Source organism: Grampus griseus, assembly GCF_964374135.1.
Source record: "Grampus griseus genome assembly, chromosome: 1".
NCBI classification, from domain to species: domain Eukaryota; kingdom Metazoa; phylum Chordata; class Mammalia; order Artiodactyla; family Delphinidae; genus Grampus; species Grampus griseus.
The window spans coordinates 63,284,720-63,415,106 of record NC_139017.1 but is presented as its reverse complement, the minus strand read 5'-3'; the positions used below and the strand labels follow the sequence as shown (position 1 = coordinate 63,415,106).

General features: G+C 44.6%; 1 protein-coding gene across 3 annotated transcripts; it reads right to left on the bottom strand.

Annotated features, from left to right (window-relative positions):
• Positions 1–9,321: 9,321 nt before the first annotated feature.
• RXRG (retinoid X receptor gamma) lies at positions 9,322–53,388 on the bottom strand. Of its 3 annotated transcripts, XM_082672793.1 has the most exons (11): positions 53,202–53,388; positions 48,647–48,697; positions 36,815–37,062; positions 28,511–28,655; positions 26,164–26,343; positions 20,195–20,355; positions 19,949–20,078; positions 18,517–18,649; positions 17,244–17,335; positions 15,872–15,977; positions 9,322–9,583 (listed from the first exon to the last, which is right to left on the bottom strand). In XM_082672793.1, exons 3-11 carry the CDS (start codon positions 37,031–37,033, stop codon positions 9,436–9,438), a joined length of 1,314 nt encoding a protein of 437 aa, XP_082528919.1. In that variant the 5' UTR covers positions 37,034–37,062; positions 48,647–48,697; positions 53,202–53,388; the 3' UTR covers positions 9,322–9,435. The 3 variants fall into 3 exon arrangements, with proteins under 3 accessions (XP_082528919.1, XP_082528918.1, XP_082528920.1); XM_082672792.1 differs by lacking the exon at positions 48,647–48,697; XM_082672794.1 differs by lacking the exons at positions 36,815–37,062; positions 48,647–48,697; positions 53,202–53,388 and adding an exon at positions 33,446–33,576.
• Between the last annotated feature and the right edge of the window lie 76,999 nt (positions 53,389–130,387).

Sequence of the window (130,387 nt, the reverse complement as noted above, 5' to 3'; positions counted from 1 at the left end):
GAGATAGCAGATGAAGGGGAAAAAGAAACAAAAGAAGGGCCTTGAGTGGTCTTCTTTGCCATCTATTGAGAAGGATAAACTCATTTATGTCCACTGGGGTTAGAAACCAGCTATATAGCTCTACCATTTGACAGAACACTAACCCATAGCATAGTAGGTGCAGGTGCTCAAAAAACAATTTTTAATCTATTTGTTTTATCCTTTAAATTCGGGACTTTCTAATATATAGGATCTTTCAGGATTTTCTCTGGAATCAGTGCTGAGAGCTCAGGGTGATCCCCTGGTCCTTATAATGTCATGGAATAAAACATCAATCAATTTCTAAAAGACATTATTGATTCAGTGAGGTAGAGAGAACCTTAGAGATCTTCTTGTCAGAATCTTTGACCCTGCCGAGGAGGGATATGAAGTCCTGAGGGGTCCAGTAACTGCCCAAGGTCAGACACGAAGCCTGCTGCCTGTGACCAGAGAGGGACCCCAGTCTTCTGACTCCTTTTCCTTTGCTTTTTCCACCAGGTAGCCTGACATTAGCATTGCTACCTCCAAGTGTGCCACGACTTCCGCTTGCTCTGAATGTCCATATCTGTCTCTGCACATTTGGGAAGGGTTGATCTAGCACTTTAACACTCTACACTGCAATCGGCACGTGGCCTCTACAGGAAAAGAGCAACAGACCCTATAACACAGTCCCATTGAAAACTCACATTCAGTCACTCTCAAAAGTCCCCAGTTCTACCTCTGAGAAAGAAGTCTAATTGTCAGTGTTACCATGGAAACGTCCCTTGTTGCACTGAACCAGTCCTGATGTGGCCTTTTCCTTGGACTCCATATGTAATATTGGTGGTTTAACAGTTACAGGTCTGTGTTTCCTTTACCCAGAAGATTGTTCCTTCCCAGCTTAGATGGACTCCTGTTTCTAAGCATACTCCATGAGATTCTCCATTCTTTCTTCTCTGAGATTCCTCTTCTGAGCCCATTTCCCCGGAAGCTAAACCTCCATTGAGTGAGTACCTATTTGATCTTCTGAGTCTATTTGAGGTTCATTTTTCAAACTATTATTTGTTTTCCATTTTAAAAATCCCGCCCCTCCTGGAAGCCGCTTTCTCCGGAAAGTGACTGTGATGCTCCGAGCCGGCAGCAGAGGGCGCCCATGACTAACAATCTTGGCACTGAACGTCCAGCTGGGGCTGAGCGGGTTACAAGCATCCCGCAGCTGCGCTGACCGAGAAGATCCTCCCCTGGGGGCCTGGACCTGGGCCAGCTCAGTGTGGTCAGAGATGGCTGTGCGCTCCAAAACTGTCACGAGAGACATTTCCATGGAGTTTTCCATGGAGAGGGATGAGGGTCCTTTCCCAGATTCTCCTTCCCTGCCTGCCTTGGGGAAAGGGGGAGGGGAGTGCTTTCTATTCTCTTCCCTGCTCAGTCCCTCCCAGGAACGCCCTAAATTAATCCTGTATCAGGGGCCCCAATCTTTCTCCATGGGGGGAAGGCATTATTGGTTTTTTGCCTGAAGCCTTGAGATCATTTAGGGGAAGCATCCTCCAGGGCCTGAGTCCCAGTCTTTTGAATTACATCAGTGGTGACAAATTAGTACTCACATAGGGTATATTTGATTTTTTTGGAAGCAGCCAAATCTATTAAATAAGGGATGAAATAAAGCTGGAGGTACAAAAGTACAGAGCCCAGAACCTAGTGTAGAGTGGGTTCTGGGTTGATGGGGGTGATGTGAATCTGGGTCCGCTGGTAGTTATTGCAGTTGTCATTTAATGAGTTTTTGATTTAGAACCATGAGACCATTTTTCTTAGGTGACCTCTAAACCAGTTCTGAAGACAAATGTAAAAGAGAAATACCCAAAGGATATATCATTGCAGCAAAAGTTTCGCAGATTTCAAACATAAATGTGATTTGTTAGCCCAAGTTCCACATTTATTTTAAAAAAAACCTTATTATTTTATATTTGCTTATTGTATGTATCAATCCCTTAATCTACGTGTATTTCTTGGGCAGCAGATACAAAGGTAGTGCTGAAGATATAGGACCAGAGAGCTTGGAGTTCAGTGGCACTTGCTCTGCATTGGCAGTGAGGGTGGCTGAGGTCCTTATACTGCCCACCTGGAGGTCCTGGGGCAAGTCATGTATCTCTAGGGTCTCAGTTTCTTCATCGTTAAGATGGAGATAACAAGAGCTCCCCTGCCTGTTTCTCCAAGGCCAGATTACAACTGTAGACCTTTACGTGCTTTGTGAACTCCAGAAAGCTATAGACATTTCATTCCTTAGTATCCCGTGATCCTTGTGCTTTCTATTTTCTCAATTATAAGTTCCTGGAAGGCAAAGAATGTGCCTCAACTTCCTGGTCACTGCCCACCATGCCATGAAGAGTAACTCGGAAGACAGTGGGGACCTTAAACCTTCTGTTAACAGTCTACCCAAGGCTGGTTTTCTGACTCGTGGCTCCAGTGGGGAGGCTCCTGGGCTTGCTACGGGACTTCTACTTGCAACGGGCTGCCATCTATTGGGAATGAAGCCAAAGGTACCAATCTCACTAAACGTGCTTTGAACACTACCTTGCACTCTGCTCAGAGTTGTTGTGGATACACAGTTGAATCAGACATGATCTCTGCTCTCAAAGAGTTTACAAGTAAAGTAGATAGTACCTACAAATGGCCAATAATGCAGAACGCCATGTTATTATAATCAAAATGGAGGCCCCAAATAACAGTAAAATTACAAAGACAGAGAGACCAGAACAAGCTTCCTAGGGATGTTGCGTTTGAGCTGGTCTTAGAGGATGAGTAGGCCTTGGATAAGTGCAACTGGTGCAGAAGTCGTGCCAGGCAGAGAAGACAGTCTGAGCAAAGACATAGTCAGCAGGTTGTTGGAGAAAGATTACACTGGGGGGAAGTGAGCGCTGGGCGACATGTAAGAAAGAGAAAGCTGGCAAGTTTTGCCTTGGGACCTAGCCTTGGGGAGCCTTGATTGTCCTGCCAGAAAGCCTGGGCTCATCTCAGAAGCGAAATGACATCATTACAGCTGATGCACTCGGCCGAAGGGCTCAAATGGGCCATCTGGGCTGACTCCGAGGGGAAAGTGGGCATGGCATTGCCAAGGCAACCAAAGAAGGCAGAGTCAAGGTGGTGCAGGCCTGGCCCCAGTTTTGACCAGTGCAGTGGTACTGTGAAGCCTCTAACGTCAGTGGGATATAGACAGGAAAGGGCCTTCTTTCTTCCAGTCACAGCCTCCAAACTGCCCTGTGGTATCTCCTTTCTTTGCCCATTGATGGTGCCTCAGGCAATGCTTAGAATATTTCACTTTGGTCATTAAAACATCCAGTCGAATCTGAACTTCAGTCTTACACTGAATTCAAAGTCCCTTCCCATTGGCCCGGCCGCTGGCCCAGGGACCTGCTCTGGGAGCAAGGTGAGGACTATTCCTTCACTCTTCCTCCACCTTTCTCCCTCCTTCCTCTCCTGAGTCTTCCTTCCCTCTCTCCACCAGGGACTCGGGGCCCTGGAGGAAGGATGGGAAGACAGGGCAAGTTCTTAAGAAAGTTCTTAAGGATGGAGTGCTATCAGTGCCTTCGTGTAGCAAGTCCCCGCCAGATGTCTCTTGTTAGGGGCATATGTGAGTTCTTCAAGAGCCCCCACTGGGATGTTACGCTGCCCAGTAACCAGGTATGGCCAATGCATGCTCAGCTTGACCTCCAGTTTGAGACGATGTCAATCTCTGACCCCTAGTCACTGCCCATAGGAGTTCAACCAGTGGCCTCTTATTAAGGGGGGTCCCTTGAAATTGACTGGCCGTTCCCTTGAACTTGGTACCTTTAGGGTATTCTAAGCATGACTTTCTTCCAGGATATTCACTTGACTGAAAGAAAATAACGCATCCTGACCATACCAAGTATGGGGGGTAAGGCATGCACTGCTGCCCTCTCTCTCTACCCCACCATCATCCTCCAGAGGGACTCCTGTCTTCAGAGTGCTCTAGTCAAGAAGAAGGCATCAGTCTGTATGTTCACAGGTATCTCCTCTCCAAGCACTCTCTCACCCCCATCAAGGTGGCTCTGTGTTTCTGCCACTCAGCAACCATCCAGCCAGGAGCGAGGGACCAGCCTCCCCTTCTCATAGGTACCTGCATCCAGTCTCAGTGAAGGGGTTCTTTTCTGTCCTCTTCACTTGGCTTGGATATGGGGGTCCCTTCCCTCTCCTGGGCAACCTGAAGTGGTGGGGTAAAGCCACAGCATTGCCCCCGAGTACCCCTTATTCTTAAATTTCAATCCTCTATGAATATTGGCTCAAGAAATATAGGGTAAAAGTCACAGAATCAGCTCAACATTTTTTTTCTTTTATGAAAGTATAGTTGCTGTACAATATTATGTAAGTTACATGTGTAAAATATAGTGTTTCACGAATTTTAAAGGTTATACTCCATTTATAGTTATTGTAAAATATTGGCTCTATTCCCTGTGCTGTACAATTAATATTTGTAGCTTATTTTATACCCGATAGTTTGCATCTCTTAATCCCTTACCCCTGTATTGCCCCGCTCCCTGCCACAGCCACTGGTAGCCACTAGTTTGTTCCCTATATCTGTGAGTCTGCTCCTTTTTTGTTATATCCACTAGTTTGTTTTATTTTAGATTCCACATGTAAGTGATATCATACAATATTTGTCTTTTTCTGTCTGACTTATTTCACTTAGCATAGTGCCCTCCAAGTCCATCCATGTTGCTTCATATGCAAAATTTCATTCCTTTGTATGGCCAGTAGTATTCCATTGTATATATACCACACCTTCTTTAACCATTCATCCGTTCATGGACACTTGGGTTGCTTCCATACCTTGGCTGTTGTAAATAATGCTGCCATGAACACTGGGGTGCATATATCTTTTCAAATTAGTGTTTTTGTTTTTTACGGATATATACCCAGGAGTGGAATTGCTGGGTCATATGGTAGTTCTATCTTTAAATTTTTGAGGAACCTCCATACTGTTTTCCACAGTGGCTGCACCAATTTGCATTCACACAAATAGCATACATCAGCTCATCTATCTTAATAAGTCCTGTGTGGAAGCATCTAGTAGTTCCTCTTTAGACTCTGAGGGGACCTCCTGGCCTCACCTTGGGGCTTGAGCCAAAATTGTAAAACAATAGGAAAATTCCATTCAGTTTTCTGTTCCATTAGTGATACCTGAGGGCAGAGTCCCACTGTCAGCACGACTGACATTTTGGGGCTGATAGTTCTTTGTTGTAGGGGGCTGCCCCGTGTGTCATAGATGTTTAGCAGCATCCCTGGCATCTACCCAATAGATCTCCCCCCCCCCACCGTTGTGACAATCTCTTCAGACATTGCTAAACCTCCCATCCCCTGGGGGGCAGGGAGGTAGCAAAATTGCCTCCTGATGAGAACTAGTGCCTAACAGAAAAAAAGAAGTCATTGAAAGTTTTTGAGCAAGGAAGTAACATAAGATTATCATCAAATATCATTTGATTAGTTTCACTGAATGATATGAACAGGAGTGGCCAAGGCCAAGAAATGCTTGCTGTGCAAGTAACACCTTTTTAATAATCCCTTATAATGTACAACATTACATACATTACATTATCTCACTCGTTTCCACAGCCTCCATCTGAGGAAGGTAGGGGACTGTGTTTCACTGATGAAGTGTAAACACAGAGAAGGAGGCTAATATGGAGGGCCATCAGGCTGAAGAATAAGTGTGCGGAGGAGAGACGTGGAGAGGGGGTTTTCCATGGGGTCTAGGACTTTCTTTTCAGAGCAGGAATCCTGTAGAAAATATCTGGATCGGTCATAATAGGTACTGTAGCTGAAATTAATTGAGAGCCGACCATGTGCTGTGTGTCTCATAGATCCCCTCACTTAAGTCTCTCAATAAGCCCCATGAGGAGGTAATATTATTATTCCCAGTTTCCAAAGTCTAAGTTTGCAAAGACTAAGTTCCAGGAGGTTAAGTCATGTGCCGAAGGTCACTCAGTGATCAGAGATGGGATTTTAACGGAAGCCGCTGGGCTGACTCCAGAGCCCTTGTTTATAACCACGGCAACATCCTAAACTAGTTTCCAGCGTGTAACTCAGAACATAGTCTCTACAGTTTCCAAACCTCTTCCACTTGTGTCGCCGTCGCAGCTCACACAAGGCTCTCCCATGTGATGTGTAGTGTCAGCACTGATAGGTAAGTGGAACTTTAGTCCCATTTTGCTGATGAAGATACAAACTAGAATACAGGTGTTAAACCAAAACTAGAAACCAGAATGGTTTGATTCTTTGCCCAGTACGTTGGATGATACTGACCAGAATGTGGAATAGAATGTTCTGTAATCTCAGAACCAGAGATTAAGTTTTAACTACACTTCAGAAGAAAATTCACTAATACTTTTGCCCATCTTCTATGGCAGATACTGTGATAAAAGCTTTGCACACATTATCTGTATCATCTTGGCAAGAATCCTAGGGCAAAGAGTATAATTATCCCAATTTACAGATCAGGTCATTGAGGCCTGGCAAGACTGATGTCCACGACGAATGGCAAAGTCAGGACTCCAACTCAAGTATGTCTCGTGCCAAGGTACATACATGCTCTTACACTGGGCTTCCTGCATCTTTTTACCTTTTATCCTTATGAGGTGGGTATTATTATCTGATGTTTGCAAATAAGGGGAAGAAAGAAGAGCCAGAAAGGTGAAACAACTTCCCCCCAAACACAAGACCTCCAGCAGGTGGATCCAGGAGCCAGGCTCTGGCTGGCTGTGTCCAGAATCCATACTCTTCACCCTGGAGCCTTGGGTCCCGGCTCCATGAGAACTCTTGGGAACACAAGACTGACTCCCCTGCTTTTGTTATCTGTGTAAGTCAGCCTGGGGAGTATGGGGCTGTGAGTCTCAGGTAACATTAATCAGCATTGTTGGGACAATCTGTTCTCTCCACGAGCCGACTCCTCTAGTTGGTGACGTGAGCTGAATGAGGAAGTTCTCTCTTCAGGGGTGTAGGCTCTAGAAGCTTCTCATGGCCGCTGTGGTTCAGAGCCTTCAAGGATATTGAACATTCACTCAGTTGCTCATCCTGGGATGTGAGGGGGACCAGGTCAGGAAGGAGGTGGCCTTAGGGACCCCGAATGTCATGGGACCAGCCTGGGGAGAGATGCCTGCCCAGCTCCTGCCTAGCTCAGCGGGTTCTGTGGCAACAATTCCAGGAGACACCACATGATCTATGTTCAGACGCCCTGCTGGGCATTCATCAGCCTGAATTTTACTCCAGGCAAGAGCTAGGGTTCAGTGAGGAAGGGATCAAATATTGGAATGGAACTCGGGTTACCACACCTGGGGCATGATGAGTTTCCATGGAAGCCCCATGTTACCTATAAGGCAGCTGAAGGTGTCCAGTGAGTTATGCTGGCAGAGGGAAGAGGTCAGGGAGCCCAGCATTAAATTCTAGTCTCCTCCCACCCCAATCATTTTCATCATGGTTCACAAATAAATGCAGATGAAAAACAAAAGGAAAAAAACGGCATAATTGATTTTAATTCCATTGCTTAATGTCCAAGTCTAAAGGATCCCTAAACTTTTCTTTCCCAGGAATAACGCAATTTTTATTTCTCAAAAATTGCATGATCACTGTTGAATATATTTGGACTGGAGAGTTAGCCCTGGGGTTTTTCTGAGAGGAGAACTTGCTGCCGCGGAATGACGCATCTGCCATCACAGAAACCTTTAGGGAATTCTTTCTAGTTGTGTGGAACCCAATTCAACAACACACTTTTACTATGTGCCTACTGCATGCCAGACCCCAGGTCAAGTTCTGGTGGTATGAAGAAGGTAAGCCATGTGCAGCTGTTCAGGTTGTATACTCTACCCTAAGGGGCATAGAATTGTGTATCCATTAAGTCCTGTTTCTGCAGATGGCAGGAAGGTGACTTGAACAAGATGGGCTGTATAGGCTGGTTGTGATGTCACTTAGACACCGTTTCTACCCTCAAGGAGCTCACTGTCCAGCAGACAGCAGGGCTCTAAGACACTAGGTGATCATAGGCTAGAAGCTGGAAGAGCTTTTCTCTCTTCCCCCCTCCCCTTTTTTTTTTTCTTTGCGGTACGCGGGCCTCTCACCTTTGCGGCCTCTCCCGTTGCGGAGCACAGGCTCCGGAGGCTCAGGCTCAGCGGCCATGGCTCATGGGCCCAGCCGCTCCGCGGCATGTGGGATCTTCCCGGACCGGAGCACGAACCCGCGTCCCCTGCATCGGCAGGCGGACTCCCAACCACTGTGCCACCAGGGAAGCCCTCTCTCTTCCCCTTTTAACACATTATTGACCGGGGGATTTTTGCAGAAACTAATGCCTGTGGCCAGCAATTTGTTATGTAAGTGAATATTGAAACACTCCAGTCAACAACGTTTGGTTAACAAAAGACATACTAATACGTCTCTGGTCAGTAAGTTGTTAAGAACAGGCTACATATAGTCAGATAATGATGGAAAACAAATTTGGTGCACTCTGGTCTTTTTGTTATTGTTGCTAGTTAAGGATAGAAAATCCATTTCTTTACCATTACCAAAATCCATTACCACCTCCCACCAACTCCCAGGACCCGTGTCTTCCCCCATCAAGAGCACATCTTGTCTAACCTAAATAGGAAAAGAATTTGAAGAAGAAGAGATACATGTGTATGTATAACTGAATCACTTTGCTGTACACCTGAAACTAACACAACATTGTTAATCAACTATGCTCCAATATAAAATAAAAATTTAAAAAAAAAGAGCATCTACTCTTGCCCTTATACTCCATTACCCCCAGTCAGGACAAGGCTGTTAGTACTCATTATTCTTAGGAGGAAAAGAGCAAAAAACAAACAAACAAACAAAAATCCAAGCTGGCTCTGAAAGACAATGTTTCTTCCCAATCTCTCCAGGGGCTACCCTGGGGCAAAGTTAGCTGTGCCCAGCTTAGACATGGGGTATCTAACTGTGGGATTTATTGGCGCAGGACCCCAGCCTCATCCCCCATTCCTAACCCCCCATACCTTTCCTCCCACATCTGAGATAACTGCCCTGCTGCACAATAATTCACCCCATGCTCCATGCAGTGCCAATATCACACATATTACTTTATTATTTGGTCATTGGCTTTCCAATGCAAGTGAAAAAATAATTTAAACTAATTATATGTACAGAGGCTTGGTTAGTTTTCCCAAGAACTTCCAGAAAGATCCCCAGCCCCTTAAATAGCAAAGAAGGGTTACCGTTAACATCTATACAAAACTCCACCTATAAGAGTCGCATGTGTAGAAAGGTTTCTTTATTATAAGCATCACGTTTGGGGAACAGGAAGGGTTGGGGGTGGGGGGCGGAGGAACGTGTGCAGGGGGGTGGTCCACACACACCTGCCCTGACTAGTCCTGTGTAGGAGGCTGTGGCTGGTGAGGCTCAGGTGATCTGCAGTGGGGTCTCCAGCATCTCCATTAGGAAGGTGTCAATGGGTGTGTCCCCGATGAGCTTGAAGAAGAAGAGGTGCTCCAGGCACTTCAAGCCGATGGAGCGCAAGGCTGGGAGGCGCAGCAAGAGCTTGGCAAACCTGCGGAGAAGCAAGGAGACATTAAGGACTGGGGAGCCAGCATGCACGGGGCAGCTGCTGGCCTGGGGCAGCTCATTGGGTCTTCTTGACCAATCTGTGATTAGAAGAAAGAGCCTGGTTGGGGAGACTAAGGCAGTTGGAGAATCTCTAATTCTGGAGAGCTTCAGAAATAGGCTAGAGGTCTTGTTATGCTTCTTAAAGGTGGAAGTTGGATCCTGTGACCTCTTGAGAATCTCTTGAATTCTGTGACCACATCCCAGAATCGCCCTCAGCACCCCCATTCGTGGTGGGCGAGAGGAAGAGCTAGCCTGCTGATGCTGACTCACATCTCCAACCCTAACCAGCTGGTGCTCCTTACACTCTCTGTGCCTGGGGATTCCTGGGAAGATTTGCCAAAGCATTTAGAACGGCACAGCGCGGCGGATGTGCAGAATCCACAGGGGCTCTCGCCACTGGCTGAACGTGTTTGTGTACAAACCACGCACCAGGCAGTGAGATAGGTTCTGGGATCCAAGAAGAGCCCCCCACTCTCAGGACCAGCAGTTCTCAGCTCCTCGCCAGACTATGCTTTCCCTCATACCACACTTACTTTAAGCAATGTGACCTCAATGTGCCTCAGTTACCACATTTCTGTTACCCGTTTATAACCACTTTGTACATCAGCTTCGTAGTCTGTGCTTACTTTTATTTTGTTTTGTTTTTTAATTTTTTTTGCCTAAGTGTGACTTTCTTTTTTAAATTTTTTGAAAATTTTTATTGAAATATAGTTGATTTACAATGTTGTGTTAGTTTCAGGTGTATAGCAAAGTGACTCCTATATATATATATATATATATATATATATATATATATATATATGCTTTTTTAGATCCTTTTCCATTATAGGTTATTACAAGATATTGAATATAGTTCCCTGTGCTATATAGTGGTCCTTGTTGGTTGTATATTTTATATATAGTAGGGTGTATATTTGAATCCCAAACTTCTAATTTATCCCTCCGCCCCCTTTCACCTTTGGTAACCATAATTTCTTTTCTATGTCTGTGAGTCTATTTCTGTTTTGTAAATAAGTTCATTTATATCGATTTTTTAGATTCCACATATAATCAGTGTCATATATTTGTCTTTCTCTGTCTGATTTACTTCACTTAGTATGATAATCTCTAGCCACTATGGAGACTAGTACGCAGGTTCCTTAAAAAACTAAAAGTAGAGCTACCATACGATCCAGCAATCCCACTCCTGGGCGTATATCTGGAGGAAATTCTAATTCAAAAAGATTCATGCACCCCAGTGTTCACTGCAGCACTGTTTACAATAGCCAGGTCATGGAAGCAACCTAAATGTCCATCAGCAGACGAATGGATAAAAAACATGTGGGGAGGTTTCCCTGGTGGTGCACTGGTTGAGAGTCTGCCTGCCGATGCAGGGGACATGGGTTCGTGCCCCGGTCCGGGAAGATCCCACATGCCGTGGAGCGGCTGGGCCCGTGAGCCATGGCCCCTGAGCCTGTGCGTGCAGAGCCTGTGCTCCGCAACAGGAGAGGCCACAACCATGAGAGGCCCGCGTACCACAAAAAAAAAAAAAAAAGATGTGGAGGGTGTGTGTATACACACACACACACACACACACACACACACACACACACACACACACACACTGGAATATTACTCAACCATAAACAATAATGAAATAATGCCATTTGCAGCAACATGGACGTGCTTACCTTTCAGTTAGGAAGGGAGAGAGACAGAAAATAGTAGCCTTCACCCCTGAGGGACCCCCAGTCTGTAGAGATAATACACACACCCATGCATACACACACACTCACATATGCCTCCCACACATGTGCACACACACACCCTCACCACTCTCACACATACACACACTTGTGCACACACATTCACTCACACTCTTATACACCCTCACACACATGAGCTTGCACATATTCACACATGTAAAAGTATACACACACATTCTCCTCCATTCTCACCTGCCCTCACACACTGGTACACCCACACACACAAATGCATGTGTACACACACACACACACACACACACACACACACACACCCCTATAATTAAGGACCTTAGTTGTAAGGCTCACCAAAGGGAAAGAGACTAGTGTGTGAAGGAATTAGCCTCACACATACAGGGCCCTTTTCAGGCTCCTCAATCTGCCACATTTCCAACATGCTTCTGTGGTCTCTCTTCATCTCTCAAAATTCTTTTTGCCAGTGAAGCTTATTTTTAATGTTATTACTGATAATGACTGGAAATCAAATAACTCTACTCACAATTTCCAATAAAAAGTACAGGAATCGAAATCTTGTTAGTCACGGTGGCCTTAAATCAGCAACCTCCAGTTGGGCCGGATCTTCACTGGACGTCACAACATTATTTCACGAGAAGTTTTCAAATTGGAGTTTTAATACTCCTCGAAAATGCGTCTAGGTCTATATGCATGCCGAAAGGAGTTTTAAGGAAATGTGGCAATATAAGAAGAACAGAGTGGCACCACCTAAAAAGGTAAGAATTACCTCCCTACATGGAAAAATTAAAGGTCTATACCAAGGCCAACACACACCTTCAAAACATTTGATTAGAAAGCCTCTGAGTGGGACTTCCCTGGCGGTCCAGTGGTTAGGGTTGTGCGTTTTCACTGCAGGGAGCACAGGTTTGATCCCTGGTCAGGGAACTAAGATCCCACAGGCCTCTCGATGTGGCAAAAAAAAAAAAAAAGGAAGCCTCTGAGTGCATCTGAATGGTATCACCGTTAGATAAGAACAAGGAGGCTGAGCTCCTGGTCAAGGCTCTGCCACGAAAGAGGTTTCTGTAATTAGGCAAAGAAAACGGCTTCTTTATAAAGTGTGAAGTTAGGCTGACATTAGCTCTGAAAATGTATTTTTTTTACTCTAAAAATGCCAAAGTTTTACAATGTGTAAAATGCTAACCATTCTAGACACAGACTATTATATATAGTATGGATAAACAACAAGGGCCTACCGTATAGCACAGGAAACTATATTCAACACCCTGTGATAAACTATAAAAAAAAGAATATGAAAAAGAATGTATATATATAGATATATAACAATCACTGTGCTTCACAGCAGAAATGGACACATTGTAAATCAACTATACTTCAATAAAATAATTTTTTAAAAAATGTTAACCATAAGACTGCTGTCTTTGCTGTCTGTCCCAGGTTTGGGAGCTAAGATCAGGATGTAGAAATAAACACACCCCCTAATAGCCACAGCCACAGGGTCGCATTCCTCGCTCACATGTTTGGCAACAAGGGGCACTCACAGCCTTTGAAGGCATCTGCTGTGTGAGAGAAAGAAGGTTCCTGCAAACTCCGCCCCCTCCTGAGTTTTGATGTCTGCTTCTGGCTAGAGGAAGCAGAACTCGCCCCTGTGAGGTGTACTTCTGAAAAGTCTCCACGGAGTGGCAGCCCTCCACCACCAAGAAAACGGCCTTGACAGGGCTTGTGTGCCACCAGGGACCCCTTCAACCACTTTCTGCAAACCAGAGGTGACCAGCCTTCGGCACACTTGCCCACCTGGTTGAGCCAAGTGACATCCCTGATGGACCTGCTCAGCATCCGGGTGGTCACCCACTGTCCAGGCTGTACTGGATGCACCCAAGGGACATGCAGGGACCCAGTCCCTGCACTCCGTCCCTGAACGCCCAGGCCCTGCCCTGGGCCAGGCAACAAGTGTTGGCATCTCTGCCTAGTGCCTGGGGGCCGCCCAGGCCCCTGGCTGTCCCCTTCCTGGGAAAACAGGCAAGTTCCAGAGTTTTTAAAGTGTTATTCATTAGAAACAATCTAAATGTCAACCACAGAACGATGACTAGATACATTAGGATACACCCATCCTGTGAAATATTACAGACTCATTGAAAATAAGAATTTTATACTTTTCAATATCTGATAAAATGTCTAAAATAGCTAATGGAGCAAAATAATACGCCAAACCACATGATTTCAGATCTGTAAATATACATTTCTATGTATACATACATTGATACACAAAGCTGCTAGAAAAAAATATACCTCCCAAATTTACAATCAGTTTATATTACCCTATTTATTTAAAAACATTTTCCTTATTTCCTACCAAAGCATGCTTGGCTTTTATAATAAGATAGAAAAGAGTTCTGGTTTTTTTTTTTTTTTTTTTTTTTGCGGTACGCGGGCCTCTCACTGTTGCAGCCTCTCCCGTGGCGGAGCACAGGCTCCGGATGCGCAGGCTCAGCGGCCATGGCTCACAGGCTCAGCCGCTCCGCGGCATGTGGGATCTTCCCGGACCGGGGCGCGAACCCGTGTCCCCTGCATCGGCAGGCAGACTCTCAACCACTGCACCACCAGGGAAGCCCTAGGAGTTTTGTTTTTTAAAGAGGTAAACAGTACTACCTAGAGTCAAGTCCAGGAAAAGGATGAATGTGAGCCTTCCTAGTCCTAATGCCCTGCACACGATACGTGCACACAGACACAGACACACACACACACACACACACACACACACACACACACACACATGAGTAACGCTGCCTTACAGCTGGGAGATTCAGTGGATGTCATCCAGCACAGGGCTTTCAGTCAGCTCTCACTGGCCAGAAGCTGAGCTGATGCTGGCAGCCAGGCCCTGCTGGTTGGGTAGGGCTCTTTCAACCTCACCCACTTCAGATGTAGGAGAGACTGCCAGGTGCCTATCAAAATCCATTCTTCCCTTCTTCTTTGGCATCCAGCTGCACACATTCTCCAGTCTCCTTCTTGGCTAGCTGGTCCATGTGACCAAGTTTTAGCCAATGGAAGTGAGTAAAGGGAGGGGGTACCCTTTCCAGATCAATGTGTTGCCCATATAGCCTCACCTCTGTGCTCCCTCTCCTCTTTCCCTTCCACCATCAGCATACAAAACACAATGAGAGGGCTTCCCTGGTGACACAGTGGTTGAGAGTCCGCCTGCCAATGCAGGGGTTCGTGCCCCAGTCCGGGAAGATCCCACATGCCGCGGAGCGGCTGGGCCCGTGAGCCATGGCCGCTGAGCCTGCGCGTCCGGAGCCTGTGCTCCGCAACGGGAGAGGCCACAGCAGTGAGAGGCCCGCGTACCGCAAAAAAAAAAAAAAAAACAAAAAACACAATGAGACTCGGTGACATGGTGGAACCCCAGGAAGGAAGGAGCCTGGGTCCCCGAGCGATGGTGTGGAAGAAAGTCACCACACTAGACTGATTACCCATCCAGGACTGATTTGCGAGGAAGAAATAAACTTGTGTTCAACCATTGACATTTGGGAAGTCTGTTGTCGCAGCTTAGTCTCCATAAGACACAAGGCCTGCACATTTATATCAACTGGCTGGACCCCACTCACACAGATGCATTCATGGCCTGTGATAAGAAATGAGCTCAGCCTCTTCCGGGCAACTGAGAGATAGTGGCTTATGACCCAGGAAAAATGGGCTAATGGAAATTAGACTCCACAGACGAATAAAAGTCATCAGTGAGAACTGGGAGCACAGGTAATTAATCCTAAACACAAACTCATGCCTTTAAAGAAGTTTTTTTCAAGTTTCATTTCCCATTTTCTGTGAGGTTTGAGGATCATATTCTCTCTTTTTAACTAGAGTTAGTGGAGGAGGAAAATTTTATTCAGCTGTACCTGGGGGAAACATTTGGGAAAAGAACTTTTTTAACCACTCAGGAATACGGGTAGATGGCCTCAGAGATCCTCTGACCGATATCTTCCTTTTCAGACAAGAAGCCCAGACCCAGGACCTTGCCAGAGGCGACAGACGGCACCCTCGGGGCCAGCGGTCACCTCTCCTGGCTACCAAAGCCCGTACCTTTTACTGCAGGGGGGCTTCCATGAGGGCAAAGCAGAAAGCAATGCAGTCACACTGAAAAGCACAAGCTCTTCGAAATCAGACAAACGTGGGTTCCCAACCTGCCCCACCGTGCACCAGCTCTGTGACTCTGGGCAAGTTTCCTTTCTGAGCCTTGGGGCCTCTTTAGAAATTGGAGCTAAGGATTCCCACCATCGTTCGTTCACTGGGGTGTTCATTCAACATTTAAAGATGAATACTAATTGTTAGGCTCTGATGCCAAAGTGGTGAACAGTGGGTGAACAAGACGGGCGAGACCTCCGGTTTCACGGAGCCAGTGTCTGAGTAGCTTTGAGACGGTTGTGAAAAAATCTAGACAGTGCCTGCTGCATGTCGCCATTCATTAATGGCAGATCAGAAGAGTTGCTGCAGTTGTTACCATTCTTCCAGGACTCCCTCACCTGCCTGGTTGTTCCGGGTACTTCTGCTTGGTGTAGGCCTCGAGGGTGGCATAAACCTTCTCTCGCAGAGTCTCCACCTCAGAGGGGTTGGACAGACCCTTGGCATCTGAAAAAGACAGTTGATTCAACCTCTCCTTACACACCTCTGCGGGACACCCTTCTACAGAGTCTGTCCCCATTCACACAGGCCACGTCCTGCAGAGTTACGAGAGACACGCTGGATGGGGGACACTGTGAAATACACAAAGCCAGCCCTTTGTGCCCTCACACCTCCTTCCTGTGCCCAATCTACCCAATAAACTCTTGGAGCAAAGGTACGCACGGCTGACTGCAAGGAGGAGAGTTTTCTTTTATCCGGGCCATTCTAGGAATACTACCTTCACACATTTATTGAGTGCTTACTGTGTGCTAAGCATGGACTGAATAAAGAGATGGGGTACAAAAACCGGACAGACCCACATCCTGTATCAAGTAACAGACCACCTAATTCAGGAGATGAAGCATGTGCATCAATTACTATGCAATTCTGAATACTCATCTTTCTTGACCCACAGCAGCATCTGAAGAAGCTGATCTCTTCCTCCTTCTTGAAATGCTTTTCCTCCCTGGGCCCCCCAGGACACTACTCTTTGGTTCTTCCCTGTCTCACTCACTGCCCCCTCTCAGGCTTCTTTGCCGGCTCGTCCTTCTCTCTGCAACCTCTAAATATCACCATGCCCCAGGGCTTAGCCCTCAGCCCTCTGCTCTGCAATGCCTCTACTTTTCTCTCGGTCTCAGAGCCTTGCATGCCAGGTCTAGGCTGATAGCTCTCAAATGTACATCTCCGGTCCTGCCTCTTCTCTGAACTCCAGACTCACATAAACAATTGCTTCCGGGAGAGCCACTCTTGGACGTTTACTATCCATCTCAGATTCTCATGTCCAAAGTCCTGATTCCTAGCCACCCACCCTTTGAACCGCCATTTCAGTAAATGAAACCTCTGTTTTTCCAAGTGTTCAAGAAAACAAAATGAAAAATTCTAAGAATTATATTTAATACCTCTCTTTCTTTCACACCCTATCAGCAAATCCCATTGGCTCTGTCTAAAAATATATGTAGAACCCGACCACTTTTTACCGCCTTCTTTGCTACTACCCTAACCCTCTGGCATCTCTCGTCCTCCCCACTTGCCCCCAAACATGCACACTCCACGTCCATTTGAGACCCTTTTCAAGATGGCTCGAGGAGCAGAGGCCATGAAGAGTTGACTCCTTGTCCTCCCCAGGATAGGTCTCCTGGCCCTCCCTTATCTGTCTCTGCTGAGCTAGAAGACTAGAGAACATCAGAGCACTGGGGGCCGACAATGGAGGAGAGCTAAGCACGACGCACTCACCTGGGTTAAAGAGCACGATGGCTCGTAGGCACCCCAGCTCCGACTTATCCATCTGCATGTCTTTCATTTTGGAGACCAGCTCAGTCAGAACTCTGTTCACAGGAAACAATGGCAGGTGACGAGAAAATCATGAATACCAGGCCAAGGGCTGATAAAATGAATGCAACCAATATTTATTGTGTACCCACCCCATTTTCCAGTAGATGCGCCAGGTACTAGGGGCACAGAGATGAATAAGATACAGTCCCTGATCTCAAAGAGCTCACAGTTTCATTAAAGAAACAGACACAGAAGCAATACGTAGCAGCAACACAAAGCCAATAACTGGCATGATCAAAGTCCCAGGGAACACCGAGGATGAGGCAGTGAACACAGAGAGGGAGCTGGAAAGGCAGCCTAGAGGATTTGGGAATTGGCAGAAATGCAACGGGCAAAGCAGGGTGAGGGCATCGCATGTCTGGAAGAACACCGCAAAGGACGGCGTTCCGTGACAGGGCAGAAATTTCTAGACACCATCAAGAGGGCTGAGTCAACTGAAGACCATGATAGTCTCCATGTGGAACATGTTGTGGGAAAAGGCAGGGAAGGAGTAGGGACATCTTAGATGGACATGCGCATGGCCCTGGAAGACCATTTATGGTGGGGTTCGGAAGGGACCACAGGGCCCTGGCATTGGACAGAGAGACTATTTTCAATCTTACTCTTCCTTTCCCAGTTCTCCGTCCTTTCACCCGCCCATTCATCTCTCATCTCTTTAAATCACCTGGTTTAATTTTCCTTTAGAACCATTTAAGGCACAGAACCCCAGACTCAGGCTGTTGCTCTTATAGCAGGATTCCCCCAGAGAGCCTGATGCAGAGACCAGCAAAAACCTCAGCTCATCTTTCCCAGATTCCTAAAGTCAGATCCTAAACCCTCATTCCCATCCAGGCCCCCTTGGATAAGCAGTTCAAACTCCCCACTCCCACCTTACTAGGTAATGTCAACAATACAGTCTCTTCCCTGGAAACCTTTAGGGATAATAGGGTCTTTCATCTGCCAGCAACTCTGTTGGCCTCTGACTGACCCCATCTCCTTGGATAACCGTTTCTTTTAATCCCTTTCTCATTCCCCAGGTTTATGTTTTCATGTGCTGAATGGTCTCTGCTTCCAGCCAGTACAGCTGATTGGGCTGTCCATCCTACATCCCAGCACTACCCACAGGTACACACACACACATGCACACATGTGTACACACACACACATACAAGCGCCGGAAGTAGAATAGAGCCACCTGTCAAAGATGGAGCCAACCCCAGCACTGTGGGCACTGCTCCGGTGGACGTGTAAACCCGTGGCCAGAAGGATGCCATCCTGCACAGAAACGGAGCGGTGGGAAAAGGAGGCGATCAGCAATTCATTCCACCCTGCAAGAATAAGAAGGAGGCCTTGAGGGAAACCTGACCACACCCTTGCTTCATTGATAATCACCCAAGGCATGTACTGTTATCCTTTGGAATAAAAGCAGAACCAGAAATCCGGGGAGGTCAAAAACTAGTTCCAGACGACACCACTAATTAGTGAGGGAACAAAGGGTAAGACTGGGGTCCCCTGACTCGTGGGTCTGCTCCTCCCCCACAGTCTCTCCAATGCAGCGCAGAATGGCAGCTTGAGGGCAAGGACTCTTTTTTTCCCTCCAGTCCATCAACAAATATGGATTGAACACTTAACGGTAACGGTCACTGTGTTAGCTGCCATGGTAGATAAAGCGAGTATACCCTGCAGTGTCTGCCCCCAGGACATGACAAGCTGGTTTTACTTCTTAGGCGTTGTTTAGTAGCACCCAGCACGGCATGTAGCTTTCCATCGACACTCAGGGATCGCTCATTATCTAATAGGGATGAAATAAGTGGACTGGCTCCCCAGGCTCAGCGAATCTTCATGAAATGTCCCTGCTGGCTCCATGACAAAGAGGAGATTTGGCCTGTGTCAACGGCACAGTGTCCCAGAAATGGGAGGCTAGAGAGATGATAGCATGTAGAATCTTAAAATAGGAAGGGACCCTGGAATCTTTCTAGTAAAAGCCTGAGCAAAAATCTTTGGCTTCCCCTATTTCACCTGTGAAATGGGAATATCTCTATTTTCCAATTTCATAATAGTTAATGAGGCACAGCTTCAGATTGTCTTGAATAACAATTGTTTAACTGTCTTTGAAGATTAAATGCAAATTATAAAGGCTGCATAAAATTTGCATGGAAAAAGAGCCTTTCTTGGTCACTAAAAGGATTCTAGGAAGCAGTTTAAGAGAACCAATGGACAGAAAAATCTCATTAAATAGAAAATTCTCACCTTCTTGTAAACCTGCCTTGTTTTTTTAATTATGTGTGTGTTTAAAAGTTATTTTTCTCTGATAATAAAATGCATGTAGAAACTAATAAAAATTTCATTAAGTATAAAAGAGAAAATTTAAATATTAAAAAAAAGAAAAAGAGTCTTACTCCTCCATTAACAGTGTTTCATTTGGAAATGAAAGTTTTGGGGGCGGGCCATCCAAATTTCAGAGCTTACCAATAATATAAAAAAGAACAACCTCGGATAGGGTTATCCTGTCTCAGCAAGGTGCACAGCTTGGATGGGTTACGGCTCCATCAGGTCACTTGTTTTGGGATCTCAAGGGTAATTTCAAAATGGCAACCCAAGAAGAAAGGAGCCCTGGTATCCCTTACCTGCCCGGAGCAGAATGACCTGGTCCTCCAAGGTGAGGTCAGAGAAGTGGGGAATACGCTTGGCCCATTCAACGAGAGTAAAGAGCTGCTTGTCAGCAGCATGGCATATGTTGGTGACAGGGTCATTTGTCTAAAAAAGGAACAAAGTACTCTGAACGGACAGGTTCTAGGACTCAAACATACTCCTTCCCCATCTCCAGCCCCCTCCAAGAAATAGGATATGGATGGAGATCTAAGACCACCTACCGAATTCTCCATGTTCATGTCACCGTAGGATTCTGTCTTTGGTTCAACAGCAAGTTCAGCCTCCAGAATCCTCTCCACGGGCATATCTTCATGGCCGCTACTGGCACATTCTGCCTCACTCTCAGCCCGCTCCCGGCTTCTCTGCCTTTCTTCTTGCACAGCTGGCAGGGACAAGGACGTGCAGACGTTACCATATGCCCAGGACAACTGTGGGAAGGTTAATTACATCCCTAAGCCTCATTTTCCTCCTCTGTAAAATGGGCATCATGGTGGCAATGAATCAGAGATGCTGTCATGTTAACAGATGAAACCAAGAAAGCAGAGCTGAGCTGTTTTCTTATGCCTGTGCCAAACTATGGGTTTTTTCAGTCCATAGTCTTTCCAGTTCATTATGGTGACCACTCTAAATGTGCCTTTTAAGCTTTAATAACCTCCAATTCTGCCCTTTCTTTTAATGAGCCACTGTCTCCTTGCATGCTGTCTCCCCTATCCTTCCTCCACCTGCTATCTCTAATAAACCGGGAGCATGCAGTAGTTAGGTAACGAGCACATTACTCTAAAAATTCCCTCTGTCAGATCCTGCGCATCATTCTTGGCATTCACGTCCCATTAGGTCTGCCCCTAGTGCACCGGCCTGAACACAGCATCACCTGATCTGACTTGTCAGGGAAGATCTTCAGGGAGCCATGTGGGTATTTAGTAAGTGAAAGGGTGGAATAATGTCACCTAGATGACATTTCAGAATCAGCAGCTGATTTGGGGGGTGGGGAAGGGTACACAGGCAAAGGTGGAGGCTAGAATTTTCTCAGATTCCCCAAGTTTAGGGTTTTCATCAAAGAACCCTCTGGGTCTATACATTAGAATGTCAGGCAGACCCCTTTCCCAATTCTGTGCTCTTCACTGGGAGAACAGTCTCTATGGGGTTAGTTTCCATCCTCTCGAAAGCTTCAGTTTCCATCTTCTTATTCCCAGTAGCGATAAGCAGAATTCAGTATTGGCACACATTTTCTAAATCCCAAGAATCGAGAAAATTATCCTCTAAGCAGTGGCCCAGAGGGACCTCAGTGACAGCTATTCCACGAGCAACTTCTACGTCTCATCTCCTCTCCTTTCCTCCCCTTTGTCCACTTTCCAAGGCTCCTCCTACTCTCTGAGCCACAAGGCTGCGGAATGAACTGGGACTGGATGCTGGACATCTAGTTTGTCACGCAAGTGATATTATTGATCTCTCAAAGTAGGTCAGAGAAGGGTCTGACAGCACAAATCTGGCTGATACATCACTGTCTCTAATAGAGACACACCAAGAAACCTCAAGATGAGAATGATATTCAGGGGTTGAGAGGGAGGGAGGGTAGGAAGGAAGGAGTAAAGGAAGAAAGGAAAGAGAGATTAAAGCAGGAGAGTAAGAAAAAGAAGAAATGGACGAGAAAAAGAGCAGAGAGGACAAAATACGAGAAGAGCAAAAATCATGTACCTTGGAGTCAAAGAAATCTTTTTCAAAATGGGCCCGACCGCTTCCTAGATAGGAACGTCGGACATGGTACTCAGCTTACAAAGCCTCAGTTTCCTTATATGTACAGTGGGGATTATAGTACTTACCTGAGATTGTTTGATGAAGATTAAACGAAACAATTATTTTAAAGTTTTTTGAAAAGTAGCATTTCCCCTCCCCTTGGCCTCTCTTGACACTCTCGGGCTCTGCTCTGGTCCTCTCTCTATCCCTGCTGTTGGCCTCTTCCTCCCTCTCCCTGTTTCTCTTTTCCCCTCATCCTTTCTTTCTGTCCATTTGGTTAGCCTTCATTCACTGACAACATACAGAAACTCTCATATGTGTTTTTATCATCAGTTGGATTTGCTGGTTAAAGTTGAATGCTTCTTGTATTAATTTTTTTTAAAGGTAGGTTAATGGGCATCTATTTGTCTTGATTTGAAAAGATGGGGGAAAGCAAACCAAATTCCTCTTGTGGCCCTCAATTGATTTCTTCTACAGATTTGTAGAGGAAAATAACCTTCACGCTCCAAAGAAAATAATCTTGGCTTCAGGGAATTAGATTCTAATTCCAATTTTGCAATTCACTGAGTGATCCTTTGCTATTCAGTTCTCCTTTTTGTGACATAAATCTTACTGTCGTCAATGAGGAGTCATGTATCTGTTGTTGAAGCAAATCTTCTATGGCGCATTTTGAGCTACAGCTACTCAGTACATCAGGGTACATTGAGGGGCCAGTGGGACCTAAAACAGGATTTTCCATTAGTCCAACATACATTTATTGTGATGTATTAAAATAGCCAAAATGTATGGAGCCCTTTCTCTGTGTCAGAATTATGCCCAACACTTTTCATAATTAACGCCCACAAGAACCCTCTGAAATGCTATGAACCACAGAGAAGTTAGGTAACCTGCCTGAGGTCACAGAGCTAGGAAGTGGTGAAGCCAGCATGTAGACCCAGGCTGGCTGCCTCCTGAGCTTACCCCTGACTCCAAGGCTCTGGGCTGGTTGGATTAATAGACCCACAGGAATGTCAAGTGCCGACCACAAATTGCCTCAAAAATAATCCATTCTCTTACTACCCAAACCACATTATATGATCCAAAATTATGGAAATAGACTTCCCCAGAACCCCTGAGGATCGTTTGGTGGCCTGGAAGTCAGAGGGTCCCAGTGCTACACCCACTCTGCCATTAGCTTGCCATGTAAGCTTAGGCAAGACCCCTAGCCTCTCAGAACCTCTGCTTCTTCTTTCAGGAAATGACTGTGTTACATCAGACACTCCAGCTTTATGTCCACTCCAGCTTCACCATTATGTACCCTGGTTTTAGGCAGGTGAATTCTGAGCCCACCCCAATTTCATCTCTCTCTGTCTGTCCAACTCTCTAGGAATGTAAATTCCATAGTATCACTCAGTTATCTGTTCCAGGATTTTATTAGTCTTGTCCTCAAGAAAGTGCCTGAACTGAGCCCCAAATTCTGTAAATGAAGGCCAGAAATGATAGTGGCGAAGGAAAGGCTGTCCAGTAACTTTTTAAAAGTAACCCTCGATATAGTGAGATGAGGAACTGATTCGTTTTTTGCCTTCTCTTTGTCAGGGCGAATAGTATCAATTCCTTTAGCAATTTCTCAGAGAGCCCCTTTCCCCTTCCTAATCTTTATTCCTCAGCTTTTCATCATTCCTGTTGCTCCACATTATTTGTTTTTTTTAATGCAGGAACCAAAACTGGACCCTACTTGCTATGAAAGAATCATAAATAATACTAGTTTTAAAAGAAGCACTGCCCAGGCTCTTACAATCCACATGTCCCTGTTTGACTTAAAATAAAGAACCACGCTTCCCATCATTTGCTCTGTGAACCACTCTGACCCTAATTGAGCCAGAAATATTCAGGTTGAGTGGGTTTTTTTGTTTTGTTTTGTTTTGGTTTTTTTTGCGGTACGCGGCCTCTCACTCTTGTGGCCTCTCTCGTTGCGGAGTGCACGCTCCGGACGCGCAGGCTCAGTGGCCGTGGCTCACGGGCGCAGCCGCTGCGCGGCATGTGGGATCCTCCCGGACTGGAGCATGAACTCGTGTCCCCTGCATCGGCAGGCGGACTCTCAACCACTGCGCCACCAGGGAAGCCCTCAGGTTGAGTTTTGAGAATCAGAATTAGACTGTGAGGCAGGAGAATCGAGTACAAGTGATTTGCAATCTGCAGCAATCATGCTCTATGCTGATGAGAGACACACTTTGGGGGCATTAATTTTATGTTTTGACTATCAGAGTGGTGGAAGCTACAAAGAGTATCAATTCTATCCCAGTGAAGAGGAGACAGTCTCCACCAGCTGATTTTTCACATCACATGCTCCAGTCTAGAAAATTGTTGACCCCTCTACAGCAAGTATGACACAAGCATGAAGTAGTCACTCAAGTCATACTTGATGAATGAATGACTGAGTGAATGAATCCTTTTTAGAAGCTCCTGCATTACTAAAACTTATGATTCCGATATTTAGTTTAAATCACTCATCCATTCTCTCAACAGTTTTTTCTTAAATGTCTACTATGTGCTAGTCACTGGTGATATAGCCTTGGGGGGACAAAAGGCAGGAAAAATATCCCTGCGTTCTTGGAGACAGACAGCAGACAAAAGTTTAAAGTACGTTAGATAGTGGTAAGTGCTGTGGGAAAGAGACTGGGAAGTATGAGGGTGTTTGGGGCAATCTGAGACAGTGTAGTCAGGCAAAGCTTTATCAAGAAGTTGACAATCAGGTAAAGGTACGAAGGAGGAGAAGTGAGTCATGCAGGTACCTGGGAAGAGGGCAGTCCAAGCAGACAGAACAGTAAGTGCAAAGGCCCTAAAGTGAGAGCACCCCTGATGGCCCAGCAAAGACACTAGGAAGGCTGGAGCAGAGAGACATGGGGCAGCCAGACTATGTATGACCTTGAAGTCATGACCAGAATTTTGCCTTTCTTTTCTGAGTAAGAAGGGAAGGCATCAGAGGGTTTTGGTGAAGGAAAGGCTTCACCTGACCCACTTGTTCAAAGCCTTACTCAGGTTGCTTTGATAAGGAGAGACCGAAGGAAGATAAAGACGGAAGCAGAGAAACTTCTCAGGAGGCTATTTGTATTATTACTAAAAAGAGTGGTGGCTTGGTGATAACAGTAAAAATAGTGAGACATGGAAAGATTCTGAACATCTTTTGAGAAAGAGAGAAGATTTCCTCACCCATTGAATGTGGTGTATGAAAGAAAAAGAGGTGTCCAATGGCTTTTGGTCTGAGCAACTGAAAAATGGCTATTTCCTAAAATGGGGAGGACCGTGTGATGAACAGGTTAGGAGGACAGATTTGGGGGTCTGTCAATTTGAGATTCTGATCTGGGAGTAAGCGGTCCTAGTCTCTGTTCATCACCTACCTTGGGGACCTTGGAAAACTCACTCCATCAGTCCAAGCCTGTTTCCTTGGCTGTACAATGGTTAGAGTTATTAAGTTATTCTCAAGGGCCACCTCCATCTCAAACATGCTAGGAATATCATTTTTTTTTCCTTCTTGGTAGCATTCTCTCTTAGAAGGGGCTCAAACTTTTTCTTCATTGGTCCTTTCAGTCAGCCTCCCCCCTCCTCACAGAAAAGAAGTTCTTCAAGAATAAGAAGCCACCTGGGAGTGGCTAAACGCCTTGTTCCCATTTCCTAGAGAGAGAGGCAGGACCTCCTTTCTCTGAAATCTATTAAGATTCACCATTTACACCCTGTACTTGCTTGAGTTCACCAGCTAATTAACTGCCCAATTCAGGTTATTTGTATTACTTAACAGAAAGACTTTTTGATCTGTACATAAACACAAAGCACTTTCAGATTTTTTTTTTTCTACAGCAACCCAGCTCACCCACACCGTAAGTTTGAAAGCTGTAACATTTAAAAACGCATGATGACGATCTCTCTGAATGAGAAGGCAAAGTCTGATTATTGGTAATGCCAATAATCCCCAACGACTTTGGAATACACCAATCTCAGAGGATTTGTAGCAGACCAAGGTTATAAAAGCCCAGAGAGATTAATCAAACCAGCAAGCTTCCCCAGAGTGAGGATTAGAGGGGAGAAGTCAGCTCTGCCCAGAAGGTCAGACTGATGTCCCATTACAGGGCAGCATACAGCGACCCCGAGACCTCAGTTCTGATGCTGTCTGGCTATTGGAAGAGCAAGGGAGAGGGTCCAGTTTGGACCATCATCTGAGGTCCAGGAGAGGATAGGTGAACATGGAGGAGGAAGATGCTCTTGCTATCTTTGCTCGGGGGTACACACTTACCAGGGCAGGAAGCATTCAACTGAAATACCCGAGAAATCATGGTACCCAAAGTCATTCCCCCCTCCGCTTCAAACTTCTTCCACATAGTCCAGCCTAGCAGGACCCTTTCCTATGTCCTGCACTTGTTTCCATCATTTATATGCAAACTGCTCTCCCCCGAGTGGAGGGAGGGGTAGTGGGGAACCTCACCTTCCCTCTTCATGCCCATGACAAGGCACTTCTGATAGCGACAGTACTGGCAGCGGTTGCGCTGACGCTTGTCAATGAGGCAGTCTTTATTATCCCGACACGTGTAGATGAGGTCTTTCCTTATGGTTCTCTTGAAGAACCCTTTGCAGCCTTCACAACTGTACACACCGTAGTGCTTTCCTGGTCACAAGAAAAGGACATTCCATAAGTTATTCTTGTGTTTATTTGGGTCTTTCATGCAAAAGAACCCCTTGGCTCTCGCCTAGGAAACTGGCGCATCACCTAGGCAATGGGACAGAAAGCAAAGCAGGGAATGCAGGCTTGATGACAGGAACCAAACCAAGGCAGAGTAAATATGCCCTTCCTCGTGTCTACCCTCTGGAAGCGACTCTCTGGAGTCACCAATTCCAGAGAGCATTATTAGAAAAGTCCTGACCTAAGATCTTGCTTACATTTATTGAATAGGGCAACTCTTATGTTTAGTTAAGCAAAATGTTCTGCCTTCATTTAAGACATCAGTATACATAAGAAATAAAAATATTTATGCTTGTTACGTGTTATCTAGCAGGAAAAGAACCTCAGCTTCACACATATTTCCCCATAATTGAAGCCCAAGGACTTAGGAATCTCACTTAAAAGTATTATCCTCTATCATAAACTATGAACAAGAACCTGAGTTATAAATTTTTTATATACTACTGCCTATTGGAGGAATAAACTGGCTATGATCTTTATGGCATAATATGACATATAATCTTGAGATGTGACATAAAGATCTGATGGAAGGTAGTTTTGCTTGATCCAGAATAATCTGTTACATGTTTCATTGCCCTTATTACCTGTTCCATGCATCCAGTTTTCCAGGACTCCAGCCAGAGATGGCTAATTTGGTCAGGAGAGCCACCATACCCATGCCCACATAGGCATCAAGAATCAATCACCATACTCTTTCTAAGTAGAAATCTTCCCAATACTACACACCATGCAGCTATGCTCAATGGACTGGAATTGTGGGACTTGAAAAATATAATGAAATAGATCATTCAAAACATATTTATGTCTGATTCTTGAGTATGACATGTGATGCTGTTTAGTTATAGACCTGACATGACGTTCTAATTTGGTTGTATTTAGGCTGATATCGAAGTGAACTTGAAGTCCCTGAGAACTAGCCAGTGTAAATAACTGCATCCCAGGAGCTTACATTTCAGAGGAAGCCACTCTAAGATGCAATGGTGGCTAGAGATAGCCTGCTTGATGAAGTTTAGTCTGTGCCTAATCAGTTGACTACACTAATTTCCTGAACTCATAATAAATACAGGATTTATCTTGGGCTCAAAGAACCTAATGCTCTCAGCTCTGAAGTATTTGTCTTTAAGAAACATGGGACCAATTTGTCATTCCCGTGGTTCTTCCATATACGAAAGAACTGCCCAACTTTCAATTAAATCATAGCAGAAAAAACTCTCTATCAGCGTGGCTGGAATTAAGTTGCTATGGCAATGGTCAAGTCTGCATGATTTGGAAACAACTTTTTGAGAACAAGCAAACATCAGCTGTGTAGCTATGTTCCAGGCACCTGGAACTTTCAGTGGAGTCACATTTTGCAGGGACTTTGGTGACCATAAAAAGATGAGAAAATATTGTCAGCCGTCATAGACAACTATAGAAAAGAATCTTCCTCATTCATCAAATCAGAGATTCAAAATTCATCAAAATTGTTGAGATGGGGAGTGGGGAGGCAGGAATGATGGAGAGGTAGGGAAACAAGTCAGGAAAGAAATAATTTGGGCAAAAATGGAAAAGGATCAAAGAAGATAAAATCAGTGAAAACACACTTATTTCCACCTATGGAAACATGTTAAAAATCTAGAATGTTGTAGAAGGAAATTCGCTAAAATATCAAAGGGTTTATTTTGTTAGGAACACTATAGATAGCTCTTTGTTTTCACTGGTACTTTTCTAGTTCTCCCACATTTCCTGTGTTGGGATATTATTTTTAGAATTATAAAAAAATATTTTTTTAAAAATTAAAGAGACTCTAGCTTGAGATACTTGCTCATTACGACAGCTTCTCTATCCCAGATACACACGCAACACAGTAACTCCAGGGAAGGGCTTTTGAAATGTTTTCTATAAATCTAATCTCACCACATGAAATTATGCTTTAAATTCATTAAGGCTGTGGTGACAGAAATTTACAGCCTGGGCCCCAAGCTGGACCATCCTCAAAGACCCTTTTTCTCTCGTTGGGTACAAAGGAGCCAAGTGGGCAATGGAAGAGGTGTCTTCTCTGGTATCCCCATTGCATGGGGCACTTGGGAGGAGTGTCTGCTTCTGTACATACCTGAGGATCTGTCCCCACAGATGGCACAGATGTGTTTAACCAGAGATCCAGGGCTAGTGGATGGGTAGTTCATGTTTCCAATGCCAGGAAGCCCTGGTAAGGGTTTGATGTCCTCTGAAATGCTGACACTGTTGACCACATTTAGCTGCGAGAGAAAAAAATACAATAAAACACAGAGCCAGGGTAAACCCAATCCCTGAGGCAGAAAGCAATAAGGCCATCCTTGAGGGAAAAAAAGTGGGTTCTATTTCGAGAAGTAGTTTCCAAGTACAGAGTATCTAAAATTGCCTATGAGGGATGTGAATTTAAGGGAGAAAAAGAGTAGCATAGAGGAACGAAGTCATTTCTAAATGCCAAAACCTAAACCGAAAATCACAACACATCTACATCAGAGCTCTCAGCTTTTACTCATTTTACTCATGTTTTATTTGAGCTAGAAATCCACACTGAACAGCACACTTAGGACAAGTCCTCTGTGTATTTTTAAATTTTTTATTAACTACATCCTGCCTATTCAGCAGTATTCCAAGGGGAGCTATGGCCCTCAGGCAAAAGACTTAGACTAGGAGAGAACCAAGGAAAATATGCAAATCCATCCGTTTAGTGAACCAACAGTCATTCACAAGCACTCACTATGTCAGGCACTGTGCCAGGCTCTGGGATACAAAGGTAAATAAAATGCACACTCTTAAGACGTTCACAGTAACGTGGAAGAGACGATACGTGTAGTGGTCATCTCAACAAGCCTACCGAGGATGGTAAGCCAAATGCCCAAATCATTGCAATAGCACCAAAAATTAGGTTAAAAGTCCCGGATCATGTTCTTGAACTTGTCTCTAAGGAACAAATATCTTTCCATGAAAATATAAAATCTTTAGAGCCAGAGACCATCTGCCTTGTCTTCCGGGTGCCTGACGTGAACCCAGCATGTGGTAGGGAGTTGATAGAACTGAATGGCTGAATAAACGAACATGTGTGTATCCCTTTCTTCACCCCTTATCACAAGTTAACATTAACTCCTCACCGCCACCCCTTCCTTGTCTCCTGGTGCTCTTAGGGACATGACTGAGAAGCTGCCTCTACGTGTCTTGTATTCCTCAAAGAAAAGTTAAATAAATACAAGCCAGTTATCCAATCAGCAGTGTTTCTGTACCCATGGGTACAGGTCAATGTTCTAGGCACTGTGAAGGGAGATATGAAACGGAGGTCTGTGTGTCATTCCTCAAAAATGATGAAAATCTCACTGAGGAGTCGGAACGTGCCCCCAAACAAAGAACACTTCCAAGTAAGTTCAAACAAAAGTGGTGCTGAGTAAGTGGGAGTTAAGTGCCCGGTAGAGGCACCTGGTGAATATCTGGGGGTTTAAGGGAAGGTCCACTGGCTTCTGCATGGTCTATGTGACTTTTGCCTAACTGAAGTGACTGTAATTCCCAAACTGAACCAAGGGTAGGATTTTCTTCTCTATTCAAGGCCTTTGGGACAGAAGGAATGATCAATAAAAGCTAAAATACAACAGAGCCTGAGTTAGGTTCCTTCTAAATTTACTAGCTTTTCAATTCACTAAGCAAATATTTATTGAGCATAGGAGGTGGGCAAAGGCTCTGGGTTAAATGCTGCAAGGGATGCGAAAAAGAAAAGACAGCTTTCAAGGCCTTGCTTTGAAATCAAAGTCACCAGGAATTTTTAAAAATTCATTCATAGGAGGCATGAAAACACGTCCATGGTGAGAGAATTCTCCCTCCTCTTCCTCTTTCTCCTCCCCCCTCCCCCTGCTCCCTCCTTTTTATACAAGGCTAAGGCAAGACTTCTAAGTCTTATATTCAGTATTTTGTTTTGTTTTGGTGTAATACAGTGGTACTCAACCCCAGATGTACACCTGGGAGCTTTGGAAAAAATTAATTCCAGAGCCCCACATGCAAAAGTGGCCTGAGGGCCAGTATGGGCTAGGAATTCTGAGTGCCTCAAGGAAATAGTTATTAGCACTTAGTTCCACCCCATGAAAGAGATGACCCCCCAAAAAAGAGCCCTCTAGCTAACCATGACTTTGTCTGCAAATCCTCAGATGGATAAGAAAGGTCATGGGAATAAGGAGGAGGACACCGTCACCTCGGGCTCAGGAGGCCCTCACCCACCTTCCTCTCCCACTCCCATCTCCAACAGGACCAGATCCACCACCTCCAGCCCACAGCAATCACAGAACAGTAATTATTGTTCTTGCTACTGTAGGTGCTACCGTCCAAGGAAAGTTTGCTCAGCGCTAATTAGCTATTTTAATCCTTACGACAACCCTATGAGGTTTTCCTATTTTTCAGATGAGGAAATTCAGCTGTAAAGTGGTTTATTCTTAAGTTCATTCAGAAATCCTGGGATACAAAAAGGAAGAAGACACAGGCACTAACTCAAGAAACTGACCATTCCTGAGATTAAAAGCTGGTTGGGATAATTTAAGAAAGCAAGTGAGATTAGGGAAGATGTCCTGAAGGAAGGAGCATTTGAGCTGGGACTTGACAGCTTTAAAAAACGGGGAGCACAGGGAGATCAGCATGGTGCTTTGTGACCACCTAGCGGGATGGGATGGGGAGGGAGGGAGGGAGAGGCAAGAGGGAGGGGATATGGGGATATATGTATAAGTATAGCTGATTCACTTTGTTATAAAGCAGAAACTAACACACCATTGTAAAGCAATTATACTCCAATAAAGATGTTAAAAAAGTTAAAAAACGGGTAGGATTTGGATGGGCCAGTGATGGACAAAAAGTTTTGACCAACAAAGGCCTGAAGGGAAGCCCAGGTATTTGTGTCCGGTGGATGGATGGGAGACAAGGCTGGAAGGTGGGCTGTACTTGATTGCCTGGCTAAGGAGAGTGGATCTAATCTGAGAGGCAATGAGGAGCCATGAGGTTTACAGCAGAGAAAAAAGGTCCTCAAAGTATGAGGCAGCAGCATGGGGAAAGACTGAAGGAGAGAGACACCAAGCCTATTGCCCCTGCCCAGGTACCATGTTAGGTGCCTTCCCAGATCTAACAGGTGGGAGCTGGAACCCCGGGCTCTTGGATCTCAGGTCATCATTCCTCCTTCCCCACATTGTCTGTCTTGTGTGGCAGGAGCTTCCCAGACCGCCCCTGCCCTGACTGCTTCCTGCCCCACCTCATTGGCAATGAGCACCCAGAGGAACCAACTTGCTTCTGGCCACTCTCTCCTGGAAGCCTCTCTCCGACACCCCCTCTCTTCCTGAGTTGGGCTGGCATTAGGAGGCAGTGGCTGGGACAGGTGGGTTGATGCCCTCATCTCCATCAGCCTCTTTGCTGGCTTGGGGTTTGCGTGGGATCTGAGCAATGGTAGATGAGATCGAAGGTGGCCCCCGGAGCTCAAACCCATTAGCTGCATGGTCCCCAGTGCTGCGGCCCCAGCTGTCTTGTTCCATTAGAAGCAGCTCTGGCTGAAGTGAGCACTTTAGAGCTGGGATGTACCAGGCGGCCGGCTGCTCCTGAGAGGAACACACTTGGCTGGCCTGTCTTCCATTTGCAGTCCTCTCAGCCACGGACTGAATGCATCCTAGATGCCCTGGAGCCATCACAGAACATTGGGAGCCACATTTCTGAGCGGCTTTCAGCCCAAGTTATTCCACTCAAGGCAGATACGTGGCCAGACAAGCAGGCTGCAGGCAGGCGCACCTCTTCCAATGAGTGGTCTCCTTAGAGTGGCCTTTCTTTAACCGAGTGAGGGTCTTTGTCTAAAAGAGTACAGAGCCTGGACCTGCCACTTCCTTGCTGTGTGATCTTGACTGGGTGACTTCATTTAGAGAAGCTGTTTCCTCATCCACAGACTACAGCAGTGGTTTCTGAGCTCAGAGAGTGTGTATGGCGGGGGGTGGCAAGGTTGAGTAAGAAGGCCTCATATCTCCCACCTCTAGTTCACCAGACCTGTTTTTATTTGACATGTAATGGCTTCCAAACATACTTTCACTTGAAAGAAAGACTTTATGGCTTTTTAAAAAATCATTAAACAGATGATCTTTAAGGTCTGTTCTAGCTCTAACATTTGCAATTCTTATTATCAAAGTATTCTCTGTAAAAATGCAAGCATCTGAAAGGATAATAATTTGGTTATCAAGCACTACCTGGGCAGGAATTATCAGGGACAGAACCCAGGTCAGGCAGCTGGGTCAGGAGAGGAGAAAGAGGCGGGAGCCTTCCAAAGGTAGGGCCTGCTTCGGGGTCGAGCCAACAGATATCACACTTAACAAATGCAGCATTAAACACACACACAGACACACACACACACTCAGAAAAACGTGATCTAGATCATTCTGTCTGAAAGCTGCATAAATATCTTCTCAATTATATATTTGGTGTTTTGGGAAATTGTTCACTCCACTTAGATACTCCCCAGGGAAGGGACTGAGTCTTAAACATTTTTTAGATCTCCAGTGCTTAGTGCAATGAATGATCGTTGAAACGAACTTCTCTAGAACCTTTCAACAACAAAGTACACACGCCTGAACCAATGATCACACAGTTGCATAATACATATCACCTAGGTGTATGATATAGCACCTAGGTATAATAATAATATTAATAACACCACCTTATTGCCATAGAGTATCATAAGTGCTTAAGCAGTGATTTTCCAAATCCACATCTCCTTTGATATTCATAAAAAATCCCTGTAGGGTAATCAGGGCAAAATGTGTTACCCCACAATAGAGGAAAGGGAACTGAGATAAATATAAGTTAAAGTGGTTTGCAAAAGTTTACCCAGTTCCTGCCTCCAGAGTATCAGTTCATTTCTCTTTATTCCTCAAGACTGAAAATCCAACAAGAGTTAAAAAAAAAAAGAAGCTCAAACACCGGGAAGACAGAGCACAGAACGAGACACCCCCCCCCCTGCTGCCCCCACACTGAGCGCTTCCCTTCACCCTCAAATTGCACTTACCCTAGACCCAGGTCACACAAGGCACATGTTTCCCGGACAAGTCCCACTCAGCCTCAATCCTGGGCAAGAAAGGCAGGATGCATAGGAATCGTCTATCCAGAGTGTCCAGAGTCCAGCTCACCGTGGCTAACACTAAGAGCACTAGATATCATGTGTTATCTAGTTAATTGGGCAAAGTGTCACTGCCGTGTGGCTCCAGAACCCAAGCCCCAACGCCGCTCAGCTTCACCAGTGCTGGCAAGCTTAATATAGCTCCCAAAGCCAAACTTGGCCTTGGCCTCTGCACACAGCCCAGTTGGCCAGGACCAAAGCTTTCAGCTGACCTTTCAACCCCAATCCCTCTGTACAGACATATGGTCCAGGAATAGCGGCCCTGCCACTCACATGGCTGTGAAGCTGAATTTATTGGCCAGGTTTGGCTCAATTAGACTGGAGTGTGGTGGCTAAAAGCAGGCTTGGAGGGCCGGTGCCCTGCCCCTTCCCCACCCAAAAGCCCTGACACTGGTCATTACCTCACCCTGTCTTATTTCTTCCTGATACAATGATTGCCATTTGAAACTACCTGGTGTATTCATTTCGTTTTTGTCTGTCTTGCCTGCTACAGTGTAATTGCCATGAAAGTACAGGCTTATTTAGTGCTTTGCCCCAGAACCTAGGGCGGTATCACATAGTGCCTGATACGGAGTAGATCCTGCTAAATAGTTATTTGAATGAATGTGAATGTCCTTTGCAAAATTTCACTTTTGTCCCAGAACTTCCACCTCTCTTTCTGTCTCTAACCTATTGACTTTGACCTGCCTTCCTGGCATCTGTTCACATGAATGAAAATGAATAAACCAATCTCTTCAAGTCCCACATTCTAAAGGGTATGGCATCAGCCGCTCTGCCGATGACAGTGGGTGAGGGTGGCATAGAGCCATGTCCCTCCCCACCACTGTCTGGTCCCCACTCATCCGAGTGGTTGACATCTGGAACACACAACCGGAAGTTCACAGGGCCCTTTCCTATGCTCCCTTCGGTTCTGCCCCTACACCTTCGACAGCACGTACAACGTGGCAATTTATCTGCGTGATGTGGCACATCCCCCACAAGACTCCTTGGGAGCACCGATTATTCATCTTTTAATCCTTGGCAGCCAACAGGAAGATCCTGGGGTCACTGGTTAAGTCAGAATACAAGACAGCAGTGGGCAAACGCAGCATCATAAAGATTGAGTGGGGATGTGGAGATCTGGGGTGTAACCCTGGCTCTGCTGTGACTGGTGGTGTGAGGTTGGACACATCACCTGAGCCCACTGAGCCTATGTGGGCTGAAGGACTTAGAACTAGTGGTTCTCAGCTGGGCAGGGGTGGGGCAGTTAGAATCCTCTGTGGGAGTTTTACAACCCACACAAGGGCCAAAATATGGGATAAGGGAGAAATGTGTACTCTGAAAAAGATCCTACAGGTGAGAGCCATTAGGTTACAAATTGGGGTTCAAAGGGCTGGCCAAATGGGACCCACAGAAGTACTCTGCTTGGCCCGTGGAGTACTTAAAGCCTTTGAATTTGAACGGCCTCAGGGTATGAGGGCAGCTTTGTACAGACCGCACCAGGCTCATTCACCTACCTGTGTTACCTGCCTGGCCCCTGGCTCCTGCAATCCCTACACTAGATGATCGCTAAGGTCTTCTCCAGATTCTCTAATCCATAGATGAAAAAATTACTGAAGTCCTTACCGGCTGTAAAATTCTCTGACTCCACATGGCTTTGCTTTCAGACTCTGAGCACATGAAATGTCTTGGAAGGCACTCTAGGGATAGTCTCTGAAGTTCTTTTTGTAGCAGTAAGAAATGCTAACACAGTGGGAGTCCTGCCTCTTCTTAGAACTACAAATTCAAAGGAGGCTACAGGACCTACTAATTCTGCTGCTAGATGTCTTGAGGGACCCTGGCCCAATAGTGAGATACCAGAACAGGGAGAGAGGAGAGTCTGGTAGATAAGATCATTGCTCCTAATTCTTCATATCCTTTGCATTGTGTCTTTGTAGTTCCTCCCAATGAAACAGGCACAAACTATTCCCCTGTCCCACCAATGTTGGAGTTGGTCACACAATTTTCTTAGGCCAATGGGATATTAATGGACATGATGTGAGCAGAGACTTCACTGTATTTTCCTGATTTGGTTTAGACTTTCGCATTCCTGGGAGATACCTTGAGAAAAGCATGCCCCAAGAAGCTGCCGCTTCTTTAGTCTGGGGCATGAGGAGCTGACCTGCACCCAGGCTGCAGCCTAGCCCAGCTCACCCACCATCTGAAACAGAGCCTTCCTAGCCAACACATAAACTTGTGAGTAAGAAAAAAACGTGTGTTTTTGTATACCGTGGCAATATGGGGATTGTTTGTCATGCAGCATCATTACAGCAATAACTGACCACTACAAGAAGGGAAGGTTGATAATCTCAGTGTGACATTGCTAGAAGGAAGTACACAGCATCTGGCCATCCTGTAGCTTCCTCAGAGCAACAATGTAGTATCTACCATGGATATACATCCTTGCCTCTCTTGTAGCAAAAGGCACTAGGAATTAAAGTGAGGGTTGTTTTTTTTCCCCCGAGTCTCCATAATCTTTACCTCTATCTCAGAGATAGCGTGTAGGTAACACAGTCTGCCTGTTTGCCTATTTATCCGTGTGCCACATCTGCCTATTTGCCCTCTCAACCGTAAGCTCCTGGAGAGCAAAGACCACATCCTGATCATTTTGGTATCCCCTATAGCAGGGGTCCTCATCCAGTGGGGCCCCAGACTGGTACCGGTCCACTGCCTGTTAGGAACCTGGCCGCACAGCAGGAGGTGAGCGGTGGGCGAGTGAGTAAAGCTTCATCTGCCGCTCCCCACTGCTCGCATTACCGCTGAACCATCCCCCCGTTCCCCACCCCTCCCACCCCCCGATCCGTGTAAAAATTGTCTTCCACGAAACCTGTCCCTAGTGCCAAAAAGGTTGGGGACTGCTGCCCTATAGCATGTCATAGAGCACTGGGCACTTCACTGACTCGAAAAATACCCAGTATTGAGAAGAATCAAGGGGGTCCACCCCATGGAAGACAAACAGGCCTGAGAGACACTGAAATCACAGCCAGGGCTGAACCATTGAAACCACAGGGGTGGCTCCCTTTCAGCCACAGTTTTCTGGACCATGAGGCATCATCAGTTCTCTGGGGCTGCTCTGCCTGAGGGCACACTCAATGAAGGCCCTGCAGGAGAGAAGTCTGCAGAGACAACCCAATCCCTTTGCAAGCATGCACTAAGCACCTGCCGAGTGCTGCCTCTGTGCCAGGATGAAACTATTTAGGATGTCTGGAAAGACGCTGGAGAGGACAGACAGACACCTACCTGAGAGCTGGGCGGGGCAACCAAATTGATTCCTGGAGGGGCTGCAAGAGCTCCTGAGGGTGGGCCCATGGCAGAAGTGATGACTCGATATGGAGAGCCCAGGGCATTGAGGGGGGTCCCCACTGCACTCAGAGTCCGTGGGGCACTCACTGGGGTGTCAGTGTAGCTGGGGTGGCTGTCCATGGGCTTCCCTGTGGACAAGGCTGCCGACGGGCTCATGGACGTGGAGCCAGAGTGGCCGGGGGAGCCTGTAAGGAGAAGATCAAAGGTGATGAGAGGCTATGAGAACACAGGGATGGCACACTAGGACAGAGCCCCCTCCTTTTGTTTCCTATATCCTTCCCCTCCTTCCAGCCACACCTGCACACCTGTGAACTCCCGCAGCTGGTAGAATAAAGGCAAGCAAAGAGCAGAGAGGGGAAAGGGCCTGCTGAAATACTCATTGATGTGCCAGTCCTCTGGTGCACCACATGACATTCACCTTGAATTGTGTCAGATCAACAGCCAGGGCCACAGGGGCATAGCCCACATGTCCCCGGGCCTGGGTGACTGTGACCTGAGCCAGCCAGACGGAGAAGGTGAGTCAATACCAAACCCCCAGTTGGGGGATGGAGTGAGCAGGTGTCCAGGCTGCTCCAGAATTCCCTGCCTCAAATTCCTATTGCTCTGAGAACTGGGGCAGGGCTGAACCTATAAAGTCGGGAGAAATTCATTCATTCATATGTAATGAGCATCTATTAAGGTGCAGGAACTACACCAGGTGCTAGGGATTCAGAACCGAAGGGAACACAGCTCCTGCCGTCGGGAACACATTCCGTAATGACCATGGGGAAGGCAGAGACTGTTATCATGCCCTTGACGGCCAGTAGCTTTTGCAGCTTTATGCCCATAAGGTTCCTGTCCTGCCGATCTCTTGGAAGGTTAATCAGTGCTCAGGGAAGAAGACTCAGGATGCTTGGGCATGGCTCAATGGCCACAGAGGCCCAGGAAGCGCAGCCAGGACTGCCCAGAGTGTTTCTGCCTCCGGGGATAGGGAGCTGCGGCCACAAGTGTCTATGAAATGGGCTCTGGGCAGATGGTACCTGGTACCATTTTCCCCAGATAAGTTGAGCCCAAGTTTAGCTGCAACTCAAGATGAAAGAAAAGAAGTGTGCCCCACTGTCATCTCAGGAGCTTGGCATGGAACGTTCTCTCCAGAAGAGAGGAGCTGTGAGCCTGAGCGTCTGCAACAGCAGAGGAGAGACTGGGAAAATAACAGAGAAGCCCACCCTAAATCACAGCGCCACTGCCCTGTGTGGCTGGCATTGCAAGAACAGATTCAAAGGAACCATGTGTTAGGCCCCACCACAGCACCCATGCTGTCCTCGTGGATGGGACATGAGAGGATTAAGGGGAGAGATGGTCAGTAAGCATGGTTTGCTGGAGAAACCATCCAATTCTCTCCCCTTCCTACTGGAGCCCAACACCACGCCAGGCAGATAGGATGCTGAAGGGAGTAAGTCACGTGCCTGACCTTAGGTGGTTCACTGTTGGTTCAAGGAATATCTCTTGAGTGCCTTCTACATGCAGAGAAGGCACTGCATGTCTTAAGCCTTTCGGAGACCTCAGTAGCACTGAGCATAGTATTAGGAACAGAATTTAGGGAGGGAGGTACTCTCTTCACGTTCTGGAGGGAAGCGTGGGGCATCAGAGGTATAACTGTGCAGCTATTCTTAACCATAAATGTCCCACTAGAAAAATGTCAACCTGGAGTTGCCCTTGGAGCATCTGCTAACTTAGTTAAGGTCTACTTATGGAGAGGACGGTCACTCCCATGTCTGAGGAGCCTGTGCCCTTCTAGTGATTCCACCTAAGAGTTTCAGGCTATCGGGTGTCTTGTCTCATAAACAGATGAATCCCAATCATGATCTTTTAAGTACCACAACTGAGGTGAACCAAATGCTCTGGGTCCACAGAGTAGTGGTAAAGGGGTTTAAATGAACAAGTGAGACACTTCTTATGTGTCCTGAATAGGCAATTTCCATACATTAACTCATTTTATCCTGATAATAGGCCTATGAGTATCATCTGAGCCTTTTTTTGTTTTTTTTGTGTGTGTGTGTGTTTTTTTTTTGCGGTATGCGGGCCTCTCACTGTTGTGGCCTCTCCCATTGTGGAGCACAGGCTCCGGACGCGCAGGCTCAGCGGCCATGGCTCACGGGCCCAGCCGCTCCGCGGCATGTGGGATCCTCCCAGACTGTGGCATGAACCCATGTCCCCTGCATCAGCAGGCGGACTCTCAACCACTGTGCCACCAGGGAAGCCCCTCATCTCAACCTTTTACAGATGAGACCACTTAGCCTCAGTCTCACCCCCATGCTGCTCCCAGTTCCGGGATGACTTACCCCCACTTCCTTTGTCTAGCAAGTTCTGATTCATCTTTCAAGGTCTAACTCAAGTATCACCTCCTCCAGGAAGTCTTCCCTGGTATTCCTACTCTGGTTTAATGCCCTTTTCTGTTTTGTAAGTAACAGCTTGTGTATTTCCTTGTATTTTCCACTAAATTGAGAGGGGAAAAAAGTGTCTGTTGATGTATCCTCACCACTAGCACTGTACCGGCATTAGCCGGGAAATAAGCGGCAGAGCCTGGATTCAAACTGTCAATCTGAAGCCCGTGCTCTCTCCTGTGTGCTCTGTCAAGGATAGCAGAGATGATTCAGAGAGCCATCATATCACAAAGTACAAGGTAACTCAATTCTGAAATGATCTCATGCTGAAAGTTCATCTGAAGAAGAGAGAAGGGGGCACCTTCCAAGAACTCAAGACAGAAAAAACAAAAATCTTCCCAGACGGTCACTGATTAGAAAGAACAATTTTAGACTCTTCTGAGGCACTGGAAGTCTGTGACATTTAAAGAGGCCAATGTACACCTTGAGCCTGTTACTAAGATAACATGTGACAGGTGAGTTAGGAGCCAGCCCGACTTGATGGGCAAGGAGCCGTGAACTCGGCAGGGATGACAGCTGTCCTTCCCCACAGCCAAGCCGTCTGAGGGAAACCGACTTTCCCTTCCAGCGTCGGCTTTCCAAAAATGGACCAAAGGGCCCTGCATATTCTGTTTTAATTGGATCTCAGAAACTATGCCTTTCATTTCTATATCCCCAAGGTAAAGCCCAGTACCTTACACCAGGCTCAGAGCTATGGGACAGACGGGAACAAGATTTTCCTTCACACATTCATCAACCTGAGAGTTCCCAAGGTGTGGAAACTGCAACACCAGTGGTAAGGGACATTTTAGGTCGTGTTTTAAGCGGTATGTAGGCAAACCTTTTGAAAATATTAATAGTTTTATATTCATTTTCACTGTCTCCTATTTACAGCAAGTGACTCTGCTTCCGTTTCTTATATAAAATGATGTTCCTCAAAATTGCTATTTAAGTTTTCAAAAGAAAAGTAAATTGACCTCAGAACACTTCTAAGTACAAGAACACATGTTCGATATCATGAAAATAGTATGCAAAGGTATGATGTTTAAGAAACATGAACTGTGCAAAATATAAAAATATGGACTTGGGGAAATTCACAAATTGCTTCCAGAATAAAATGGTATGTGAGAGAGATTTAAAAGTACATTGTTTTTATTATATTTAATAATAATATAAATTAAGACAATCAGAATATGGCTTGACTACTCAGTGATGACAATGGTATATTGCTGAGATAGAATTAAACACAGTTAAAGTTTGATTTACAATGGCCTTTAAAATGTGGTTTGTTTCTGTTGAGTCAAAGACCCAGAAGAGATGGGCTACTTTATAACCGTATTTTTTAAAGTAAAATTCCAAAACACAAATACATCTTACACAAATGCATTTTGGTTCTTTGCCTCTCACAATGACCCAGCGTTTCTTAGAAATAACAGCCTTGCTTTTAGAAAAGGTGGAAAACAATGCCTATAATGACAAAAGTGTTTCTCAATGGAAAATTAATCCATTCTCCCAAATAGACTCTAAAGCATACCTGTCCATGACATTTTTATCAGTCTCTTTCACTCTCACTCCTTTTTTTTTCATAGCCATGTGGGAATTACAGCTAGCACAAGTTTTCCAGAAACCTGGGTTCTAGTCCAAATCCGAAGTCAAGTTTTTCTCTAATGCTTCTCCCTGGCTCCTCTGCAGAGGCTGGGAGCCCAGTTCTCCAGCCTCTGCAGCCCATCAGCCTTGCTCGCTCCCTGACCACACACCCTCCTGATCCCTGTCAGCCTCTCACACCATGCCCACTGTCAGATGCCCAGGAAATACACAAAATCCGTACTCTGCAGAGTTCACTCTCTTAGCATAGCCATGATTTTTATAGAAATTAACTTATCTGATGGGAGAGGACTTTCTCAGGGGCTTCTCTTCTCTCCTGGTGACTGAAGAAGCGCCTTTCGTATTCCCGGGCCTTATTCTCCCCGGTAAGGAGTCAGCACACAATGGCTTCTAAGATCCCTTCCAATGCTGCTCCATGCACATTGAGGTAGGTAGCACATGGCTCACTGGCATCTAAAAGAAGTGCAGGTGGTGGTCTGCAATGGTCTGAGTCTGGACCACTTGCTAAGGGGCCCCTGTCATCATCAGCTGGACCATGTTAGCCCTTCAGGCTGTTTGGGATTCCAGACTGCACTTTGAGATGCTGCTGGTGTCACCAGGAAGCAAAGCTCTTTGGAAATCTGCAGGGTGCATACACTCTATTGATTTCCGAAGCCTGTGTGTGCATTGCATGGGCATTAGGGGTGCAGTCTATGTGGATTACAAGCCTCTGAAGCCCAAAAGTCCTAGGTTGGATTGAGGTTGTACCACTTTCCAGTCACATAAAGTTGAGCCAGGAACTGGACCTCTCTCATCCACAGTTTCCTCAGCCATAAATGGAGACATGCATACCTATCTCAGGGCTGCTAAGAGCATCTGAGACGACTGGCCCAGTGGTAGCAGCTGCAATTACTTACCATACTGTAAAAGTGGTGAGGGAGACCTGAGTCTGGCTTGAATACCATTGTAGAAGATTATGTAAGTAAAGGGTTTAACCCAAGCCATGTCAATAGTAAGTGCTGTGTTAAGGATTGTCTCTACCATACACTAGTACGTACATACCCGTTGTTTATAGTATTAGTCACTCCTCTGAGCACAGAGTGCCCCTCCATTATCCCAGCCACCCCAACCCTTCCCCTAGGACCCTCGAGATCTCCCCAGAATCCATCCCAGCACAAAGATATCCTCCATGCTAACTTCCATTCTGAGTACCTGGTGACCTACTGCCTGTCACATATTTTAAATTTCACCACGATTATCATTGTGGTATCTAGCACCGTGCCTGGAACATGCTAGATGCTCAAAAAATATTTGTTGCCTAATCAATGAATGGAATAGATTTTTTGGTTAATTAGTGTATACAACTATATATAGAGTTCATCAATAGAAATTATTTGCATAAGAAATCTATGTCCCTGATGGTTTACCACATCCAAAATCCCTGCAATCTCTAGACAACAAATTGCACGTGTGTGTTGAGGGGGTACTTATTGAGAAAGAGAAGCCCAGGTACTTAGAACTACAGAATTCTTACCAAGGCAAGGAAGTTGCTTGGCAACCTTATCCTCAGCCAATAAACGTAAAATGTTAAGCATGAGTCTTTCTAATTGGCTAGACAAGAGAACAAATGGCTTGGTGCTCCACCCCTTTCCTGCTGTACCTGGGTAGAGAATTCACTGTCCCAGCTTCAGGATGGAATGGAAACTTACGATGAATCATTGATAATGGTTAATACCCATCCACAGGGAAGGGGACAGAGGCAAAAACTTGCTATTTCTAAGAGTCAGAACTCTCCATTTGAAGTCCAGGGAACATCACAGGGCCCTACCCCACTCTACTCTCTGTCACGGTGGGCACAATCTCACACCCGATCTGCCTCCTTTTCTCCAATGGAGGAATGTAGTACATAAGCCTAAGAATCATAGAATATTCAGAAACCTGGCCTGTTCTTCCTAGTTGAAGGGAAACTTGCTCACACAGCCTTTCCCAGCTTGGCTTGTAATACACAGACAGGCTGCAAGAGAGGTAGGCCAGGGTCTGCCGTATGAAGACACTTAACTGACACTTAAATTTTATCTCCTCTACTAAGTAACAACAACAGATAATATTTATTAAGCAATTGCCATGAGCCAGACATGGTTCTAAACACTTTACAGATATTGACTCATCTCATCCCTACAAATTCCTTTGAGGTTACCAACTCTCACCCCAATTGTACAAATGCAAAAACTGGGGGACAGAGAAATTAAATAACTTGCCCAAGAGAATATGGCTAGTAAATTATACAAGTGGCATTCGATTCTAGGGGAAAAGCAGCAGACCTGGATTTTAATCCCAGCCCCACCATATACTATACTAGCTGTGCAGCTACTTATCGCAGTTACTCAGGACCACTCTTCCATCAAGCCTCCCTGGACCCAATTTCTGTCCCCAACTCTGCCCTTCCTAACCCAACTCATGGCCTCTCTCAGGACTTTGACCTGGTACTTTCTTTTTTTTTTTTTTTTTAATTTTTATTGGAGTATAGTTGACTTACAATGTTGTGTTAGTTTCAGATGTATAGCAAAGTGAATCTGTTGTACATATACATATATCCCCTCTTTTTTCGATCCTTTTCCCATACAGGTCATTACAGAGTATTGAATAGAGTTCCCTGCGCTATACAGCAGGTCCTTATTAGTGATCTATTTTATACATAGTGGTCTGTAGATGACCTGGCACTTTCTGACTAGAACACTTCCCATCTGCCTCCAGCCTCTCACATCAAACACAAGCTCTGGTTTCCTTCATCAGGGGTCCCAGCTCAGCCTAACCTTTTCCTCCCTCTTTCTTCCACAGAAGGGATACTCAGATGCCAGGGGCTGTCTAATATGCGTTTCTTATATTTAAACTGCTGTGGCATTTTCAAAACCCTTTCACACACACATCAGAGCCGCACGGCCACCCTGAGACCGGATGGGAAGGTATTTTACAGGCACTGAGCTCCACATTTTAACAGATGTGGACACCAAGATATTAGTTCTCAGGGAGTGAGAAGAAGTAGAGGCTGTATCTCTTAACAGGAAGCTTTCTCTGCTACCAATGTCCTTTCTGGCTTTCTTGATGGGGAAAATGAAGAAACGTGATGGAAGTGGCTTGCGAGCTGTGGGAGAAGAGGCACTCCTTCTGCCCCCGAGGCTCAGCCCCCTTGGCCTCTCAGCAGGAATAAGAGAACACAGCAGCTGATAGGCTGACACGGCTGTGTGCAGCCCTGGCCAACTGGCCAGCCTTTCTGGGCTCACACAGGGTAGCTCTGCCTGATTCCTGCAGTCCCCAAAGGAGAGCTGGCTGGCTGTTCAGGGTAGGGGCTGGAGGTTCCTTCTTCTAGTGCCTGGAGAAGGGGGAGGGGGAGATTGGCATCCTCCACTCCCCCCTCCATCCCTCCCTTCTCCCTCCACCCCACCCCCTCCCCTAAAACCTGTAATGATGGAGGTAGTGAAAAGCAGGCAAAGATTAATAATCAGCCTCATTATTACCAGCATTATATATAATTATAGCAAAACCTCACTCATTTGGATCAATTGAGAGGAAAATCAGTCTAAATTCATGACAAGTTGGCAGATTACTTTTAAATTACGATTTTAATACTTCTAAGTAACACACGTGAAGAGTTTGTTCTTCAAGTACCACAAGCTAATGGTTATTAAGTGGGGATTTTATAAAATCTGCTTTAAAAGACTCTTTTGTAATTAACACTCCGTTAATATGCTAATGGGGTTCCTACTATGCTTGCTTTTTAAATTGCTCGAAAAACGATGTAACGTAAAGAGGCTCAACACTTCTACAATCTTAGTTGCTTAACAAACCTTTTTTGTTATTTTTTCATGAATGAGCAAATACAAACTAGCTCCTGCCATGATCAGTTTAATCACCATTCCCAATTAATTCTGTCATAAATTAATAAGGCCATATTGTTTTGGGGTAGAAACCAGACTTTCAGGACTTGAAGAACCACCTTATTTTATAGAAGAGAACCTAATCCCAGAGAAGTTGCATGACTAGGTCGAGGCCACACAGGACAAAAACACTGGGTCTTCTGCTCCCAGGTCCAAGCTTATTCCATCCACTACATACTGCCTTACATTCATAAAACTCTTTATAATTATCTGCTGTGTATTTCCATATCAGTTATTGGTTCCGTCAGTCAAAAAATATTTGTTGAGCGCCTACTGTGTGCCAGGCTCTGTGCTAGACACTACGGATATAGCAGTCCCTTGGAGGCCACTGTCTGTTCCATTCAAGCTTCAAACTGACTCAGAAGAGTTGGAAGGGCAGAAATTATCCCCATTAGGCAGATTAGAAAACTGAGGTTCAGAATGATAAAGTGACATTTTCAAGTGCTTATTGTGAATTACTAGAGACCTAGAATCTGAGTCTAGCATTATTTCTGTCAACCTTCCTACACGTAATTAACGGCATTTGGCCTGCAAACCAGCCTTCCCACCCAGGACCAAATTTGAACTTCTCTGGTACAGATGGATATTGTGCCATCCCTAACACATTTGAGGCACCAGAGGGTACTGGAGCAGGGTCTCCACCAACCAGGACAGGCTGTCTGACCCTTTAAACAAGTTCCATGCACTGATACACCATGTACCAGCCCATCCACCAAGACAAATGCCAGGAAGTGCTCCAGGCATTTGCTGAGGGTGCCCCCCTCTCACCCCTTGTTCCGGAAGTCCTTGAACACCAGTTCTGCCCACACCCAGCTCTTGAATCCATGACCTCAATCCCTTTCTCTGTCTATATAGGCTTCTTGTACATATATGCTCTCCCTAGCCTCTCAATATGGACTGTCTTCTAAAGACAGCAGTTGTCTTAAAATACAGCAAACCATATCCCTAGTGCAATGTTACCATTGGGTAATGGACATGGTATTATTTGTTCTCAGGTTCCAGGTACCTAAATTCCTTGAATCTATTCACTTAACTTCAGCCCCAAGAAACGTTTCCAGGAATAATTCATCTCTAACTGTTCTGCAGACTTCAGAGCTTGTAACTGGTTTATATACTCCTTCAGGGCAGAGGATGGGTCTTAGTTCTCGGTGTCCCACACAATTCTTGCACAAGCCAGATGCTGAGACAAGGTGTGCTAAATGAATGATTGACAGGCATTCCCGGAGCAGTCTGGATATACTTTCCCTCCTGAAGATCTCTAACCTTTGCTCTGCTCCCCATGTCACTGGGGCTGAGAAAACATAGGTACCGTGAGCCCCAAGCCTTCCAAGGGACTGCTTCCTCATGACACTAGTGACCAGCCGAAGGAGGGACAAAAGAGATACTGAGTCACAGAAATGAAACTCAGGCAACCAGCCTAGAAGAAACAGCCCAACATATTTATTAAACACTTTCTTTGCCGCTCCTCTTTTAGTAAATGCTTTTTTAACCAAAGATCACAAGCTTTTCCATTTTTTAGGTTCAGATGCTGAATTCTGAAATCCCATCAGGAATTTGAGTTTGGTCTTCAACCTAGAATCGCTTGCTCTCTCCCTCACCCCTTTCTCAGTTACAGTATCTGATAAGGGAGCCAAGGGCCCCAGGGTATGCAAACTGAAATTGGGGAAACTCAGGGGAACATGACTCGTTAAGAACACTGGCCTGGGGCGAAGGTATCCTGAAGATTATAGGGATGGGAGGTCCCAGGTCACTGCTCTGTTTCTGCCGGATCTCATGAGTGTCTGCCCTGGAATAACTCGTTAAAATACAATTTTCTGTAACTGGCACAGAATCGATGGCTTCTTTACTTCATTTTGTCAGCCTCTCCTACTGCACAGTCTGACATTTTAAGAACAGGCATACCTCCTCTAAGAAAAACCTACATACAAAATTTTAGCTGAACTTACTACCATAGTCTCCAACTTTTCTGAAGTAGGAAAGAGAAATGAACTTTTACTGTGTGTTTACAATTATCCAGGCTTTATTTTATTGAACCCCTATACTGTGGAAAGTTAACCCTGACCCTGTGTAGTTGGTAGTACTGTTATTTTACCAAAGTGTTGGGGGAGGGCTCTCTGTGGCTTAGCTTCCCTCTACTCTTCTTTCTGCCACCCCAGCTGGCTCCCGAGGGGGCTCAGGGGAACCCAGTTTGAAGACCGTAAACAGCCACAGGTCCTGGGCAAGCCCCACCTTCTTTCCCAAGTGTCCTCATCTGTAACTGAGGGGTCAGAACGGATGAGCAGCAAGTCCTTTTTCTAGCTTTAAAGATTGACCCAGCAATCCCACTACTGGGCATATACCCTGAGAAAACCATGATTCAAAAAGAGTCATGTACCAAAATGTTCATTGCAGCTCTATTTACAATAGCCCGGAGATGGAAACAACCTAAGTGCCCATCATCGGATGAATGGATAAAGAAGATGTGGCACATATATACAATGGAATATTACTCAGCCATAAAAATAAACGAAACTGAGCTATTTGTAATGAGGTGGATAGACCTAGAGTCTGTCATACAGAGTGAAGTAAGTCAGAAAGAAAAAGACAAATACCGTATGCTAACACATATATATAGAATTTAAGGAAAAAAATGTCATGAAGAACATAGGGGTAAGACAGGAATAAAGACACAGACCTACTGGAGAATGGACTTGAGGATATGGGGAGGGGGAAGGGTGAGCTGTGACAAAGTGAGAGGGTGACATGGACATATATACACTACCAAACGTAAAATAGATAGCTAGTGGGAAGCAGCCGCATAGCACAGGGATATCAGCTCCGTGCTTTGTGACTGCCTGGAGGGGTGGGATAGGGAGGGTGGGAGGGTGGCAGATGCAAGAGGGAAGAGATATGGGAACATATGTATATGTAAAACTGATTCACTTTGTTATACAGCAGAAACTAACACACCATTGTAAAGCAATTATACCCCAATAAAGATGTTTAAAAAAAAAAGATTCAGCTCTTGCAGGGAAGGGAAGGGGTGCAGGGAAGTTATTTAGAGGTAGTGCTGTTAATCACGCTAACTGGGGGACAATCAGAAACAGTAATGAAACTTCTCTGGAATGATCCCCTAGGGGTTGGCAAACATACTCAACAGGGCACATCCCTGTGCATTAGCTTATGCGTTTGACCACAGCTGCTTCCCCATCACAACAGATCTGAGCAGTTGTGGAAGACACTATAGCCAGCCAAGACTAAAATGTTTACCATCTGGCCCTGTAGAGGAGAAGTTTGCCAACCTCCACCCTAAAATACAAAATCAAGTTCCATGTATTAAAATCAAGTGAGGTTCACCTGGAAATTGCACAGGCTCCGGACGCGCAGGCTCAGCGGCCATGGCTCACGGGCCAGCCGCTCCGTGGCATGTGGGATCTTCCCAGACCGGGGAATGAACCCGTGTCCCCTGCATCGGCAGGCAGACTCAACCACTGCGCCACCAGGGAAGCCCTGGAAATTTTTTTGACCTTTGTCTTATTAGCACCTTTGATGGCTCAGTCCCCTGCCCCCACCCCTGTCATTTTATTCATTTGCTGCAAGTATGCATATTCAAGAAAAAGCATTATGATCCCTAAATAAGTTGTGAAGAGCACAGAGTAAGAACCGAATATGTTAATTGTTGTTCTTATACATAATTCACCCATTTGGGGTGGATCTGGGACTCCACACACCCGCCCCCCTCCACCTCTTCTCCACCCTTCCCACCCCCTCTGCCTTCCCCAGCAAGCAGCCAGCGATATGCACAGTGTAGGGTTAAGCGCAACACTCCTGACATCTGCCCGGATTGGGGTCCTGGGTCCACTCCTTACCAGCTGGGTGATCTTGGGCAGGTTACCCAACTTCCTTGTGGCTCGACGTTTCTGTCAGTAAAAATGGGGACAGGGATAACAATGGTACCTTACCTCCTAGGGTCCTTGAGAATATTAAATGAGACGGGGCATGTAATGCCCTTGGAAGAGGGCTTGGCACATGGAAGGTGTCTAATAAACGTCAGCTATTATTTTCACTCTTTTGAGAAAATCACTGAACCAAGACCTGGGTCAATCTCATGAAAGCCACCCAAACCCAGGCATTCTAGAACGTTCACTTCTTAGATTCCCTGGGCCTCTGTGTTTTCTACTTTCAAATAAGAGGAGAAAATAGCAGCTTCCTCTGGGAGCCCTGGCATCCCAGCCACCCAACTCTGGTGGCTAAATTCTCTGCAGATACAGAAGCTACATAATGAAGGGAAGGAAGAGGTGGAGAAGTTTGATTACCCTTTGCATAATTTCTTCCCCCAGTTGCTATTCAGCTCTCTATCTCTTGGTAAGATTGTAAATGTTTCAGAAGATAGTTTATACTGAATATGTTCCTTCCTAAATGTCGTAAACAGTTATTCCTTCCTACATAAACCCTAACCACTTACATCCATGGTAGGTCCCTATTAGCCACCCACACATTTGTTGGAGGGGAAAAATATGTTCTGGCGCACGCACATACATACACACCCTCCTCCCACATCCTCATATTGCCCTCCACACACACACACACACACACACACACACACACACACACACGCACGCACCTCCAACTCAACCCTTCCTCTATGGTTATTCTTAGGTGAGAAGGGCAGTATTCTACACAGATGGTCAGAGTCTGTAGGGCAGGACTCTTGCAAATCAGTAGGGCCCCAGAAGAAGCCAGCAGTTAATTGTCCAGAGGCCACCATTGCTCTTGAGTGACTGCTAACCTATCCTGCGCTTTATTCCTCAAGCCCAGGCTACTGTGTCTGCAACCATTGGGCAGTACCGTGACTGGCTTAGGGCTCTTCACCCCCTCAAGGCGGGCACTGCGGCCTTAGCTTCCTGCAGCAAGTCTGTGGCCCACAGAAGCCGTGAGAGGCAACTCAGCACGTCCTGGACTCTGGAGCCAGACTCCCTGCATTCAAAGCCTTGGCTGTGCCATTTTCCAGCTATGGGACCTTAAAAGAAGTTACTGCACTTTGAAATGCCTCAGTTTCCTCGCTGATAAAAGGAATGTGATACTATTAGTAATAGTACCTACTCACTGTGTTGTCATGAGGATTAAATAAGATAATACTAGTGAAGTGTTTACAATGGTAGCTGTAAGCGCTACTGCGTGCTTGTTAAATGAAACAAGAGAAGTCCCCTCTCCCCTGATCTCCTTCTCACCCTGAGGATTACCGCACAATTGGACGGGGGGGATTACAGGCTTTGTTTTGCCATCTTCTTAGAGGCAGCAACTGTCTCATCCAGGCAAACAAATCTCTTACTGGGCAGCTGGCAAAGCCAGGACTTGGCAGAAAAGGAGAAGAAAAGGGCTCTCACCTCATCACATGGCAGGGCCCAGAGTTGGGAGAGTGGGCACGCTGGTGGGGCTGCTGCAACCCAACTAGTCCCCACTCTGTGGCCACTTTGACCAGTGTCTTGTTCACAGATGGGGGGAAGGCCTGATATCTGGTAAGCACAGCCCAGATGCAAACCTCAGGTGTTGTTTCCCAAGGGTGACATTGCTTCCCTAGAGCTCCTCACAAATCCCAGGAGCCCTCTGTGGTTCCATTTGCTAATATGTAAAAGGGCAGGGGTTATACACTAGATCACTTCATATGTGTGGCACAACTCGCTGCGTTTGGGCAAAGGTGGTGAGAGGCTGCAGGTAATTTCTGCTCTCATCCTCAGGTTTCCCCAGTGCCTATGGGTGGGTCCTCCTCCTTCCTTCCCTCCCTCCCTCACCACTGCAAGTTCTCATGAAGACCTCCATTTTCAAGGGGTCCCTGTCCTTTGCTCAGTGTTTCTGCCTCTTAGCTGGCAAAAGCAAACAAAATGGAAAACCTCAGCAGAACTATACAAAATAATTGTTCTCCTCCCTCAGGAATGGGGAGGAAAAGAAGCATCAGGGGGAGATGTTTCAACAGCCTAGATTATCCTTTCTCCTCCCACCCCTCATGTTATATCAGCCTACTTCTTCCATGGTCCAGCCAATTGTGTTTCCTTTTATCTGAAACCTAATTACACTAAATACCAGAGCTCTCACAATTATGAAAATTTAAACCAGCAACGTATGTGGGTCTTCATGGATTCAATTTTATTTCCCCAGATTCCTAATTCATTATTCTACAGTAATGTTTGATTTTTAGATTAATTTGCATTTTAGTACTTGAACAAAATGGAGGGGATGAAAATATTAACTTTTATATACAGACAACACTCTATAGCTGCTTTTTCAAGCATTTGCACGTTTAATGCTCACATCCATGATCTGAGGATGGGATGTTAAACTTCGTTTTAGAGACGAGGCTTAGAGAGGTTCAATAACTTGCCTAAGGTCACACAGCTAGTAAGTGAAAATCTAGAAACCAAACTTAGTTCTGTCTCTCTCTCTCTCTCTCTCTCTCTCTCTCTCTCTCTTTCTGTGTGTGTGTGTGAGGGGCTTTTCCGGAAGGGCTCTCCCCCTCAACTCCACATAACCTTAAACTATTCCTGCCTTTATTGAGGCCTCAGTTTACACATCTATAATATAAGAGGGCTAAGATGCTCTTTGAGGTCCCTTAGGAGGTTACCGTCCCAAGATTCCAGCCAGCAGCCCCCAGCGAATTCTGGACTAGATCTTCTTTCTCCAGACTTTCTCTCCCTACATTTGTCCACCTTCAATCCTTTTATTCACCCCAACTGTCGCAGAGGGTCTCCTTGGCAGTCATGAAGCCATAACCTCACAGACCTCAGGGGTCCCAAGAATTTCATGGATAAGCACGTTCTTCAGACAACTGAACTCAGAGGGAAAAGGAAAAAGTACTTCTCGGTTGTGAATGGGACCAAGATGGGAGCTGAAAAGGCTTTTCACACCCAGGACCCAACTGTAAACTGGAGATCAGATGTCCAGGTCACAGCCTTGGCCACCACTCTCAACGGGTCATGTCACAAGACTGGCCCCAAGAGCTTCAGCATTACCGCCTCCAGGATGTGTGTCCATGGCCCCCCACCCGCTGTGTCCAAGTGGCAACCTCCTTCTGCAACAGATAGGGCACATGCCATGCAGTATTACAATCTGTCTGGGTAATAACAAGCTTGCCCGGTCCAAATAGTAGAGACTACATCTCACGCACATCTGTATTACCAGCGCCTAACTCCATGCTTGGCCCACAAAACCACCCAATGTACCCCAAATGAATCAGCAAACCCCCTGGCTTAATGACTCCAGGACAGGGACCCCATCCACTGGCCTTGTCCCACCACACCGTATAGAGGGGACTGCCCAGAGGGGTAGGCGAGCTTTCCCCCAAGCCTTCAGATGAATGGCCTATGACCCACAGGAGGTGGGGAGAGCAGGGACTTTTCAGTTCTCAAGACCTGACAAGAGTTTCTGCTTTGTCTTGCCTGCCAGCATCCGCAGGGCCAAAGCTCTCCCCTTTGGCTCCCAAGAACCCGACCTATACACCACCAGCTGCCAAGTGAGAGGCCAGTTGGTCAGCTGTTGTTTCCACGTATCCAAAGCTGTGCGACTGTACTGCTTCTGTCACCGAATGGAAGGAGCCTTGGGACCAAAGTGCCTGGGTGTGAAGGCAGCCCCCGGGAAGTGCCGCCCAGCTGCGCTGCCTGGCTTGGCAACTTGGAGCTCCAGCTCGCCTGTTTTCTGCTATGAGGACCTGGATCACCCAGACCCTCCACCCACTCCCAGATTCCGACTGATGGCAGCGACCCTGGAAATGGAATTGGGGGCAGCGGCAGGGGAGGGGTCAAGAGGCTATTAGCAAATCAAAAGGGGAGAAAACAGAGGAAGGAGAACGGGGTGGCAAATTAAAGTGCTATGTTTTCTTTTTTTAAAAATGCAATTCTAAGGAAATCTGCTTTTAAATAAAACAATCAGTCCCTTGTTATGAAGTATCCCAGGGACCCTTAATATAGGCAAAACCTTTTTAGTCACATTTTTTTTTTCCGCATGGCAAGTTGGATAATAGGTACCTCCTAGTAATTTCCCCTACCTTTTCCACTCTTCACACCCACGCAAACACACCGGGTTATAACAATGCACTTAGTCTACCTTTGTCTCAGACATATTCCCAAGCATGTGGGTTGAGGCTCTCCTTAGAATATCCCCATATCCTCCCATCCGTTCACTCATTCTGATGTACAAACAGATCCTCACCTACGGACCATTCTCTCCCCCTCTCTCGCTCCCTCCCTCTCCCGGCCCCTGTCCCTCTCTCATGCACACACACACACTCACACACTCACACGGAAACACACTATATATGCCTATAAACATATATGCTCTCCTACTTCAACCCTAATCCAGTTATCCGGATCTCCCCATCTCCGCTCCGTCTCTCCAGACGGTCCCCACGGTGAAGCCATGTGAAATACCCACCTCCGAAGCCTGTGGGAAACTTCATGAAGTGAGAATAATTTCCGTACATGTTGACTCTTCAGTTCATAATCCTCCCGGGCGCGTCTGCTCAATCGCTCGGCCTCTCCCGGCTCCCGAGCGCAGCCGGGCTCCCTTCAACTTGGGCTAGCAAGAGTGGTCATCGCTTCCTACCAGCCCGGGCAGCTCGGGCTGGGCCAGCCCTCTGGGATTAGTCAGGAATCTGCCTCTCGATCTGAGAGTCCACATCGTGCGTTGAGCCGGCGGTGGCGGCAGCAGCTGGTGCCTGTCAGTAATCACGCATAATACCGCCGCCGCTGCCGCCACTGCCACACTGCCACCGCCGCGCTGCCGCTGGAGATCCTGTTGCTAGTTTGATTAAGTCGGGGCTGGGCTGCTGCGTGCGACTCTTCCACCTTCCGGCTGGTCCCCAGAGGTCCCCACCGGTGGTGGCACAATCTATTATCTGGGAAGCCAATCGATGTGTGACCGCCCCAGAGTAGGTCAGGACAGAGGAGGGGGAAGTGGCCGGGCGGGGGAGTGTGGGGGGGTGTGACTCTTTAGGTGCCTTTTCTTTACTTGCAGCCCCCAAAATCAATGGGGTTTTATTAAAATGCATTTTCTCACTGCGGCTTCTATCTATCCAATGCACTTGGTATTTGATCTGGGAAAGGCGGTGGGGATAGGGGCCAAGAGAGAACAGAGCCCTTTCATAAACACAAGATTGGCCAAGTGTGAGAGGCCATCCTCAGCTTTGGAAAACTAAACGAGAGTGGCCCTTAGATCTGGGGTGGGCCCCTCCTGTTCTGGTGGCCGAAAGCATTTGTCTGTGCTCTAAAGGTAGAAGCTTGACAAAGGCAGTTAGAAGCCAGAGCTCGCTGACACAGAAAATATACAGGTAGGAAAGACAAATGGGGTGGTCCTTCTCTGATATTTCACTGGACAGATGCATTTACCTTACATACCACTGTCATCAGGCCACCTGTTCAAAAAGCACCATTGAGTCCTCAGTGGCACAGAGACTCTTGGGTGCAACCAACCCACAGATGAAAAAGCCTAAGCATCCCTTTGATGTTTGGATCTACTATACAGCTTTCCTGACAAGCCACTGCTCCACCTATACTTGAATACCTCCAATAATGGGGAGCTCACTACCATTTCATTCTATTCCATTTCTGGACAGCTCTTACCATGAGAAAGTTTTTTTATTAAGCTGAAATCTGTCTCCTCCCTGCCACTTCTGCCCACAGGTTCTAGGCTACTCCTTGGAGCCACACAGAGAAACCTGTGCAGTCTTTCACAGTAGGATCTTCTGCAAAGTCAGAGATAACTCTCCCAAGCCCATAGTCTACCTTCTCCGGGCATTCTGGCCTCTTTTATTCATTCCACATATCACCAACTGTTCAAGACTATTCACAGCCTATCCTTTTTCTATGAATATACTTCAATTTACAGAGATTCCCTTATGGTAGGGAAGGGGGTAGGCCAGACTTGGATACAATACTCCAGATATGGTCCAAATCTTCTTGTGCTGTATGTACTGGCAGGGCAATGGGAGTGCTATCAGCACGCCCTCCAGGGGTCAGAGTCATGGACTAAGCTCTGAGAGGCTGAAACAAAGATGAGAGGTTTTCTCCTGATGCAGCATGGCTGATAGTCAGAGAGGCAGTCAAATCAGGTCCCCATGGGGAAAAATACCCCAAGATTCACATGCTAGGAGAACCCAGAACAAAAACTGAGAATAAAGGGCAAGAGGCAGGAACAAAGTCAGGATGACAATGGGGGAAGAGGCCAAGATGGACGCCAGAGCAAAAGCAGGTCAGGAAGGAGGAAGAAAGATCAGGCCGTCACTGTGAAAAGTCTCGGTGACTGGAGCTCGCCTGGCTAGTCACTGGCCTCATAGCATCAGCTGAGAACCAGCATGGACGTGACCAGTGCAAAATACACACAGAATGTCATTTGCTTCCTTGCATTAGCTTCTGGTCAGCCCCCCATGCTTATTCATGTTGGAATTGATAAATCCCACACCCCAAGTTGTATTCTCTTTTATGCATATTCTCCAACCCATTCTTGGGCAATTGGTTTGGGAGTCAACACGCAATATCTTCCTATATTCCTCTGAAATGAAAACATTTAGATTCATTCATCAGCCCGTATTTTTTGAGATCCTGCTTCTTTTGTCCAGTGTATTTTTTATTCCTCTCCCCATATCACAACTTCTGAAGATCTGATGAACTGCTTTCCATATTTTATCCAACTTGTGGGTAAAAATGTTGAAAACGACATAGCAAGGACGTCTTATAGCATACCACCAGAAAGTCCATTCATTAGTACCAGTGACACTTTGTTCTCCCACTTTCTAGTTTTATGTCCTGGAGAGGGTGTACCTAAAGAGAAAGCCCCAACTCAGAAGCCAGCCTTGCTGGCAAATCCCAGGTCCATTGCTTATAACCTCATGATATTGGCAAGTTACTGAATCTCCCTGAGCCTCTGTTACCACATAGGTTTGTTGTGAGGATTAAAGAAGCCAATACATATTAATCACTTAGAATGTGCCAGATACACAGTAAGTGTTCAGTATGTGTAAGCTTTTGATGATGTTGATGATGATATAACTTAAAGCAAGTCGATTTACCCCGTGTTTCCTTTTTCTCATTTTTAAAAGGATGGAGTAGTTTAGATGAGTTCTAAAATCCCCTTCACCTTTAAAATTCACTGCAAATTACAACATATACACACTACTATACATAAAATAGATAACCAAAAAGGACCTACTGTATAGCACATGGAACTATACTCAATATCTTATAATAACCTATAATAGAAAAGAATCTAAAAAAGAATAAATGTATATATGTATATTTATATGTATACATATATACACACATATATATAACTGACTTACTTTACTGTACACTTGAACCTAACACAAAATTGTAGATCAACTATACTTCAATAAAAGAATAATAAATCAAAAAAATTAAAAGAAATAAAGTGGAAAAAAATTCAATGCAAATTAATCCACCACCCATCCTGTAATTGCCCATTTTCTCCAGAGTGGTATCTGAAACAAGTGTCTTATTGAAGTACAAACTAAATTTTCTATGGTACTCCTGTCAGAAGAGAAAATGAGATGCTCAAACATAATTGGCTTTCCGGTGAACCAGTGCTGGCAAGGGTTCTTCCAAGCACTCAAAAACCATCCTTTAGAAAGCTCTCTATAGAGCCTTGTCCAAGGTCCATGTCAAGATGACCTGTTGGTGGTTTGTGGTGAACTCTGCTTTCTTCTCCTTGTGCTAAATTAGGTGTACTGTCTACTTATTTTCCTCACAGAATAAAGACTAAATTCCTTAGCCTGGCGTGGAAAGGCTTCACCATCGCATCTCATCCTATCTTTTGAGCCCTACAGAGGAAAGTGCTCTGGGAGAGTAATGTGAGGCGTCCCCCCCCCACCCCGCTATTCAGCTGTGTGCCCTTGGGCAAGCTCATTTACTCTCTGGGGCAAACACCCATACCCCCGACCTCACTGAGGTTTCTGCATTTGGTTTTTGTTTGGTGGATCAAATGTGATGAGAATTGTGCATACATTTTGGGTTGGTTTGGGGTTAGGTCTGTTTGTTTGTTTCATATTATAAAGTTCTATACAAGCAAGGAAGTAATATTTTCTTGCTTTTCTTTCTTCCCTTTCTCCAATGGTCCCTTCTGCTCTTGCTAATTTGCTCATTCACTGTGGGAGCACAACATGTTCATTCCAACTTCTGGTTCGTTGTTCATGACCGTTTACCTTCTCCCAACTGTTTCCCCACATAAAATTTTCTCACATAAACGTTAGAACACACAATAGATGCTCAATAAATAGTTTTGCATTAAAAAATGCTTGATATGATTAGACCCAAAATATCCCAGCCTGCTGTCCTTGTGGGATACCTTCCATATGGTTTAACATTCCATAACAAGCCATAAAATACTAAGCCTAAAGTACAAAAAATACAAATGTGGCTTTTCTTTCTAATCCACATTTTTTGCTTGGCACCACTGTGCCTTGTTTAAGACCATTGTTGATATAACAACTTTATCCTAACTTAAGCCCTTCCCAGACAACCCTGTGTCTCAGTCCCTGCAGTGTCTCCAGCTGGTCTTCAATTTTCATTAGGATGTAAAATTAAAAACCAAATACTCAGTATCCATAGTGGGAATTGGCTAATTCATTCATAGAATCCTGAGCTTACTTCTTGTCAAGGCTAATTATTTAGTCCTCTTAAATGATACATTCTGCTTTTATGAAAGCCATTAGTGCCTTTGAGTAAATGTAAAGGGCATGTGTTTTCACTAGTATGTTCAACACAGACTCGACATAATATTTCATAGTCACTCTGGTAATGAAATGATATAGCTTTACCACTGGTCTTAACTTTTTTTTTTTTTTACTTTTGACCAATGGTGATAGAAAATAATTTTTGCAGCAAACATGAATGAAAAACTGAAGTCACTTATTTGCGAATTGCCAATAGACATTAGATATACAATTTAGACGCAAATATCTCCACACTGATGCTGTGGATTAATATTTTTATATTTGTGTAGTACTTTACCTACATGACGGTATATTAAGTTCAAGTGCTTTTACCAATATTGAAGATAAATAGGGCAGGCTGTATTATCACAATTTTATAAATGAGGAATTTGAGACCAAGGCTGTGACCGCAGAGAAGGAAAAATAGCTACTCTAACAAATTGCATGTTGGATGTGGTCTCACAGTTAGGTAGTGGCAGAAATGAGCGTAAAAACCAGGCCCCCAACTCTAAGTCCTAGCCAATGTATCTTGCACCAGACCATGATCCTTCTCTTATTAATGACATGTTTTTGTTTTGTGTGTGTGTGTCTGTAAGGGGGGTTTCTATTTATATTGTTTTCTCTCTTTGCTGTCACTCATTCATTCACTTATCATTTAGCCAACACTTCTCGAGATCTTTTTGCCTGTCAGTTACTGGGGATACTCTAAGGGACAAGATAGATAAAGTCCCTGACCTCATGGAGCTTATGCAGTCGGATGGAAGAGATGGATATCAAAAATATGGTCACAGACATAAATATATCATTATAACCCAAGTTAAGTACAAGGAAGGAAAATAATTAGATGAGATGAGAGACTATAGCAGGGGAATCTGATTTCAATTGAAAGGCCAGGGCAGACTTCTCTGAGAAAATGACAGTTATACTCAGATCTGAAGGATGAGTAGGATTCAGCCGAGGGGAGAAAAGAGAAGTTGGGGGGAAGGTGTACCAGACAGAGGGAACAGAGGCTCTAAGAACCCTGAGGAGGAAGTGAGCTTAGTGCATTCAAGAAGTTGAGGAATAAAAATGTTCAGGTCTCCCCTTTAGAAGAGTTCCATCGTTCCACTGTCTCACCCACAATTCAATGTCAACTGTGTACTGCTGACAACCTTCCTGGCTTTGTCTCTTCTTCACATGCTGGTCAAATTCAGATGACTTGCCATTTTCGCATGGTGCCACCCCAGCAATCCATCTTCGCTCTGCTCCTCTGCTCAGAATAGCCTTCCCCTCTTTCTGCTCTCTGTCCAAATAACACCCATTCCCCAAGGCCATTCTCATGAGGCCTTTTATGTGGCTCTCTGTCTGAACCACTCTCTCTCCTAGACTCCCGTGTTCTATGGTTGGGACCACTCTTGTGTCACTCGACATTATTATTAACTCCTTGTGTTATTATAATCATGAGTGCAACTGAAAACCTGTCTTACTAGACAGCAGAGCTTAAATAACTGTCAACTTGGTCTGAGTCATTTTTGTAGCCCCAGCTGTCTTTACAACAGAGTCTAACACATAATAGAAATCTGGTAAATGCATGATTAGCAAATGACTAAGTTCATTGACTAGGCTGAGATCTCCTGATGTCAACTCCAGGGCACTGGATGAGAGGAGATGAGTGTCCCTAAGTCCCAACAGTCTTTACAGCCCAAATGTCATTTTAATGAGCTCTTTTTTTCTGGAATCACAGACTCACATGTGGACAGGCTCCATACTGGCATTAGAACAGTACATCAGTCTTGGTGACTGAGATCCTCTGAAGACAGAAATGAAGTACCTAATTCAGAAAGAGTGCCGATTAGCTTTAAATTAGAACTGTCTCAGTTATCATAAAAAATTGGGACATTTCCATGATGTGTCCAAAAGCATGCGCTATATCTACAAGGTGTCATCGTGGCTTTGCAACCAGTCACATTTGTATTGTAGCTAACTGCTCCAGTCACTGGCAAAACCAGCTGACTGAGTTAAGTGTGCCTTAAGGAAGGGATTTCCAAACTTGTCTGTGCATTAGAATCAGCCAGGAAGCTTAAAAAATTACAGATACTTTTGTCTACCTCCAGGATTATTCACTTGGTCTGGGGCTGTGGTCTGTGTTTTGGAACCTTTCAAAGAATCCCAGGAGATTCTAACACGCAGATGAGTTTGGGAACTATTGACTTAAGGAAAGAGAAGCTTTCTACAACAAGAGGCTAAGAAGGACCCATCAGCAGAAAATGAGAAAGCACTTCCCAAGATAGTTCCAAGGAACCAATAAGATCCACTTTGCCCATCTGCTAGTATATCCAACTGGGGCTTATGAACCCAAGAAGCTCTTGCTTAGCAGGAGATGTGGTGGCTGAGGCCATCTGCTGCATAGACTTGCATATACTGACTTGAGGTTTGCTGGCACTGTGTTCTCAGCATGACATGCTCACACCCCACCCCGTCTGCTGTCAAAATCTTACTCGTTAAAGACACTATCTAAAGGCCGGTTCCTCTGTCAATCTTCCTTTACAAATAGTACTTCCATTGCTTTCCAAAAAAAACTTGCTTAAATATTTATTACTGCACTAGTTGAATTTCCCTTTGTCATAACTAGTTGTTAAACTGGAATCTTCTTCCTCAGTATAGGGAGACCCTCTTATTCATCTTTATATTATCAAAGAATCTAGCATTTTGCTTTGTACACATTAAGGACTCAATAAATGCTTATTGAATGGATGCTGAGATTGCAACTATGAACAGAACAGGCTTTGTCTCTGCTCTCATGGAGCTATGAGCCGAGAGTTTAAGGGTAACTTATAACGACCCTTAACTCCAAACTAAATAACATTGTCATAAAAATTTCAAGGTAGAAGGAACATTTATAGAGATGCCTCCATCTCTTGGTTCCCAGTCAAATGACGATCATAAAACCCTCCCTGTCATAAACAACTCAACCACAGCTGCAAAGCACATGGGAGCTCTCAGGATACAGAACAACTGTGATCATGCTGAGAGAAGAATAGGGCTGAGACCAGAGGGAAACATCTGGTCCCTTCAAGAGAGAGGCCGGCCATGCGAATATGGGACACTCTAATCCAGACTGGGTCCAGATCCAAGGAGTCCCAGCCAAAGAGGTGGATGTCAGCCCTAGACCTCAGAAAGGCCTGTTCAAGTCCCTGCGAGGGAGGAAAAGCACAGAGGCAGAGCCCAGCCCCCGAGACCAGGTCACTGTCGCTTGAATTCTATTGAACCCATGTGTGTGGACCTGGCTACGGCCTACATGTATTCAGGTGTAGAGCTGGAGGCTGCAACCCAATCGCACACAGGCCAAGCAGTCTATTTTCAGATCCCACTTACTCTTGGGGAAGAGGCTCTAAATATACCATCCAGTGACTGCTTGAGGCAGACGCTCATTGCTGGCAGCTGAGCAGGGCGGGGCAGACAGGGATGTTAGGAAGCTCACCATTAACCTCAGCGCAGCTCAAAGGCCCCACCACTTGTAGAGCTATATTTACAGAAGGGCAAGTGTCTGTTATATTTGACTGGGTTTTCAGTTAGGAGTGCTTGGGCATATGCTTTATATGGCAGTAAAAACCACTATTTTGCCCTCTCCAGAGATCCAATGAGCAAAGCATGTAGACGCAGCAAAGGAGGATTTAGGCGAAACTGACCTTGTTCTGATCTCAGGCATTTGTATCATAGCAAGATCTTGCAATTATATAAGCAATAGTACTGAAATTTCCCATGTGTATAACACCTGAGAGTCTACAACATGCTTTTATAGCTTATTTACAAACAGGCACGAAATACTGTTAAAAGCAAAACCCAAGGGGGTTGCAGCCAGAAAGAATGTTGGATATTAAGACATGAGAATGTATCTTGCCGTAATGATTTTCTCCATAATGGGGAAGGCCTTTTGACTTTGTGTCCAGCAGAGACATAGGCCTCTAACTGCCAAAAGCCAAACACTGTATAACCACCTCCATTTCCAGGCAGCTGTTCCCAAAAATCCAAAAGGAATTTAGTTTCAGAAGGAATTGTGTGAGAGCTGCCTTAACCACCAGCATTCAGGTAACTCTGTCCAGTAGCAAAAGCGAATAGAAATAGCTGAAGACAGAGAGATAGTTGATTGGGGGTGGGAGGCAGGGGGGATACTGGGGTGTGGCACAGGGAAGGTCTTGAAAGTCAGAACGTTTAGCAATATCAGACAGAGTTTGAGTAATTGGTGTATTTAGTGTATCATATTAGCCTTAGAGGAGATAGTAGTGCCAGGTTTTGCTAGTATAAACCGTGGGACACCCATGAAGCTGGGGTCTGAGACGTTCCGCCTGCAGCAGCGTTGTTCAGAGTCCAGGCACATCTGCATCAGACTCATGTGCGGGGCCTTTTAAACACTGAGGCTTCTGGGTCCTGCCTGGATCCTCTGAATCAGAATCTCTGTGGCCTGGACCGGTGTCTCTTTAACAAGATCCACAGGTGAGTCGTATGAGCAGTGACATTGGAGAATCACAGCCTTACAGAGTGGTGTCTAGAGAAGGCCAAATCTTAACTGGGTATGTATGCCACTTTTCAGTATTTGAGATTATTCACTGGCCCCTCCTGGTTACTCCGCAGGCCAGCATGGAGGCCTTGTCACGACCTAACTGATTGCCTAAAGGCACAGTTATTAAGTAGTGGAATCAAGCTCGGAAACCAATTCTTTTGACTCTAAGTTTTGTGCTTTTTCCACTACGTTTCACTTCACCTTGGAGATGCAATCCTTGAACTGTCCAAACTTCTATCCCTGGCAAACAGCAAGCCCAGCGTCTGGTCAGGTGAAGGTTCTGAAAAATGGGTTGAGTATGGCGGTCAGGTGGGAATGAGATGGGGCTGGCCTGCAGCCACAGGTTTTGAAAAGACTTAGTTGGGAGAAATGAGCCCGAGAGACAAGAAATAGTTCGAAGCGTTTAGTATACCGAGGGCCGAGTAAAGAGGTACCGCCTGGCAAGGACAATCCCAGAAGATCTCCAGTTAGACAGACTGACCTAGAGGAACTGAAGGGTTGGCAGGGATTGGGGGCAGATCTAGAAGCAGTTTGCCGATGCAGTGGCATGCCGAGAGGAAGGCTTTGCTGGCCCCCTATGACTTCACCCATTAGCAGCTGTTAAGGGTGCAACGCTATTTCTGAAATCGCCCAAACATCAGTGACTCTCAAGGTGGAATTTCAGACACATCAGCAGACCGGGGCACAGATATTTAGGGACTGGAGCCTTTCTGACGCCGAGTCAAGAACTATGTGTGAGCTGCTATCACCCCCTCCCCCCTTGGCCTGTGGTGATGCACTGGGCCTAGCCCTTCGCCGGCCTCAGCCAGCCAAGATTGGGAAGATTGTGAAATCAGAGATGGAGAAGGCAGCGGCGGCAGAGAGGACTTCCCCTTAACATCCTGGCAGGTAAAAATATCTCCCGAGGACTTCAGGCCACCACAAGTGAAATCAAAAAGGGAGGAAATTCAATAAATCCAACAAGTAGTTCTTGAACATCCATTATTTCCCCAGCTGTTTGAGGGGCAGGGATATACCCTTTCAATGCTTCAGGGAGGGATCCATCATGACTGGTAATTAAGAAAAGCAATCATGATGAGTGCTAAAAATGAATCACCCTCTTTCCATTGGAGGGCTGGCAGAGGACTGGTTTAAAACTTCCATTTATTGATCAGTTTGCCAGCGGGAGACCAGGAAGACGCCGTGAGTGAGGTGGAGGGGCAGCTGCCACCTTCCTCCCTCCCTGTCCATCCATCCTGTGCACTCCTGGCAGATTAATCCTCCTAATGCGCAATGGTGATGTGACTCCTCAAACCAAACACTCTTTTTTTTTTTTTTAAACCAAACACTCTTAATGGCTCCCCTTTGCCCACAGAGGTATCTGCACTGGGTCCCCTCCCACTTCCCCAAGCCCTCAGATTCCCCTTGACTGAGCACATTCCAGACTCTGGAAAAGTGCGCAGCTTACTCTTTCCCCAAACACGCCTTGCACGTTCCTTTGTTCCCCCTTCTGCTCTGGCTGCTTCACCCTCTGCAACGCCATCGTCCCTACTGCTTATCCCCTTTATCTGAATCCTACTTTATCTTAAATGCCACCTCTTTCTGATCCTCCCCAGCTCGTAGTCTCCCCCTCTCTTCTCTCTGTCTGTCTCTCTGCATCTCTTTCTCTCTCTCCCTGCCCTTGAAACTCCCACCCTTACCTCGCATCACTGAGAACCTCCCGGTTCTGATCCACAACGAGCTCGGTCCCTTTGGATTTTCTCAATGTGAAGCATTCCCACCGACTGATACCACTGAACGTGCTGCTACTGAAAACCCATCGCTCATGCCCTTTATTTCCACCTTTTTAATCCACACTGTCTCCTCGGCCTCCACCACAGACTTGGCCTAGCTGTGATGAGGCCAGGACCTCAGTTTCCTTCTGGGGCAGAGGGGGGCCAGGGGGCAAGGCATGTCACCCCACCTCTTTGGATCAAATTCTTTTCTTTAGGAAGCTTTCTGTGTTTCACCCCCCAATCCTTCCACCCAGCCAAGGTCAGAGCCTCGTTTCTATGCTCTTGTTGTGCACCCATTCTTCCTCCCCAGCACATATCACAGTTATTATTAAATAATTGTGTACTGGGGGCTTCCCTGGTGGCGCAGTGGTTGAGAGTCTGCCTGCCGATGCAGGGGACACGGGTTTGTGCCCCGGTCCGGGAAGATCCCACATGCCGCAGAGCGGCTGGGCCCGTGAGCCATGGCTGCTGAGCCTGCACGTCTGGAGCCTGTGCTCCACAACGGGAGAGGCCACAACAGTGAGAGGCCCGCGTACCGCAAAAAAAATAAATAAATAAAAATTGTGTACTGTTTGTTTAACACCTGCCTCCCTCCATGGACAGAAGCTCCATGAGGGCAAGGCCCACGTCTCTTTTATTCATCAGTGAATCCTGGGCCATAGGTGGTAGGCAATAAATAGATGAACGGCGATTATAACACGCCACGCTGGATGACAGCGTGTGTGTATAACACGTCTCATCCCCCCTTCACTGGCTAAGAATACAGTCGATGAAGGAGACTCTTTGTCCTCCACCAACACTTTCAACTGTGTCTTTTTCATAGTATGTGCCAGGAAAGAAAGAGGGAAAGAAAGAGGAAGGAAAGGGGATAAAGAAGGGAAGGGAAAGGAAGGGAAGGAAGGGAAACGAAAGGAAGCAAGTGATGGTGGGTCAGTAACATCACATTTGATTCAAAAGCAGACACAGTAGTCCAAAAAATCAACAAATAATTATTGAGCATCCCTTCTGCAGAGGCATAGAATTATTTGCCTGTTTATCTGTGTATCTGCCTGTTTATCCACTGTAAGTGAAATAGTTGTAGGGACAGCAGAGGGTCAGGTTTTGAGTTCTTGCTTTGCCCCTGAGTGTCTGTACGACCTTGAACAGTCAGACCATTCTGAATGTCAGTTTCCAGTACCCTCAGCCTTTAAAAATGAACACAGAATTCTTAGTTCACAGGGATATTGTGAGGATTGAAAGAAGGGATGTGTTTGAAAGCCTTTTGTAAAATGTGACATGTGATAACATGTATAATTATTATGAGTGCATGATGAAAAGGAAAAGGCAACAAAATGAGACATGGCTGGGAGCGTCTCTAGGCAGCGAGGTACAACCCAGGAGTGGGGTGTGAGGTCCGAGCTCTCTGGGCCTCTCTGTCCTGCCCCCTGACAAATCCCTAAGCCTCCCAAGACACAGGTTCATCATCTTGTCAAATGGGCTCCGAGGCGCCTGGCTTCCTGGGAGGAGCGGGCTTCCTAATAAAGAGATCGTTTTAATAATGTGAAGTACTGGGTGCTATGGTAACGGGCATTACATGATCTGGAGAAGAAGAGCACCTTTTGGTAAGAATAGGGAGCCTGCAGTTGCAAAAAGGGGGTGGGGATATACACAGGATGGGGGTGGAGGAAAATGCAAACATGGATAGACACAGAGTAGGCACCAGAGGGAACGAACAAACAGTACCGGTGGTTCCTGCCTCTCAGGCAGCCTCTCTTGTTTGGGCCCTGCTAGCTGAAGGGCATCTTGAGCATCTTTCGATTTCCTGCTGCTATTGCAATTTAGGATCCCCCTGTGTGCTTAAGCTGGTAGCCCTGACATGTTTTTAAAAAGATACAGGCATATGCAAAAATCTAGATAAAACCAGATTTGGAGTGATTTTACCAAAAAATTAGAAATGCAATGTTTTTTTTTTGTATTCTCCAATGGATGGTTTTAAGAAATTCTCTTATAACTCCACTTGGCATGACCTCTTGGTTGTTGATGTTCTCCATGAGTCCTACCAATGTGGAGAGCCAGAAAGTTTGTACACTGTGAATAGAAGTTCAGTGCCAATGCTGAAGTCCATACCATCAAACTTGATTACCCTGTCCACCTGAGGACACACTGCACAGCATGGAAGGCTGCCAATGCAATGGAAAGCATATTAGATGGGCAAAGAAGGGGATTCATGCCTAATGAGTTGTCTAATTCATGCCTAATGAGACGTTGGATTGGGTACTTTACCCACTCTATCTTCTGCCAGGGAGTCCAATATCTTGGGTTCTGGGCCAAGCTTGCCACTAGCCAGGATTTAGATTAGGAAACTGAAAGAGCTCCCTGGCTAGTAGGATGTGGGGTCCACTGGAATGTAGTACCATGGCTGGCTAAGAACATTCCTTTTCTATGGATTTTTAAGAAAAACTAGACTTTTCCCTTCTTCCATTAGTGTAAGATCAAATGTGCCTGCGGGAAAAAGAAGGAACTGCCTATGATTCCTTTAAAGATTTTATGTGAATTTAAAGGAGCTTTGGATTTTTTCAAAAATATTCTTTAGCCTGGAACAGAGCAGAATTTGAACAATGATTAACTCCAGGGCATAGTATTTTAAGACCATTTCTATTTTCTTCTGCATACCTCTCAATATTTTACAAGTTCTCTATTACCTTTACCTATTACCTATTACATTTACAATGAGAAAAATAATTTAAATATTTTAAAATTTTGAACAACAATATTCTTTAGTCTTCGGAATTATTTGTTTTTGCCGTTGGTATGTCACAAATCACAGCCCCTTTCCTCCATACATTTTATTTCATAAGGCAAATAGTTAAGGAATGACAGAACAAATAAAAGAAGCCTGGAATCCTTACCTCCCTAAAAAATCCACAAGGGTTGAGCCCAAACCCAACATTTTATGAGCATCCCTTTGGCATAGCCTCTCAGGGGTCCCCTCACCTGAATTACATTAGACTGTCTCATCCCATTAATGAATCAATCTCTTCAGCTGCCCCTCCCCCTCCTCTCCCTTCGACACCCCCCCAACCTGTGATCATTTAATTATCATCTGCTTTTCATGTCCCCTGAGTCACTGAAAAGACACATCATCAAGATTCTTGGACCATTAAAACCCATCTTGCTCCTCTTGTATCCTGTTGATTTTCCACATGCCTTTATAAAGTGTGTGTCTTGTGAAATCAGAAGACCTGGGTTCAAATCCTAACTCTGCTATTTACAACACATATATGACCTTAGGAGATATACTTACTCTCTCTGAGCCTTCATGCTCTCATCTATGAAATGTAAATGATAGCTGTGAAAATGAGAGAGTTGTGAAAAGGTGAGAGAACACGTAAAAACACATGGCACAGTGATCATTGCATAGTAGGTACTCAGTAAAAATAAGGAGGATCTATGGCTGTTCTTCTCTTGAGAGGACAGTTCAACTCTAAAACCAGTACCTGGGGTTACTCAGAAGTCCCACTGGATCCTTTTAATCTTTCCCAAGTAGAACCTTCAGCAGCTTAACCCCCAAGAGACCAGGGTGATAAAGACAATTTACACACGTCATAGCTGTCAACAGTCTGTCGTTAATGTGGACCTCTGATCAGTCTCAGCAACAGCACTGGGGGCTAAGTGTTGAGCCAGCTCTGCCTGCCATGGAACATTAGAATGGTTCTCCTTTTTTAAAATTGTTTTTTATGTAATTTTTAAAGGTTACTTTCCATTTACACATATTACAAAATATTAGCTATATTCCCCGTGTTGTACAATACATCCTTGAGCCTATCTTACACCCAATAGTTTGTACCTCCCACTCCTCTACCCCTAAGTTGCCTCTCCTCCACACTGGTGACCACTAGTTTGTTCTCTATATCTGCGTCTACTTCTTTTATGTTATATACACTAGTCTGTTGTATTTTTTAGATTCCACATATAAGTGTTATTATACAGTATTTATCTTTCTCTGTCTGACTTATCTCACTTAACATAATGCCTCCAAGTCCATCTATGTTGCTGCAAATGGCAAAATTTCATTCTTTTTTATGGCTGAGTAGTATTCCATTATATATATATATATATATATATACCACATCTTCTTTATTCATTCATCTGTTGATGGACACTTAGGTTGTTTTAGAATGGTTCTCTTTAGAAAGTCTCTCTAAGACTTTGTATATTCTCATAGATTGGTTGGATCAGCTACCATGTTCCACTACTGGGCCAGAGAACAGAAAGAAATATAAAGAGAAATGGTCCCTGCCCTTCTAGAGCTCACAGTCTAATGGATAACACTGATGTGGAAACACTATTATGCTGCACTTCTCTTTAGCTTCTGTCCTCTCTTCCCCTTCACAGCCAGTCTCTCCAAGGTGTTATCTAAGCATCCCTCTTCCACTCCCACACCGTCCGTTTGCTCTCCTTCACTTGCTTCTCAACCCACATAGTCTGGCCACCCCTCTAATAAGACCACTCTTTCCAAAGTCATCAAAAATCTCTTTGTTTCAAATTTGAATTAATAGGTCTCAGCTACTGTTTCTTGGCCAGCATGACAGCATTCACCACGCTGACCTTTCTCTTTCCTTCTTGAAGCATGCTCCTTTGGCCTCCGTGGCACCATTCTCTCTAGATTCAAGTGTTCAGAAGCCTACTGGACATCTCACACCTGACATAACCCAATTAAATTCATGATCTTACCTCCAAATCTGCTTGTCTTCCAGGGTCTTTCATCCCCAAATGGCATCTCTATCTACTACTTTGCTCATGCCAGAAGTCTGAGTCATCCATGAATCTGCTTCCCCTCTTGCTCTGTATATCTCCTCTACCATCTAATCCTGTCAGTTTTTCTCCTCATCTCTAATGTACCCATGATGATCTACCGTCTTCTTCTGCCTGGACCACTACAAAAATGTTCAAACTTCTTCTTCTTCCCCTGCTTCCACTGTTACCCTCTCCATTCCATTAGCCACATTACAGCCAGAATGTTTTTATTAACATAAGTCTGATCATATTACTCCCATGCTTAAACTCTTTCAATGATTTATCATTGCACTGAAAAATAACCTATAACTTGACCTTCAAGGTGCCATGACCCAGCCCCTGGCTACTTCTTTACTCTAAACTCATGGATTCTTGCCCTTGATCACTGTGTCGTAGATACACAGGTTTCCCTTCAGTGCTTGAAACATGCCATACCCTTTCCTGCCTCCAGGGCCATTAAACATGCCATTCCCTCTGCTTGGAAGGCTCTAATATCCACTCTGCCTGGCAACTCCAATCCACATTTCAGAGCCCAGTATGGAGGTTACCTCCTCAGAAAAGCCTTCCCTAAAACTTCAATCTAAATTAGATCTCCCAGGTGTGCTCCCTCATAAAGCCCTGTTATTCTCATCAAATATTATCAAAAATTTATATTTATTTATCGCATTATGTATGTGATGTTTGCATCCCTAAGAGGATAACTAACATGGGGGCAGGCACTTTGTCTCTGACCTTAATTGCCTTCTGTTTCGGAAAGAGACCTGATAAGAAAGCAGGACTCTACACCCACAAAGGAAATTCGTGCTGGCTTCAGAAATTAATACACTTACTCTTTCATTCAAAAAATATGAGTAGACTTCCAAGAATCACTAAGTATTTGAAAAAAATCAGCATCACAAAAGAAGCTTGATAAATTAAAAACCCCAGAGGAAACAAGATAGAAAACAACTTTTAAAACAATTCTAACTAGTGTGTTCAGAGAGATTCAGGGAGATGTTACATTCATAAAACAAAAATAGTTCTTATAAAAATAAAACCTTCACAGAGCAAGAAACAGTTATTGGAAATTAAAGGCACAATTGTTAAAGAGAAAAGGTCAATAGAGTAGCTGGAAGACAAATTCAAAGAAATTTTCTAGTGCATAGATTAAAAAAAAGACAGGGACTGGTGGCACAGTCGGAGATGCAAGAGGGAAGTGATATGAGGATATATGTATATGTATAGCTGCTTCACTTTGTTATAAAGCAGAAACTAACACACCATTGTAAAGCAATTATACTCCAATAAAGATGTTAAGAAAAAAAGAATCGCCTGCCAATGCAGGGGACATGGGTTCGAGCCCTGGTCCAGGAAGATCCCACATGCCACAGAGCAACTAAGCCCATGCACCACAACTGCTGAGCCTGTGCTCTATCAGCCCGTGAGCCACAACTACTGAAGCCCATGCACCTAGAGGCTGTGCTCCGCAACAAGAGAAGCCACCACAATGAGAAGCCTGCGCACTGTAACGAAGAGTAGGCCCCGCTCGCCGCAACTAGAGAAAGCCTGCATGCAGCAATGAAGACCCAGTGCAGCCAAAACTAAATAAATAAATTAATTAATTAATTTTTAAAAAAGATAAAGAGATGGAAAATATCAGAGAAAAGTTAAAAGACTTACACGCTCAATCCAGTAAGTGAACCATCCATTTGATGAGAGCTCCAGAAAATGAATACAGAGAAAATGGAAGGGAGAAAATAATATAAGAAAGAAAGAAAAGAGGACAGATGCCTGGAGCTTACAAAAACTACAAACTAGGTCCACCACTCAAATATATCCCAGTTAAAGTTTAGAAACACCAAGGACAAAAATGATCCTAATAGTTTAGGCAAAAATAAAACTGGTTACTTATAAAACAACACATATCAGATTGTCATCAGTAAAACTGTATACTAGAGGTCAAAGCAGAGAGAAAAATCATCTTAAACCTAGAATTCTAGCCAAACAAATTAGGAACTAGGGGTAGGGGTGGTGAGACAAACAAAGGCCCAGAAAGCTGGCTTCCAATGCACCCTTCTGTAACAATCATTTCAAAGTGCACTCTAGGCAAGCAAAACAGAAATCTAAGAGTGGAGAGCATGGGACCCAGAAAGAGTGGAAGTAAAATGTGAAATGGATTGAAATCCTAGAGCGACAGTTCTTTAGAGGGCCTAGAAGGTAATGAAGCACATTAGGAAAGGAGGACAGAACTTTGAGAATATCTTTAAGAATCAAGGAAATGTCCTCTAACAAGTCATTGGAATTAGAAGCTGAATGGTCTTATTGAGAAGGTAAAAGAGTATCACCATTTTGTGAACAAGAAGAAAGAAAGGTAGTTAGAAATGCCAGGAAAAATAAAATTAGGAAAGAGGTGTAGAAGAAAGTCACAATCCAAATATACAAAAATGAAAATGTTATGATTCTGAGCATGGATAGAATGTACGAAAACAGAATTCATCTGACAGTGATTCTGGGATCGGTCTCCTTTGAATGGAGGAGTTTTAGCAACACAGTGTTAAAAAGGTAAACTGAGGCACGTTAAATTTTTGAAGAGTTTATCCGAGGAAATATCAGTTTGGATGCGGCAGTGCTAAACTGAGAATGGTTAGGGATGCGGGGCCGACAGGAACTATGGGAAAGGCTTTTACAGAGCAGACACAGAAGCAAAGCAAGAAAATGATTCGACTGGCTAACAGTTGCTTTATTTGGAAAAGCCCAGTTAATGGTGATTGTTGTCCTTGAATTTCATTTTCTCAGATACAAGCACACTTACAGGAATTGACTCTGGCTCGGACTTTGGTTTGCTTAGTAGACTACCAAAGCATTAGAGTCACCTCGGTCTAATGCCTCCTTGTTCAATTACTTCAACAATAGAATTGCATCTTTTCCATGGGCCTAATCACATTGCTTGGTTCTGAAGAAAATAATAATTACATAATAATAATGTAAATATTCATTGATTTTCAATCTATGAAATCAACATATAAGCAAAACACAGAGGACCTAATGGTGGTTACAGACCAGAATGTAAATATTTCATGCCAGCAACGTAAAAGTGATAAAACACTGACAGAAGTTAGAACGTGGAGGGTGGTGAAGTCCTTATTTTACAGTGCAGAATCAGAAAATATTGTCTGAAATTAAGGTATCATGAAATATAATCTTTTAAAAACAAAAATTTCAATTTGTAATTTAAAATTACATAAGTAAAGAACAACAAAAAAGCAAACTTTGGAGGAGAAATACAATTACTGCAAATGAGTTATATTCTTCCTCTTTTAAGTGAAAAATCAGTAAACACTATTTCAAGCTGAAAAACAAGAAAAAGACGTAAAAGCATTTAAAGTTTGGAAATAACCACCAGAAGAACTAGAAACAGAAGTAACTAAACATAGGCCTAGGTGAGGGAGAGGGACAGGACACTTACTTTTCATTTTCTGTTGTTCTATGTTGCTCGAGTGGTTATTACTCTGTGCATATATTATATTAATTAATTAGTGGGTGAAGAACTTGCAAAACTAAATGAATAGAACTTCTGGGGTGAGGGAGTCAAGCTCAGAGCTCTCGGGGAAGGCACATTGAACAGAGCAGTCTTATGAGTAACGGGCCACCTAGGGAGCACCTCCAGACTCCTCCCAAAGTGGGCACCCTTCCCAGCTGTGCCCTTCTTACGTCTGAAATACAAACGTCTTGCAAATCTGAGATGATGGCTGCATTTCAGAGAATAAGACCTAAGGATTTTAGTTGGCCACAGCTAAAGAGGAACCAATCATGTAAAGTGGCTCTAAGCTAGAGACTCTATAAAGCAATGGTGGGCTGGGTGTAGGCCGTACAACTTAGTGGTCAAAATTGCAGACGGTCTCATCTGGACTGTCACTTACTAGTTGTGTCACTTCAGGCAAGTGATGAAAATAACTACACCCATTCCCTAGAGTTTTCTGTGGCTTAGATGAGCTCATTTAGGTTAAAATGAGTGTCAGCTGTTACTATTTTTGTTTGTTTGTTTTTCAACATTATTTTATTTTATTTATTTATTTTTATTTTTTAAATGTATTTTATTTTTTTACACAGCAGGTTCTTATTAGTTATCTGTTTTATACATATTAGTGTATACATGTCAATCCCAATCTCCCAATTCATCCCACCACCACCACCACCACCCACCCCAGTTTCCCCCCTTGGTGTCCATACGTTTGTTCTCTACATCTGTGTCTCTATTTCTGCCCTGCAAACCAGTTCATCTGTACCATCTTTCTAGATTCCACACATATGCGTTAATATACGATATTTGTTTTTCTCTTTCTGACTTACTTCACTCTGTATGACAGTCTCTAGGTCCATCCACATCTCTACAAATGACCCAATTTTGTTCCTTTTTATGGCTGAGTAATATTCCATTGTATATATGTACCACAACTTCTTTATCCATTCTTCAGTCAATGGGCATTTAGGTTGCTTCCGTGACCTGGCTATTGTAAGTAGTGCTGCAATAAACATTGCGGTGCATGTGTCTTTTTGAATTATGGTTTTCTCTGGGTATATGCCCAGTAGTGGGATTGCTGGGTCATATGGTAATTCTATTTTTAGTTTTTTAAGGAACCTCCATACTGTTCTCTTCAGTGGCTGTATCAATTTACATTCCCACCAACAGTGCAAGAGGGTTCCCTCTTCACCACATCCTCTCCAGCATTTGTTGTTTGTAGATTTTCTGATGATGCCCATTCTAACTGGTGTGAGGTGATACCTCATTGTAGTTTTGATTTGCATTTCTCTAATAATTAGTGATGTTAAGCAGCTTTTCATGTGCCTCTTGGCCATCTGTATCTCTTCTTTGGAGAAATGTCTATTTAGGTCTTCGGCCCATTTTTTGATTAGGTTGTTTGTTTTTTTATTATTGAGCTGCATAAGCTGTTTATATTTTTTAGAGATTAATCCTTTGTCTGTTGCTTCATTTGCAAATAGTTTCTCCCATTCTGAGGGCTGTCTTTTCATCTTATTTATAGTTTCCTTTGCTGTGCAAAAGCTTTTAAGTTTCATTAGGTCCCATTTGTTTATTTTTGTTTTTATTTCCATTACTCTAGGAGGTGGGTCAAAAAAGATCTTGCTGTGATTTATGTCAAAGAGTGTTCTTCCTAAGCTGTTACTATTATAAAGAGATTCAGATTCCAGCTTAAGGGAAACTCTAATGCCAATAATGAATATTTTGGAGATTCCATTAGGTAATCATCCCCTATAGCTTTCTCCTTCCCAGAGTACTAGAGGGACAATTTGATTTTAGCTTGGGGAAAGAGAATACCAATGTTGGTAACAACAAACTTTTTTTTTTTTTTTTACTTTTTGGCTGCATTGGGTCTTCGTTGTTGTGCTTGGCCCTTCTCTAGTTGCTGCAAGCAGGAGCTACTCTTGGTTGTGGTGTGTGGGCTTCTCACTGCAGTGGCTTCTCTTGTTGTGGAGCATGGGCTCTAGGCATGCGGGCTTCAGTAGTTGTGGCGCATGGGCTCAGTAGCTGTGGCTCGCAGGCTCTAGAGCGCAGGCTCAGCAGTTGTGACTCACGAGCTTAGTGGCTCCGCAGCGTGTGGGATCTTCCCAGACCAGGGCTCGAACACACGTCCGTTGCATTGGCAGGTAGATTCTTAACGACTGCACCACCAGGGAAGCCCCACTATAAACTATTAATACTAATACTACTAATAAAAGTTAACATTTATTGAGCTGAGTGTCTACCATGTGCCAGGAATTGTGCAAAGCACTGTACACACATCCTCTTAGTCCCATCTTCACCACTGTCAGGTGAGACAGACTTTACTATCTCTTGTTTTTATTGTGGTGAAATACACATAACAAAATATACCACTTTAACAATTCTTAAGGGTACAGCCCAGCCGTGTTAAGTACTATTAAAAACAAAACAGGCCCAAAATGGAGTTGCTTATGCTAAGCCCCATGTCACCAAACCCGGACTTAACTCGATTACAGTCTCCACTCTCCCAGAAATGGAATCTTAAACCAGCCAACCTGATTAGTATTAGGTAGGTAATATGCCTTATGAACCCCTGCCATGCCCTGTAGGGAAAGTAACCAGTCTGCTTTCTGCCTAGTATAACTTCCCTGTCCCTGCTCCCTTCCTCCTATAAAAATCTTTCATTTCTGAGTTCCCCAGAGCTCCTTTCTATTCGCTAAATTGGATATGCTGCCTGATTCATGAATCACTGAATAAAGCCAATAAGGTCTTTAAAACTTACTCTGTGGAACTTTGTTTTTTAATGGTACATTCATATTTTGGGGCAACCAATCTCCAGAACTCTTTCCATCTTGTAAAACTGAAACTCTATACTCATTAAACAACAACTCCTTTATCACCTCCATTTTGGAAAATATGAAACTCAAAGGAATGATTATGTCAAACCATGTGAAAATGCCGTTATCCAATCATTTTTTACCTATGAGTAAATGGCAGTTTGGAATAATTCCATTTAAGAGGCCAGTAGCCCGAGCCATCTAAGAGAAAAGCCAGCTTTCTAGCCTGACTTCGAAGGCCTGGTGTTTTCCATGCTGATGAGAACACTCCTGCAGGGACAACACAGGAGGGCATCCAGGACGCTGAACCAAGTCATATGGGAGAAGATACAGGAAACACATGGACTCGGACTGTTCACGTCATAAGAGAGAGGAGTTCACATCATTCTCAATTATTCTAAGGCAGAGCTACATCGGGTGAATCCAGCTGAATCAGCTGATGCTGATTCAATTGGAGAGATCATCTTTTAAAAAAAAATAATTTAAATGTACAAATATAGTATTTTCCATTTCTTTTCTTTGAACTCGTCTCTGTATATGACTTTATAGATGCTTAATCACCATGGGTGCCCTTCTCAGAATTTTTAGGAGACTGACATGCATCGGGAGGCAGAAGAGTGAAGGGGTTAGAAGCCGCACACCTTTTAGAGCTGCGAGGACATTCATGCATCGCCCTGAAGCAGAGGCAGGCTCAAAATCCCTGCAACCCTTGGCCCCTGTTCTCCTTCAGCCGAGACAGTGGCCTCGATAAAAACTCAATTAATACCCCTCTTGGACACTGATGCCTGCTGAAAGGTCCCTTCAGCCATCAGTGTGTTCACTCAGTGATGTTTTTACCTTCACCTACTCCTTACCTGCCTGGCCTCACATTCTTTCCACCCTCCCTCTTCTCTCATCACCTCTCAATACATCTCTGCTCCCTGAACCCTTCCACACAGACTCAGGCTTCCTTTTCTTATTACTTTCAGAAAATTCTGTAGGTGGAAAGAAATTTAATCAGTAATAATAAGGCTTTCTATTTTTAGAGCTTCTGCCTTCTGAGCAACCCAAAGAATGCCACTGCTATAACGGAACCAGTTAAAGGGTTGAAAGGGTCTTCTAAAGGTCTTCTAGGAAAGTCCCCTGCTGTGAGGCAAAACTTTCCCCAATCCTGCCTTGGGCAGGTGCTGACCTCCCCTAATCTGACTCTGGAGTCAAACTCAGCTCCACGTCTGGTGGTCTCAACGTCCAGCCTCCTTCCCCACACCCAGCCAGAACCCTTCTTTCCTTCACCGCCATAGTTCCTCTCTCTCTGGCACGGTTGCAGTGGATTCCTCACATTCTCCCAGCCTTTAGCCTCTCATCCAACACGTCTCCATGCCACCAGTTCAGGATCTTTCTAAAATGTAGCTCTGGTCAGACTTGGAATGCAAAGTTAGAGGTGCAGAGTGTTATGGGAAGACAGTGGGGATGGAGGTTAGGGAAAATGTCACAGGTTGGGACTCAGAAGGTCACAGGAGGTCACCACTGTGGCTCAGCCTCTTCAGCACTAAAATGCAACAGAAGCACCTCCTTCCTGGCGTGGCTGAAAATATCATAGGAGATAATGTATGTGAAATACTTAGGACACACAGACAGAGCCCAGCAAATGCAATTTTAATATCAATTTTGTTGCTTTCTTTGGGGTCCTCTCTATATTCCCCAAGAGCACCTGTGAGTCCTGTGTCCCCAAACTTTCAGGGAGATGTATGCAGACTCCAGTTAACCGCACTTCTGGGACATCTCCAGTGGGGCTTTCCTTGGATTCTCTGGCCTGAGTTGACTGAGGCTGACACTTACAGAGTGAGTTTATGGGGACGATCAGGGTGGTGTGTGTGGGTACAGGTGTATCTGTGTATGTCAGTTCTGCTGATGATACGAAGGAAAGGCGGGGGAATCCAAAAGGCAAAGGAACACAAAGGAGCGGTGCCAAATCCAGCTGTGCAAGAAGAGGGTTAGAGTAGATTAGGGGCTGGAGGTCCAAGGGGCGGGGATCGAGGTCCTTGCTCAGTCCTCCATTGCCTGCCTGGGTGCCTCACGTGGAGAGCGGAGAAGATGGCAGAGCGCCCAGCCCTCTCAGTGGGCTCTCCCACTCCGGCCACTCAGGCCTGGACGGAGTGCTTCCCCCAGTGCACTGCTTCCAAGCTGCAGAAATTCTCCAGGGCCAGCATCTGGGGTTTGGGTGGACGGGGGATGGGCCCACAGTTTCCAGCCCTCCTTCCATAGACAGACTCTCTTGACCACAAGCTTTTCCGTGACATCACTGTCAGTGACCTTTGGGGGCCAGCAGGGTGGAGTCTGAGGGAACGGGTACAGGCCGCGATTCTCTGGTGGTGACAAAGGTTGGGATTGTGAGCCGCCCAGAGCTGGAGAGGCGCCTCAATGGGGACAATGTCTCTCGCTGGGCTGGGAATGGTTCCCCTGCCCTAGGATATTGCAGGACTATAGTGGACGTGTTGTTTCTGCTCCTTTTCTAGATTAAAAAGCACATTGTTAAGCACAGAGGCTGTGTGTGTGCGTGCGTGCGTGTGTGTGCGTGTGCACAGAAGTGTAAAGAGTCTCAGAAAATTGCATTTTGCTTTTAGAACAAATGATGGTGACGTGGAGTGGAAAACTTGCCGCCCAGCCAGCAGAGAGAAGTGTGTTTTTGCTTTTCAGAAGCCTTGGGAAGGAGAGGAGGGGAGGAGAAGGGGAAGACTTCCGCTGGTGTTTTACGAACACCAAATAGCGCTGGAGGAGATCAATATGCCCAATGAGTCCAAAGCTGATTACAGGAAACACAGCCAACGACCCTGTGTCCACTTAAAGTAATAGCTTTAAACACTTGACGGAAATAACTCAATTACCTTATCGATTTGGGATTTCAGTCACCTCCCCCAACGTACAACACCCATGAACACTACCGCAGACCCATGCATCTTATTTTTTCTCACTTTGATTCTTTTTGAAAAAAACTCATGTAATTGTCATGACCTGCACCACCAGCTTGGAAAATAAAGTTACATCTGTTTCTTATCTGTGCATTAATCACTCGGGTCCCCACCTGCCCAAATTGAAGGATGGCCAATAGTATCTCTCTTGGGACCTCCTCTCCACCCCCAAACTAAAGAGCCCCAGGTGCTCGCTCAGCCCAAGCTGGTTAGTGTAGAGAAATAATTGAGAAATCTGATCAGTTCAGCAGCCCCCTTCTCCCCCTCATTTCCTGCTGTTGTCACTTGGAGGCCCTGCCACATGGTTCTGCTGATGAAATCACTGAGCCCCACACAGATGGATGGCTGCTGCGCCAGTGCCTGGCTAACCCAGAGCACGCTTGGGAGGCAGGGACCCTTGAGGGAGGACAAGCCTCTACGTACCCACTCACTGCTCCATTTACCCTCACGTGAGGACCCACTGTCCCAAAGCCACGCCCTCCATGACAGAATTGGAGAGAGGCTTCCATTGACAGCCAGAAGCAGCCCAGCCTGAAGATTTTCCCCTGGAGGCCCCAGTGTTCAGGGGCCTGAAGCCACTTACATACCTTGCCTCACAATGCTCAACAGGGGCTGGAAGGATCCTCAGACATCATCCTACTCACCGTCCTTGTTTTACATATGAGGCAAACGAGCAAGGTTAGGTCACTTCCAGCTTCACATCACCAGCCTGGAGAACGTGCTTTTGTGGGAGGTGTAGGTGACACGCGTTACGGTCTGGTTTCAGCATCTGAAAGGCTTTGGAACGCATGTAGCGGTGAGCTCTTAGTAACTTGGCCTTCCTCTCCAGCAAAGCCACTCTTTGCCACTGCCTGGCCAGGCCCACTGGACGTCCCAGGAGAAGTCCTTCTTCTGTGTGCCTCTTCCCACAGCCCAGGAGACCCCTTCGTCCTGGACAAACTGGGAAGGGTGCTCAGACTGCACTCTGCTCCAGTGAACAGCCTTTCTTCAGTCTGTGTTTCTGTCTTTTCAAACTCTACCTCTCAACTGGCTCCTTTCTATCAGTTCAAACCTTTCTCAGATTAAAAAAATACCAAACAAACAAAAACAAACAAAAAACTCCTCTGTTCCAACATTTCTCTCCTCCTTCCTCGCCTTTCCCACTTTGTCCTCCCTTCCGCCTTTGCCTTTACCTCTCTTTTCTGTTCTGTCTTCTCCCATTTTCCTTCTCTCCAAAAATATTTTTTTTAATGCACATTCTCTCCCACCCCCATACTCACACCCATGTCCATCTTCCTTGTGCCAGCACTGGGTGAGAAAGGCCACAGCTTTCATAGCTGCCTCAGGGGCCACTGTGCTGACCATGACCAAAACAGACCCAGGTGGGGAAAGTCTGGTGCTCACTAAGCACTGGGAAGACAGGGGTGGGCACAGGGGGAGGGCAAGACCAGGCTGCTGTCCCCAGAAATGCCCACAGCTCTGCAGCTCTTCTGTTGTCAGGTGGGTACAGCCCAGATTTGTCCCATGGCCTGAGGATCCCAGGTGTCCAGCTGCTGGGGCAGAGGACACCTCCAAACCAATTCATTAGGTGGAAGCAGGGCATTTGTTCTGCTGCTTCAGATTAAAAGGTCACCATCCCCTGCCCCTCCCCGCCACCCACTGATCTTTCTTTTTCTGAAGGAAAGGTGTTTATAGTGTAGGAGCTTCTTCGTGATATGTGCATGTTCTGACCTTCATGTCATCGTAGGAGATTTCTTAGAGGTTAAACCAGAGCCTTTATCTTCCTGACACTGAGACTGACAACATGCTATTTACTGAGAAAAGGAAAGAAAAGAAACCAAAGTTGACTAAACACCTACTAAGTGCCAGGCATTCCTGAGTTAGGGACACAAGGGTGAATGAGACTGACATGTTCCCTGCTCTCGTGGGGCTTACATTCTACCAGGGAAACAGACACTGTGCATGTACACAAATAAAATCATTGTAGATGGTAAGAAGACCTAGGAAGGTAATTAACAGGGCGCAATGGCTTATGACAACACCAGGGACTTCCTTAGCGTATGGGGAAGGTCTCTCTAAGAAGGGGACATCTAAGCTGAGTCCTGAATGATGGGGTTGAGGACAGAACTCAGGATGGACTTTAAAGCCATGCTCACTACCACCTAATAATGTCTGCGTGATTGTCATCCGCAATTTACACATTAAGAAATAGAGGCTCCGAGAGATGAGGTAACACACCCAGTGGCATGTTTCACACCAAAGCATGCTTTCTCTGTTACCGCCCCTCCTTGGGGTACTTGTGCCTTCATTCTGATTAATGAAAAGCACCTGGGAAACTTTGGAATCCAGGTGTGCAGATTCCAGCTGACTCTTCTTTGAGATCAATGTGCCGTCCTGATAAAGTGTAAGTATCGGGCACCTACCACGCGCCAAGGAAGGTCAAGGCTGCTCTCTCTTCTCAAGGTTCTTGGAAGATACGCCAGCGCATAACCCAGCGCCCAGATATGGCCAGGAAAGGAGCGCAGGGTAGGGCAGATGACTGAGGCCAGAGTCCTTGGGCAAGGAGCTCTGCTGAGAGCTGCCTCTGCAAGGACAAAGTGGTCTGGCCAGACACGAAGGAGGGGGTGATGGTTCCAGGCAGGCAAGGGGTGAGCTCTTCCAGGAGAGAAGTGGGGCTGCAGGATGCTGCCTGGAAGAGCTGCCAGACCTTCCCATGACCTGCCACAACAAGAGAGAATAGAAGCATGGGTCCAGTGCCCTGCGTGAGTCCATCAGTCAACATCTTCTGAGTGTAGAACTTGTGGGTCCTAAGTATCGCATGAGGTACTGTGAGGACAAAGAATATAGAACCATGATCTCAGCCGTGCAGGACTCGGAAACCTCCTTGAAGGGAAGTACTCAAGCTTATGAAATGACTGAAGAGCACTTGCACCCAGCAGCCAGGCAGCATGTCGGAAGCCGCATGGCTTGGCCAGGTGAGGCTGCGAGGGAGGGCTTCCTGGAGCAGGCGGACCATGTTCTAAAGGTGGGGAAAGAGCCAGATTGGCAGCAAGGTAATGGATGTACCATTTACAAGATCACAAAGCAAGGCTAGCTGGAGGACAGAGGGAACACAAGAGACGGAGCTTGGGAAGCCAGAGTCTTCTGGGTCAGGGAAGAGTAACTCACTGAAAGTTCTTGAGCACGGGAGTCACAGGGTGAAAGCAACACTTTCTAAATTAGAACACTAAGTCCTCGCTTGCACGGAACAGTTTGCAATACTCAGATCACTCCACATACATGACTTCACTTGAATCTCGTAACCACCAGTGAGGGACAGAGTTATCATTGCCTTTTGTAGCTGAGGAAACAGATGTGAGAAGTTTAAATGACTTGCCTAAGAGCACACATCTAAGGCAAGGAGCTAAAACTACAGCTCCATCCACTGCTCTGTGGTGTCATGGAAAGTGGCTTTTGAAACCAGGCAGATTTGAGTTCCAGTGCCAGTTCTGCTGGTTACTAGTAAGCTGTGTGGCCTGCGACAGGTTATTAACCTCTCTGAGCATCAGTTTTCTCCTTTTTAAAATAAAAATAATAATACCTTAGAGAGACACAGGTGTGATGCGAGGCTTGAAGTAACCATGGCTCAGCAGAGAAGTCTTACAAATACGAGTTACCTTCCTCTTTTTTCTACTGCTGCCCATTCAGATCCTGAACAAACTGTTAACCCAACTTCCCTCTAACCCCTAATGGTGCCAGTGAAGCTCTGGAGGCAAGTGGTTTCACCCTCATGACCAAGAGGCATGGATGCCAGTTTCAGCGAGGTGACAGCCCCATCCCAAACCATGCAAGGGGTCACGCCAGCTGGAGGGGGCTCAGCCGAGCAGCACGTCCCACCTGAGGGCAAAAAGCTGCTTCGGGAGAGAAGGGCTGAGCCACAGAGAGATGGGTGATGCCGTGCTCTGAACAGCACGCTTCCACTCTTCGTTGATAGGACAGGCCAGGATTTGCTTTTTATTTAAAAATAAAACAAAACAAAAAACCAGGATTTAAAAGAACAGCCCACACAAATGACTTCTTAGAAATCTCACCCTGACTTATCATTTGGAATAAAAACAATTTTTTACCATGACAAGGCTCTTTATTATTTTCAGAACACTTTCATATACATTATTTGACTTGATCCTCAGATGCTGGAAGGGAGACGGGCAGGGTTTACTGTTCCCTTTGAACAGATGGAAAATCCATGGCTAAGAAGTAGGGGGGAGGGGGCCCCAGAGCTCTCACCTCCCTGCCCATGGTGCTCTCCCTTTCCTCCGTGCTCAACTCAGAGTCCAGACCCATCCACAGACGAGCTCAACTCTGACGTCTGAAATCCTCCCCCGCCCCACTCAGCTAGTGAGTCATCAGAGATGCCCACGTGAAGCGCATCCAACTGGTGGGCATGTTTGGAGGGCGGGGTTTTGAAAAGAGACAGCTAACCCTGGGCACATCCTCCAGAGATGATGAACTCATGACTCGGGGCAAACAGGGATACCTCAGCCACCGCCCCACTCAGGAGCCCTTTCTTGCTTCTCCAACCTCCTCAAATCTCTCTCAACCTGGGAGCCTCAGAAAAGTGAAAGATTCATTTGGAGTCAGCTCACCTGAGGTCTGTGGTAGGCTGAGCCTCCAACTTCCGCTTGAGAATTTCAGAAAGTCAGTTCACTCCTGAAACCTAACTCAGCCATCCTAAAGGGAAGCCGGGGCTGCAACCCAGGCCACTGATGAGCTCCTAGGTCAGTAGACTTGCCCCATCCAGCAGCAGAGAGGGGCCGAGGATGAGAACAGCAAATGAACACTTATCAGCAACCACAGAGTGTTCTAGGTGCCTAGGTACCTCAGTGAACCCAACTGCCTTCTTTTGGCTTGTATTCGGTAAAGGGAGACAGAAAAAGCAGAAATGGACATAATCAAGAAGCACATGAAGAGGTAGGATGGGTGATGAGTGCTACGTGAGAAAAGAGTGTTGCAGGGTAACGGAGATGGAGCACACTGGGGGAAGACGGGGAGGTGTGCCGTTCCTATTTTAAATAGGATTGTCACAAACTTCGTTGAGAAGTTGACATTTGAGCAAAGATTTTAAGGAATGAGGGAGTTAGCATAGAGCTATCTGGAGGAAAGTCTTTCCAAGCAGAGGAGACAACCAGAGCAAAGGCCCTACGGAACAGGAGGAGGCCTCTGTGGCTGCAGCAGAGGGCAAGGGGGGTGGGGGGTAGTAGGAGGTGAAGTCGGAGAGGGAACAGGATCCTGGGCTCACAAAGAGTCTTGTAGGACACTGTAGGGACCCTAACCTTTACTCTGAGTGAAATGGAGGCATTTGAAGAATTTTAAGCAGAGGACTGAAAGGATCTAATTTTTAGCAGTATCACTCCGGCTGCCCTACTGGGGATAGACTGTATGGGTTGGGAGTGGGGTTGGCAAGAGCAAAAGCTGTGAGACTGGTTAGGCTGCTGCAGTAATACAGGTGAAACGTGGTGGAGTCTCCAACCAGGGGGTGGCAGTGGAGGTGGTAATAAGTGGTTGATACTGGCTGTATTCTAAAGGTAGAGTCAATAGGATTTCCTGAGAGGTTGGATGGGGGGATGGGAGCTGTGAGAAGAACAGAAGAGTCAAGGCAACTTGCAAGATTTGGGCCTGAGCAACAGGAAGAATGAAGATGCCATAACCCGAGGGTAGAGCAGGTGGATTTTGGAGATCAAGAGCTCGGGTCTGGATGTACTGAGTTTAGATGTCTGTTAGATGTCCAAGTGGAGATGTTGAGGTAGGAAGCCACCCAAGTCAGCTTGGGTATCCTTGACAATAACTTCCAGGCCACAGAATCAATGCCCACTTCAGTTACCCAGCCCCCAGAGTGGATGGCCCAAGAGAAGGGTTTACCCACCAGCTTCACGCTAGAATCACTGGGTCCCCAACTGGAAGGAAGCAGCCTTGTGGAAGCATTTTCAGACTAAGGCTGTTGGTGTCTTGGAAATCACCAGGGGCTGGTCAAGTTCCTATCCACTCCTTGGATCCAACCCCTGCCCAGCGAAACGTGGTCCCAGCCTTAGGACAATAAATGCTTCAGACTCAGCCAACGCTAACTGAGCACCTACTATGTGGCAGGCACTCTGTGGAGCACTTTCCCTTATATTCTCCATTTAATTCTTATCACAACTATAGATATCATTATCCCCTTTTTGAAGACAAGGCAACTAAGGCTCAGAAAGCTTTGAACTTGCCTACAGTCACAGAACTAGTAAGTATAGACACTAGTATTTGAACCAGTTTTTGATTCCAAACACACCGCCATCACTCCATGTAATATTTTGTGATGACTCATGCTTCAAGGCCAAGTGCAAATCTCATGCCTCCTCCATGGAATCTCTGCCAACTCCCTGGTCAAATCTTCCCTGTTACAGCATTTTGTTTACACCTCCCCCATGTAACCTATGAGTGTGGGAACTGTTGTTATCTCTGGGTGTGTTGGAACTTTCTACTGGGTTAAAACTTTCATGAGAGCAGAAGCCATACCTTTTCATCCTTACACCTATACTCTCTAATAATCCCCCTACTTCCTAAAGTAATGTGCTCAGTATGTTTATAAAATGTAAAATGATTTTACACTTTTTGCACACTCACACAGAACATTACATTAGAGTCTCATCCAGTTTGATGAGTATAGGGCACACAGGTCCCATTAGTCTCATTTGTGGTTAAGAATATCTAGACCCAGGACTTCCCTTGTGGTCCAGTGGTAAAGAATCTGCCTTACAATGCAGGGAACACCTCTTTGATCCCTGGTCAGGGAACTAAGATCCCACATGTCGCGGGGCAACTAAACCTGCGTGCCACAACCATTGGGCTCACGTGCCTCAACCAGAGCCTGTGCACCACAAACTAGAGAGTCCACATGCCCTGGAACCCGTGCACCACAACTACAGAGCCCAAGGGTCCTGGAGCCTGTGAGCCCCAACTAGAGAAGAGAAAACCCACATGCCACAACTAGAGAGAAGGCCGAGAGCTGCAACGAAGAGCCCGCGTGCCGCAACGAACGATCCCACACGCCTCAACAAAGATCCCGTGTGCCGCAACTAAGACCCCATGCAGCCAAAAATAAATAAATAAATAATAAATAACTCTAAAAAAAAAAAAAAGAGAGAGAATATCTAGACTCAGAGTACTTGGAGGACTTGTCCAAGACCATATAGTTACGTGGTGGGATGGTAGCCAGGTCACAAGCTTGTGACATCCAACACAATGCCCATTGCATGGCCAGGCAGTCAATTCTGACCTAAAGCCTCCAAATCTCCGTGGGCATATCCTGAGCCCTGGGTGGAGCCTTAGACGTATGTTATCTCTTCCTTTTCCTCTTTCCCTGGTTTTTCTTCCTTTGTCTCCTCATCATCATATTCCTCCTCCTCATCTCTGCTTTTCACCATGTTATCCTTTCCCTGCCCAGATCTCCTAACCCTGAGCAAGAGGAGATAAACTCCAACCCAGAGAGTAGCTCTGGGGAGACAGAACCCTGTAGCACATCTGGCATACACGGTGAGGAGTTACACATCTTATTATAATCTCCTCTCATTTGCCCTGTTGGTAAGGCAGGGAGTCCACCCTAGGTTACAGGGATGACCGAACATATGACAACTGATACTGGGCAAATGAGATAGTTTATTGATCACATATACTCACAGTCTGGGAAGGGAGGACACCACATGCCACAAAGGACCACACAGGAGTTGCAATCAGGAACAGAGTGAGCAGGCTATAGGATGCAAGCTTTGTAGTGTCAAGAGGATGAGGTGCCCCCTGCTTCCCACAGGAGGATGCAATTGCCTGTTTTAATAATTCCAAAAGCTGGCAGGAAACTAAGACCAGCTACTCAAGGGTAAGCAGGAATTGTACCCAATCTATTGGATAAGGAGGGTTATTTGGGTAGGAGACCTTATCTGTGGTAGCAGAGTGGGGAGGGAAGCTTGCAGTTAGGCCATTTGAGACCCTACCAGTTTCACCTGATGTCAAGGCAGCACATAATATTGGACCTTAATTTGGGGGCCTTACACCATATGTCTTCACCAAGTTATCTTTATTTTTTTCAAACATTTTTATTCTGGAATAATTTTAGACTTACAAAAATATTCCAAAGATAATACAGGGAGTTCCTGTATACCCTTCACTTGGCCCCTCTCAATATTAACATCTTACATAACCTGGTGCATTTATCAAAACCAAGAAATTAGTATTGGTATAACACTATTATCACAGTACAACTTTACTTGGATTTTACCAGCTTTTTCACTTACAATCTTTTTCCATTCCAGGATCCAACCCAAGGTATCACATTGTATTTGGTCATCACATCCCCTTAGTTTCTACTGGTCTGTGACAGTTTCTCAGTTGTTCTTTGTTCTTCATGACCTTAACATTTTTGAGGAGTATTGGTCAGATATTTTGTAGAATATCCCCCAATGTGATTCTGTCTGATGGGTTTTCATGCCTATATTGGGGCTGTGTGTTTTGGAAACAATACCACAGAGGTGTGGGGCCTTCTCATTATCATATCAGAGACACGTGATACCCACATGACATCACTAGTTAAGATGGTGTCTGCCAGATTTCTCCACAGAGTTACTATTAGTCCCTTTCCATACTTCATTCTTTGGAAATGAATCACTAAGTCTAGTCCACACTCAAGGGAAGGGGATTCAAGCTCCACTTCCTGCGGGGAAAGTGTCTATATAAATTATTTAGAAGTCTTCTGTAAGGAATACTTGTCTCTTCTCCCCCATTTATTTATTTATTCAATTATCTATTTAGATCAGTATGGATTCATGGATATTTATTTTATTCTTTGGGTCATAATCCAATACTATTGATATTTATTTTGTTGCTTAAATTGTTCCAGATATGGCCACTGGAGCTCTTTCAGGTTGGCTTCTGTGTCTTTTTGACATATGCTTTTTTTTTTTCTTAGCACTTCTTTAATTTCTAAAACGACAAGATGCTCTGGGCTTATCTAGATTTTTTTTTCCTACTCTACCCAGAATCTGTCATTTCTCCAAATGGCCCTAAATTTCTTTCATTGGATAGCGGTAATTAGAAGACAAAACCCAGCCTTTGGTGTGCTTGCTGCTATAGTGGTGTCACTGCATCTAGGCCCTCTCAGTAGGCAGAGCTAGAATATATATTTATGTATACTAACCCATGTATACACTCAAACCTATAATTAGTTCTATCTATCTGCTTATATACATATTTAAATTACTATGAGTTTATACTGATATGCTGACTCTAATCTAGCACCACAGGGTTTATCCTGGCTTTCCTCCCTTGCTTTTTGTAACTTCTTACCTATCTACTTCTTTTTTTTTTCTTTTTGACCTTTTTTTTTTTTTTTGACTTTTCTCATTAATCTTCTACTAATGTTCATTTTAACCTGATTTCAACTGTAAAAATACTTCAGTACAGCAGCGGTTCTCAAACTTCAGAGTGCATCAGGATTCCCCAGAAGGCTTGTTAAACACAGACGGATGGGCTTAACCCCAGAGCTTCTGATTCAGTAGGTGTAATCTGAGGCCAAGTAGTTTGCATTATAGCAAACTCCTAGGTGCTGCTGTTAGTCTTGGACTTCGAGAACTTCTGATCTACAGAAGCCCTGGACTCTCTAGTAAAGGTGCCTTTACGTTTAGAAGAGAAGTGGCTTGAATCTTCACTGAGAATGCTGGGAAAGGAAGGTCGGCTATGTGCTGACAGGTCATCATGATGACAGCTGTATTGTGATTGTACCCTCTGGAGCTGTAGATATGGCTGTTCTACTGCCCTAAAACAATTTGAGGGAAAGCGCACAAGTTCCGGAGCAGGGAGTTTCCTAGTTTCTAGTCATCACTTCACTGCTTCCGAGCTGTGGGGCCTTGGCAGGTTATCTAATGTCTCTGAGTTGTTTTCTCATCTATTAAGTAGGGGAAATAATAGTATATGCTTCACAGGTTTTGCTTTGAGTTTTAAATATATGCTTACATTATTGTTCTTCCTTCCCTTTAAAATATTGTTCCAAAAAGCTGTTCTGGGGGACAGTATCTCTTTAATTCAGGCAGCCTACAAAGCTGCAGGTTCCTCAAAGTTCACCTTCAGCTACTAAGAGAAATGCTATTGTTAGGTCACTGTACTGAAATTTCCCAGAATGTCCAACAAACTTGCTAGCATCTGTTACATTGTTGGGAAGAAGAAGAATATTCTATTTTTTTGGTACGTGGGCCTCTCACTGTTGTGGCCTCTCCAGTTGCAGAGCACAGGCTCCGGACGCGCAGGCTCAGCGGTCATGGCTCACAGGCCCAGCCACTCCGCGGCACGTGGGATCCTCCCGGACTGGGGCACGAACCCATGTCCCCTGCATCGGCAGGCGGACTCTCAACCGCTGCGCCACCAGGGAAGCCCGGGGAAAAGTTTTTTAACGCATAAACATGGCAAAATTATATTTTGTTAATAAGGTGCTGCATTTTACCTAGGCATTCATGTCTATGAAAACTACTTTTTATGATTTTCTGCTTTATATTTTTGTATCAAAAGAAGTCATACTTGCTGTTTGTTTCTTTGTCTTTTTTTAAATAAACAACACCTATGGCTAAGCTTAGGGATTCAAATTACATCACTGAAATAACTAACACCTCCCCACCCCGTACTGGAAGCACACTCCAACTCATGGTTTAGTAAGCCCACTGAGGGGCTTACCAAGTTTCTTTTTCTTTTAATTAATTTTTATCGGAGTATAGTTGATTTACAATGTTGTGTTAGTGTCTGCTGTACAGCAAGGTGAATCAGTTATACATACACATGTATCCACTCTTCTTTAGATTCGAATCCCATATAGGTCATTACAGAGTATCGAGTAGAGTTCCCTGTGCTACACAGTAGTTTCTTTAAAGCTGCTGTAGGCCTAAACCTCTCAGAGGGTAATATTATGCCTAAAAGTTTCATTGCTTTCTTACAAAAGTGTTTTGGCTATTCTTATGTGTAAGGCATTGTACTAAGGGTCATGGAGGGTACAATATGGTCCCATTCATGAGAAGCTAATACTCTAGGCAAGAATTACAAAAAGACGAACATGATTGGGCCTAAGGGCTTTGATAGAACTGTTAGTTTGGTAATGCTCATTTTTTGATAGGTCAAACATTGACTGATAAAGACCCGTATTGTCTCCAGACCAGATTCCCAAATTAAGCCTTGAAAGGGGTAAGATTGAGAATGGGGGGCAGTGGGGGAAGTTACTTGGGAAATGAGCAATAAAATGGAGATAGAGAGAGAGTAAGAGAGAGAGAGAGGAGAGTTTGGGCCCAAGATCCTCTGGCTGTGGTTATTTCTTGTGTTCCAAACAGCTGGCTGGGTGTATGGAGTTTGGGATGACTCACAATGTAGGAGGTGTGCTGAGGGAAGAAATGAGAAAGCACACGGGGGGGAGCCCCATTCGGTCCCCTAGAGGTGTGGCTCTGGCATTCTGTCTCACGGCCTTACACAGGCCAGCTGACAGCATGGGCTTTAGCAATAAGAAACCATTGTATAGGGTCATTTTAAGAGTCCCCCCCCCCCGATGCCCAGGGACTCATCAAAGAACCCAGGGACTTCAGTGTTCTTGCTTATAAACCTGAGCAGACACAGGTGAAGAATCTCTGAAAAGGAGAAGTATTCACTTGTCAAAACAGAGGTGTTAGCTTGAGTTTTCCTCCCAAGAAGAAGGAAGGGAGAGAGGGGAGGAGGGAGGATTGATCTTGAGCATAGAATCTCATTGGGGAGCTAGATGGCAAAGACCCATGTGGCCATGTGACTTGAGCTCCTCATGGAGGCTCAGTGAGTTCCTGGGTGTTGTAGACTGAATTTTGCCTCCCTTCCTGCCAAATTCCTATGTTGAAGTCCCAACCCCAGTACCTCAGAATGTGACTGTGGAGACAGGGCCTTTAAAGAGATGAATACATTAAAATGAGCCTGTTGGGGTGGGCTCTAATCCAACCTGACCCATGTCCTTATAGGAAGAGGAGATTAGGACCCACAGAGAGACACCAGGAATGCATGTGCCCAGGGAGAGGACCACAGGAAGAGGCAGCAAGAGGCAGCCATGTGCAAGCCACGTGCAGAGGCCTCAGAGGAAAACCAACCCTGCCAGCACCTTCATCTTGGACTTTCAGCCTCTAGAGCTGCGAGAAAATAGGTTTCTGCTGTTTGGGCCACCCGGTCTGTGATGTTTTGTCATGGCAGCCCCAGCAAACTAATACAGTGAGGAAAGACCCTCATCACGTGGTCCGAATGAGGTGTCCTAGGAGGTTCTCAGCTGCAGCACATGCCTTGTGTCATTGCTGCTTTGTTGCTATATCAGTCCTGACCCCAGACAGTCATTACAAAAAACAAACGTTTGAGTTCTTCCCACATTCCAGATGCTTTCTCATCTATCACCTCACTTAATAATGCAGACCTGAGCTTTAGAAGTTCATTGGTTTCCCCAAGGTCACCCAGTTAGGATATGCTGGGCCCAGGTGGGAAGCCCAGGCCCTCTGATTCCAGGTCCAGGGTTCCTTCTACCACACCCACAAGGGGTTCCCCTGGAGCTTTTAAAGACCAGGCATGAACCGCATTCTCTCTTTCAAAAGTCATCTTGGTCCTTCCAGGAACACAGTCACCCCTAATGCTTCACTGGGGTTTCTGAGTAAGTCCTGTGACATAGAGAAGAAAAATATTTATTAAGTCCTAATTCTATTTTTACTGGACTTTCCAAGCCGAATCCCTCTCTGACCACCCTACACTATGTAGTAGCTAATTAAGAGCCATATGCAACCCCAAAGATATTACTAAGGAATCATTTAAGAAAGTATGATTGCTTTCTGGATAATAGGCTACTTTTTCTCCCTCAGCTCAGTTTATTGAGCCCAACTGTGTCTGGAGCTCCTTGTTGATATCTATTTTTAATGGGATATATTTATAATTGGATGTATTTATAACCTCTTCCTCATGGACACTTCCTTTTTTTCTGGAATCACAGAGGCATTTTAATAGATTGGCTATGACAGCAAAGAAGTGACTAGAAACAGGTTGGGCCTGGTTGTCTGTGGAGCCTGAGAATATTGACTATTCCTACGCCAGGTCCCCGCAACACTTTATGAAGAAAGCTGCTCTGGTTCTTACTTTTACAAAAGACATCCCTCCTGGGAGAGACAGGGCATCCAGGTGATTAAAAAGTTTAGTGACTGCTAAGAGAAACCTTCACTGGAAACCCCTATGATTTAATTCTGTTTGACAAATATTTATTGTGTATCTATTACATGCTAAGCACAGATTCATTGCTTGAGACATGATATTTTTTTTAGCAAAATTATTGAACACAACCGTCAGAGCTGGAAGAAATCCTAGAAATCGTGTGGTCTGATCCCCTCACTTTAGAAATGAGGAACACGAGGCCCAGTCAGGGAAAATGACTTGTCCAAGGTCAAACCGTGGGTTCTTGGCAGGCAGGGGACTAGGGTCTTCCTGATTCCTAGTCCAGTGGTTCCAACATCCTGGGGAGAGTCAGACCCTTAGGAGAGTATTGTGTCCAAGTGGGTTTACCACATTGTGAAAACCATGTGCACATCTGGAAGGGATCCATAAAAAAGAACCCAAATTGACAAGGGATGAAAAATAGGTTTTTAAATTAAGTAGCAAAGATTCCAGCTGGACATGAGGAAGCACTTTTTGGCTGCCAGGGTGATAAAATATCAAAATGAGCAAATCAAAGGAAAGCGCACTCAGAAATTCTCAAGAGGACAGGAGATAAGCATCTGTCTTTGATCGCTGGAGGGTCACCTGCCCCGAAACAGGGAGCTGCAGCAAATAATCTCTGTTTCACCCTCATCTATTAGAATTCAGTTGTGATTCCAAGTGTCTTCTATAAGACTCTAGCCAAACAAACTTCTCTTACTGAGTCCTACGTCATTGATCCTATAATTTGTTTGAAATTTCCTCTTAAAAGCAGTGCTTTGCCCTCTGTTTTTTTGTTTGTTTGTTTTTTTCAATTTTAAAAGGCCTTCATATTAAATACCTTTGTAAGAGGACAGAACAGAATCTGGAATATCTGAATCTCAGGATTGGGGGATTTGTTTTTTTTTTTTTTTTTTTTTTTTTTGCCAGAGATGACATACTGAGAGATCAGAATCTTGGCAGTAACCACAGGTCCAGGCAAGCAAAAGGTCAAGTGCAGGGCGAAGTTAGTTGACAGACACCATAGATCTCGACAGGCAGCGTCCTGGAGATCAAAGCACCATTATCAAGCAGGCCTGAACTCTGACCTGAGTGCAAAAAGGCCATTTGCTTTTTAACCTTTTTTTACATAATCTAAATATAGGTCACCTGAAGTTCAGGACACAGGTCAGAAACAGAACAAGTTTAGAGGCTTGACAACGGGAGGGTTAGAGGTGCCAGGATGACCTTGAAAGGGGTGGTCACTGTTCATCTCCCCTTGCCTCTGGGGCCACTTTAACACCCCAAAGTTGCCATGGGTACACTCAGAAAGAAAGCTTTCTGTATTTAGGGGGTATCCACCCACAGTCATGAGATACCCTTGTGTATGCAGGAAATGATATAATACCAAACCCCCAGGTTATAAAGGGGTCTATCCCTACTCCTTTCCGATGTCTTTCAAATATCTCCTCAAAAGGCAACTCTGCAATGTCCCTAAACAAATGAGGGACTTCAGTCCCTCTGCCCTGCTCCTCCCTCTGGGACCTCAGTCTCTGGTTCCCAGTGAGGTTGAACAATAAGACACCTGCTACTGGGGCATCTACACCATGATACTGTTCCCCCCTCCTAAAAACTAGCTTCAGCCAACTAACCTACCCCTTGAAACTGTAACTGTTGCTCTGTTCAGATGAATCTCCATGGCTGCCAAACATAAGAACAACAGACCCTGACATCTCAGCTAAAGGTCACTTAGCAAAAGTCAGGACTGAAAGCATGTTCATTATGACAGAGGCAGAGAGGAGTATATTAACCTCTTAGGCTTCCGAATGTTCTCTGACACTTGCTTCCTCCTGGGATTTTGGTTAACTTTCGGTCTTCAAAGATTTCGGCAAAAGTCCTGGATGTTAGCAAAGCAAGGCCAACCTAACAAGAAACCCCAGATGCTAAACCCGTATGTTTCCAGGCTCCCCCAAAGGACGTTGGGAAACTTACATAAAAAGAGGTCCCTGTTCCAAGGAGTCGTGAAGTTTAATTTATCTCACTGGACTCTAGGACTCATCCTGAAACCCCACATCCTGCTGATGTCAGCTTGAAGCCGGAAAAGAGCAGATAGTTTAGACCTGATGAATTTTCCTTCCTTCACAGGCTGTGCTGTCTTGGATTTCTGCTTATGTTTCACCAGGAAAACGTTAGGAAAAAAGCTAGCGGTTTTCCCTCCTTCCTCCCCACCTAATCTCAGGAGAGAATTCTTTCTATATGAAGAATGAGTGTGCAAGCATGCATGGATGTGAACATATGCACAAAAAGTACACCATCACAAATGCTCAGGATAGAACTTGGCAGGTAGTCAATTCCTTTTCTTTAAAACAACTGAGCCACTTTCAAGAGATTCCAAAAGGATGACTCCACAACCTCCATGTAAATGGTGTCACTATTTATTTACCTCTCTATGCTCACTTGAATCTCCATGAAACCCCAGTCTCCGTAAGGACAAGGATTCTGGCATTATTTTGGGATCCCTGCCACCTATCCCTGCATCTGCACACGATAGGCATCCAATAAATGCATATTTGAATGAACTAAGATCTTTTCCTTATTCTGGAGACCATCCCTGGCTGTAAGGAGAGGACTTTTTCCTCTCCTAAATTTCTTCAGTGGTGTCTTTCCTGTGACAGTGCCCAAGTCACATCTCTACATCTAGGAAAATAAAAAAGGAAATTTCCAAAATAACGTCAGGTGCCCTGTGGCTAGTTAACGTCAAAACTAAATTCTTACTTAGCACTGTTACCCCACACATGAAGTTCCTTCTCTTTATTGTGGTTTTACCATAAATGAAAAGCATAATTCAAAGTGTTAGTTTAGGGACTTCCCTGGTGGTCCAGTGGGTAAGACTCCACACTCCCAATGCAGGGGGCTCGGGTTCAATCCCTCCCCGGCTGTGGAACTAGATCCCGCATGCATGCCACAGCTAAGAGTCTGCACGCCAGAACAAAGAAGTCAGCATGCGGCAACTAAGACCCGGCACAGCCAAAATAAACAAATGAATAAATAACTATTTTATAAATGCTAAAAAAAAAAAGCAAGTTTACAAAGTACCTTTAAGAAATGGATTCAGGGCTTCCCTGGTGGTGCAGTGGTTGAGAGTCCGCCTGCCGATGCAGGGGACACGGGTTCGTGCCCCGGTCCGGGAAGATCCCACAGGCCGCGGAGCAGCTGGGCCCGTGAGCCATGGCCGCTGAGCCTGCGCGTCCGGAGCCTGTGCTCCGCAACGGGAGAGGCCACAGCAGTGAGAGGCCCGCGTACCGCAAAAAAAGAAAAAAAGCAATGGATTCAAGGTGGTGATCTAATCACAAATACACTGATGCTCCTCTCTGTGGTCTCCCGACAGGCATGAATGGTTATTGTGCTTGGGACCAGCTGACTCAAACACAGGATCCTTTGCTGCTTCTCCATTGCTGCTCTAGACCCTGTTGTAAGAAGCCAGCCTCTAACAGTGCCTGGAACAGTGCCTGGCACTTGATAGCCACTTAGTATTTCTTGATTTAATAGAATGAATAAAGGTATGAATGAATGAATGAGTGAATGATGTCAACATTTCCTATGCTGCTGCTAGAAGCTCGAGCCCTGGTGAGCCTAGTAGGCTGAGTCCTGAGATTGAGGCAGTCATGGTTAAATTACTGGATTACTAGCTTTCCAAGCCAGGAGTAGGTGTACCACATCACTTCCTACTCCATGGATCCAGTCTCAAAATGTAGGCTCTGTCATTTGTGTCTCCTCACTCCCAGTACCAGTTTCTGTATTACTTAGAACTATTGGCTACATGAGACAGGAATTAACTAGAATTATCTCCTATGGAAAGGGTTCCTATGAGACCTGCTGCTCTTGAAAAGTTCACTGCCTTTGTCAGGCAGCCCTCCCAGTACAGCTACTCTGACCAGCCCCTGCAGGCCTGGGAAGGATGACAGCTTCCACTGTTACCAGCCAGCCCAAGGAGACTGCACCTTTTCTGGTTGCTTTCCCTAAACCCTGCCCATATCAATGATAAAGAGTCCCTTTATGAAATCCTACTCAGTTATCCAGTTTGAGTGTGCCGTTTCTCTCATGCTGGGACCCAGACACATACATCCACCCTCAACTCCTTTCTGACCCAAAGTAAACAAACAAAAAGTTCCCAGGTGAGGGGAGGGGGTGTTTGTAATCGCAGTTTCCTTGCATAGAGTAGTTGTTCAATAAATATTTACTGGTTAAATCATAAAATCATATCATCAATAATAAAACTAACCTCCATCTCTTCCAATTACAGGTAAGTAGACACTTTCCCCTGGATTTCAAAAGTTTAGGTTAGAATATGAAAGATTCTAAGAAATAAGAATCTCATTTTCAGTTGACACGTCATGCATTTCTTACCGGAGTCATCATTCTCAACCTTAGCTGCATAACAAAAAACTATTATGCCTCACATACTTTTATAGTATTCCCTGGGCCCATCCCCCAAAATTCTGATTTAACTAGTTTGGAGTGGATCCCAGGCACCAGCAATTTTTTAAAGTTTCCCAGGTAGTTCTAAAGGGCATCTAGGGTTGCAAATCACCGTTCTTGGCAGTACTCACCCTCTCCTTCCCAGGGGTGATAAATCTCTGCGTTAGCCATAATGAGGTTGTAAAGGTGAAGAAAAAAGTATATGAACTATTAGAGGAAAAGAAACCTAGGGAAAGTAGTTCAAAATCATCTTCCCTCTTATGCATAAATTTGTTGTATAAATAAAATGAGATGAGACTGCTATAGCTCTAAGGCCACAGAGAAAAATTCAGAGCTCAGAGCCCTCTTTTATAATCAGGGGCAGTGGTTCTCAACCCAAGCAGTACATGAGCCTCAGCGGAGCTTCATTTGAAAATGTTCATGCTTTGGCCCCAGTGCAGACTAATTATATCAGGGTCTCTGGGGTGGGGCCCAAATGACACTTTTTTTAAATCTCCCAAGTGTGTCTGATGTGGCCACGGTTGAGAGGACTAGTCTAGATAAGGCAATTTCTCCAAATGCCTTGAAATTTACATCATAGATTGTTCCATTTTTTAACACAAGAAGAAATTCAAACTTTTCGTATAGAAACTAGAACACCATGAAATCTTATCTATGAAATGTGATTAAATGGTATCGTTGGTAAGCCTGGTTATGAATTTTCATTGCAATGTGGCAAATATGGTGGGCTGGACAAAAAAACAGTACGTTCCCAGGGCTGGCTGCTAACGTCCAGCGCAGTCATTTAGTTGGTAAGCAGATGTCTTGTAACGATGGCACATGTGTCTGGATGTGCCTTTGGCCAGAAATGACAGCTCTCCTGGATGCATGGTCCCCAAATGAAGTGAGTTCTATGGGAAATGTTTCTCTGGTAGATATGTATCGCCAGCTAGAGGTCTGTGGACAGTGTTTTCTATTAACAAAGGGAATCAAAGGAGTTGCAAGATTTCTGGGGAAGAAACAGAAGGCCGGCGTTCTGGGCCCACAATGGAGAAGCAGCCAAGGAGCCAGCGTTTGACTCACTGGCTCCAAATACAATGAAGAGTCACACCTGTCAAGCGATCTCATAGAAAAGCATCAGTGCATTGGCGATTCAATTATTCTTTGCTTTAAAATGAAATCCATTCCTTAAAAGTACTTGACATTTTGAAAACTTACATTTTGAAGTGTGCTTTTAATTTATGGTGAAACCACAATAAAGAGGAACAACTTACTGGGACATAAGAGGGCTAAATAAGAATCTGGTTTTGACACTAGCTACAGGATTCGGGCAAGATATTCCGTGTCTCTGGGCCTCGAGTTCTTCATAGGTAAAATTCATCTAGCTCAGTGTTTCTCACCCTCGGCTGCACAGCAGAACGCTTAGGAAGGTGTTAGAACATATCCATGTCAGGGTGGCTCCCCCAGACGTTCTGATTTCATTGGTCTGGAATGGGGCCCAGGCACCAGCATTTCTATAATATCCCCATGTGATTCCAGTAGGGGACCAAGTTGAGAACCACTGCAATAGGTGATCCCGGCACCCCCTTTCTAGCTCCAGCCTTTTCTTGGGCTTAAGAGGCCTCACTTCCAGGAGTGTCTGAGCTATTAGAAGAGGTAAGTAATCAATGACTGATACATCCTACAAGCACACTCAAAGCTAGCTACTTTGCCTCATCAAAAGGCCACCATTCCGATAAAGAAGGTGTGGCACATATACACAATGGAATATTACTCAGCCATAAAAAGAAATGAAATTATCTGTAGTGAGGTGGATGGCCCTAGAGTATGTCATACAGATTGAAGTAAGTCAGAAAGAGGAAAATAAATACCGTATGCTAACACATATATATGGAATCTAAAATTTTAAAAAAATGGTTCTGAAGAACCTAGGGGCAGGACAGGAATAAAGACACAGACGTAGAGAATGGACTTGAGGGCACAGGGAGGGGGAAGGGTAAGCTGGGACAAAGCGAGAGAGTGGCATGGACTTATATATACACTACCAAATGTAAAATACATAGCTAGTGGGAAGCAGCCGCATAGCACAGGGAGATCAGCTCGGTGCTTTGTGACCACCTAGAAGGGTGGGATAGGGAGGATGGGAGGGAGACGCAAGAGGGAGGGGATATGGGGATATATGTATATGTATAGCTGATTCACTTTGTTATAAAGCAGAAACTAACACACCATTGTAAAGCAATTATACTCCAGTAAAGATGTTAGGGCTTCCCTCGTGGCGCAGTGGTTAAGAATCCGCCTGCCAATGCAGGGACACGGGTTCGAGCCCTGGCCCGGGAAGATCCCACATGCCACGGAGCAACTAAGCTCATGCGCCACAACTACCGAGCCCGCGCGCCTAGAGCCCGCGCTCCTCAGCAAGAGAAGCCACCGCAATGAGAAGCCCGCACACCGCAATGAAAAGTAGCCCCAGCTCACCCCAACCAGAGAAAGCCTGCGTGCAGCAATGAAGACACAACACAGCCAAAATAAATAAATAAAAAATAAATACAAAAAGATGTTAAAAAAAAAAAGACTTAAGAAAAGAAAATGAATATATCTATCAATCAAGCAAAAAAATCTAAAACAGCTTTCAAAATAACCTCCTGGACGTGCTGTGCCTGTGACATTATTTATGGGCCTGAGAAGGCGTTCAATGGTCCTTCCCATAGTCCAGTCTCAGTGCGCATAACGCACTGCCAGTTGAATAAGGGTTGTTTTCAGTGTGTGGCTAAAAGTCTTCTTGATTCCACTTCCACCCTTTCCAATGTCCTTTAGGCATCTGGGCTGTGGGCCCACGTACATTTTCACAGTCGAACTTAAAGAGCCAATTCCTATTTCAGTTTGGATTTGTTGCCAGGTGGCCCCGCCCAAGTCTAATTTCCCATGGGTTGGCTGAACCCCCAGCGTGAAGGAACATGATAAAATTCCAGAGCTGGGGCTCCTCCAGCCACGTTATGTCAGGAGAACTGAGTCCATCTCAGCCTCCCAGGGTCACTGTGCTCCCACGGCCAGAGCCATCCTGGAAACCCACGATGGATGGCTCCAGCATTTCAACACTCTCCAGCCCCTGATTCCAGCTGTAGAGAACACACCAATGGGAGAGAAAAAAAAAAAATGAAGGAAGCGCTAATTCAAGGCCAGCTTCAAAAAGCAAGTAAATAAAATTCTGAACTAAACCAAATTTCTGGACACTGATAAACTACAAAAGTAAAACCAGGATAAATGTAGTTATGTCTAGACACTCTGGGCAGGAAAGATCCAGTTTTGGAGACTGAATTGTCCAGTTAATTGCTCTGACCTGCACTTCCTTTGGGCTTATAGAGACATAGCTTCTCGATATTAAAATTTATAAACAATTGTTTACCCACCTGAAGGTTGAAATGACAATGGAAAACCACATCTGGCAAAAGGTTTGCTCTTTGGTTCAAGGGATTAGACTGATTCTAGCAGAGTGAATTTTACAGCTTAGAGAATTATGTATCTTCAAGTTCACTCCAGCTTTGTAAAATCTTTCCACCAAGATTTTCTGTGTGTGAACGAGTGAGGAGGGCCACCTGGGTCTTTATATGGGATTTGCCTAGAGCTTCTTCCTGCCCACATACTCCCCATTTTCAAGATAAAAATAAGACTTAATAAGAATATTTCTTGGGTTTTGTCATTATTCATCATTAAATTGGTCTAGATCCTTCGCACCAGAAGTAGAAACAAGATAAGATGGAGGCAGAGTGCCTGGGGAAAGGTCAGGGACAGGTTTAAATATGTCCCACTAAGCAGATCAGTGGGTGTCCCTGCTATCAAGCTACTATGCCAGCTGTCACCCACTATGTCCTTACCCTGGCCGCACACTGCCTCTGCCCAGGGAAAACGTCCAAAAGAATCTCCAACCCTACAGAAGAGTGAGCACGTCTTACTTCCAAGACAGGCCCACCCTGGTAACCCTCCCTAGAAGGATATGAAACCCTCCCTAGAAATACAGAGGCCAGGAATGCACACTAGGTCACATTAGGGGAACACGGGCTGGTGATTTTACAAGCTGGATTAGAGTGTTGGACGCCTGCAGACACTGTGCTGTTGGCACTGTCCAGCTGTGCAGCTACACTGTGTAGCTCACTGCTGTCTGGCTATGTAGCTCATGGTGAAGAGCGTGGGACTTGATATAAGACTAACCTCGGTTCAATTCCCAAGTCCTCTCACTTGAGCAAGTGATGTAACTTTCTGATCCTCAGTTTCTTCCTCTCTAGGATGGGGAAAGTCCACTGACTTTATAGGACTATTGTGAGGATTATGGCAGTGTGAATGCTGGAACACAGGAGGTTCTCGAGAAATTACAGTTCTTTTTATTACCTTTATAGTTATCTAGAATGATGCAACCATCACCAAATCTGTCCCTCTAATAGAAATGTTCGGAGCCTGATTTTGTTGGCTGGCTTCATTTATCACTAAGTGATTTTCTCACTTCAAATTGTGCACCAAAACAGGCGTACAGCACAAAGCAGAGGCATCTGCTAAACCTAACGTGAAAATTGCCTGGGAAACAAGTAAGAGACGCAGCCTCGAATGGCACTTAAGCCTGATTCATACGTACTAGGGCAAGGCCAATGTGGCTTTGTTAAACACCGTAACCGAGAATCTTGCAAAAGCAAAACAGTTTTATAACTTTCAGATACAAACAAAAAGGGACATCAGGTTAAGAAAATGTTATATAATAGGGTTTTTTGGAGGTTGCCTTAGGGGTTCCACTGAACTTGTGGCCAGCACATCCATTCTTAATACATGGGAGTCTCCAACATGTTAGAATAGATTGATAAATACTTAAGTATTTTAAAGCTTAAAAAAAAAATCCAGTTAACGATATGTCTGAGCCTCATAAGCTCTTGCTGCCTAGACAGAGTAAAGATGAACTCCAGTTCCTGACCAAATTAACACTTAACGTCCTTGTAAAATGGGGATAGTAAATTCACTTTCCTTAAAGGACTGAGATGAGGATGAAGACTGATGAGGCCTGCAGAGCATTTAGCAGAGCACTCAGCACAGAATAAATGCTCCCAATCAAGGTTAAATGTTGTTGCTGTGGTTGTGGCTTTGTTGCTGCTGCTATTCAGTCATTCAACAGACCGTACACCACACCTGTACTAGACACAGCGACTTCAAAGAAGACACTGGAAGTCCAGTCCCTCAAGACACTCAAAGACGTCAGAGAGAGATGGACATGTAAACATGTTCTCATACAAAGTAGCAATGGACAAAGTGCTGCAGGCACCCAGAGGGGAGCCAAAGAAGGGTTTACTGAGGGGGCGAGCTCTTATAGGTTTAGATGAGATCATGAAGGTGGGGCTCTCCCCATGGGATTAGTGTCATTCTCAGAAGAGAAAGAGATACCAGAGCACTCTCTCTCCACCATGTGAAGACACAATGACAAGGCAGCCATCTGCAAGCCAGGAAGAGAGGTCTCACCAGGAAACGAGTCTCCTTGTAACTAGATCTTGGACTTCCCAGCCTCCTGAAATGTGAGAAATAAATGTCTGTTGTTTAAGCCACCCAGTCTTTGGTATTTTGTCCTAGTAGCTCAAGCAGACTAATCCAAAAGGCGAGGTGGTCTTGGAGGAATGGTGGTGAATGCTGGATACTGAATGGTCACCCAGGAAGTGTGAGGAGAAGGGGCTGGAGAGTAGCTGGGAGCCAGGCTACGAAAGGCCTGAAAGACCCAGCTAAGGATTTGGAACTGCTCTTACAGACCTCCAGAACTAACAGACTTGGGTGAGGAAATAATGCGAATTGATTTTATTTTCTATGAATATAAATCTGGTACCAATGAGGGAAGACAGAGACTGGAATTTAAAGACACAGGAGGAGGGCCCTGCGGAGTGGAGCAGGCAAAAGCCATTCACGACTTGGTGGAGGGTAACAGCCCCGTTCAATTCTCTGCAACCTGGGCTGTCAATGCAATGTCCGTGCTCAGAACTGGTCAGCTGCCACCAGGGCCTCCTAGCCCCTGCAGTCCTTCTGGCGAGAACAAGGCTTGGGGCATGAGGAATAGGCTTTCAGTTTGATCCTCAGTACAGAGACTAAGCTGAAGAGAGCTGCAGTCTTTAAGAACAAAGCTAGAAACCAGCAGCCATCCTTTTCGCCACTACGAAAGGGCCATCATGTGCCCCAGAAATGCCCAGGACGTGGACATTTTGATGGGTAAGAATAGAAGATGGTATGTGAGGGCTCTCCAGTCATATTCCCAACCATACATTCAAGTCCATCACCTTGATTTATGCATTTCGTTTTCACTTCTGAAATGTACTTGAGGAATCATATTTGGAAGCTGATCTTCAGAAAAGGAACTCTATTCAAAATAAAGAACAGGATGGCCGACTGACCTGGTTTGCCCCAGACTGATCTAGTTTTAGCACTGTAAGTCTCCTATCCTGGAAAGCCCCTCAGTCCCAGGCAAACCAGGACAGTGGGTCACCCTAAAGAGCTATAATAAAATGCTACAAAAAGACTGTGATTCAGGGCTTCCCCGGTGTTGCAGTGGTTGAGAGTCCGCCTGCCAATGCAGGGCACACGAGTTCGTGCCCCGGTCCGGGAAGATCCCACATGCCGCGGAGCGGCTGGGCCCGTGAGCCATGGCCGCTGAGCCTGCGCGTCCGGAGCCTGTGCTCCGCAGCGGGAGAGGTCACAGCAGTGAGAGGCCCACGTACGGCAAAAAGAAAAACATAAAAGACTGTGATTCAGTATTTATGAATTTCATAGCAGACAGATATGATTTTTACTGGGTGAAAATGAGGTGATGATTTTTCCTCTATGTAATTTTAGAATGCCATACATGAGACCACATACAATGCACATTTCCTTTAATAAAGCCCAACATTTGACTTATGAAAGACAAGAGGTAGGAAACCAATAAAAATATAATAGTAACAACTAACATATTGGGCATTTACCATAGGCTAGACACTGTTCGAAAAGCTTTACATAAATTAAATCATTTAATCCTCACAATAGCCTTATTGTAATCATCCACATTTTACAAATGAAAAAATGGAGACACAGAGATCACATACATGAGAAATGTATAATGTGGAACTGGGATTGGAACCCAGGCAGCCCGGGTTCAAAGTCCATGCTTTCAAATATTTCTTACATATAATTACTCATATTTACTGAGTTCCTACTATGTGCCGATCATTGTGCCAAGTATGCTTTCCATAAAGTGTGTCATTTAGCATTAACAGTTGTCTGTCTGGGTCTAGATAGATTATTCATTCATTCATTTTTTTCGACTAATATTTGTTGAGCTTATGCTTGTTTGCGAATTATAATATTTTTACAGGTGAAGCAGGATGAGAATTTAGACCAAAGTAGCAGCAGTGGATATGGAAAATGGAAATGAGAAGCAGGATTCAAGAAAAATTTCTGCAGTAAAAACATCAGAACATATGATTGATTGGACATGGTGAATGTGGGAAAAGAAGTAGCCAAGGATGACTCTGAGATGTTTTACTTGAGGAACTAGATGGATAGTAATCCACCAATCAAAAGCAAGACTATAAGATCTACTTTGAGGGGGAAGAGAATGAGTTCTTTAGGAATGTGTTAAGTTTCAGCTACCAGGGAACATACAAGGAGATATGGCCAGAAAGTCCTGGAAATACATCTGGAGCTTAGTAGCAATGTTTGGGAGTCCATGGCCTAGACTTGGTGATTAAGGTCACAGGTGTAAATAAGATTATCCAGAGAAGAGAAAAAGACAAATGAGAGAATCCTAGGAAAAGTCAACATTTCAGGGGACAGCAGAGGAGAGCCTGCCAAGGAGGCTGCGAAGACTTGAGGAGAAGTGGGAAGAGAGCCAGGAAACAAGTGGTTGCCTGGAAACCAAAGGAGGGACAGGCGATGGACAGTAGGGCCTGTGCTACAGAGAGACCAAACGGGAAGAGGACTAAAGCAGGTCATTAGGACCAGTTTGGGACTGAGAGCGTAGGTCAGAACATGATCAGACAGCAGCAAGGGACACTGGATTCCGAGTCAGGACTGGAATAAAATCAACCTCAAAGCTTAAGGTGAGGCTAGGCCTGCCCCTGAGGAGTTAGGGACTCCAGCTGCTGAGTCTGAAAATGAAAGAAGCAGGATGGTGGGCCAGGCATATAGGTCATCGGTATTAACACATTCATTTCCAGGTCCTCCTCCAGGCCAGAAGCCTAGCTCCAAAGAGCCACAAAAACAAAACGCAAAGCAAAGGCAAACAACTTTTTTTTAATCCTTTCCTTCTGTAGCATAAAAAAAGAGAGAGTGAAAGATAAAAAGTAACTGCCCTAATAAAATTCCCTGTGCAGGTTTATGGCTGCCTGACCTCTGACCCCAGGCTGGAGCATGACTGAGTCTTATTAAACGTCAGCAAAATATGAGTGAAGAGGGGGATAAGCTTTCCAAGGGCTTCATTTCATTTCCAAACCCAAATAGCTCGCAGTTGACCTTGAAACTATGGAAGATATTTTTCCCTTCAAGATGATAGAGAAAAGACAAAGTCGTGACAGAGCTCTGAATGGGAACCATCACATTCATGGGAAGCAGCTCTGTTTTTAATACACCCTGGGGAGAAAACAGGGAAAGTTATGAGCTGAGCTAAGGAGACATAAGTGAATGCGAATCTGACCCTCGTTCAACTCTAGGCAATTCAGCTCAGAAAGGAAACATGTTATCTGAAGTCAGATGTTTGCCCTTTTTATAGGAGTTGCCTATTGTTTATCTCTACACTCTTTAACTGGTATTGCCCGGGTATTTCTTAGGCTCTGAAACAAGGCTCCATATCTAAATCTATGTGATCATCCAAGCGTAGCAAGGTCTTCCCACTACTCCACCACACTTCATTTTTCATGTAGCAAAAGGATCAAGCAGAAATTCCAGAGGGGAGAGACACCGCCCAGGCCTCCCTCATTCTGCCTCTTTCAGGCTGATAAGCCCCTGTCGTAAATTTTGCCACGACTGGAGGCTTCAACCTGTTGCCATCAATATGCTTTTCTCTTGGCGAGACACCAGCTCAATCCCCCGAGATAAATCCATTATTTGCAGAGTCCTAGAGGCTTGTAAGAGGCAGGTGAAGGAGTAAGAAAAGCCCCTCCGTATCAGGGCAAATCATCCTCCTTTGCTGTTTGCAGCCCTCAAGCTAACGTCTCATCCTGGCTATGCTCCTGTCTGGGTCTCAGCTTCAGTCCTGCCCCAGAATGATGCGGTATTTTCCAGTCCACCACTTCACCCTCCCCCACCCTCTCTTCCCAACTGTTGTCAAAGCAACAAGCTAATTCACTGGGAAGTTCAATGAGGAGAGATGGTGAGGTGGGAGGGATGGGCTGGGAGGCAAATGCACTGAGATTAGAAAAGCACTTGGTCCTCGGGGAAGGAACACATGGAGGATGCTGGGCTGTATCCCCACAGCACATGCTCCCACTTGGGCTGTTAGACCAAGGACAGAGCTCTAGAATTCATTCTCGTTGGCCTCTGAAGTTCCTCAGGCTTGCAGCGTGAGGAGAGAAGGATGCTAGACTCTCAGGTTGGTTTCCACAACACCAGTTTGCATGCTGCACGCTACTCTCCACATTCAGCCAAAAATATGTATTGGCTCCAAAGACCTTGACCCAGCCTGTTCTGGTTGTGTCCTCTCCTCCATTCTTCCTACTAGGAATAGGAAAGGAAGCTGCCTGATCCCTGAGGTCGCTAAGGCGTAGCATGGAACCTCGGGGCTCCTGAGCTTAATCCCGGCTCGTTCCAATTCCAACCATTTTCCCCAAACAAATCACTCTTTTCTGGTCATGTCAGCAGCTACTTTTGCATGATTGAGTGGATCAGCCATACAGATGAGACAGCTTGGCTGTTGGTGCTGCCAAAAGAAAAACCCCAATCGATCTGGTGTTTTTCATCTTATTGACAACAGTTTAATTCAGTCAAGGTGCATCTCATCTTGGGCAAGTTTCCGACCTTGGAAGAAGGGGAATCTCAGGGTTGCCTACCTCAGCTGGAAACTGGGTCTCAAGGCTGTGTTGATGAGTGTGTCTGTAGCAAAGTTGGGGGAAACAATCCATTTCAATGTTGCACCAGTCATCCCCAAACTTTAGAGGGGGGTTAACATCAAACAGCCATTTGGTTCTGTCTGGACTCTTCCCCCATATGCATAATTTTTGAGAATCCAATGAAGATAGAATTTCTTTTTAAATATTTAAAGTTAATTTTAGATTATTTTATTTTGAGATTGTTGTGTGAGTTTCACAGTATCTTTGTGTTCCCCTAGACACTTAGGGTTGCTCCCCAAAACCAACTGAGGAATCAAGTCTCTGCCCCACAGGTCAAGGACTGACCTTACCAACGCTAAGAAGGACAGCTAAGTTGTCCATAATTCAGGGCTGTCTCTAGGGCAACATTTATGATACGTGTAAATAGGGCTTTGAACATACCTCCATTCGACCCTATCCCAGCAACTCCAGCCTATAGCTGCTCCTCAGGGAAGCCTGCACTAGAAAGATTCATGGGGTTCTCATGGAAAGAAGGGCTGGAGAGAGAAATCCCCCCCATTTTTCCATGACAACATGTCTCCTGAGAATAACGGCTAACATTTATTGAGCTTTTATTATGTGTCAGGTACTATTCTAAGTATAGACACTAATTTAAACTTTATAACAACTTTCTGAAGGTGGTACTATAATTATGTCCATTTTACAGATGGGGAAACTAAAGCACAGAGAGATCGAGCAATTTGCCCAGAGCCACACAGCTAATAAGTGGTAGTGCCAGGATTCTAGCAAAGGAAGTCTGACTCCAGAGTTCATGCTCTTTGCCTCTACAAACCAGAAATTCTCAAACCTGAGCATGAAGAATCATCTAGAGGTCCTATGAAAACACAGACTGCTGGGCCACACTCCCAGAGTTTCTGATTAAGTAGTTCTGTGTGGAGCCAAAGGACTTACATTTCTTGCACATTCTCAGATGATAGTGATGGTGTCGGACCACACATTGAGAATCATGGGTCTAGAGAAAACTCTTGGTAGAACCTTCTCTTCTTCCCCACATACTCCTCCAATCCAGAAAAAAATGCTAAATGAAAGCATTAATTATACTGAGTAACCTCATGAGATCAATCAATCAGCCAGCCTTTTGGGAAGCCTCGACAATTCCTTAGCACTGAGGGGCTTCCAAGAGCAGAATCATAGCTCTTTCGCTGGATCTCCACTTGGCCACCGACTGGAAATGTAGCCTGTGGGAAATCACCAGCCAGATCTGGATCCTCTTCTTTTTTTCTATTTATACTCACTCTTTTATTCATAACACATTGTTTCTAAGCAAATGAGTATCATTAAACAAAACATAAATAGCATCCATTTGTTAAAACTCCCTTTGTAGATATTGGTAAAGTTATTATATCTCCCCAAGTTAATTTTTAAGTGCATCCTGTTCACTTCAGGGTCACTTCAGGAATATGTACAACCACAGAATACACATACATAGGTGATGAAAATCAGAGCAAAGATGAAATAAAAACCGAGCAATTCTGTAAGACACAGAATCTTACTTCTACCTTACTTTTATCTTATTCTGTAAGATAAAAGAATCCTTTCCTTTTTGGGGTAAAGACCAGACACAGAAATACAAACCATAAGACAAAGTCAAAGAAGGAAACACAATAGGCTCTGAGATATACAGTTTCCAAGAAGTTCTTCAACATACTGAGATCTAAAAGATATTTCTGTCATTAAAAAGGGATCCAGCATGATATGGCCCACAATGTTCTCCATAACATCTCCATGTTAAATACGAAAATGTTTCCTAGAGCATTTCTTGGGGGAGTCCTCAAAGGATCCTTCAGGCTTCACTGTTCTACAAAATATGGATGCTACAGGGTTTCACATGTCAAGGCAAATGCCTTGTCCACAGTACGTTTGCAATAAATACTTGAAGAATAAAAACACTCTTAGCAGTTTAGCTCTTCACTATTTATACTTTGAATAGTGAAGAGCAGTTTAGCTCTTCACTATTTATACTATTTATAGTGCAGAGTACCACAACTGCACTTCTTTCTAAATACCCTGTAATTCTGATACTTCTGCCACTGCCCTTCCATCCAACTTGCTAAGTTGCATTTAATTTTCTAACACTTGAAGACTGCTATTAGATCATTATGGTGAAAGTCACTGCACATTTTCTTTTAAAAAAAAAAGTCCAGTTTTTCTTAAAAGATTTATCATTATGCACTCCCATCAAATAATCCACTAATTATTCTTGGTCTGTAGATCTCCATTCTGACATTTTTCACTACCATTTGTAGCAGAATGAAAACGCCTCAGACCAAGAGTCAGAAGGCTGACATTCCGATCCTGTCCCCATAGCTCAGTAACTGTGTGGCCTTCCTTCTCTCAGACTTGGTTTTCTCATTTGTTAAATGGGAGAAGGAAAACTCACCACATATTAAATACTCTCATTTAAGATAGCTAGTGGGAAGCAGCCGCATAGCACAGGGAGATCAGCTCAGTGCTCTGTGACCACCTAGAGGGGTGGGATAGGGAGGGTGGGAGGGAGAGGCAAGAGGGAGGAGATATAGAGATATATGTATATGTATAGCTGATTCGCTTTGTTATACAGCAAAAACTAACACACCATTGTAAAGCAATTATACTCCAGTACAGATGTTAAAAAAATAATAAATAAATAAATAAACACTCATTTATTAAGAAAGAAATAGAAAAACCTCTAAGGGACAAATGTTACCTCTTATAATTACGAATTAAAATTACAATAATGGTCCCACCTAATGGTCATTGACTTGTTTTCCTCCAGTGTGGAATAACGGGTGTGTAATCCCTACCATAGCCACTGGGGCTGAAGGGATAGACTCATACCAAGGGGCAGTGGGAAGACAGCAGTGCTTCAGCACAGCACAGCCAAGGTTGCCCAGATCCAGAGGGTGAATTCAACAGACACGTCTACACCAATCATTGGAGCATAGAGGCCTGGTGCATAGCAGAGCCAAGGTACCAAATAAAGAAAAACAAAAAAAACAGTGTTGGATGGAGAACGAGGGATATGAGAAGAAAAACTGTGAGTTAAAACGAGAAAACAGGAGAAAGTCTGAAAAGAATTCTGGTGGTGGAAAGCCAATCTCCACAGCTGGACTTTAAAGACTTCACACATTCTATTTGCTGGGGGCAGCCGATCTGTCTAAAAGGACAGGAGCCAATCACACGGATACTCTTACCAATTTTATCTTACAATTAGTGGCATATGTTTGCAAGCCTGCCATGAAACAGGGAAGACCTAATTGGCCAGCCCAGGTTTCAAACTTGGACTCACCAAGCTAGCCTCCTCACTGAGGCCCTCAATCTCAGGGTAAAGACGCTAGCATCCTGCAAGGTATTTGTTACTAGTAATAGTTAATGTGCTAAAGTTTGCAAATGTCTTGTCTATTCATATGCATGCTTTATCTATGTATATAAATTAGAACAAAGCTGAGTCTCTCCCTACAAAAACCCTTCTCTCACGCACTGGTATTCCAATGTGTTTCTTGAGTTAAAAGGAAGAATGGGTTAACAGCCAGTGATCTGACGATTGCCCATAAGAGTGTGTAGCATCTGACATTAGGGAACATCATCAGTCAACTGGGGGAAATGGCTGGAAACCACTGTTCAAGCCAGGTGAGATGAGTAGCCTCATGGAGATAACATAAGAGCTGACATGGAGTAGCTGTTGAAGGCCTGTATTTCAAAGAATCTGGGGAGAGTACCAAGACCCCAGGGCTCTATGTTCACAATGGCTAAGAGTAGAATCAAACTGATTATTAGATGGTCTTCCACAACCCTGGGCTAATGAGCCATCTTAATGCTGGTCATAAGGCTTCCTCCCTAAAAGAGCTCAAATTCATAATTTGGCTTCACTCATTTAGATTCTTTTTAATAACAGTTGTAGTCAGATGTTGATTCTAGAATAGAAAGGTGTTCAATCCAATTCTTCCTTTTAAAATGATTCATTTGCAATTTATGTATTACTAACTTGTGGTAGTCAGCCTCCAAGATGACTCTCAGTGATCCCACATCCTGGTATTCACCCCCTTGTGTAGCCCTTTCCTACGTGGCATCAGGGTTGGTCAGTGTGGCCACTAAAATAAGGCATAATTGATAATGTGTGACTTCCTACACTAGGTCATAAAGAACACTGCTGCTTCTGCCTTACTCTCTTGGATGCTTGTTCTGAGAGGGGCTAGCTGCCATGCTGTGAGGACACTCAAGCAGATCTATGGAGAATTCCACTGGGAGGGATTGAGGCACCAACTTTCCAGCCACGTGAGTGTGCCATCTTGGAAGCAGACTTGCCAGCCCTAGTCAAGCCTTCAGATGACTGCAGACTCAGCTGACATCTTGACTGCAGTCTCATGAGAGTCCCTGAGCCAGAACCACTCACCTAATCCATTTACAGAAACCGTGTAGGGTAATAAATATTTATTGTTATTTTAAGCCATTAAGTTTGGGAATAATTTGCCATATAGCAATAGACAACAAATATATAACTGATGTGCTCATTACAAATTACTTTTTATCATTCATTCAAACCACATACTCAAATATCTTTATTTTCCAAAACTTTAAAAAAATTTGATAAAGACTTGTTGCTAATTCCCCATAATTGGCCCGAATGAGTTTCAAGTTTTACTGTACTTATGCGAGTCTGTTTCTTACTTTGACCAATTGATAATATTACTTATTTGGGATTAGAGTCTTTTCTCCATTTTGGCCCCTCATGTAAGGAGGAGGGATAAATTAGGAGTTTGGGCTTAACATATACACACTACTATATATAAAATAGATAACTAATAAGGACCTGCTGTATACCACAGGGAACTGTACTTAATATTTTGTAATAACCTATAAAGGAAACTAATCTGAAAAATATATATATATATATAAAAAAAGAAATGTCATCTAAAATCTGGTCTATTATATGTTTGTATGTATTTTATGATGATATCTAGGCTATTTGGGTCATGAATTAACATTATTTGTGCTGATTTTAAAAGCTACAGAGTCTCACCAAAAGAATTGATCTTATCAGAAGAGCTTATTTGCCTCCCAAGAATTGGGCAAAATTTTTTATGGTACCAAGAGTGAATGGGCAGCATAGGTAAACTCTGAGGATCTTTGCCACCTCTAAAGTACATCAAAAGGTTTCAGAATTATTCTTCTTGTTTAGCAAAAATCAAGAGACAGAAAACCTAAAACCCAGACAATTCTGTCCCACCACAAGAAAGGTGTGAACCAGAAGCGATTTCAAAAGAGAAGTGTCCTGCTTAGGACAATGCATCATCCTGAAAGTCTACAGACTCCATTTCCTAGGGCTTCATGATTTAGTTGGATGTGTACATTCTGAGAACATCAGGCACAGAAACATCTGGGAATCGACAGAAGAAACATATTCCAAAGTCAATATAAACTCTGTTTAGATTGTTGCCATCCTGAATTATATGTTCCCCTTTAATTAGTGCAAATAATCAAAAGCTAGCAGTATTTACAAAAGTCTTAGCTATGATTTATTTTCCTCAAGAAAGAATTACACCCACCAACTGCAAATTGGGAAATAAAAGAAATCAGACTCTAATCAAGACTGTAACCTAAAGGCCTCAGAAAAATAGGCCATCCAGAGCATATTTCCCAAATATTCCAGCATAGTTTTTTTCCCCAAATACTTCTAGTGTCCCGTATTACCTGATGAGAATTTCTTTGCTTTTCATCCCTGTACCTCCAGGAAGACTTCCTGATACCCTGACTGTGTGAAGGACCCCTCCTCTCTGTACCCCTTCCATTCAGTAAGAAGGCTCTATTCCTGTTTAACTAGTTTTTAGCCCGCACTGCCTAGCACAGAGCCTGGCACACAATAGTAACAAGTAATATGTATTGACTAAAGTGTACACTGGACCCATGATTTTCATAACATTTTGCTCTTCCTCGTATTGTGTTTATTAGACAATTCTTTTTGATTTATTAGACAAATCTTTTTGATTTATTTTCTCTGCCAACCCCCCTTTATAGCTCTTATTCTAAAAGTCTATGTTTCACTTCAGTTGTTTGGATCAACTAAAGGCAAAAAACAGGACCAAAATCTCCACATTTCCACTTAGGCTATGAGAATACTACAGCCAAAAAAAAAAAAAAAAAAAAACACTACCATGTAACTTTATTCCCACTAGGACAGTGATAAGCAAAAAATAGAAAGTAACAAGAGTTGGTGAGGATATGGACAAATTAGTACTCTATGACTGGTGAGAATGTAAAATGGCTCAGCCACTATGGAAAACAATTTGGTGATTCCTCAAAAAATTAAACATAAAAGTACTGTATGACACATCAATTCCTGCCCTGCCTACTTACCCAAAAGCATTGAAGACAGGTGTTCAAATAAAAACTCATACCAAGTGCAGCACTATTCACAATAACCAAAAAGTGGAAAAAATCCAAATGTCCATTAACTAGTGAATGAATAGATATACAAAATGTGGTATTTCCATACAGTGGAATACTATTTGGCCATAAAAAGGAGTGAAGTAGTGATATGTGCCACAGCGTGGACAAGACTTAAAAACACTATGCTAAAAAGCAGAAGCCAGTCACAATAGACAACATGTCATATGATTCCATTTATATGAAATGTCCAGAACAGGCAAACCTATAGAAACAGAAAGTAGATTAGTGGTTGCTTAGGGCTGGGAAAGATGGAAGGATAGGTGGATGATATAAAGGGTAAGGGGGGATCTCTTTGTGGTTATGAAAATGTTCTAAAATTGACTAGTGATGGTTGCACATATCTGTGAAAAGCCATTACATTGCACACTTTAAATGTATGGTATGTGATATACCTTAACTAAGCTGTTTTTTTTTTTAAAAAAAAAAAAAACAACTATATGTAGCCTGAGGGAATTCACTGAGAGGTTGCAGTTGCTCGGTATCCTATCTGGGGTGGTTATTACAAGACTTTATCATGTGTTATGATCCATAAAACTTTATACTCCAAAAGGTGAATTTCAGTGCATGTAAATTCAAGAGAAAACAACCACATGCTTAGTTGGAATTATAAGCTAGGATCCATGGTTAACTTCAGTTGAGCCTGGTGCAGCTAATTAAAACTTCCTGTATATGTGCAAAGAGAACACTCAGATCCTAAGAGCCAAGTCTGAACCAAGTTCCTTGGGCTACATTCAGCAGTTGAAATCCAAACAAGTACAAAGTCACTTCTGAGAGATTATCACCCATGTAGTCCTGTCTCCACTTCATGCTTAAAGCAGAGCTGTTGATTCCGTGGTCCAAGGTTTCCTTCCAGGTCCCAGAACAAACCCTGGGATTGCTCTGAGTTCTCCTTTTCACATGTACCAGATTCTGAATTTGGGCCCAAAATGTAGAGGGGCAGGTGGGATGGGAGGAACTAAACCAGGTCACTATTAACATCTCATGTGTGCTAAGGATGCCTCAAATCCTAATCATCAAAATACCTGCTGAGCCTTTTTATAATCCCAGCCATCAGCTCCAGTCCCCTGTGACTCTGCCCGGAGACTGATAAACTCTATGGTAGGGACCACATGAACTTACCTGAATGTGCCAGACTACACTGCACCCAGAGGCATGAAGTCTCCTGAGAACATGGACCACCTTTAACAACTGGGATTAGATGTAGCAGCATATAATGGAAAGCCCCAAATAACTGAGACTTAAACACAAAAAAAGTTATCCTCCCATGTAAAAGAGGTCTGTGGGGATGCAGACTAGGATTGATATGAAATCAACCGGAGCTAGGATTCCTTCCCACTTCCTGCTCCATCATTCTCAGTGTGTGGCTTCCACACTTATGGTCCAGGATGACCACTGAAGCTCCAGATACCACATTCAAATTCCAGGCAGCAGGAAAGAGAAAAGCAAGAAGGATAAAAATGGGCACCACTCCCAGCTGAATCAGCTATCTTTAAATAGCCCTCCTGGAGATCCATGCAAAGGTTACAGTTGGATATCAATGACTAGAGTGTGGTCACAGGCTACACATAGGTGCAAGGAAAGCTAGGAAGTGTTTTTAACTGGGCACATTGCTGCTCTCAGTGATACATTTCTTTTGGTTGGGAAGAAGAAGGAATGAATGCTGGGCAGACCACCTGCAGTGTCAGCTACACCACCTGGTAATTGTCTGGAGCACCTTGCACCATCCCTGGGAGGAGTTCATTAAAGGCTGTTGGTTTCACCTGATTGTCGGCAGCCAGGAGGTCTGATCTAGAAGTGGCTTTACTTTCTGCTTGCACCAACAGGCTTTCTCTAGTCTGCTCCATGGTACGGGGCAAAGCAAATAGGCATGATCCTTCTACTTTTTGTGAATTAAGAATTGGTCAGAAACATTGATATTTTCTCTTGGAAACCACAGCTACATGTGAAAATGAAAGAAAGTCATTTCAATTTTCTAAACCACCAAGACTTCTCAGTTGGATTAGAAATGAAAACTCAATGTGTCATTCTCTGACCTCAGACTCACCCGATGATTCTTCCACCCACAGAGTCACACAGACTGATGGAAAGCAGTTTCATCTGATGGGGTATGGAGTCGAGAGTATAGGTACCTGATGCACGGATTCTCTCCTAAAGGAAAGTCCTGCATACATATTCCCTCAGGAGCAGAAAGATAGATTCATGGACGAGCTCCTCTTGTCCAGTCTTTGTAAAAACTCCTTCCCTATAAAGCAAGGAAAATGAGATGCAAAATTAGTTAATTGACCAGTCTACTTCGAAAGGCAAGGCTAGGACTAAAATTTGGATCTCAGCTCCCAGTGCAGTGCTCAAATCAACACAACCCAAGATATTATTTTTTAAAAATCTACCATTGAGAACCGAATGCTTGATATTCTAAATATCTTGAATTGCTGTCTACACTGACCTAGTTATCCAGATAAGAGTCTGATTCTTGATTTCACCTTTCCCAAACTGTGTCTTGCCTTGGTCTCTTATGAAGTCATCAGTTTAATTCAATCATTGGTTACTGAAAGCTTACTCAGTGATCAGCAATCTGTTATGAGGGGGATACTAAAGGATCATAAGATACGGCCTTATAAAATTATTGTATTGGTAAGACACATGAATTAATGAGGCTAATTTTTAAATAAACACACCAAAGACTATATCTATGTGAGTGGTACCTCACCTTAGCAAGCATTTAGCGCAACAATGGTGTCATTGCTCAAAATGACAATAGGTGAACCAAATTCTTTTCAGTAGGTGGACCAAATAGTACTAAACATCCATAATGGCCATTGGGTATTTTTGCTTGGAGAGTGCAAGTTATTTTCTAAGAAAAGCCAAAGTGATTCAGAGCCAAGTCTGGGAAAGTAGGTGGATGATCAATTTCTGTTTCTGGTGACATTCTATCGGCCCAAGGTGGCCTTCCTCCAGACCTCTTTTTCCATGATAGAATCATCCTTGTGTGTTTAGGCCAGGGGTTATGAAAATTCAGCATGCAGGGGCTTCCCTGGTGGTGCGGTGGTTGAGAATCTGCCTGCCAATGCAGGGGACACGGGTTCGAGCCTCGGTCTGGGAAGATCCCACATGCCACGGAGCAACTAGGCCCGTGAGCCACAACTACTGAGCCTGCGCGTCCAGAGCCTGTGCTCCGCAACAGGAGAGGCCACGACAGTGAGAGGCACGTGCACTGCGATGAAGAGTGGCCCCCGCTCACCGCAACTAGAGAAAGCCCTCGCACAGAAACGAAGACCCAACACAGCCAAAAAATTAATTAATTAATCAATTAGTTAATTTTTAAAAATCCAGCATGCATCAGAATCACCTGAAGAGCTGGTTAGACCATAGATTGCTGGGCCCTAGTTTCTGATTCTTCACGTGTGCGTGAGGCCTAAGAATTTACATTTCTTTTTTTTTTTTTTTTTTTTTTGCAGTATGCGGGCCTCTCACTGTTGTGGCCTCTCCCGTTGCGGAGCACAGGCTCCGGACGCGCAGGCTCAGCGGCCATGGCTCACGGGCCCAGCCACTCTGCAGCATGTACGATCTTCCCGGACCGGGGCACGAGCCCGTGTCCCCTGCATCGGCAGGCGGACTCTCAACCACTGCGCCACCAGGGAAGCCCAGAATTTACATTTCTAATAGGCTCCCAAGTGATGCTGATGTTGCTGGCCCAGAAACATTGGAGAACCACTGCTTTAAGACAGTTATTTTAAATTTCCCATTATATAGCTACACTTTATCTGATATAAATCATCCTTGCTCTCAGGGAACTCCTTTGCTGCCCCTCATGCTACATCATGGTTACTTTGAGGCCTTGCACATCCCAGGGATGCAACTAGACATGTGCCCATGGTTCCTACCAAGAATTTATATCACCTTTCACCCAGAGCAACAGAGGATGGAGCTAATATCTGTGACTGAAAGGGCTCACAAGCATTTCTATGATTAGAACTTGATCCTTGCCTAGCAACCAAGAAAGTCATCGAGGGTTAGAACTAGAAGGGATGTTAATAACATTTAGTCTAATTCCTTCCATCCCGAATCCTCTCATTTTAGAGCTGAGGAAACCAGGGCCTAGAGATGCTAAGTGAAGTGTTCAAAGTCACCCAATAAGTAACAGAACAGTTACATGGGATCCATGAGAAAGTATCACAGTCCCCTTCCACCTAGAGAAGACAGGATTATATCTCACACAATCAGGACCAAATGCAACTGAGGGAGGTCTAATGTGATGTGTGCATCCCCCAGAGAACAAGTAGTGCAAACCAGACTGCGTATTTCTACCCTTTCCATCTTAGTAACGGGGACTGGAAACATCACTATTTACACCCTCTGTGGTAAAACATTCCTTATACTTAAGCCATAACAGTTTGCTCCATGGTCACCGCTAAACCCGAATGTGTAGGAGATGGCAGGGGGAGGTGAAGTGAAGGTCAGCTAGAATACTCCCACATTTTTAGTGTAAACTTTCACTGTGTTTACATGTCAGCAGAGAAATGGTCAAGAAACCACAAATACTTGGTCTGGCTGATCCCCAATAGTGCTTTAAGCATCAATGCAAAGTCAGCATCAGGTCTCGACCTCTTTTCAATCTGGAAGCAATTGATGGAAAGGCACCGCTGTTTTAGAAGTTACATGCAAGGAAAAGGCTGCCATGGAGGGTAATGGGGGTGCAGGGTGGGAAGAAAGGCTGGAAAGTGCAGGGAGGACAGAACCTGGGGAAGCCTGGTTTCTGTTTTGTTGTCTGCCTACTCTGGAATTGGCCGAGTTTCTAATGATGGATTAGGGCTGCAAACCTCAGCCATCTGGCTCCAATGCCCCGTTCCATTCACTCTTCCTCACAGTACCCTCCCCCCCCATTCCATGCCCCTGGAAAAATACATAACCCCCCGGAAGGAACTATTAACATTCCCTTTTTCGTCGCCATCAAGCTTTGCCCCTTTCCACCCTTAGAAACTTGCCTTCTCTAGAAAAATATCTCTGGCTAAACTGCCTACCTGCCATCCCTGAGCAAACTTTTAGGCATAATTTCTTACAGTGGGTTGAGTGATTCTCGAACATGAGCATTTTATCTTCTCCTGATTTTAGTGATTAAAGCAGTTCTTTTATTTCTTTAGTAGGCTTTGGCTTATGTTTCCCTCATCACTTTCCCAGTTCTTCCAGATCCTCTGCTAAACGCACGAGGTGATGATTGTTTAGGTACCAGGAAAAAGCAGGCAGGTCAGTACTCCTGAACTGCCCCTACATGTTAGGGCTGTGATGGTCTCAGAATGCTGCTTTGTTACAGGCTGGGAGAGCTTGAAAAGATCAGTCTGGGAAAGGTCTGGAGAGGTGCCTTAAAGAACCCACCAGGGCAGGTGTGCGTGGTTGCTATGGTTACCAGGCAGCTTTGGAGGACTATCCACCTCCTCCTGACAAGGCAATCTTTCTCTGCGAAGCACAAAGAGAAGACGCTCAGGGGCTCAAACCCAATTCACCCCAAGAGCTGGGAGAGCAATGACAGTCACATCAGTCCACCTGTCACATGCCAACAGCCAAGTTAGGGGTCACCAGTGCTGTGAGGGGAACACACGTGGAAAGCTGCTTTATGAATATTTGTTCAGATAGAATGAGATTAGACAGTGAAGTCAGAGCCAATGTTCCCTGCACTCTCTGAGTTTTGTTCTGTTTTGCTGGGTTTCTGTTTTCTCTCGAACCGGAACTAACATCACATCTGTCTGTATGGTTCTCGTGTACCTGGCAGCCAAGCAATTGGACAAACACAGGGCTGGGGCAGTGGGGAAATAATTGGGCTGGGACCCAGTCAGGACGGTCTCCTCTTTCTACGTGAGCCTCAGACTGTGGTTTTCCAGGCTCCAGATGGTGATCATGATTGTTAAAAAGCAAAGCATTATCCCTGTTAATGAGGATAATAAAACTGAACAATTCACGAGCACCGACAACATATGGAGCCCCCTACAAAACACAGATTTACCCAGCGTTATCAGGAAATGAGGTTTTCCACATCAGTGAATGTTCTGGAAAATTAGGCCTTACCTCTTTAGGATCAATATTTTTTCTGAAGATATTAACCATTTGGGATGGAAATATGTGTCAGATATGTAATATACTTTCCTATCTTGCTAAACAGTTGATCAGATACTGCATACACCATTTTACCTGGATATCTCCTCATGAACATGCCCTGAAGCACAGGTGGGAGGGCTCTCCATCCATAGCATATCTTGGTCTTTATTGGGACAGCCTGCTTCGCCTTGACTTAGAGGCAGCTGTATGCAGGTCTCTCTGAGGGCCACAGTAAGCTCCTTACGCGGAAACCAGGGCTTTTTATCCTTGACCTTATAGTCCCTACAGCCTTGCCACGCAAAGGTGGTCCCCAGAAGAGCACGTCAGCACCACCTGGGACGTGATTAGAACTGCAGACTCTCTGGCCCCATCCCAGACCTGCTGGATGAATTAGATTCTGAATGTTAACCAGATCCTCAGGTGATTCATATGCACATTAAAAGTTGAGAAGTATCATCCTCCAGCTGTGCTTGCCAGCCTGTCCCCGACCAGTTACATCATGCTCACCTGAGGATGCCTATTAGAAATATAGGACATGGGGCCCTGTTCAGACCCCAGAATCAGAATCTCTGGGAGTGAAAGCCAGAAATTTATTTTTATCTCACTCAAGGGGCAATTCTGACATGCACCAATACTAAGAGTATCCAGCCCTGTGCTTTGCTCATGGGAAGTACTCGATAAGTTTTTTGTGTTTTCTTAAACTCACTTTACTTCCCCTTTCAGGAAACAAAGCAAATCCACGAACTTTTGCAATGCCTTGTAAAGGGTTGCTCACCACCGAACCGTCATTTCTGGAGGGGAAGTAACCATGCCTTCAGCCACATACCTGACGTTTGGCCTTGCCCCACGATCAATGCTCTAACATCACCAGGGACTAAAGGCTCAGCGTGAGAACGCCTGCCCAAGCCTCCTTAAAAGAAGTATTACTTCTTCAGCTCCTCTATCCCCTCTTGAGGTTCCGGGAATTTGAGATCGCGCGGGAGCCCTTCTTAATTTCCGCCGCGAGCTCCGCGCTGCGGCGTCCGGGCTCAGCAGCGCCCCCTCTGCCAGCTGGCCCTCCACGCTTTGGCCGGGTTCGCCTGCGCCGGGAGCTCTGGCGCCTCTGCGCGGCGTGGAGCTCAGACACGCTGGTACGATGCTCCGTGAGGACCATCGTGTCCTCCCATCCCTTCCCGCCGCTCGCCAGCTTCCCCCGCTCCTCGGCCTCCCGCGGGAAGCATGGAGCCCGGCCGGAACGCGGCGGACCTGGGGCGGGAATAGGATGGAGAAACGCACCCTGAGCAGAACCAGGCAATGGACCCCCCGCTCCCCACTCCACACCGCAGCCCAGAAACTCCGCTCCCCGCGCGAAACCTCCCCTCGAGGGGCACACCGTGTGGCCCGGCACACCCGGGGTCTTCAATAAGCTTTTATTACATTGAATGGAATGCTTGTCTTTGTTTTCATGGTTATCCTGTCTCCTCCTGCACTAGCAAGCTGACAGGTGTTAGTCCTTTTTGTCTAAGCGACAAAAAGCCCGTTTCTAAGTTTCTGACATAGTGGTTAAGATCTGGCTTTACTAAGTGAAAGAAGGCAGACACAAAAGGCCAGATACTGTATGATTGCATTTACATGAAATGTCCCAAATAGACAAATCCACAAAGACAGGAAGTAAATTAGTAGTTGCCAGGGACGGAGGGAGGGGGAAATGGGGCATGACTGCTAGTAGGTATGGGGTTTCTTTGCGGGGGAGGGGGAATGATAATAAAATGTGGAATTAGAATTAGATAGCAGTGATGGCTACATAATCTTGTGAATATACTAAAACCCACTGGTTGTACATTTAATAAGATGGAGATGCAAATTATATCTCAATTTTTAAAAGATCTTAGTGTTTAGAATCAGACCATCTGAGTTTGAATCTGGCCCCTTCCACATCCTAGCTGTGCTACCCTGGACACGTTAATTTACCTCTTTGAGACCCAGTAGCATGGTCTGGAAAGAGGATAATCAAAGTGCCCATGTCATAGGTTTGCTGTGAGATATAAATAGGACAGTCTTTGAAAAAGTGCCTGGTACATCATAAGTGCTAATGAATGTTTGCTGCTGACTTTGAATCCAACAATCTCAAACTTTAAGATGCATAAGCATCACCTGGGGAACTTGATAAGATAAATACCCTTTAAATTTTCAGATTTATAAGCCTAGAGTTTGGCTTCAGAATCAGCATTTTTAATAAACTTACCATTCTGATACAGATGGTCTGGGAATGACACTAAGGGAAATACTGTTCAACACCTTTGTAAAATGGAAAAAATTGATAATATTTTTAAGAAGCTTCCCACTTAGGATGTAGAAAACTGGGGGAAAAAATCACTCCTTACACCAAAAAGAAAAAAATGTTGGACAATCTACAAATCCACAACTTTTCTTGAACCCATCAGAGAGCTGGGACTGATGGGCGACGAACTAACCCAAAATTTAAGTAAACTACAGGCATCTCCCAAAAGAGATAAACACGAGCACTTGATAATTTGGAGCAAACACCACTAGACCCAGATAAGAATAATTCAACTGAAACTTTCAACACTTTGCTAAAGGCTGGCTTTAGGCTGACAAGAAATATAGAACCCCTGGAAACACAGACAAAGGAGGATTATACACACTCTCACAGGCTCTTCTCCATAGTGGAAAAGGTGGGAAATATGCATGATGAGATGAGTAATTTCTATAAAGAGAGAGAAACCATAAGGAAGAATCAAATGGAAATGCTAGAATGAAAAACACGGTAGCAGAGATAAAAAATGCCTTCAATGGGCTCATCAACAGATTTCAAACAGCCAAGGAAAGAATAAGTCAATTTGAAGATAGGTCAATGGAAACAACACAAACTGAAACCCGAGAGAAAAATAAAGAGTGGGTTAAAAAAAAAAAAAACAGAATAGAGCACCCAAGAACTGTGGGACAATATCAGTCTAATATGCATGTAACTGGAATCCCAGAAGAAGAGAAAGCAAGGTAGAAAAATATTCAAAGTAATAGTGCCTTTAAATTTATCTTCATTCATTCCATTTTCAGTGCTTCATTTCTTTGTATAGATCCAAGATTCTGTCTGGTATCATTTTTATTGATACCAGAAGAACTTCTTTTAACATTTCTTGTAGTTCTAGGTCTGCTCGAAGTAAATTCTTTGTTTTTATTTGTGTTATAAGATTCTTATTTCTCCCTCAGTTTGGAAAAATGTTTTTGCTGGATATGGAATTCTGGGCTGACAACATTTTTCTTTCAGTGCTTTAAAAATACTACTCCATTGGGCTTCCCTGGTGGCACAGTGGTTGAGAGTCTGCCTGCTGATGCAGGGGACATGGCTTCATGCCCCGGTCCGGGAAGATCCCACATGCCGTGGAGCAACTGGGCCCGTGAGCCATGGCCGCTGAGCCTGCACGTCCGGAGCCTGTGCTCCGCAACAGGAGAGGCCACAACAGTGAGAGGCCCACGTACCGCAAAAAAATAAATAAATAAAAATGCTACTCCATTGTCTTCAGGCTTGAATAGTTTCTGACAAGAAGTCTGCTTTAACTCATACGTTTGTTCCTCTAAATGCAGTGTATCTTTTCTCCTTAGCTGCCTTCAAGAATATCTCCCACCTTTGGCTTTCAGCAGTTTGAATGATATGCCTAGGTATGTGTTTCTGTGTATTTTGGTATTTATCCTGCTTGGTGTTCTCTGAGCTTCTTGGATCTGTGGTTTGGTGTCTTAATTTTAGACTGATCTTTAGCTACCATGAAGGTGTAATTTTCAGGCTAGGAACTGAAGAATGAGTAGGTCTTAGTCAGAAAAAGAAAGAGTGAGAAGTGTTTCACAAAAGGGGGTTCTGAGGAGATGGAAGAAATAGCATGATTAATGGCAAGAGGTGAGGAGAGATCCTCACATTTGGGGCAAATAAAACAGACTATTACAGCTAAGTAAAAAGAGTGAATGGGAAAGTACAGTAGATGAGATTGGACAGACAGGCAGAGGATACATTTTGGAAGACTGTGTAACCCATATTAAACATTTATTCTTAGGGTAGACACTGAAGGTTTTTAAGCAGAGGAGTGATGTAATCAGGTTTAAGTTCCTAAATTCATAATTCATAATGATCATCCTGCCTCTTGAGTAGAGAGTATATTATGCCTAATGTCTTAGACTCAAGGGTCTACAATTTCCTTGGATAGAGTTTCAAGCTCTTCTCTTCCATCTTCCTTTGCCCTATACCCTCTATCACCTAATACATACCTCTTAGTCTCCCTGCAAAACTTACCTATACTATGGTCCATTCCTTTGGGTCTTACTAAGAGTTTTTCAATATCCTCTTTTCTCCACAGAGCTAAACTATATTTTCCAGCCTCCCTTGCTGTTAGGTGTGGCCATGTCCCTGAGCTCTGGACAATATGAGCAAGAAATAAACTTTTATTGTTCTCCATTACTAAGATTTAGGAGTATGTGTCACAGCATTTAGTCTACCCTGACAAATATACATTAAGTAACTACCTAGCTACAAGTAAACTAATTTTTAGATAACTAGCGAATTCCTTGGATTGATATATTATGTGAAAATATTATATTTTATACAACTGCTGGGAATTTCAGAAATAGGACTATCAGAATAAGTAAGTAAAATTTTGTGTATTCTCCAACTCATACAACATTGAGGGTCACATGCATTACTTTACCAATCTACCTCTTGGGAGTTCCTGACAAAACTCCTAGGATTCGTGCTCTTAAGTCAACATGGTACAGTACACTGGAAAGTGCCTTGTATTTGTAATCCAAAGACCAATATTTCAGCTTCTGAGATGCTACCAATCAGTCATGTGGCCTCAGAAAATCTTTTACCTTCTTGGTGTCCGTTTTTTTAATCTATAAAGGAAGGGACAGTAGTACCAATCTTCGGATTACACTATGAGAATTAAGTAAGGCAATTATCTGTGTGTTAGATTGCTGTAATCTCACCAATGCTTTTCCCTTCCATGTATCTACACCCTTTGCCAGATGACTCTACAATTCCTCCAACAAAAGGAGTGGAGTACATTTCCCCACACCTTGGCACTGACATCCACGTGACTTCTTTTGGCCAGTATAGGAGGCTTTGCATGTTTCTGCCTACTCTCTTATGCCTCCTCTATCACCTCTTTCTTCTTTTTTTAATTTATTTATTTATTTATTTATTTTTGGCTGCATTGGGTCTTCGTTGCTACGTGTGGGCTTTCTCTAGTTGCGGCGAGTGGGTGCTACTCTTCGTTGCGGTGCGCGGGCTTCTCATTGCGGTGGCTTCTCTTGTTGCAGAGCACAGGCTTCAGTAGTTTTGGCTCACAGGCTCTAGAGCGCAGGCTCAGTAGTTGTGGCGCACGGGCTTAGTTGCTCTGTGGCATGTGGGATCTTCCCAGACGGGGGCTTGAACCTGTGTCCCCTGCATTGGCATGTAGATTCTTAACCACTGCACCACCAGAGAAGTCCTACCACCTCTTTCATCACCATGAGAACGTATCTGGGTTAGCTTGAAGGAAGATAGGAGACATGGATCAGGCCTGAGGCATCCAAGTCATTTCAGCTGAAGCCATCCTAGATCAACTAAGAGACAGCTGACCTCCAGCTATATGAGCAAGCTTAGCCAAGATCAGCAGCGCCACCTAGCAAACCTCCAGACATGTGAGCAGTAAACACTTATTTTTGTATGCCACTGAGATTTCATGGTTGTTTGTTACACAGCATCATGTGGCAATAGATAACCAATAGAGTCTGTGAAATGAGGCTCCCACAAACTGTAAAGTGCTGCACAAGTGAGAATAATTAAAGCTCAGGGGGAAAAGAAAAATATATATATAAGAAATATATATATATATATATTTAAAAATATATATATATATATACACCCCCAAGGACTCCCTTGGTCTATGAGATAGTAGAGCCTATGAAAAACATCTCATTGAGTCCTGATTCAGAGAGTCATGAGATCAAAGTCTGAGTTGGACAGAACCTTGAAAATGGTCTAATCTATCCTCTACCTGTGTATGGAACCTCTTCTTTTCTCAGCCACATTGATTCTCTTTTGTGTATACCAACAGATTTGTTCCTTCTAGCAACTTTATAAGAGTTATAAGAACTTCATCCTTAAATCCTGCCCTCTCTCTATCAATCCCTGTGTGGACAAACCAGGAGGCTGGGTGCAGTTCCATCCTTCTCAATTCACCATTTCTCTGCCTTGGCATCTGTCGGTTATGCTCTGACCATGATGTGAGTTACAATTTTTTCAGATGCCTTCAATATGCAGCCACTTTACAAACTAAAATCTGCTAATGCTGTATCATTTATCACATTTTCCTGCATATTGCATTAATCTTAAAGATCCAGCTTAATGCACACAAGGACACCCTCTCTGAATATAGAAGGGTTGGTCTACAAAAGCTCATAAAATAAGCATCCTCCTAGATTTCCAAAGGAATGGAAGACCACAAGAATAAATTGGAAGAGAAATCAAGCAAGCTGTTTTTTATTTTCTAAAGGAAGGAAGAAATTATTCAGCCTGATTCAGGCCTCTTTCAGGCACCTCACACATTATTATCGCTGAACAAACACATTATTTTTCTTAACAATCAGGTAACCTGAGATGGACCTTTTCTTCCCTAAAAGGAGTAAGGAATATTTCCAGGTCCCATTTCTGCATCCTAAATGATATCTCTACCTTACTAGCTGAAGGATCTTTTTTTCTCTAACTGAGAAGAAGGCAGGAGGCAGAGTGCCTGTCTAGAAAAATGACAAATCAGACATGACATACATACAGACCCATTAGTTCTGTCATATTTCTCCTCTTAACTTTTCTCAGCAATTAAGGTTTCCATGAGCCTCCCACTCCTTTTCAAATCATGCTCGTGAGGCAGTTGTAATTAAATCCCTTGATTTCCCAGTGCTTCTTTGTAAAATAACTTTATCTTAGAAAAGTTCTCTTTTACATTTCTCCAAACACCCTTTCCTGACTTGGGCTGTGATGGTCAACAAAATCTCTTCCTCCCTCTCTTCGGTGTCTAAATTCAGGTCAACCACTGTCTCCTCCAGGAAGTCTTCCCTGACCACCTAACCCAGGCTCATTTTAATGCCCTTTCTCTGGGCTCTCACGTCCCCTATTCATGTCCCTATCATAATATTTACCACACTGTCTCATAGTCATCAATGTCCTTATTGTCTCCCACACTTAGCCTGTGCAAAGAGGACAGGGTCAAGCTTCGGTTGATTTTGCATTCATAGAGCTAGTTTTGGCAGTAGAATTCTAGAGGAGGAACACTGACCAGCTGCTTTTCTACCCTCACAGCAACTATTTTGTTCCCCTTGAAAGTACTCTCAGTGTGCTAAGGCTAAATCCAGCATTGCCTTTGTTTCTGCCTTATTAGCATCACAAAGAGAGTAAGATGCCATGATTTACCTGGATATGAGCTTCATGGAATCCTCTGAAATCATCGCATTATCAAGTAACCTTTGGGTACCTGGTATGGGTCCAGATTTGTACTGGGCACTATTGTGGGGGGTTGGGGTAAGTTAATAAGGAAATATAAAACTAGGTCTCAGACAACAAGAAATATATTATCTACTTGGAGATGTAAATATATGTATATAAAACACTAATTAACATTAGGGTATATGAATACCAAATGAGTTACATAGACACAATAGTTAAGGGAAAAATTCAGATAGAGAGAGATTACTCTAAAAAGGAGGAAAGTTGGAAGGGTTTTCAAGGCAGCTTTACAAAAGAAGCTAGAATTTGGTCTTGAAGCAACAGCGTAAATGCAGGCGAAGAGGCGGGATCTGCACCACCTATTTAGATTTAGAGAATAATGAATAGACTTGCCTGGCTAGGATGAAGGCCCTGTGATGAGGAACAAGGAAAAAGTAGGTTCCAAAGCCAGACCAAATTATCTTCATTTTTCCCCACTAAAAAGAGCTGTCCAAGTCACCTACATTTAAGAGGCCCCGTCAAATCCATGTCCTGAACAGGAAATGTGCACTTAGCAGGGAATGCATAGTATTACATAACGCAACCACCACCAACGACTCTTCAAGAGCACCATGTTAACTCTTGGTTAACCAAAGGCTATTTCCCTAGTCTGTGCTTTACCTAATTCAACCAACCAGTATAAATTGTACACCCACTATGTCCTACTCTTTATACTAAACTCCCTAAATCACTAAAGAATGAAGGAGATATAATACCTAATTTCAAAGAACATATTTTTATCTCATTTTTTTTCTTCCATACTTCTCTATCTTCCACCATTTCTTTTTTTTTTAATATAATTTTATTTATTTATTTATCTTTGGCTGCGTTGGCTCTTCGTTGCTGCGCGGGCTTTCTCTAGTTGTGGCAAGCAGGAGTTACTCTTTGTTGCAGTGCACGGGCTTCTCATAGCAGTGGCTTCTCTTGTTGTGGAGCACAGGCTTTAGGCATGTGGGCTTCAGTAGTTGTGGCGCACGGGCTCAGTAGTCATGGCTCACGGGCTCTAAAGCGCAGGCTCAGTAGTTGTGGCGCACGGGTTTAGTTGCTCCGCAGCATGTGGGATCTTCCCAGACCAGGGATCGAACCCGTGTCCCCTGCATTGGCAGGCAGATTCTTAACCACTGTGCCACCAGGGAAATCCCCACCATTTCTTAAGGACAGTATGCTTTTAGGGATTTCATCAAATTCCAGACTTTCTGTAGCTCTTCCCTATTAAACACATTTTAATCACAATAATAGATTTTAAAAGAGAGGAAAGAAGAAAAAAAGTCAGGAAGTATTAATAATTTGGCTTCAGAGGTGAAATGGTTACATTTTGAGAGACTTTTTTATAATATTAGGTCTACAGCTATTCTTTCCTCAGTGGTTAAGAATTGGTTCTATCTGCCAGAAAACTTCTTTTGCATCTCTTTCTCTGATGAGAAATAAGACATCTCTCTTCCTGTCTCAGTGAAGAGTTGAAGTCGTGGCCAGGCCAAGATAGCACCGTCCAACTCACGCTTCTGAGCCTAACTTCTACCAGCCAACTCCAAGACAGCATGGCACGCCTGGAAAACCCTCCCTCTCACCATGCCAAGCCATGTGTCTCCTATCATTTAAGGAATTCCTGAAATGCCACCCTCTCTGTGGCCCTTACGACTTCAGAGAAGAATAACCAAGTGCTTTCCCTCATCAGATACTGTCAACTCATGCAAGGCATTGGCCACTTTCCCTGATTGATCACCACCCCAATCTCACCCCTTCCCACCTGACCCCTAAACATATGTGCTCTTGAGCTGGCCTTACTATAAACAGCTTACATTGAACTCAGCTGTGGCATAATGAAACCTTTCTGTGGGTCCAAGTAGTCTTGGGTTTGTTGGGATCTAGGGAGCTAGCCCTGTGGGGATATTGTTTTCATAAGGGCACTGGGACAAGACTACACCAAACAAGCAAGCATTCATTCACGCATTATTTTCTTAAAACAACTGGAAAAAACAACATTTCTATAGCATTTATAGAATGCTTTCATATCCATGACCTCATTTTTTTCTTCAGCCTAACCCTTCAAGGTAGGATTTATCTTATCCTCTCTAAATAAAGAAATGGAAGTTAAAAGAGGTTAAGTTATTTGCCTTTGGTCAAGCAATAAATGGTGGTAGGAAAACTATTTGGGAATAACGTCATCTAGACCCTTCACCTGATGCCATAAAACAAAATAAATCTCAGATGGATTAAAGAATTTAGCATAAAAAATAAAACTATTAAGGAAAGGAGAAAATGTAGTTGAAGGTTTGCCTGATCTCTGGATGAAGAAAGATTTTTCAGGCATGAAAAAACACTGGACAAGATGGCAAAAGAAAAAACATTAATAGATCAGTCTACGTAAAAATATAAACCTTTTCCTCATCACAAAGCCAAATAAAAAGCAAACAACAGTCTGAGGGGAAATGGCCAGGCTGTTGTGGCACAGCCTTGCTCAGTCCCAGCTGGAGACACCTCTAGAACGCAGGGACGTTGGTGCGAATGCCAAGGCCAGTCCCAAAGGAGGTCACAGCTGGACGCCATGTCTCTCATGAAGGGAGATCTGAGTAGCACATCTACATAGAAAAAAGACTGGAAATGCCCAAAAATGTTAACAGTGGTTATGGAATTGTGTATTATTTTTATTTTCTTCTTTATCCTTTCCATATTTTCCATGTTTTGGCAAAAAGCATAATAATCAGGAAAAAAGGTGTTATACTCAGGAAAATAGGGTCTTTTATTTTAAAATGAGGATTATCAAGGGATTTCTGTTTTCCTTAATCTCTGTTACTCTTATCCCCACACATCTTTTGTTTTTGTTTTTTGTTTTTTGTTTTTTGCGGTACGCAGGCCTCTCACTGTTGTGGCCTCTCCCATTGCGGAGCACAGGCTCCAGACGCACAGGCTCAGCGACCATGGCTCACGGGCCCAGCCGCTCTGCGGCATATGGGATCTTCCTGGACCAGGGCACGAACCCGTGTCCCCTGCATCGGCAGGCGGACTCTCAACCACTGCGCCACCAGGGAAGCCCCCCCCCCACATCTTTTGAAAGTGATAGTTGTAATATATTCATAGTTTGCTTGGAGACATTTGTGTTAGGATATTATTGTTAGAACAAGACAAAGCTTTAAATCACACACATACACACAGAGCACTGTCTTTGGTTCACTTTCTGAGGTCTTTGCTTCCTTCAATGTTTATGAGGAAGTTTCCAATTTCTCTCTCGAAACAACTGCATTGAGAGGAAGCAAAAGAACTGGGGTCGGGCGGATGAGGGAGCTCACATTTACAGTTTGCTACATTCAGGGCTGGGGCAGGGGTTTCCAGCATCACATAGCGATAGGTAACACCATTACCAGTCTACAAAAAACAAGGTTCAGAGTCAAGTACATTGCCGCACATCTAGTAAGAGCTGGAGATGGGATTCACTCCAGGTCTGTTCGGCCCAAAATCTGTGTTCATTCCTCTACACCTCACTCCCTTCCATCAGAATATATCCATATCCTGCAGCTCAGCAAATCTGGGAGAGCTGATCATTGGAAGTGTCTTGGCATGCAAGGTGGAATTCTGCCAAGGGTGGACTGAGAGTCAAGTGATTGTCTTCTAACACTGGCTGTGGCCAAGGTGCCAGATGACTTTGGACAAGTCTTCTTGCCCATAGAAGGAGTGGCTGGAAATAGTGGTTTCAAAAGGGCTTTCCTGCTTTTAACCTCTGGCTCCTTCAATATTCATTTACATATGTGTGAGCAGTGGTGCTGTCAGGAAACCAGGGCTACTCATTGTGCTGCAAGAGAAAACAGAGGTCTTGAAACAGTTTCCTGTGAGTGCCTCATCCAGAACTACTGATAAAGTCAACCACACACCAGCAAAAGACTGGTAACCATCCAAACACCAGTGGATAGAGGACTAGTTAAATAGTTCTCTGTGTTATAGCCATACAACGGAATGCAGTGCAGACGTGAAAAAGAATTGGGGGAGTTATCCAGCACTTTCTATGCAGGGTTTCCAGGATGCCACATCTCCTTCCTCCCTGGTTATCCCATCTCGGTGTCTGTTGCTGGCCTTCCCTCTTCCCAACCTCTAAATGTTAGAGGTACCCGGAGTCAGTCCCGGCCTTCTCTACATTCTCTCTCTGCATTCAATCTCTGATGGCCATCTGGGCCCAGGGTTTAAAATATCTGATGACACCCAGATTTCTGTCTGCAGCCCTAACCTAAGCAGTGCCCTCTAGACCCATGTATCCTACTGGGCCAGGAAACAGCCGTCCTGAGCATAACACTAAACCAGAAAATGGCAGTCCCCACCCTACTGGCCCCTCCATCCCCATTTTCCCCATTTCAGTAAATGGAGAACATTCACCCTGTCACTCAGGTCACTTTGCTTTCTCTCACACCCCATATTGTGCAGGCTCTACTCTCAAAATATAAATCTACTGTTACCACCCTCGCCCCCGCCACTGTCACCTGCTTCCTGATTATAGCAACAGCCACCTGCCCGTCAATGCCACTCCTGCCCTTGACAGTCTGTTCACCACACAGCAGGTGGAAGGATCTTTAAAAAACATATCAGCTATTATCCCCTGCCCAAACCACCCAATGGATGTATATATCACTTAGGGCCTCGTGGGCTGCGTCCCCTGTCTGCCTCTGTGACCCCCTCTCCCATCACACACCTGTCTCATTCTGCCACATCCACAGCAGATGCCTGTTCCTCTCACATGCTTGACACATCCCCATCCTCAGGTCTTTGTGTCGTTCCGTCCATCCGGCGAGCTCCTGCCCCCCACCTTGGCATGGGTCATGCCT

What these genes read in the sequence shown, in the direction of transcription:
- RXRG (XM_082672792.1), bottom strand. Translation starts at nt 53,250, where the DNA reads ATGTACGGAAATTATTCTCACTTCATGAAGTTTCCCACAGGCTTCGGA. An exon ending in GTTTCCCACAGGCTTCGGAG is followed by an intron (nt 37,063 to 53,201) that starts GTGGGTATTTCA and finishes TTCTCCTTACAG; the next exon opens with GCTCCCCCGGCCACTCTGGC. An exon ending in CATGGGCATGAAGAGGGAAG is followed by an intron (nt 20,356 to 26,163) that starts GTGAGGTTCCCC and finishes TGTCCCTGCCAG; the next exon opens with CTGTGCAAGAAGAAAGGCAG.